Below are 140,391 nucleotides of genomic sequence, written 5' to 3'. Positions count from 1 at the left end.
CGAGTCGAATTCGATTTGTGTCATTCGATGAATTTGATACCGTGAATAGATCAAAATTGAGCGTCGCCATCGTTCCAGTATTTTTAATATAGGTACGTTCTCTTGATTTCCACGGATCCAATTTCCCGTAAATTCAGCAAACAAACGCTCGCAGCATATATGAAATGAGAGTAATATACGATACGACAAAGATCCGCAAGGCAGAATGTATACGTATGTATCTACGTACATAGATTTTTTGCACGCCTGACTACCAATTAGTTTCCAATTGCACCCGTTTCAGAGAATTTATTTACCGAAGCGGAATTCCATATAACGCGTCATGTACAGGGTGGACCATCCATGGACAACGATATAGATTAATAATGACGAGTTTTCGAGTAAAAGTTTAAGAATAGATTGAGTTTGATTATTCCAAGGGGAGACACATACCGTATGATAATTATATTCTTCATTTGGTGAACGTTTTCATGATCATCTGAAGGTCAACTTTGTTTTTTTAAACGAAACACCTTCCTTTTACCTGTGAATTTTTCTCGTTAAATAAATCTATTTCTCTTTCGAAGAAGTATGCCAAACAATGACCGCCAACTTCGGGATAAACTTGGTGATCCGTTTCTCGAAATAAAAAACTTATTGATTCGGATCCCGCATTTTTTTAATGCAGTAAAGATTTTCGAGCGGTAGTTATTCTGCAACGTTCAATGTACTTGGCGATTTTTTTCGCACCGGAGCTGAGGTGCCTATTGGGCGGTAGTTAAATATACCCCAACAATCAGCAAACTGAAATTTGGAAGCCCTAATCACGGGTGAAAGAAACGGTTAACTGTATCTACAACCGACTGCAATATCGTTTTCGTAGTCCCAACCAAACCGATACTTTACCCGCTATGAAGCTTAATCCGAATTACACCGCACGAAGAGGCAACTGCATGCGGCAGGTGCCCAACCAATTATTACGCCAGAAGTTGAAAGAGACGAAGGAAATAAAAATACACGTAGAGAAAATAGCCCGCACTAGGAATGGAAATATATAAGGATGAACATAGTGCGGAGGGGTGAAAAGATGCACGCTAGACAATATAACTCGAATACCCATTAGGGCGTGTACGGGACCATAATTTCCCGGATAATGCAACACCGCGCGCGGTTATCGTTGCCCCTCGCAGGATCAGGACGTTCGCGCGTCGGATCGCCACGCAGCGGTGCGGGGCGCCGGGTAAAAGCTACTTCCTTGGGCCTTGAGGCCCTTCAAAGAGTCCCGGCGACGCGCTCTCCAGTCCCATAGGCGCCTGCATCGGGCGATCATGGAGGGGAGAAACGGTAAGAGGAGAATGGCCAAAGAGAGCCCGGCCGATGGGTCCCAACGGCTTGTTAGCGCGAAGCGGAGTTTGTGATCTGCGCCTAAGCCGCCATGCCATGCCGTGCCCGCTTCCCGGTCGTTTCGAGTCTCGCCCAGGTCTCTCGGTGTAAGTGCCTTATTAACTTCTCGCTCTTACATCAACCTCATGCGGTACCTCACCTCCTCTGGCGGAGATATATTATGTTTTCGTATCGACGGATTGACCGGCGATGAAACGTTTGAGAATACAACGATTCGACCGCTGCACATTTCACCGTGAATGCACCGAGATGCGTGTGTGCGAAGGTATAGATACGTCGCGCTCTTGATATCGCGAAAGAGATCGTTCGAAGTAAAAGTTGATTTTCGCGATATTTCGGCATATATGTAACTAACATTGCCGCGTGATGTGCGACCGAAGGTTTTCGCACCTTCTCGCCATCATTACGGAATGACGAAACCGAATATTATCGATTGCAGGTGCAGCGGCCTCGGGACTAACATTTGTAAATTTTTGATACACGCTTTACCGGGTGGGATCGAGGATGGTGTGGTGAAGCGGCAAGTTTCTCGGAACGCGGTACTTTCGACCAATCATAAAACATCGCAGCGGACGCAAGCTACGTGCAAGGAGTTCGTGTACATAGCATTTATGATTTTTGCAGACGAGGCGTTCCTTCGCTTCTTATGAAAATTTCCCTCGTGTTGCCGCGTTGGTTCGACGGTTCGCGCGTCTGGCTTCCGAGGTGTAAATAAACGAGATCTGAGATTACACTTGATTACAGGGAGCCCGGTTCTCCGACCGTACGTCCGTCATTCCACGCATCTGACCATCCTTCTTCTCGCCCCCCCTCCCCATTTCATCTCCTTTCATTTTTCAATTCTCCGTCTTATGTAGTAGGCGCATGTGGTATTGTAGTAAGGACGGTAGAACTGCACGTCGAACGAGTATATTGCCGTCTCAAATTCACCGATCAATTCTTTCGCTTCTAATCATTTTTCACAATAGCTACTTGAAACGCAGAAAAAATATTCCATTCTCATGGGTTTGCGGGGGTTTCCGATTGAAAATCAACAGATGAACGTATGTAACGTCTGGATTACGATCACGACCTAACATGCATCGAGGTTACCGAGTCATTCGAAATTGACTGAAAAATATTACTCGTTAGTTTCCATGTAACGCGATTGAGAATTATTTTTCCGCCATCGAACACATGCGGAAGAGAATATTTGAGCAGCGTTGACCGCGCACGGAGAACCTTTGACGGGTACCTGCAAAACGAACAAAGAACATAAAACTGAAATTGAGGCAGAGGCAGAGGTGAAAGGAACCATAAAAAAAAAAAAGAAGCCCCAACTCGAACCGCTAAGCAAATCCTGTTTCACGCCTGCTAAAATTTCAGCAATTTTCGCGGCCCCTGCAATCACCTCAAACCATATGTTCGTAATGTACAGCTACCTCGAGGCACTTCAAAGCGCATCAAGGCCCTCCTGAAATTGCTTTCGAATGATACCGCCGAGCAATGACCACGACGATGTGAATTCGAAGTAACCACGTACTACACGGTGGCAGATAAATCCATGAAAATAAATGAAAAGCAAAATTTTCAATAGAGAGAACACCAAAGATATTCCAAAATTTACGTATCCTTCTATATAAATAAATATTCAGACTTGAAATTGAAGTTGAGTAAAAAAAATCACAATCGACAATTTTTATATGTTTCATATGATTTTTGACCAAAAAAACAATTTTATTGCTGGAAGTACCCCACTTGATCAATTATTTATTCAAAAAACGAGTGGGCTACCTCAAAATAACGAGTACAAAATTGTTTCCACCTAATGATTACTCGATCGATTGCATGAGTAGATGATTTTGGCTTTCAGATTTGAATTCCTGAACTGATTATACGTGAGATTACTCTTGAAGAAGCAAACAAAAATCGATTTTTGACCAAAAAATAAATCATATTTTTAATTAGGTTTAATATGCTTTTCTTACGTCATTTGATCTCAGGAATCCGAATCTGGAAGCAAAATTGATCTATCTCTAGAATTGACCGAGTTATCGCCAATTTTCAGCTTTTTGGGGTAAAAAAAAAAAAATTGATCTTTGGGTCTATCCCAATACAATTTAAGCTCAGGAATCCGAATCTGGAAGAAAAATTGATCCATCTGCAAAAATGACCGAGTTATCTCTATTTTTTCGCATTTTTTACCATAAAAATGGGGATATCTCGAAGGGAGAAAATCGTAGCCCAATTTAGATAACGGATTCGTGTTCCTGAGGTCAAAATACATAAGAAAAGTGCCATACGATCAATTTTTTAAAATAAAAATTTTTGGCCAAAATTTGAAAAAATCGTAAGGGGTACGGAAAAATCTCAAATTTTAGCCAAAAATTTTAATTCTAAAAAATTGATCGTATGGTACTTTTCTTATGTATTTTGACCTCAGGAACACGAATCCGTTGTCCAAATTAAGCTACGATTTTTTCCTTTCAAGATATCTCCATTTTTATGATAAAAAATGCGAAAAAATCGGGATAACTCGGTCATTTTTGCAGATAGATCAATTTGACTTGTGACTCCGGATTTCAGAGATCAAAATATTTGAAAATACCATATGAAAAAATAACTGGAAACAATGTTGATTTTAGGTCAAAAATGAAGTAGTTTAAAAATCTATCGTATGACATCTTGTAACGCATTTCGGTCTCAGGAACACGAATCCGTAGATCAAATTCAGCTACGAACATAATTTATGAATGAAATCCATGGCCACGAAATCACGTATTCAATATTTCAATGCGTCATCAAATTCCGATCATTCGTTCTCGAGATACGACGGGAAACGTGATGGCGGGTTACGTAGCCCGAGATTTCATATTTTAGCGGGCTGGACCCGAGCGCTCTCTATCTCGTTGGTCTTTCTACCGCATCGCGGCGTATCGCCTCGCGTCCTACGCTCCCACCACACTGAGCTTTCTCGCACCAAAATCCATATGTAAAAATCATTGGGCAAATGCAGTCCGCGCGAAGTTCGGGTGGCAAGCTCCGGCTCACCCAATCAAAATGAAGTTCGCCCCACACGATGCGACTTCCTTATTATGACACGTGCTTCGGGCATCTTGACCGATGGCACGTGCCACATTATAAACATAATTTATAGCTTTTTAATAGTTCAAGAGGTGTGAAATCACAGTCCTTATTTTTTTTCTTACTCCTACTGTGAGCAGGTGTCAAACGAGCTGTCAACACCTGATAAAGATCTAGTTCACACCTCATAATTGAATCATCTCTTTCATCCACCTGATCGGCGGCATCCCTTTGCGGCATTTCTGCGAATTCTATGCAACCGCAAACCATTTAAGAAAGTAAATATGTGGAACTTCAGTATTTAAATGGTTCAGGGTACACCCAGCGAGTTCATTTCTGTCCATGAGGCCATACTGAAGCTCAAGACCTTCAGTACAGAAACAGAGGAACCGAGTATACATCAAAAAAAAAAAAATTCCAAATAAATTTTTCTTCCTTTGCATCGCGTTGTAATGCATTATATAAGGTAGATTGATATCTTTGTAATAAAACGGTCGGTCTTTGTAATTTCACACGCATAATCAGAGTTTTTTTTTGTCAGTCTACCAATTTTTCCCATCGAGATATCTCAATTTGTCTACTCCATAAAACTGAAAATTGGCGATAACTCGGTCAATTCTAGAGATAGATCAACTTTTCTTCCAGATTCGGATTCCTGAGATCAAAGTACGTAAGAAAAGCATATTTAACCTAATTAAAAATATGATTTATTTTTAGGTCAAAAATCGATTTTTGTTTGCTTCTTCAAGAGTAATCTCACGTATAATCAGTTCAGGAATCCAAATCTGAAAGCCAAAATCATCTACTCATGCAATCGATCGCGTAATCATTAGGTGAAAAAAGTTTTTTACTCGATATTTTGAGGTAGCCCACTCGTTTTTTGAATAAATAATTAATCAAGTGAGGTACTTCCAGCAATAAAATTGTTTTTTTGGTCAAAAATCATAGGAAATATCTGAAAATTGTCGATTGTGATTGTTTTTTACTCAACTTCAATTTTCAGTCTGAATATTAAAATTCTCCTCTCTTGCACTTCTTTTTGGTACCTTGTATTTTTATCAAAAACGAATATGAAAATGGTTGTGCACCTCGAATTGAATTTTTCAAATCAGAGAACTAATAATTTCAGCTATTGTTGCTGTAACAGAATCACGCAGAATGGAGGTGCTTACGGCAATGACCGTCGCGCGTTCTCGCCGTAGCATTTTTTCATTTGCTTTCGTTGGCGTCGGTAGCTATGCGGGATATATACGTCTGTGCCCCAAAGCAATCACGGTCGACTACCGCAAAAGTCACGGACCCCTGTACAGTGTATAATGCACATAGCGGGCGAAAGCAGAGGCAGCTATCATAAGCTCGCTCTCGCGAGAAGGAGGTGTTCGATGCAATTTGCAAATGCGTAAGTATGCGTTCAACGTTCGAACGTCACATGACCGAGTACCGAACTCGTATGCATGCCGCACCTACGTGAATATCGGTGGAAAGGTGCGACGTGCCCTTTGTACGAACACCGCCTTCTGGCTTCTGAATTCCGAGGTCGGAATAGCTCCGGGCCTCGATCAACCCGCTGTCATCTCCACAATTTGCTAATACCTACTCTTCACGCAAATTCATCAGTCCGTCGAGCGTAACTGATTCTGCGAAGAGAGGAGAAATTGCGCTGAAGAGAATAAACGAGCATTTGAAAAATCACTAACTCTGCCGTAAGCAGCTGGCTGATCTACTGCAAAACGGTTCGAAGAATATTCCATTTTTGGCCCCACGAATCGCAAAACCCTAAAATCTGTAGCCTTTGATTTTTCTAGATCTCAACCTCGGTTTAGCATTGTAGAAATACTGCCGCCACCTACTTCTTTACCTCTGACAATGAGTATCATGCACGGCTGTAGCCTACCGTATTTATATATTTAGTAACTCGTTAGAGAGCGGCTGAAACGTAAAAGCGGATTACCTGTGCAGACCCTCCATAGAACCGTCTACACGTTTCTTACGAACGAAGTCCTGACTTCATCACGATGCAACCTTTGCTCTTGGTGCGCTTGAGGAGCTAATAGACTCGCTCGCTCGCTCGCTTGCTTCTCGCGTCTCTTATAGTCTCGGACGAAGCAACGAATTTCAGCTTACCACCCTGAAAGCGTAAAGTAACACCTTATTAGGAAATTTTGCACGGCACCGGCAACACCCCATGGCGTTCAAGATGTAGATTGGTACGTATCCGGAAGAAAAGAATATTAAGCTGCAACGTCATCACCTGAGATATGGAATGAAATCCTTCCGTTTTTCATCACAGTTCTATCTCGTGTGTTGGGAAATCTTCACGTCCTCCTTCGGTAAACCTATCCGAGTCATTTCTAAGCCGTATACACCTTAACTGGATGAGATGTTTGAACGCCAGTTTGCAGCTGTTGATCCAATGGTAATTCCACCAATGCTATGCCGAGGATAAAACAGCAATACTCATTTCACGTTTTGAGTTTACAGCCAATTTGTTGAGCTACTGAAACTCGCTTTTCCAAATGCATATTGCCTAGCGAACTCTGCGAGAAAACTGGATGCTTTCGTCTACAACGGTTCTTCTCTATTTTAACGTAACGTGTCGATAGTATGGTAGTTGTAGTACATAGAATTATTTTCTGATCATTTTTTTGGTGAGTTTGACTCGCATTTTTTCTGTCGAGATCACAGACGAGAATTGCATAAATCGGTGGAATACCTCGGAGCCCTCCTGAGAGTGTTTCGCCCACCTTATCCCTACCGAGGGAAATGCTAAGTAGCTTATTAGCTTAATTAGTCGATCGCTCCGGATCTCTGTGATTAACCGTAAAAAGTGGTCGTAAAGGAGTACAAGCGAAGTAAGCGGAAAATGCAAAGGAAGTTGAAAACCATATAACAAGAAAGGAAACTCGTTTGAAAGTCTCGCGGCTAAACGAATGGCGATTCATCACCCTTCATAAAATCGTCTTTTTACCCGTGATCCTAGACCTGACTTCGTACCCTTACTATATTCGAAACCGAGCGTTGATTTATAAGTGAAACATTATATTTTTGAGTTCCAGTCACTGCAAGGTAACGACCCATAGGACCTGCAACGCGGCGGCAACGGCGTTTAGCGGCGCAATGTATCACGGGAACGATAATGACTCCCATGAATATGTATAACCGAGTAGAGTAGAGGCGATGTAAGGATTCACCGTATATAGGACGCACCATAGACAGCAATGTCCAAACGTCTGCGGGAGCATCAGCGGGAGAAAACAAGGGTTATATTGCAACGCATATATGCCGCACGTTTAACTATCGTTGCGAACGAGCCGCACATCGGGGTCAAGAGTAACGAAAAAATTCTCGTGCAGCTGCGATCATGTTTTCTCGATAAATATTTTATTTCTACAATTCGGGAAACTAAGAATAATTAATTGCGGGTAGAGGTGAAGCTGCAGGTGATCCGTAGAATACGACCAAAGGAAAATGTATTCGATGACTTATAATTGAATTAAAATAATTGAAAAAGTATAATTTTTAATCAAAACTCTGGTATCGGTAACGGCATAGATATAGGTAACGGTGCACGTCTACCGGTGAAAAGTTCTGATGGATGTGCTGGATCTTACGAGAGGAGTAAAATTCGGAGAAACTAGGAAACGCCGAATGCAGCTCGGAGAAACTTTGAGCCGAATACGACACTACTGGATCTCTACCTGGCGTAGAAACTCTAGGATTAAATATGAGTTAATTACAAAGTTTTAGAACGAGTTACGTATGTCTGAACCATCAAGGAAGACGATTCCGCTCCCAAGGATTCATCACTCTTCTACGGAGGCACGTTGCGATGAAACCATGCATCCGCCAATTACGCTGTGATCAATTCAGCGATGGAACGATTAGAGAGACATGGGGTCGAACATGTGCACCATTCTCAATACGTTTCAACGTTGCACGAACCATAAATAATATTATCTTGTCAAAATCAAGTGACATTTGCCTTTATTTTTTCTATACATGCATGTTTTTCGGATTATCAACGGAACATTCTTCGGGTCAGAAAGATATAGAATCTTAAGCCTATGCCGCTACGTCATCTTCAATAGCTTGCTCAGTTATGGTGGTAGCTTCGAGTGCGTAGATCTCCAATTCCACGTCGATTCCTTGGCCGGGTTCACCGATTGCGGTTACCAGTACGAACGGGGTACCAACACCTCCTTTGGCAAGTGTGACAGTCGCGTCACTTCCGGGAGCATTCTTGGCGGATACGTGAGTGATTACGCCATCGCTACCCATACCGCTCTTCGCGATCATACGTTTTCCGGGAACAGCGGGCTGCGAAGAAAATAAATAAGAAAACAGGTATATAAATTCTGTGGTTTTGAATATTTTATGAAAAGAAAACCGGATTCCCAGCGAGTACAATCTGCAGCACAAAGAAACGGTGTTACTGCTGGGTTTATAACGTGTTGCAATGTTTCCCCGCGCTGAAGAGAAATATCTGTTTCCGATCGTTTGAAAAATAAATAAATTAAGAGCACTAATGACGCGGAAAGAAATGTGCAGCGCAACGAGATACCTACGGAAACCGGCTAGCAGCTTTCCCGCATTCCCCGTGGCACACGGTGTAAATACATAGTTTCTCATTAAAAGAGGTAATGACAAGCATTTCTTACCCTGTGCAAAAGTCTTCTGGCTACGAGCACGTCTCCTTCTTGACGTTCTCCGATTTCGAGATCATTGCCCGTGGCGTAGGCGGCCAGGCAGAATCCCACGATTGCTAGTAAAACGAATCGCTGCATGTCGAATGTTTAACGGACCTTATCTCTCGGTTCAGACTCAACGCTAAGATCTGCTTCGATATGACTGATGATCCAGCTCGAAATTACGCGGTATAAGTACCCCTTCGTTATCAGCAAACTCGATGATGTCTCATCCGCGTAACGCAATTCTGGGCATAGGAGACAACAAATTACATAAGATGGCCCTGGCATTACGGTAAGATTAGCGCTGATTACAGGTAAAAATCATTAAAGTGATAATAACAATAGCAATGATAATTCATACCCAACAGAAGCCGAAGATATTCAACAAATAGATTACGACCATATTTTTCCAATCTCCGCTAACGCAGATCAATCGAAATCTCTGTACTTCAATTTTTAATCTTTGGAACTGCAGTTCTATGAATCGCTATCGAGGACTATAAGGTGAGATGGTCGTAGAGACGAACAGATAAATATAAAAAATAATTGTTGAGATGCTCTGACCGAGGTTTTTCTTATCACATTTTGTTAAAGAAAAACCGGTGCTTGATGCTTTTCTTTTTTCAATTCATTGTTTTGAGTCTCGTAAAAAATTCGGCCGAGTAAAAGTTTGGTTTCAAAACATTTAGGACTGAAGTCTATGATGCAGTTCTTGATAATTCAAATGATGCATTCATCTCCGACATTGTGGACTCTGTTATAATATTTATTATAACATATGTTATCGTCGCTTTAATCTTGTGTGTTTTTTTCGATTAATTATATCTTGTCTCATATCTAAATTTTGCCTGTTACCACGGTGGTGAAATTTTCCAGGAGGTACAGATACGTCTTACCCGGACAACCTGCTGGGGGTCTGATATCGCGATTCGTATCTAATCAGCAAACATTTTATCTCAGTATTTACTAGTCCTACTGTATGTTGAGATTGCGACGAGGAAAGTAATAAAAAAAAAAAAGAAGAAAAGAAGCCACATGTTTACCGTCAGAACTGTAAATTACGCGCCTCTTGAGTTGACCGAGCTGAAAATAGACACGTGACAAGATTTGCATTTTTCCCGGACAAGAAAATCTGATCTTTGTGTAGGAAACGTGTCAAGGTAGGTATGTGAAAAAGAAGAAGAGAAAAAAGGTTTATCAAGAACGATTACCCGGAATTGTTTTGCCTCGTTGGACAAATATTTAAAAATCTTCGCACACAGACGATTTCTCCGGAATATTTTTCCGTGAAAATAATCCACTTGTGACGCCAATGATGATTCGAGTCGAACAATCGTGGTATTTTATGTTTAAAAAATATTTTTTCAAATCAGGGACTCTCGTAAGTAAATTGAATCGAACGATATTGAAATAAATTGAAAAACTTTCAGATTTTTTCGCAGACGAAGAAATTGGTGAAATTTTTTCAGGCGTACATCGATTCATAGGAGTTTTAAAACTCGTAGAAGATAAGAGTAGCATCAAAGGCGGATCTCTCCTCCAATATCCGTTTTCTTCCGACATCTTTTACGCGTTGATAGTAGGCGCACCCTACGACTTCTGGGAATGTTAACAAAGAGAGTGACGGGTCAAAGTGCGATTCGAGATCGATTTCACCCTTCGTTGGCGTAGCTGCTCCTATCGAAGAAACCCCTCGGGTATTGTATTTTTCAAATTGCCAACTGCGTTTCGGATGTCGCTTTGCTATTCACCTGACGCCTTTACGCCGGATGACAGATTGGGTCCGAGTTACGTCCTCGATCCGAATGTCTCACGTCTCATAAATAAGGAGAAGAGATGATTTTCGAAGAAGGCCGTTTGCCGACTCTGCGTTTTCAATCTTTGATTTTCGGGGTCGCTGACTACGCTCTGATTAGTCGTTTCACCCTCCGACTAATGCATGTTTCCCGGTATGAGAAAATATTCGAACGAAGGTTTGTGGAATAATTATATTTTAAAAACGTTTCGATTCTAAAGAACGTGATCGAAGGACCTCTAACACTTGACATTTTCCGACGGAACGTCGAGAGCCCTTTGTGAACACAAAATGTGAAAAGATTTGTAGTTTCGGGTCGGCCTTGTGGATTTTCTTATTTTTCTGGTCAGATGGATTAATCGAAAAGTGATGAGATATAGGATCCATGAAAGGCCGCAATTACAACTGCATTACTAAATTATATACCTTCTTTTATCTCGAGCCCTGTAATAGCCCTCCGGCTTTTTCTTCACCCTCACTCACACCCTCAATGGATTCTTCTTTTCTCGTACTCCCCCAAGTTCGCGCCACTCGCTTTCGCTACTTGAACCCTTGAATGCTAGATTTTTACCCCCCGGTACGCAGCGGCCTTTGTTGACTTTCATAAATGATTATCTCTACGAAAGTTGAAGGGCGCCGGAAATGTTGTCTGTGCCAATATTTACTTTCTAGAAAGGGTTTCGGAGCTGCAGAGGGGAAAAAAAAGAATCAAAATTGAGGCAAAAAAATGAATGAAAAATTTCGCGAAAGGTTGAGGATCGGTTTCTCGCCCGGTTCCGTCTACTTTCTCCACCTACCTCACGCCGCGCCACCGCGGTGCGAATTAACTTCAACGTTTTGACGTTACGGCTTTAACTTTGCTAAAACGACAACGCCGAAAGACTTTTCTCAAGCAAAGTAAGTACTCGACATAAACCGCAATTCCAGGCTCACTAATGGACTGCTCTATTCAATATAAACTAGTAGTTACAATCTGTGCAACGCATTCGAGATTTTTCCACGAGTAAAGTGACATCGCATGATCTTTATGAAATTGAAAGAAATAAGAAAAATACCACTTGCCGCATACTCGGACAATTTTTGTGCGGCACAAAGAATTTGTCAAATTTCACGTTCATTCTTCCAAAAAATTATGGGGTTGCGCTATGCCCTCTGCGTTGTGCAGGCTATGCTTACATTTTAAATTTAGAGTTCAAAGCTGTTTTATTGTCCGCGAAATTATGAGCCAGGATGCAAGATTTTACGAGGCTATAACTCGCGGCCCGTTTAACATGCAAGCCATATTTTCGACCGAAACTTGCTACCTCCATCGCGCTGCACGAGGAAAGAAAAAAATTTCTTTCTTTTCAAATAAATGAAGAACAATATCGTCAAAGGCACGCGATCGTATTTAATCGTCGGTCCGGCTTCGATCGATCGCTCTGATTATACGCTCTGACCAACTTGGTCAGACTGCGTGCAGAGTGTGCTAGTTGCCGGTACAGTAACAATAACCGCGTAAATAATTGTGTAGAAAAAAAAAAAAAAAATTATTTAAAACGATTCTGTGCAAAAACAACATCTGAAAACACATAACTATTGAATTCTATGCAAAATATGATGATCGTCAGTCTTCTTTTCCCTGAATTTCTGAAACCCCTTCGTCCGCGTTCGGTTCCATCTCCTCTCGTTCCCCGTAATTAATCCTACGACTTTCTCTGTACCTCTCACACGTACGATCTACCCACCCTATTCTCTCCGATTCTCTGCCCCCATCACCTTCGCTCACACGTGACACCAGAGGAAAGCTCTCTGTGCATATTTACATCGCTTGAAGATGGATAAAAGCTCGGTGACAAGCGCGCTCTGATACTCGTGGGAGTTTGGACTTATTACCCCACAATGGGAGCAGATGCCGCAGGGCGGATGCACGCTCTGCAGCCCGTTTGACAACCCATTGTCGAGCAGGAATTCGAATCGATCGCAGATATATAATTCCATGGCGAGGAAAATATACCGTGTAAGTATCGGCACGGTGTATAAGGTGAGGGGTATATTATTCAACGTTCAAAAAGCTCGCATCCAAGATACGTGCGTACCTATGCAAAATACGTGGTACAGACGAGGAGCACCTGGCGTATGCGAGAAGAATTTCAGAAATAGTGATCGAAGATTTCGCGCATAGATCGATGTTGCCATTCACCCTTGCGGTTTCACGAGTCGACGAAAACTGTTAGGGTATATAGAACGAGGAGCAGACGGTAGCTAGGGGGTGAGTCGAAAAAGCTTTGTTTCTTGACGCTTGGATAGCCTCGGATCCGGCACAGGAAATTAACGGCTCGTCTCTACCACCGCGTCCTACACAGAATGTTTGCTACCTAAGGTAATTTCATTGTCAGATTCATCTCGAGAAAATATAGAACGCTGCGACGTATAGTCTGCACGTGTCGCATTTCTATTCGTTCTTGCTTCGACTCGCTCTACACATCCTATACGACTCTCGATAGTCGGTAAAACTTCGATAGGATCCTTCGCCCAGACATCTGAATCGTAATTGTTGTATGAATGAAGGTTGCTTACTTTTGCCATGGTCTAATCGGAAGTTTTTCTTAAAGTTACACCGAAAATTAACCCGCGTTATTCACGCCCCGCGGAATACTTTTTCCGCGTAATTGATTCGTGTGAAATTCGTATTTGGATTTACGAGAACGAGAAAAATTTTAGTATGCAATTACTATTTCACAGAGGACGAAGACAATGGGCCTGAAAATTCACTCTTTGGAGAAAAATTCTCCTCCGCTGCTCCACTAGATTTCAATAAAACATAAAATCGAGAAAATCCCTCACCCATCCCCCTTTCAATGAAACCTTCTGACCAGAGTTCAATAGAACACGTGCAACATCCCCGGGGTCTTTCCGCGCTATTCCGCGTCCGTCGCCCTGCCCTATGATCGTTCTAGTGTTACGAGGAAGCCACGTGACATTGTACCTCGACTTCCATCGCCCAGATGGCTTGTTACATTTTACGATTACTTCGCAACCGCGACCACCGTAGCAATTCTTAACGCGCGTCGACATCGTTAAGAGAAAAATGAAATAATCGAATCGAGAAAACGCTACTAAAATTCAGGGACGCGTCAGAGGTCATATTTTTCATTTTCACGTTTTGTTTCTATCGATCTTCCATCGAGCTTGCATAGAAATTCAAGTGTGATCTCTGCAGAATCACTCGAAACTTTCGTTAAACTCCACGCTTACATTATTTTTCAGCGTAAGAACTTTCGAGAAAAGTTTTATAGTACGTAAAGAGTCGACGATACAGCCACGATGAAGTTCGCCAAAACTTTTAAAAAATTTAAACCGCTTGCATCTCCATCTCGACGCCTAAACCGCGAAAATCTGAGGATAGAGCTTCTAGTCTTGTTGCATAAGTAAAATCTTGTGCACGCTGCTCGCTCTTTTCGCATCCACATCTTTGATCTCCTCTCCCATTTCAACGGCAAAGGAAAAAACATAATAATAATAGTGACAAATAAACTGGACCGAGATTTCATTTACCTGCTAGGAAAACCTGTTCATTAACACCTAGATACCTATACGTAAACGCGTCTACGTGCCTGCCGAAGCACTTTCATACATTTCCGGGTCTACCGGGATTGTATATTATTTTTTATTTTATTGAGTTATGTCTTCTTCTCTTTTTTGTCTTATTTTTTTTTTTTCTAATTTATTTCTTCCTCGCCATAACTGAGGGAGAGGGAAACCGACTGATCACCCCTGATGTCTATCAGCTACTTGCGGTCACGTGGGTATTTTTGAAGGGTGCATCCTCGTACCTCTCTCTGGATTCCGGGGCTCCTGCCAAATCCTTTTATTAAATTACGCGAAATGTGAATTACGGAAGACATTTCAATAGGACGCCGGGGTTACGGGAAAAAAGAACGGTTCCTAGGGGACAAATATTGCGTACTACGTGATACCCAAACGAAATTTCGCAATACGAAATACATTTGCTCCTACTTGGTAGGACCCACGGGATTTAGTACGGGAGACAAGAAAAATGAAGAAAAAAAAAAAAACCTCAAATTGCATCAACAAAATTGAATATCTTTGAGTAGCTTACGCGTGTACACATTTTATATTTTATTCACTTTTTTCTTGTTTTATGATTCACCAACTTTTTCCGTACAACATGAACGTATCAGGTATGTACAGTGCTTCGAAACTGGGTGCAAAGAATGTTGTACATTTACATACATTTAATTATAAATTTTTGAGTGTATGGAGTTTCTTACTTTATTGTCGGAGGAGCGCATTGCGCGAGCAGACTCTCGTGGTTACTACTGGAAGCGTAAGCGAGCACAAACTTTGATGTGAATACGTCGTCGTTAGGGATTATAAGGTTTTGCTTCGAAATTTTAGCGTTAATCAGAACAAACTTTTACCAGCATATACGAGCGCGTCGAGTGTAAAACGTGGCAAAACGCGAGCGTATAAAAACTACATAATTTTCCTGGTTAATTTTTAAAGTGGCACTTAACGAGTTAGGTGTGCTGCAGATATACCTAGCGTGGCTGCGGTAGCTCGTGGCTGCTTCGCCTGCCAATTGCTCCCTTCTTAATAACGTTGTAAAAACCCTCTCAAGCCTGGAGAGCCTCTCAGAAATTATAATCCCACCCTCGGTTGTGTCTTCCTGTAATCATTTACTTACTTAACCGATACCATATACCTGATACGTGAACCCGCGATGTCCTAATTTTTTTCTTCGAATAAACGCCAACTCCACTCGTTAAGTTCTTCCATTCTCCTACTTTTCCACCCCTGTAAGGTGCAGCTCCTACGGAAATTCCCGATAATTGGTAGACGCTAGCGAACTAAATTTCGTTACGTTTGAAGAGCGAAACGAAACACAAGACACAATTCGTGCAATTTCTTGGCTTGAATTCCTACGTCAAATTTCACGGTTTCGCCGCAGTTTCGCGGACTCGCCAAATTGGAGAAATTTCGGTGCACCACCCAACTATCTCCAAAAGAATTTCAACGATGCACAGAAAATCATCCGCACTTGAGGTGAATTTTTCTACGCTACACATAATTTGAGAAAATGTGATCACGAGTTCAGGTTCCAGTGACTCCGGTGCGTTTCGAAAGTCAGCAATTTTCGTAAACTGTGATGCGGGTCGGTGGACGATCCACGCTTATCGATATACACGTTCAAGGTATCGGTGTGCGATCAATAGTGAGGAGGAAATCACAAATCGATTCAACGAGAAGACCGTTCAACTTTGTGCGTTACGTTGGCCGGTGGACAAACCTCGTACAGCTTTCATAGACTCGCCTGATCCATACTGGGACCGCCTTTGGGATCACCGAATGGAAATTGCGGTCGGTCCGAAGCTTTGGCTAGGAAAACTAGGCACTGGTATCGGTGTACAGTTAGTATACTGATTGGAAAACGTTGCTTCGTCGCAGACGTAGTGAAACGGCCGCCCTAACATCGCCGCGGTTTTCAGATATATGCAACTCGATCCAACGGAGATAACTCGTTCCAAAGTTCGATGCCCTTTGCTGAACTACCACAGGACACTATGGCGAAATATATTCGAAATGGCGATCGGATCGTTTTGGATTACAACAAAAGTAATTCCATCCATACGTGAGCGAATGAAAATGTACGTGAAGTCTTGTGAATTTGTCTAACGTGAATGCGATGTGACGTATCAATTAGAAGTACATAGCTTCGGAGTTCTCGTAGCGAACGAAACAACGGTGCAAAGTGGTACGTTCGCCAACTCCTACCGTAAAGTTAGAACAGGTTTGTTGAATAAATGAAAGCACAAATTCTCGGTAAATTTTACCAGTCTATTGAACAAATTGAACAAAATGGAACATTCGAAAGTTTTAGGTTCAAATTGAAATTCGAAACGTCGAAAATGGCGGGCTGCAGTAGGAGGGCTTGTTTATACTTAATTGAACGCAGAACGTTATCCCTCGAGTTCTGTGTTACTCGCGTACAGTAAGTAACCGTGAATGTATATTCAAGTGATCCTCCCAATGATTTGACGTATTCCCTTCTTACGAAAGAAACTCCAACGAGCGACCTCGCGTGTCCGCATCTGGCGTAGGTATTTATTTATTCTATCTCCTATATTTCATTGTCAAGTTTCGATAACGACGATCGCGGAATCATCGAGAGGGTGATAATCACCTTGCCATCAACGAAAAGGTTTGCACAAAAGATTTCAAAGTCCAATAGTCACGACGCTGTTGTTGATCTATTTTCAGGCGCTTCGACCTCGTCCTCCCAGATCCCGGAAATTGCCAGGAATCGATCACAGTTGCTGCGGTGTACAAGCCGGAGTGAAGGACTGAGTGAGAAGACTTCAGAGATTCGGTGTCGAGCTGTCCTCGACGACTTAATCGGTACAAATGTTTCGTGAAATGGATCTTGTGAGCTTTTGCATTCGGCTGAATCAGATTGTCTCTTAATTTCCTTCGAGTCTCCACGGCTTCAACTCTTCAAGTTTCGACCGCGTTGTGAATATTTCTCCGTTCGAAGACGAGGTCGCAATCTAGTCTTCATGTCAACAATCGAGTCAGATTCGTTAACGCACGTGTAAGAATTACAACGAATAGTACCTACACAACGCGATACGAAGCCGCCATTCATTTCCCGTTGACAGCAGTTAAGCTTAACCAAAGACGCCAGCAGCCGGCGACATCGCGATTGCACCAAAGGCAACGGACACAATGGAATCAGTATACGGATGAAGTTTCCGGTAGGGTTGACCGAAATGGTAAAGCACATTTGATAAACCGGTATCATGTGCATTCGCAACTTCTTATTCATGCCAATTCCAAGGAAAACTCGCGAAAGTCTCCATTGCGATCCGAGGATGGACGTCGAACCGGCGATCGAAATTGAAATTAAAAAATGAACCCCACAGAAACGATTATCTTGTTCGAGTGATGCCGGTAGAAGAGCATCGAATCGCTGAAATCGTCCGTCAATTGAGCCGGCGAAGCCCAATCAGCCACACAAAGAGCCGTCGATCGCGATGTTAAATAACCAGCCCCCGGCTCCGTATCTCGGTCTTTCATTTGAAACGCCGATCAACTTGTTCCAACTGAATATGCTACCCATCTCCCTATTCACCGTTCTATTGTACTCACAATTCAGACGACGACATATCAGCGAGATTTATATATCTATCGGTCGCCCCTCCCAGTTACCATAGACCATTACAGGATTTAAACATCAGTATTCACCGATGCGTAAACTCGTGCCATACTCCACGTTTTCGAACAAAAGAGGTTATTATTGCGGATATTTCATTCAACCCCATGAAATAATAGTGCTACGAGTGATGGGGAACCTCGACGAAAAATGACATCCGGGTGTAGTACGTCTCCGATTTTCATCGAGACTTACTTACAATTAGTTGCAAGGTGAGTTCCCATCTCGTGAACGTGATGCGTGACTCTAAGAGAGAACAAAAAAAAACAAAACAAAAAAAAAAACATTAATTTCCTCGATACGCGGGGAGTTCGTGAAATTGCTCTCTTCTCGTTGTATCCACGCGCGTCTCTGTTTGAATGTAAAAAATGAGGTGGATCAGAATTCTGCAGATCGTGGAGGCGCGGTATAACGTTGAATTGAGAAGAAGCCTGTGAAAATGAACGCTTGGTTTTTAATCAACTCAATTGACGTGGTAGTATATCATGCCTGCAAGAGACAGGCGGTAGCAGTGGTTTCGCCTATACAGTTATAGCTGGGCTTCCGGAGCAAACGGAACAATCTTCAATTTGCTCGACGTAAATTAGCCAATCCAATGCAAAATTATTCGCTTGCACAACTTGGTTAATTTGTTTCGAACGGCGTTACGTTGGCACCGCGATTTTGATGACACGCTCCCCGTTGAAATATGGAAATAAAGTTGGTTGTTTAATAATACCAACTAATTGCGAAGCAAAATGCAAAAAGCACAGCTCGTTCGCCACGCCCCGCCCCGCGAACGGCCACCGGCTGACCCATATCGAAAATCCAAACGAACTTACGATCGAGTGGAACGGCTTGATACCTCAACACCAATTTCTGCTCATAATGATTTACCTGCCAAAAAAAACGCTCAACGATTTTTTTAATATTCCCCGCCTTTGAATGGCGCAGAAAGCGAAAATGCCGTTCAAATTCGAACGCTTTTGAAAACGTTATTCATATCGTACAATTGTACGTCAACCGCATCGCTAAATCGTTAGTTCGGTAACGAGTTTTTCAACAGTTACGTGTTCTAGTTTATCAACTGCTAAAACGGTAACTATGATAATAATTAATTCATAATTACTGCGAAACAAAGTGCTGTCGAAAGGTGCAGTAACTGGAACGAGCGTTTGACCTGGATTCAACCTTGAACAAATCGATAGACGCGATTTCCGATGAATCAAGCTTGAAAGGAAAGTGGCAACCCTAACTAATTGAAAGTAAATTTCGGAGCGGTGCTTCAGAACCTGACAACGAACGTGTTGACATTGGATTAATTATTGGGCCGCTGCGTTACCGGCTCAACTGACGTTCGGTGGTTCCTTAACAAAATTACTGTTTTCAATTTGACTTTCCATTTTTATTTAATTTTGTTTTTTTCCATCATCCGTACGGATATCATTGCAACAACTTTCCAATTCAATTCGGTGGTTATGCACAGCCAATGATAATTAGGCCATTTTCATACGTTTGTGTAGCTGGCAGGTACGTGTCCGGGGCGTAAACCTGTGAATCGGAAATTAAATTACTATTTCACTTATCGACAAACCGAAAGCTACCGGCTGCATTCGGTCGCGTACAATCTACATCGATACGCGACCCCGCACGCATACATATGTACGCGCGTACCTACAGCGCAGCGACGTATAAATGTTACACGCCTGTATACGTAATTAAATTCGTATGTCTATGTATGTCTATGTACCTACACGATATGGGTATGAACGGGTCACCAGTTACCCGCAAGCATCGCAGCACCCGCACTTCTCATTATAATTCGAAAGTGAAATGTAATTAATTTTTAATAGTTTGAACGGAGGTTTTACTGGAAATTCTCTAGCTAACAATGACGTTATGCACGTTGTTCGGTACTTTCTAAATTACATTGCAGAGAGTTACCTACCCCGAGGCCAACTGTGTAACTTTGCGACCCTGCTAATATAACGATCATTTGATAGGTGACGACGAGCGGGGTTGAATTTTTGAATATCAAAAATTGAAAGCGTTAAGCGCAAAAAAGTAGCAAACGAAATGGTGTTCAACCGTTTCCGCGAAACGAACTTCTATGCGGCTATCTCGAATTTCCTACCAGCCTCTTCAATCTGCAAACAGATAATTCACCATTGAACAAATTTCAATTTAGATCAGCCTGCGGTTGTAATAACCGCAGCGTAGCTGAACTTCGACTAAATTGTACGGATCTCTGTACACACGTACATACAGGTGGTGGTAAATGTAAGGAGTTCCTTCTAATTCCCCAAAATCCACCCCCCCCCCCCCCTCCCCCACCTATTATACTTACCCCGAATCGAGGTTTTGGGGTTTACCGAGTTTTGAGCATTTACCGTTCACGCTTGACTCGATAACTCGCTCCGTCCCGATATAGGATCTCCCTCGGGAAAATCGTTAAGGTCGAATACCATCCAGCGCGTATGACGCGCACGTATAAACGCAGAATCGCAGTCGAGAAGGTTCCCGAGGGACACGCGCTGTAAAAACACTCGGGAAAATGTAGGCATACGAGCCCTCTGCTTGGGGTCACGGAACCATACAACTATCTATCTTGTTCGTCTTTGGATGAATGGCGAGCTCTACGGATGATGGATTGCCGTGTGCTGCGAACCCTCCCTGACACCCCCTCCGTCCGAGGATATTCCTTGGAGCTGGCGCAATCCTTACACCCCCCTGCAGACCCCTTCCTCCAGTCTTCTTCTCGACGCCGCACGCCCCCGAACCTCCCTTTACCCCCGGGACGTCACGCGTCCCGTTTCCCATCCCCAAACTCATTCTCTAAACGCCAGGTTACGAGGACTATAGCGATCATGAAACCTCTGTGACCTCGACGACCCGTAATCAAACTAATCTCTTGTATCTGTATACGTATGCAGGGTATACCTCGATGAATAATACACATCGCGGTCTCTGCGTAAAACATGGCAAAACGTCGTTCGAGGAAGACGAATAGGTGAGGATTGAATTTTGTAAAATCACGAGGAGGGTGTGCATGTGGAGAAAAAATTGAAATATTCTCAAAAAAATTTCATCCCCAACTTATTTTTCATTGCAACGCGATGAATGTGATTGAATTGTTTGTATTTCTCTCGGTGATGATTTCGAGAAAAATAGGCAGTATATTCGATAGACGAAAATAGTATTGCCGGCAAATATCGTCGTTTGAAAAGTTCCAATCTTGCCTAAAACTAGAAATGACAATTTACAGTTCAGCTATGAGGGATCAAAGCGGTGGTCATCAGAGACCCGATCAGTGTCCACGCCCGGGGCGAATTCGGTGATTACTTCCAACACACATACTCCTAGCGTATGATCAATCGAAATTATTTTCGCACTGTCATGTGCGGTCATGTGGTCGTTTTCAGTGGTCGGACTATAAATTTCATCGCGAATCGGAAGGCGAATAACCTTGTAAATATTGAGTCATCGAAACCCTCTGATTGATTGATTATCCCAATTTTCATTTTACCGCGACTTCGTTTCTACAACTGACCAGAAAATTAGCACTATTATTATTGTTGTTATTGTTTTTGTTGTTGTTGTTCAACTGATATATGTACGCGGTACCCCTACCTCTTGATTATTTGTTCAGTATTCATGGAAGATTAGAACGAGATCTCATCTCTTTGCTAATTTAAACTTTTTTCAACTTTGCTAGCACTAGAAGTTTCATTTAGCCAGAAATTCCCCAGGGTCCTCGTAGACCAAAGTTAGTTGCTTGGTATGCATTCTATTCCAGCCGCGAGCGACGTCATCACCCTCCTGCAAATGCATGCGGGTAGGCATCGGGGAGAAAACTCTTGGAGAAAAAAGAGAAAAAAAAAAAAAAGAAGGAAAATGAAGAAAAGAAATCTTCCCCGCCAAAATTGCCCCTTCAACGCGCACGTCGCGTTACATGAACTTAACTTCATGTACGAACGTACAAGTCGTACGCGATATTGGATTCAGAGAATTTGACGGATGAGAGAAAAGAAGAAATGAGAAAACGAAAAAAATAAATGAATCCAATCCTTCCATAAAAGTTTATGTGTAGCGAAGTGCGTCATCGGATTTAACCTCGAGTTACGTAATCGTTGCAATACACTTAACGTATAGCGATCAAAGTTGAGTATACGGAGTGGAGGAAAAGCATTCTTGTATAACCCGGGTGGGACACGGTTGGTTTCAAGTTCCAGATCCAGCTCAGCTTGAGTCGTTAGCCCACGGCTAGGAGCCAGGAAGTGTGCCACCCTACTGCGTCGAAAGGACGCCGTGCGTGAAACGGCTGTGGACACCCTGGCGTGTTTCCCGTTGCGTCACGACGCGGGGGGTATCTCTGACGACCTGACCCACGCTTATTTCCTGCCGCGATCTTACCCAACTATCATAATGAAAAGCAATCACCAAACATCGCGAAAAGTCTCTAATATTTCTATGACCTTCTTTCAAATGGACATTTTTTCCCTCAAAAATCATTGAGTCAAATTTCAACAAAATCTATTTCCAATTCAAACAGCTGTTCTATTCGAATGAAAAAAAAAAAAAAAAAAAAAAATGAAACGAATCAATATAAAAATCTAGCGAAAAAAAACAGCGATAGGAAATTAGGAGGTAGGTACGTTATTTTCTTATTTTTGTTTCACAACTCCTCGGTAAAAATTATCACAGAACATGGTATACGTGAAGCTGTTTTTTCGCTCACACAACCTTCGGCGAATGATAACATGAGCTTATCGATTATTGGATACTTCAGACGTGAAAAATAATGTCAAGAAGGGAGGGCAACTAGCCGATGAAGTATACAAAGGAGATATGCATCGTGAAACCAACAATATACGATCCATAACTCAATCCTCAGCAGCTAATCGCGGAATCTCTTGATGAACTTTTTTTTTCGTTTCACGTTATTCAATTTTTCGCCGTTTCTTTGTTTTTCCCGTTGCAGGTAGCTCGGTACTAACGTCGAGGAGTGAGAACTCTGCGGAGATAAATTAGTAAAGGCACGTTCCGCGTGTCTCAGGGGAGATAGCTTCGTAGTAGACATCGGCTTTTTGAAGGCGTTGGATGTTCGTATCTAGGTATAAGTGTTGTAAAGGTGATGGGTCTCGGGCGTTTCGAGGAGTTGGTAGGTATAAAGAGTTGAAAAACGTGCCTGCAATATCCTTCGGTATCGTCGCTTTCAACTTTATTTTTAAAAGAGCGCTCAAAGCGAATACCTTATACTCTTCTCGATATCGTTTTCAGAACACGGTTGGTTTCTATCCTCCGAATCTCCACCTTCAAAAAAGTTCCTACCTTGGATATATAAAACCCACGACTTGGATCTCGATGTGTTCACGCAGTCATATACCGTCATAGTATACCGAACGTACAGCCCCGTACGTTTGCTCCAGCTAACCCTCATAGTTTTACCTCGCGCTACGCACGTCACACACCCCAAGAATTCGATGAAATCTTTCATTTCATCTACGCGATTCTCGATACCCCATCCAACCCTGTGTGGACACGATAATTTCAATGAAAGAGAAAAAATGCCGGTAGAAAATCGGAGGTTCAAAGTATCAAACTTCTTAGCTCGACGCATTAGCCAAGGAAAGTTTGACCGCCGCGAAACAGTTTATGCCTTCAGGAAGCACCCGGATTCGGGATGACATCCTTGACCAGAAGGTGAACGCGGTGTATAAAGGAGCCCAAGCACGTAGGGGCGGTTTGCCGGTCACCTCGTCATGTGAGGGATGTCCGGCAGCTCCACCTCGTCCCGTGTTCAGCTCCTTGTGAGCCAACTGCCTCTGGAATACTGATGATTGTAGAGCGTTGGGATCGATATACTATCTGAAAACGATGGCGATGACTGGATCTCGAAATTGCACGTCTGGGGTTTATTGAGATGCACGCGTTATACGCCTATTGAAAAATCGATGGACTTTTTCTACGGAGATGTCGAATTTTATGTTAATTCGAATTCGGAAACTTGCACCCTTGCGTACGAGGAAGTTGATCGATCTTATTGTCTACGTTCGAGAATCGTTCGAAGACAAAAAGGTTGGAACAGAATCCCGGCGCATAGAGTGAAGAAGCGAACTAACGTTAACCAAACTATTCTAGATTTCCGTCTCATCCTGTTTCGAAAACTACTTGGATTCTGTAAACAACCGGCGTCATTATCCGGAACCTTATTGAAAATTCGACGTTTAATGAGCGTAGGAAAATTTGTAACGAGATCAGATCGAGAGTACATTAACGAATCGACGTACGATGGGCAATTGAAAATCTACCGCGCGATGCACTTCGCTGTAAAATACGTACACGCATTCTGAGCCTGCGAATAGAATGCTAGACCAAAAGCAATTTACAATTAGCGAAATTCCTTGGTGAAGTACTAGCACCGGTGACGTTTGATGTTTTGTTATTCGTAAAGGTGATATACATTACATTCTAAGATAAAACTAGTTTTGTTTGATTGGCGGTCACACCATCGTTATGATAACCAAGCTAATTTTATTGTTTATAACGATTAGTAAACAACGTACGATGTCGTTACGAATGAACACCGATAATCGATTTATTGGCGGTTCGGAAAATAGTCTTAGTCCAAGCTGGACCGTCAATCACGTCGGTTTCTCCAAGTTTATACATATACCACCGACGACAAAAGCAGAGACTTGCAGCTCTCCAGGGACAGAATTACATAAATTTTATTAGTAGGTAAATAAGTTTTCCTACCTGCTGTAAAGTCTCGCAAAATATGAAGGAATTCGGATCTTCGAATGGTAGCACGTATTCGATTCATCATGAAAGCATATCGATATTTTACTGCTAGTTCGAATTGTGATCGTAAATAACTAAAACTAATTTGAAATTAACTTTACGCCGACGTTGATGAAGCATACGACTCAACGTCGAACAATGGAAAAACGTTTTCGAAACTATTATATTCGTTCGATTTTACTTCCAGAACACGACTAATACGATAAAATGACGCTGCGCTGGATTATTATGATCGGTACATTTTTGTCTGTGAATACCAAACCGGTGAGTATAAGATTGACTCCCCAAGCTTTCTTGATTTCCAAAACTATTTTTGGCTGTTGTACAAAATCTCAAGCTCTTTTCGGCGCCTATCAACTTGGCAGTTTCAATAAGACTCGAGCAATCGCACGAACGCAAGTTTCCCGAAATTTTTGTCTTTTTTCAAACAGTCTTTGACGTCGTAGCGGAAATACGTTTTGTTACAGTACATGAAGAAATTATCTTTTGAGGGATGTAAGCACGACAGTTGGCGCGTCACGGACATTTCCCTGATGCCCAAGGGCGACCAAATTTACGTCGTCGCGGACGTAGGTTACGACAAGGTAACGTCTGTTTACAGAAAAGCCGAGTTTCTCCAACGAAGAATGTATTCAGGCGAACTTCATAGTGAGGGATTGTGATCGTGTTAATTTTATTCGGCAGAACATATCCAACATATTGCATCAAATTACGTTCACACTTTCCGGCTGTAACGAATATTACAAATGCACCAGTCACTCGGAATTTGTTGCCAACGACCTTGACTGCCTTGGAAAAAATCTTACGCAACTTGACAAGGAAGCTTGCGATGTTGCAAAGGTAAATCACGTGGAATATATTTATCATAATACCGATCCATAGTGTACGTTTAGCGGCGAACAAAAATTATATTGAGTGGTTCTTACAAAATTCCAGACACTGGCCGAATGGGAAATGGATACTGGTGAGATATCGCGTAACTCGATCATGAACAAAACTGTAGTGTCGGCGGATCGGGATAAAGTATGCGTTCATTACGATACAAAACTGATCGGCGAAGATGAAAACAACGAAAAACACTCGAATGAAAGTAATTCAATAAATAACACACAATTCAAACACTTTTGACAATCCCCTCGATATCAGGTTAGGGCTGAAATTAACGCACACGGTTAATTTTTCGGAGTCATATACCAAAGAATTTTACGATGAATCAATTATCTCTACTATTTGTCAGTCTCACCGCATGTATACCGGATGCCGAATATGAATCACGATAAAATCACGAATTCGATAAAGGCACAAAAGTTAATTTGATCCAGCGAATACTTCGTCCAATTTTATTTGTTCTTTTCTCGCTTGTTTCACCCCGTTTTATTTAACCCACCCGGTGAAACTTTTTCTGCGCAGATACAATGTTTTTTTTTTCTTCTTTTTTTCTTCTTTACGTTGGTTCTCTCGAAATACTTAAAGCCATAACTTTCGAAGCCTGTGAACCCCTGCGCCGGTACCTGCGCCCGGCAAGTTTAGCGAGTGGTGCGGCGCGATCCGCGTTTCGGCAAGAAGACGTGAGCTTCTTACAACCGGACCCCGCAACCAGTTCACAAAAAGTTTTGGAGTCTTGATTAGAACCGCAAGAGGAACGGATACAGGAATTACCCAGGACGGTACAGTCTCGAGCTTATACTATACAGTGACCAATAAATTACATGTTTTGCACCCTTTCCGTGGACATCCAACTCTGCGGTTAGTGGTGGCCACTTTTTTTGCCAAAAGATGTAGAAATTCCACTTTAGAACCTCTGATCTCTAGGCTCAGGTCACTTTTTAAGGCTACCTACATTCTTTCTTCTTTCTATTTCCTTTTTTTTTTTTTCAAATGTTTTTATTTGCGTTTTTTTCTTCATAAAACTGCAGCTACGAGTCGGACAATGGGTGGAGATATCGCGTTTTTATTCAACACTCCCGCCGAGATAAAACTCGCGGTATAATGACGATGAACTGTAATTACAGAGGACAATTTAAAGCCGCTTTTAGTACGTTGAGCTTAACACGATTTGCGAGCAAGATTATACTATCCTAATGCAAATTTTTTGTCCGAGCTTAAAAATGTTATTGACTGCGTTTACCGTGTTCGGGTGCGTGCCGGATATGCGCTACCGATCTCACATTTCGTCTAACAAGAAGATTATCTTGTAAGATAATTCAAACGCGAGCACTCAACTATTCTTCCCTGTTAAATTATAGAACGGACTTTGATTCCCCGCATTTACTGTACCTACTTGTTATACTCGTACAGGAATTAAAACTTTGCTCAAGGAAATCCCGACAGACTTTACACTGTAACACGTATAAAGCTGCCTGGCTTTCGTACTAACAAATGATTAACCACCGGCAATCATAACGACTCGTCTCATTCCATATCTCATTATTATACGTGTATCGAGTGATTATACATCCAGTTAAAAAATTACATACATACACGTTATCGAGAGAACCGTGGGAATATAGTCGCAATAACTGCTGCATCAAACGTTTTTTTTTTTTTTTCGGGAATCGATTCAAAGAATTATTTACAAAATTAACTACAATGCCGATGGAGCCAATAGAGATCAATTCACTCGGAATTTTTTGTCAAATCGCATATCTTGTTTGAGTAAAAAAAAAAAACAAAAAAAAAACGTTTCAGTGCCGAGTGGTGTACCATTTTTGGTGAAGAATGAGTGGCATTGCAGTTCGGCACTTCGAGTATTTTCCGGTGAATTGAGTTTCTTGTCTCGTGTTTTCCAACTTTATGTGTTTTGTGGGCTGCAGATATAACCGGGGCATTGAATGGCAAAGAGAGGGTCCGTTTTTGCACACGTCACCGAACACCGAGCCTTCTTTATAGCGTATATCCAAGGAAGTAGTCTGCCAAGTGTCGCTGCGGTCCCGTCGTTTCATTGGCCCATCGCCTCCCAGAATCGAAGCCCTCGTCTTTTTTCACGAAATTAAGTCAAAATCTAGAAACTTTCACAGTTCGAAGGGCGGGTCTCAAAGGACAATCCCTGCACCATAATAATAAATGAATTGACAATCGTGAAGAAATGTCACGCATTTCATTCTCAGCATCGGAATCCATGTCGCGCCCTGGTTCACGGATTTCGAAATGGTTCTTCAAACGTTTTTCATCGAGGCGGTAGCTCTCAGCTTCTGTTGTAAAAAGTGAATTTATCATATGACAAATGGGTCAAGGAGTTGTACAAAATTGTTCCCGCAACGGACATGTATAGGTATTAGTACCTATGTACCATGTAACGTCGCGTTTTTCTCGGGCGATGCCGGATCGAATGGAAATAGAAAAAATCTGGTAAAAATAAAGGGATGAAATGAAGATGGCGACGGGGACGGAGAAGGATAAAAAACAGGGGGGAACCCACAGCACACGTCACGGACAGTCACTACCGACGCCAGATACTGGCTACATTCCCGCAAACCACATTAGTTCTGCTCCACGTGGTTCAAGTGCAGCGAAGGGGCGGCTGAAAGGGGTCGGAGAGGGACCGACCGATACGAGGGCTGCACACAGAGGAGGGTGCATCTCATCGCATTTGTTACTTTATTTGTTGCCTGCCTGCTTCAAGAAATCTCGTTTCTTCCCCTTTGGTAGGCACGGAAGTGCCACCGGCGCGTATTTACGGACCTGTACGATATCATCCAAAGTTTTTCTGTTTCTTTTATTTTTTTCATTTTCTATATAGCTTTCTTACGGCTCATTCCACTCCCCATACATTATTCATTACAAAACATATACGCCGTATGTATAATATTTTTTTCTATTTATTCCGTCCGCATGCGAACATCTCCAAATGGTGCATCGAAAATTTACCGCTATCGCTTCCGCGTCACGATATACCGAATCCTCGAATACGACTTCGAAAGCCTCCGGGTATCCGTCGACTAAAAACGCGGGGGAGTGCAGGTTCCGTCGATAAAATTCACTTAGCTTTGATCGCGCTGTAATTTGAAGGAAATGAAAAATGTATTAACACAGTTTGTCGAGAGACACCAGAGGCGGAAGGAAACACCGATATTCTCAGTTGCAGTTGAATTTTCTGCAAATGGGTAAACAACAGTCGACGACGTATCATTGCGAACGTTATAGATTTTGTTTGCAGAACGAGTTTTGAGTTTCACGACGCAGATAGTAACGTTGCCGCAAGGATTCCCGCTCGCAGGGCGGAATTCTACTTTTGATCTTTTTCATTTTATCGCCCGCCTCATATCTCGAGTGTCGCTGTTACGGACGGTAATGTAGTTTCAATTGCATAAAATCTTGAAACCGCAGAGTTGGCGAGCGAGATTACAGCTGGTAGGAAACGTCCCAATGAAGATTCATGAAAATGAGATTCCCATTTCAAAGTATGTTCCAGGTAGGATTCTTATCCTGGTTATGGCCGGGTTTCAAACGGATTGAGGTCGTTTAAGGAGACCTCAAAGAGGAAACACGGACCGGTTAGTGGCATGCGGAAACGGTTATATCTATACAAACTAACCTTGTACAGCGGCAATTACTCTACATACCTATATACATTCGCGCTAAAAAATTTGCAAATATACAACACCAATTCCAGCTAAAATTTTCCACCCAAAATAACAGATATATATATAGCTTTTGAATTATTTGGTCTAGACGTCTGCGAAAAATATATTCCGATTCTTTTTTCAAATTTATATACAACTTCTTTTTCATTTCTTTCGCTTCTTTCGGAAGCATACGGTTCGCGAACCGTGATTGAATGCCACAATATTCATGGTGAAAAAAAAACAAAATGAAGAATCCGGATTTAAAAAATTTTCCGCAGCCGGTCCGGGGATCCGTCGCTACGATAATTTCGGATTATCAAACAGGACCGTCAACGTTTACGAATGCAGTTCTGCATTTGCGCAAGAGAACCGTAAAAACGAAGCATTGTGCCGTGTCCGGATTCGGGTGGACGAATCTATTCACAACAGGGACTATGGGGAACCGCTGCTCATTTGACAGTTTCATGCCAGACGGCCCCAGTTTTATCTTCTTTCGTAATACCTTTCCCGTCTGTTGAACTCATCGATTGCCCTTTGAAAAAAACTTGTGCGCGGTATACGCGTAACTACGCGTTTTCATGAAACATGAAGAATAAAAAAAAAAAAAGGTTAAAAAAAAAAACAAGAACGATGGAATGAATAACGACGAGACGTAATATACCACTCGCGACGTCTTCAGGATTTCGGTGGATTTTTTTTTAATATATTAAAATTTCCTTGGGTTTCGAACGTACGACTACTTTTTTTTTTTTTTTTTTGTTTTTTTGTTTCTTCCATCAATTTATTGTCGGAGACGTTCCACAGTAGCGAAATAACACAACGATCGAATAAGCTGAACGTTGAGCTGTGCATTAAGCTGACATAATTATCAAGCGTACAATTATACCGAAAGTAATGAAATAATTATATACTTAACCGCTCGGAGTTAGTCGCTCTTCATTATTCCTATGAATATACAAAAGCGAAATTACAATTCGAATTAGTGAGCACTCGTAGGAACATACACGCTCAGCGTAATTGCGCTAAAACGATAATGATGCCGTAATGGAGGGCTGGCCTGCCGAAAAAAGCGACAACAAATGGAACGCCGCAAACTAAATGCGAAGGCGAAACAAAAAAAAAAAAAAAAAAAAGAAAAACCAATTGTAAAAACTCATTTCCCCACAGTTCCGCATATTTTTGCAGAATCATCTCTACGAGGTGGGTATGAAAAAAGATCCGTGTACTACAGACCGAACCGAGTATTTAAAATTTTCTAAATGTACGAGCTCACAATGAAAGTGAGTGAGAATCAGAAGATTGCAGCTGCACGCGGAGTTCCTCAACGTTGCGGTAACTAGACGCAACTTATTTTCACGACGGACCACGGTGCATAGCGCGCTATGCGAGATGATAGAAACTTTCCATCCTCTGTGAGCCGTTATCCAAAGGCATTCCGTTAGTACTTGAAATTGAGTCTATAGCGGAAAGTTTCCATCATTCACGCCCCTGAATACCAAATGCGTCTAGACGCCTCCACTTCACGCAATGGAAACGCCGCTTATGCAACGTTTCGTTTTCATTCACCCCCCTCAGACTTCACGGTATGGTATTGTGTTAAATTTTAAACATTTTCCTCCTTCTGGGTACCTTCCGGCGTGGGGAGACTGTAAAGCTTGCGAGATAACAAACACCGACTTCCGCCATTAAATGAATGAAAATAATAATAATAATAATAATAATAATAATAATAATAATAATAACAGATAAAACTTTCATCAACGTGATCGATGAAGAAGGGATCGCGCAACTTCACAAAGCTCTCCCCCGCCTCTTATTTTCAACCGCCGTGCGCCACCGTGGCGTTGAGTCTGTAAAATTTTCAATTTCACATTAAAAATGTTTGCCACTGTATTGGCACTATATTTAGACGATTGAAGCAGCGAAACATTTAGTTTTGGGATTCAATTTACCCCAAAGCTTGCAAGGGGTAGGTATAATCGACCACACCTCTCTTGTCGGATTTAAAACGGACGGACACATATTGACATCCCTTTTTTCGTCACTCAACGTGACGCCATTTACAAAATGGTGTTCGAATAATAATCTCACGAATTTCAAGCCAACGGACCCTGCGACGCAATAGTTGGATCCGTCGTCCCACTATTCAAAGTATAATTGCAAAGAATACGGATCACGTGGAAGCCGCTCGGTCGAACGGAAAAAAAGTGTAATGAAAATAAAAAAGAGAATAAGAAAAAGTACCGCGACAACTCGAGCGATATCCAAGGGAGAGCCGGTGGCGAAAAAAGGGGCGCATGGATCACGGGAGAGTCTTAATTGGCCCTCTTTAACTTACCACGTGGACCAATGGGTGCTTGGGAATCGTGTCCCGGGGTGTCGGTGCGAAGCAAATCGTTTGCTGTTACGGCGCAAGCCGAGTATGTATTGTAAAACAAACTGGAAAAGCACTCGGTACCAGTGGTGTGGGCACACAAAGCAAACCTACCAACATCGTATACGCATCGTACTAGTAACGTGGCATTTAACAGCGGGTGTGAAAGCATTCAAGGTCCCCAATGCCTACATGGCCCTTATATTAGCGCGTGGAATCTGCATGACAACGAGTAGGGCACCATTGTGTGGTAAACGCTTGCACTGTACCGCTATACATATGCTAATTTTCTCTTACGTTAACGCTCTCTACACCTTATAATCATAAATTATATTCAAAACGTTGGGGGGGGAGAGGGGGGAGGGGGGGGGGGAGGGCGAGGGTTCGCACACTGGGAGGGAGGCACGGAGCAACTCTATTCGCTCAACGGTTACCGAATCAAATGCGGATGAAACGAAAAGAATGAATCCCCTTCCGCACCGACGAATTTTTCAAAAAATCATTTATTACGGTCGGTCTGATTTATACAATTTGTACAATCGCCTGTATGAAGCTATTTATTTCAATAGATCATTGGCTCGGTCGGCATCGAGTAGGTGAACTTGACCTGAATGAAAGAAGAGTTTGGAAAACAAATTTCGAGGGATACTTCTTGAGAATAAAATTCATACACAGCAGCATCCGAAACCCACGTCTATTTGAACAAAAACAACGAGTTCGGAAATCAACTGGGTATATCTTGCTCATCGTTATTTTACTTCCGAGACAATAATCGCAAACACCACGATCTTTCAACGAGGAAAGAATGGAGTGACGGGTTTCGTATGAGTATTCTTTTCGTCGAAGAGAAAAAAGGAAACAAATCAAAGGATATTATATTTTTATGGCAGCTTGTCGCGATGTATCAACCTGATAGATTTATTCGTCATATCGACGGTGCTCTATTGCCGTGTTCTCCATACCCTCGTGATACATCGCGTACCCTCTGGGAAATATACCGAATAGCTTTTGGTACCACCTACGATACGATGTTCTTTGTGATAGTTTTCAGCGATCTTTTCTCCTCGTCATAATGTACACAGTTCGGTAGAACTGGGATATAGTTTTTATCGCGCAGTGATATTCTGCAGGGATACGATAAATACATGCAGATGAAATAGCTTCTCCTTCTCTCGTTGGATTCGGAGAGAACCTTTCATCGTCGCTAAGGGTGGAAACAGATTTAATTTCGTTCGAAAAGGGTGAACGGATACTGAGGGGCGACCGTCGAGAGCGTCACGTGACTCAACGTCTGACCCCCGAGTCCGACACTATTTCTCATCCGAATGCGGAGAATTTCAAGGAACTCGGTGAGACCCTGAAAAATACCAATGATCGTACCCCCCAACACGGCTCCAAATGACTTTTATCTTTTGAAAGAAATAAAAATAAATGACGAAACGATACGAATTTCAGTCGTTAGGAATTGGAAGGGTACGGTATTATACCGAGTTTTCGGATAAAAATCTCTAGATACCGAAACGATCTGCGCTAGGACGCCGTTGATAATTTGATTAGATGACAAGAAGCCTTGACACTGATATCGGAGATCCGTAACTAGCGATCTTAAATCGCTGCAATGTTCCGCAAGGTTTGCCTCACAGATTATCCTTCAGGATGAGCTTGCAGCCTGTCCGTAATACTTCTCGGAAGCTTACGTATATTAGGGCGCCTTATTGAAAAAGCTCGGAAACTCAACTTAGTTTCCTTTAGTAAACACCGAATAACTCGTAACGAAATTTATGGCCAAGTATTACTATTCATGGAGGCGAATCTAGCCGCACAGTTATTTGGCGGAAATTTGAAAAACTATACGGTCGATTAATCCTTCCCCCAGATTTCAATGAATATCTACCGCGGTGTGGAGAGAATTGGAAAAACAATAGCCAGGATTGATGGGTGATTCGATGTCCCGCTGATATCAAACTCATTGGGACGGAATAAACATAGAATATTTTCAGTTCTGGCATATTTCCATTAATTCCGTATACCCGTGGCGTACTCACGTATATCCAGCACGTAGCTCCGCTTGAATAAATATAACATTTTTTACAGCGTGCCATTGAGGGAATTCTTTTCACCGAGCCACTGTATGCTTGGATATCCGTTCCATACATATTCCTACCGTTCGCTATACATGACTATAGGAGATAAGCCTTATGGAAATTGTCGGACACACAATCCTTTTAGACGTTTTCGGTATGCGAATCGTGTAAGACTTGAACCCCCACCCCCACCCCTACCCTCACCCCCTCTCTCCTCATCCCGCCGTCCCAATCTACTGCTCCTGTACGTTATTTCGCCCAGGGAAAGACCGTCGCGCAGGCCCAAATGGATTTGGCCTGGAACCAAAAGAACCGATTTATCAGGGAAAGGATCAAAGGTTTTTTTGAGAGTGCGGATTGCTTCCGACTAATCAGCGAATCGCTTGTTAAAGATTCGCTGTTCCTGTTAAAACTGGTTCGGAAAGTCGTTGTACCTATATCAGTTTTGTATGTTGCGAAATTCAAAATTTACGGTTCGGTTGGCAGCTCATTCATTTTTTTTTTTGACAATTAAATAGATTTACCGTACCCCGGTGTTTTCGAAACTTTATCAGATTCGTACACTATATTCGATCCTCAGTTTGAAGAACGCATGAACCGAGATAAGATTTTCGAATTTAATATTTCCTCCACCGTCCACAAATTGCGGAAAAAAATAATCACAAGATTCAATTTTGATATATCCATTATCGCAGCGACCATCTTTCGAAAGTACCGAGGAAACGAAAAATCAAGACTACCGTTGGACGATAAAAAAGCACTTTGTTTTGACGTATAGGAGACGGTATAATATGTGGATCTACTGCGAATGTTAGAAAAAAGCGAAAATACGAAATTCCACATCCGTAGCGGAAGAAACACACGGAGGATCTCACGAGGGAGAGAAGGGAAGGAGGCTCGCTCATTTTCAGTGGAGGTCAGCCTGCGAGATGGTCCTATACGTCACTGCGTTCATAATTTATAATCTGGTAGACGCCTTTGTAACCCTGTCGTACCTATGGTACTTTGGAAGGAGACGTGATGTTAAAAGTTGCAAGAGCAAAGTGTCCCATGTACGAGATCTCGAGATAAAGTTTCACTTGGTACCTGCCAGCTCCGCCATCCCCCTCCACGAACCAGGGAAACAAAGATCCTTCTCGCGAACTGTATCCAAGTGACGTGTGCAACTCGTCATCCGGCTTCCTAGCGTTTTACATGTTACTCCAGCTAAGAATAACACCCGGAATACCGAGCTAAGAACACGAGAGAAAAACCGGCTCCTAGTGTTCGTGCGATGTAGGAACGTTTGAGTGTTTATCTCACCGTTGTGAGTAAGTATCATTTTCGTGCGCACCGCGCCAGCGGAATACCACCCCCGTTTCTCACCCTTCCACGTTACGGCGAGATAAACTGAGATTAGGTACGGGGAGGAGTGTATCTGTCAAATCAGCGCAAAGCTCCTTACCGGGAGGTTCGTATGGGGTTTTATCTAACTTGGTTGATTCTACGCGGTATTGACGTCTACATCTACTCAACCGTTCGCCAGTAGTCAAGCCCTCTAGAGTCTAGACACGGCGAAGCAACATCTGAAAAGGCAACGGCGACCTCCGCGCCAACCAACATTTGGTGTGTACCAACATCCACCTCGTGAGTTACTAATGTAACCACTGAGTAGAGTGTTAATATTTAATTGCATACCTCGCCCTGGGGGAGTAGCTACTACTGCACGGATTTAGACATTCTGTTCCGCCGCGCTCACGGCTTGATACACACACCACCGGAAGCTCCGGGAGTTTGCAGATATTCGGTACGCGTCTAAGAGCTCCGTCGCTTAGTTTATTTTCAACGCTATAGAACCATCGGAAGGGCGTGCGTATCGGCCAGAGGACGTCGCCCTTGTGCTTTTTGTCTCTTGTTTCGTATCTAGCGTAATAGGTACTTCGGAAGGTGCACCGATACACGCCCTTTCGGCTACGAAACAACGAAAGGGCGTTCGAGTGGCCGCTTCACCATATTGGCTCCAGTCGCGAGAGTGTGACTCGTCAAAAATATCGTCGAATTTCCCGACTCGGAAAAGTACTCTAGGACCCAATGAAAAGGGTGTAGGTGTAACGGAAACTATTCGAAAATTGACGCGAGGTCGGAATCTTGATAGAATGGGGCGTAAGTTGGATAAATTTTATCCGGAAGTTACGCGTAATTGCCGTCTGATGGATATAAATGGATTATGAAATCGGAGGCGAGGCTTCGATCAGCTGATGCGAGCGATAACCCTTCCGGTGTACCGTATCGCTCGAGAAGCTGTACGACCGCAACCCCAACGTCGATGTGATTCAAACCCCATTAGAAAAAGCTTTTAGCCTTCATATAGTCCGATAGAACGATATATATCGCGAAACCGACCTGATCTGACCGTCGTAAAGAATTTATCGTTGTCACTCGCAAACCTAGCGAGAAAACACCATCGAAACTCGATCACCACCATCTGCGCGTACATAACGGAAACTGACGACAAGTGTATCGTGGTCGAGGAGTGAGTGGATCTCCGGACAAGAATTTCAACCGATTCTATCTCGAGTATATCTGAACTTCACGTCAGTCACCCCTGAATTTCACACGTCGGACATTACGCGAGATCCGGAAATGTGATCCGCTGGCAAGAATTGACCGAACGTAAAAGGCACGTCGCTAAAACTAAAGTTATAAGCCGTACGTACGTACGTACGTATACTTGCGTACAGGGTATACCTGCGAGGTTCCCTAATGGTTTTCATACGACGATTTGTCTCACGAAACTATGTTTCTACTTTGAAGAGAAATGCGCGTAGCCAAGCCTCGCATACCGCCACACTCATCTGCGTACAAAGGGTTGAATTTACAGTGGCGTAGGTTTTACTTGATAGATTGCACTAAATCCTGTTTATTTCGCAGTCGGATGATCCCTGCAACCATCCGAATAACCCCAACATCGGGGACATTTGAAAAAACCAAACGATAACCGTCAAAATTCTCCCGCTCGAAAATGATAAGAAACTTATCACGGAAGAGCGGTCGTTTTTATCCGCCTGGCATTCCGATCATGGGATGGGATGGGATAAAATTCTTTCTTGAAATTTACGTTGTACGTACATTTGGTAGAGACGCAGTTATAACAAGTACACTGTACGGTGTAGAGTATGGAATACACGACTGAATAAATTCGGGTCCGTATTTCGATCCGGGGAAAATAGGAGACACGAGTATCCGTACGTTATATCGCAACGCCCGCGCCACTGCGAGACGCCCGCGGCAGCCCATTAGACGGCGACAATGCCCTCCCTTTCTCGACTTTTATACGTATTTCCGCCATTACTGCGCATTCTGTGTCGCAATAAATTCTTTCTCCGTCACATTAAAATTCTTAAAAGGAATTTCTGAATATTCACTCCTCGACCACCGTGCGATATTGATACGCCTCTAGTGATAGAACAAAAAGCATCGTCGTGATATTTTTTGCAGTCGAAAGAAACGAGGTATGAAAAAATGTAGAGAACTTTCATGGAAATGCGAAGAAATTAGAGTAAAAAATTCTTAGTTCTTGCAGCTCACAGACCTATCTGCTTTCGAAAGATACTGTGAGCTCGCACGTACAGGTTTCGATTACTTTGAAACATCGCGCATGTTCGGTTTCACTGAAATGGACATTCAGCAGAAAAAAAACGACATTGATCCGCATATTTTTCGGCATCTCGATCGCCGAATCATTTTATTCACATTTCTGGGCATCAATGGTATGCTATCTATAGGGGAGGGGGGGGGGCAAAATGGGGTACTTAAGAAACCGTTATGTTTTCAAGGACTTAAATATGCTGATTTTTCTCGTTTTCACTTGTAATTAAAAGAAAATAATCAAAGTAAAATATATGCGAAGTTTATTGGTGATTACCTGTGAAAAGTTTCGGTAAATTAGTATTAATAAGTTTATTGTTTGTAATTTATAGTTGTTTCTTAATTTTAACGTGCGATTTTCAGTGATTATTCGATCAATAATTGTTGCTTTCGGTATAAATTATGTTTTATTATCAAATAAAATGCCGTTAACAATGAAAAAAAAAAAAAAAATACTTGGTTTTCAATATTATCAAATTTAAAAATATAAAAATTTTTATCAAATTTTTGAGGTACCCCATTTTGCCCCCCCTTCCCCTACATATATCCTCTGTATTCGGGTTTTACTTGCTTCCACATTGCCAGCGCTATATTTCGAGGATTGTGGATTAAAAACCTGGTTTTATTATGAACGTAAAGATTTTTCATACAGGAACGGATTTATTAGTAATGGCATTTTAGCAGAACCTTTACATTGGTAGCCATATTGTGGGATGTTGTTAAATATAATGTTAATTACGTTAAAAATGTTCAGGGATGTCAAACAGATTGATGCGATGGAATGTTGACAGAGGCTCCCGGCAGTCGCACCCCCTGGGATGTATTGGGCCAAAGGGGACCCCGGTGGATGGCTTAGGGGCAACGGAGAGAAGGTTGCTTTCATCTCATAATTAAACCACCCCCTGGTCGATAGATGGGGAAAACGGAAAAGGGAAATGCAGGGAGAAGAAAGGGGGAAGCGGAAAGGGAAGACTTCATCTCTCTGTACCTTCGCGCGACCCCTGTCGATAATTACTAATTTATACGTTTCGTCCATCTCCCTAGCTCTTCATAGCCTGGAATTTTTTTTATTCTCCTCAGTTTTTTCATTTTCTCTTCAATACTCTGCAACTTTCTACCGTCACGTATATCTCATATCCGTCGTACCAAATATACGAAACGTCCCCACGTCTGTATGATCAAAAGTTTTTGCCTGTTTATTCTTTTTATTTCCCCTTAGAGTAACGCAACTAATCCGTACGTCATGTTAAATTATCACATCTCTTCAATTGTTATTATGCAGGAATTTATATCTAGAAGATTTAATCGTATCAAAATTCTTATCTACTGTACGTAAAGTTTTCGTTTCCTGGTATACGTAGATAAGCGATGTTTACTTTTTACTCGGTATAATACTTTCCTGAATTTTAATGAATTGGCCAAATATTTACCAGATCTGATCAATTTATCAAACTCGTTTTTAACGAGTTTTATACGTCGTCGTCGGTGAAATAACGGAAATTCCTCATCCGATTCTCCGAAAGAATTAAAATCTCGAGCTGCAAACGATCAAGTTTGGAGACTTGGTGTGGAACGAAAAAGTTCAGAGATGAAAAAAAAAAAAAAACAAACAAACTGATACTCATTAATCGTAGTTTACCAAACGCGCGAGTCAATCAACTATATAACCGCCAAAAACTTATACCACCTAAAATAAATTCAGAAGCGATCTCACCCTGACCCATTTTGGTAACCCATTAATTACAGCGGTGAGCCCAGTCGTTTTTACGACTACTTTGTTTCCCGTGACATTTTCCGAACGATCAATCAGTAGCAAATCCCGAAAATTTTCTGGCAATTGATCATAAACATTCTCGTTGGTACGTATATACCCCGCTATATAACTTGACATCTTTAATTCCGATTTACCAGGTACATCAATTATACTTGACGAAATATCAATTACATGGACATGGAATAAATAACGACCGAACTCGTCATTTCGCTAACACCTGCGTAGGTATAAGTATGCCGAAATGTCAGTAGTGCCAAAAACGAAGCGACCGACATTCTACCAATTGAGTCGCGGCAAACCCACGAATAAGCAGAGGTGGAATGAGTGAGTTTTACGGACGACGAAACGGGAATTGAGAAAAATAAGAATCGCGAGACGAAACCCAGGCAAAGGAGTTTCCGTATCCCCGAAAAACCACCCGACTCCGAGACCCCATCTTACTCGTTGGGAGCAGGGAGCTCGTTCGTTCGTTGCAGATATATCTCGAATTTCTGAGTCAGCCTCTGGCGGGGAGTCTGCGCTGGCTTTTCAAATACTGCTCGTCGAGTCTAAGGGAGCTTTGATAACGACGCGATTACATTTTCTTTTCTTTTCGCCGAGGGTCACACGGGGTGTCGTCGTTGGAGTCTGGTTAGCACCGTAGCGGCGTGCTCACGTCGTGACGTCGATACATTATTGTGCCACTCTCTGCGGCATTATGAAGAATATACATGTATACCGTAGATATATAAATATATAGGTGCAGCGCGTCGGCGGAAGGGAAAAGAAAATTCCGTATCTCTCTGCTTATTTCTGTATGTAACTCATGTCAGAGAAATTCGTTACAAACATTATTATAGAATCGTATAAAAGATTGGCGCGGAATCGTACGGGGGCGGAGTCACTGTATCGGATATAAGGGGCGGAAAAAGAATAAGACAAAACAAAGGAAAGATGCGAAAAATATACCGGATACCCATCTGATCTCGGGTAATGAGAAAAAGGAGAAGAAAGAAATTGGCATACCCGAAACCTGACGCTCCAACACTTGTAAGAGGATATTCTTGAAGCAATCTTTTGATTTGCAATAGGTTATCCGAGACTTTGCCCAGTATTTTATATCTCACAATCAGTTTCAATACTCTCGACTCGGGATCATACGTAATAAGGGACGAGATCAGGCGACACGAGAGAACGATTGTGTTACGAATTTTCAACGGTAGAAGTCTATTGTTGTAAAGCGTAACGGATAATTATCGACGAATCAAATTACCGATCTTGATCACGATCCTTGGACAGTCCACCACGTCTTCTCGAAAGAATCAGGAAATATATAACCGCACGTCCGGAAAAGGAAGGAGGTGAAAAAAAAAAAAATAAGAAACAAAAAGAAACGGTGGAAAAAGTTCGTTGGTATTGGTTCCCCTGCCACTACTACCCCTAGGCTGTCTGTCGTTCTCGATTGAAGTTTTTTACCAACGTTCTTACGAACTCCCCTCATACCATAGACGGCTAATAAGTCTGTAAGTAAGAGGAATGGTCTCAACGCTCTTCTCGATGCCCAGAGGAGCCACACTGTCGTCGCCTAGACACCAGAAAACGTGTCAGAATACGGGCCACTGATTTCGATCGCTGAGAAACCGATCGGCAAAGAAAAATGAACTGACCCAGATACCGAGGGGACAATTCCGTCCGATTTGAATGGAAAATAATTTGGTAATTATATCGACGAATTGGGAAAACCAGATTCGCTCGGATCTCTGAAAAGTTTCGCGTTCACTTTCCGGGAGTATAAAATACTTTTTAAGTGTGCCCCATTCGCAGATACCGCTGACGTAGCGGGAGCGACTCTACACCCTTTGGGAAGAATAATATTATACGGTCGCGGATTTCCACGCTTATCTCATATCGCGACGTACGCGCATTAGCACGCTTATATGTATTGTTTAGGAGGAGTCACGCTCCGTCCACATTCGCGGGATAGGTTTGAAACGCGTGCGTTTCACAGCCATCGAGGCACGCGTAACGTAACGTTATAATGCACGCCCTGCGATAAACTACAAATACGCGAGCTTTTGTTTGCGGACATACCACTAATGCAGCTCCATATTGTATAACCGGCCGCTTACACGTTTCGATGGTTTAACGGGGATCCTTTTGTGTAATTATCTTACCATGCAATTGCGAATGGCAAACGCGTTGCACAAATAACACATGAAAACGTTAACCGTTCGCGAAATAGAAATAATAATGATGATTCGGCCGCCATTACGCACTCGCTCGATCGAATCCGTATATACGAACAGTATTCAATTAGTCTGGAAGATGATTTTTATTTACGATGTGAAAAGGAATAAGTTTCCGCATTTCATCCTCCGCGTATACGATCCCAAGCGATGATACCAAAAGTGAAATTGCGATCAACCAATTCCTATCTACGTATAATATACTGGCCATAAAGTGGCTTGAGACAAACAAGAATATAAATCAAGCAGGTTGCAAAACTTTGACAACAACAAGCCGTCGCGGTCGTGCCGCATAGTACGATATGTTTAGTCGCGGAAATTGCTTTGTATGTATGTACGTACGTACGTACGTACGTAAAGAAATTTCTTGATTATCGTTACTATCTATTCACGGACATTTACCGGAACTAATTGTTTCGAAGATATTTCTATTCTATCAATCGTTTCTTTTTTTTTTTTATTTTCAATTTTTTCATCATCCTTCATAGCGACGCGCCAAGTCCACCAGTGACGAAAACCGAAGATGAAAGGTGCTCGGTCGCCATGTTTATTTGCCATACTTCACCCCCAAAGGAATCCCGCAGGATTCGGCCTTCTTTCCTTCACCATGCCAAGTGCTACGTATGTGTACACATTATTGACGTAACGATCAAGAGCATGAAAAAAATTGAGAATAAAGAATACTCGTGTCTACTTCGACCAAGGAACCCTTCCAAATTTATCTTCCCTCCTTTCTCTGCACGCTCCTTTTCTCTCTTTTCTCGCTTTCAATTTTAACTTGTTTTTATTTATTTTTTTCCCTCCCCGCTTATTATTATTTCACCCTCTTATTTTCACGTGAACGGCAAACACGGATAGAAAATATAACCAAGCTCTAATCTCGTTTCCTTTCAATTTACTTCGCTTCTTTCAAACGTTCTACACACTGCAAGCAGCAGGTCTACTCCGTAAGTAGATTAACGAAATCCCTACCTAGCAGACGTATACCTACGTATGGGTATACCCATACCGACATGTATACGTGGCAATGCTATATACGCACCTATTTGTAAAGGTAGTCAACATGCCAATATACTGAAACCAAAGTTTAGCTTCCCCTAGAACACCTCGTGCTACGGCTATATCTTTCCAAAGTGAAGTAATTATATTAATTCTACAGCGTCTACGTGGAGATTTCAAGATGCACAACGTCATTCCCCACCGATCGCTCGATTCTCTTTTTCAATAAAAAGCAATCAAACAGAATTCAGAACTATTTGAAAGTAATCATTCAATTTCCTACAAGAATATATATTTTCTTCCAAAATGCGCTAATTCGTTGAGGCGCATTAAAAAATTCCAGATGAAATAGAACATTTTTCCCGTGTTATTTGAATGGAAAATGGAAAATCGTAAAGAGGCACCTCTTCAAACTTTACCAGAATTTATTTTTCGTCATCTTGAACCATATTTTTACGGTATCGGAGAAAAAGATATTTGTTTTTTTCTCTTTCCCCCACCGTAACCTGCATACGAATGAAATTGATGGATTCCTTTGATGTGGTCTCCGTGAAGCTTGCACGCCGAGGTCACTATTCCCCAGCGTAAAGCTTCGGGCAAAATGCAGCTTACGTGGTCTGGGCATTATTATCTGAAGTTTGACTGCGGCTTGAGCGAGACATTTGATGTGGTTAACTCCTCCATAATACCCGGTGTTTAGCGAAGCTTGCAAAATTTCAAGTACACGAATGCCGGAACGCGTCGATTTAATCCCCAGCATTACGAAAGAAACTTAGAATTCATATTGCACATGTGATTTCCACGAATTTCAAGTTTCGCTGACGGTAGAAATTCGAGTGTCTCATTTGCTCAATTTATCTCATCACACAGATGTTCGAACAACATTTCCGTCTAGTCGGTATCCGTACAACGGGTAACGTCACATCAACAGATGTACATACGTACGAACGGAAAGTTGAACACCGGGTTAATACCCGTTATGATTTACGGCTTCTACCATTTCATCTGAAAGTGACGCAGGCAGGTATCACGACTACATGATATGCCATATGCGTCGGTTTACCCCTAATTATGATTTCACGCTACATTAATTTGCCGGGCACACACGTCTGCACTGGTCATCGGAGCATTTGTCATCCTAAAAGTATGTGCTCGCTACGCGACAAGCGAAATGTCAGTGTTATCGTGCACGAGCAATCGTCAACCGTTGGACGATCGTTACTTTAACTATCTCGATGAAAAGAAAAACAAACTGGAACTGAACTGTTTTCAAGGACTCGAGTTATCCGCGGACGTGTCGAGTCCTTCGCAACGGTATCGTGACGGAAATACATACATAGGTGACGTCGTCGCCGAAATAACGCGCCATAAATTGACGGTGGTTCCGGACGATCGACCAAGCAATATTTGACGGTGTTAATGAGGTGAATCCGTCATCCGAGCCCAGGACAGCATGTGCAGCGGAAGCTAAACCGTGGCAAGTTATTATGAGTCGAGGCGAAAGTGGGATGGGGGGGCCTGAAAGGGGGCAATACGCACAATGACGCCCTAGGTCCGCGTTACCCTCGTCATCGTGGGCCTAAGAGCCAGGTATTATAATCGGTTCCACTTGGTTACTTCGGTGCAGCGGTAAGTGGTCACACGTGGTTAGACAGACACCCGTAGGTATACGGGTAAACCCGCAGCGCGATCAATGATTCGTGTCTCCAGACATCGACCGCGTTTAATTAGTCATGACGTCCGGTCATTACGTCAGACGTTCTCTCCGGATTCCCCTCCTCTCTTTCTCCATCTCTCTCCGATCGTCGCGGCGTCGTCTTCGCGAGTACCCGGTGGTCCGTAAAAAGTGTAAATACAGAGGAACGTAAATGATAAATAATGACAAAGGGAAATTACAAGTAGCGGCTATTATGTCTGTATCGTCTACGGTTATGGCGTAACTGCATTGTACCATGACCCTTGTATAGAAAGATATGGAGGGTAATAGCTGACGTTAAGTATTCTGTAATTCATTTCTAGAATCCGTGCGGCGATGGCTATCATCCCTTTTTTTTTTTTTTTTTTTTCGTCACCTTTTTTTTTTATTCCACAGCCATCCACAGCTATGGCACCGCAGCAGATGAAAGTTTCATTGTTGCTTAATACGTGAATACTGCGGATGACTATTATTCTTGGATTTTACGCTCGGTCTATACGTATGTGAGTACAGATCATGCCCTTTAAGAATTCTAAATGGATGTTGATAGTGACGTGCTAACGATTTTTCGACGCGCTCGTTCACGTCTGTATAAACTTGGAAGATATATTCAGTCGTAATATAACGATTACGGGGACTCTTTAGAAAATTATTACCTCATGCCAAACGATTTTTAATGATTCGTATTTTGCTTCCTCGTTGTATCGCGCCCGATATTCAATTCGCTCGTTTGTAAAAAATTTACGCATCCGGAAATTCAGAAAGTGGAAAGTCATTTGGAAGTAAGAACCGTCGCGCGGCGAATGAATAGATGGTAATCAACTCGTCTGGGAAAATTAAATAAAAATACATCGGGTGCGAAAGAAAAATTAAATTAGGTAAAAAAAAAAAAAAAAAACCCCGAGAACTACGTTGTACGGCAAAAAATTCGACGAAAGTTAATCGTGTACTCTATTGTAAGGTAAATATTGACATTATTGTAAATAAAAAACTGCAAGAGATAGATTTAAAAAAAAAAAATGGAAAAAGGACGAGCGTTGATTGCGTTCGTTGACCTCCACGCCAAAATTAAATTATCGTGACTGATCATTGTCGCGAACATAATTTCAAGCTTGAGATGAATATTTTCCCTCTCTTTTTCCGTGTGATCGCGTCAAATTACAAAGTAACTATCGACTATCGTCGGATACAAACCTCTTGAGATACGAGGGGCGTGTTTGGTTTGCGTTTGTCGATTTTCGTGTCACGTAACCGAGCACGTTTACTTCGACGGACACGCCCGACCTCTTTGCATTGACTTGGTTGCACGTGATTGTAGCTCCAACAGAAAACTGAAGCCACACAAGTTTCCGTCGCTAAAGTACACCACGGGTGATCGGGCATCAAGTGTTTGTATTACGCTGCACTGGCACGAATGGATCGAAGAAAACTTGGCTATTCTGCATGCAATTTAAACAGTCGGTATCCTACCAGGTTTCATGGAATATTATAAATTCCGTCTTCGGGTGAAATAGGAAAAATTAATTAGATTTTTTATTATTCCCTTCGGTGGATCCGCAAATGACAGTCACTTTTTAGTTGGAAACTTCGGACGATGCGGCAAAACTATGTTCGCGAATAGAAATTTAAATGACCTTTCTGAGGCAAGAACATACTACTTGATATGCCACGATCCGAACGCCGAAGTTGGTCTCGACTACGAAAATGCAGAGACAGGTTGAATTAGACTTTATACCCCTAGGGGGTAGCAAAAACAATAGACGCTAATTAATCAAACCTTCGTTAACTAGGGTAGCATTATATTGCATAATGCAATGAGCTGCTTTTCATGAGATCTATGAAGCCAGCCAGCATTGCGGTGTAAGACATCATCGCCTCTGCTTATACCTGCTGAGAATTCCTTTCCATGAACCGGGAAAATTTTGATACCATAATCCACCTGATATCCTCGGGGGCTGCTTTGAACGTAAGACAAAGAAAAATCAAGTAGTTCAAAGAGTCATCCTTTTCAAAAGTTAACAAAGGGCTATTAATTTGCTTGGAAATGTCAGCGGGTGTGTTCGATCAGGGGCTGATATAGTTCCAGACAGTTTGAAACAGGAAAAATATCCTCCGAGGCTTTACCTCTCCGATAATTCAAATGGCATTTGAACGTAATTCAGACTCGCTATCCATATCATTGTACGCAAGTGGACAAAGACCAAGTTATACCTTACTTACTCGACCTTGTTGGTTTTTGGACCCGGACAACCGAGAGGATCACCAGGGCGGTCATTCGATGTCCAACACATACATTTCAAAAGTTGTTCATTCTGCCTGTACCTTCGCTTGTCGCTCGCTCAATTCTTTATCACTCATGAACGCGTTGATAGCTCACCAACGAAATGTCAATAAAATATGAAGTTCCCTTTTTATTTTTTTATTATGAAAGCCTACTTCTTTCCCGGTTCGCCAACGGTATTCGACTAAAGACCAGTTAATACGAAGACCAATGTAGTTCGTCACAGCTTTTTTGCGTCTTGCATTTTTTTACCAAACACTCAGTTTGAGGAATTTGAAATAAAATTGCTGAAATTGCTGCGAGCAAAAATAAATTATAGAAAGCTATAGGTAACGACTAAAATATTTGATAACCATCGCGAGTTGCGAAATAGAAAGAATATCAACGATAAAGTTTTTCTAATAAAGTCGCCGAACGACCTTCGGACACGTTAACCATAGCCGAAGAAACATGTTACAAGAACCCACGTAAGTAATATCGCGAATGTAGTGGTCCAACCCAACCACATCCACCATCCCGCCGTTCGTCTCACGCTGCAATATCAGCTATGGTTAATATACTCATGGAAACATTTCTACTCTAATCGCGAAATGGACGGTTCTCAATACGGAGATTGATGCGAAACAGGAAATTTGAAACATCGAGGAAAGACCAAACACTACAGAGAAAATACCGAGAAACCCCCGAGCAGAGTGACAAACTGACAATCACGGCAAAAGAGGTGATCGGAGTTATGGGATGTCCGATAATGGATTGCCATCGAGGGTGATTCATCATCACTCCCGGTGTTCGTTGGCCACTCCAAACCGCGACTCTTGGGGTATTCGCTAAGAGGTAGCTCAACGGACCTCTTTTCACGCCGTTTTAATGCTCAATATCCACTTCGTGAAGATTGATCCGAGCGGACCAACGCCACAACTTTGTTCCCCCAATATTACGACGTGGTTAACTATTCATTTTTCCGCAACGGTAAATACACCCATCGATTGAACAAAAAAAAATTCCCACCACGGACTGGGAGGTATTGACGCAGGATTCATTGGGCGGAATTCAGATCGATTGAACGGTCTCTGCCGAGCACCAGATCGCCCACCGAGTACGTCGGGTCACCTTGAACCCTGTAATCTGCAAGGAAATTAATAATCAGACTAGTGTACGGATAATTAATTCAATTCTAGTTTTAATTACCGGAATATCCCTAATGTGGGTCAAATCCCGGCAGGGTATTTATATTACTCCGAACAATAACTTTCGTTTTATTATACAAATGGATAACTTTATGCACCTCTGCGTATGTTAATTAATTCGGCAAAATTAGTCAATGATGGTAGCCGGATTTATACTTGGTTTAATATCATTGCTTCTGAAATGATGATGACGACGATGATGACAATGTTGATAACAAATATCAATAATTCAACGTTGATCATTTGAGCCGGTATGATGTGACGTATTTCTACAACTACTGGTTTCCAAAATGGTGATTAATTATGTTGGCTAATCGCATCAAAATTGAAGGATCATTATTTTGCTCACACACATCAGTTCGTATGTCACCGTGGGTGTTGGTGAATGGCAATTTTAGATGGGTTCCAGATCGGTCCTATTTCGTGAGCTAGTCATGCGGATAACGTGCAAATTGATTTTAATTGGGACGTTAAGTGCACGTGATAATTCTGCCGTCTCTCTGCATGTTTACAATGTCGGGTTTTGCACACCGTCTGACGGTCTGGAGGTACACTATACCGAAAGTGTCAACTATTTTAGGATCTACGTTAAACTTACATGTATACGATCCAACGATCATCCATCTTGCAGCACGTACATACATATCCTAATAAATCCTAGCGTTCACACGCTTCCATAATATACCTGATCCTATTTTATACAGCGAGGTCACACGTCGCTCATTCAAACTATAGTGACAGGTGACTCGTGAATTTCTCACGAAAATTTCTGCACCCATCAAGGAATATACGTATTGTATGTTTTCGATTGACAATCGTCGCCTCGCGTTTTGGCGTATCAAAAATACAGATTTCACTCCAACGGTAAACTACAAACAAAAATATTCGCATACCAATGATAATGATTTTTATTGAGGGACTGTATTAATGAACATATATCACAGTATTTATTTTATTTTCAACGGCGCATTGATTTTCAATCTTCAAACGAGCTCAAATATATGCGAGCGACCTTATTGTGCTTCGAACGCCGCGAATACGCGGAAGCGAAAGGGAGCTTTGAACTTAATCGGCAAGAAACATCCGTAATTATTATATAATTAGCTACCGGCTACAACGTCTTCGAAGTACATGGAATTGAATTAGAATTATCGTCTCTATGAATTACACCATGCCATGTATAATTATAGTTACATCCTCACGCTTGATATCACTGGAAAATAAGGTCGTATGTACTTCACCACGGTACTACTAATAACGTCAGCTGCATCAGTAGCGAATGGTGAATATTCGTAATTCGTTGAATATTTGATTTGCAGGTGATGTCACACAGGCTGTAATAACGCAGGTATTCTTCGAATCGCGACGTACGACAAATGCTCGGGATTTCAAACCGAATAAAACTACTGGCATTTAATTGGCATTTCGATACACGAAAGCGACCTAAAATGATCCTATTCAAAAGCACTGAGTCCGCGATTACGAGCTACGTTTGATTCCGAAAAATACATCGGTCAGATCCAAGGAATTCTATGGAACTACTAATTGGAACACGTGAATCCACGTCACGGGCGGCAACATGTGACGGTATAGATCACATAACAATTTGACCTTTGAATCACGTGGACAGGGACACCGAGCTAGCTTGAAATAATGACACTAAATATAATCTTCGGAAAATTTCATGCGATGTCGATTCCGCTGATGAGAATTTCAGCGTTCAACTGCAATATTTAACGACACGGCATTTTGGCACGAGACAAAAATCTACTGTCAGCCTGAAATGAGTAAAAAATTATGCCCGCTAACGCAAGTTTATCGAACAAAATGATCAGTAACAGATCGATAGCAATATTCAACCCCCTAATGGTCGTATAATGATTCGCTACAGAAATTATTTCACAACCCAAGCAAGTCGCCCAGTCGTATGCAAAAGAGCACGTTCTTCGTTGAAAGTAGTATACATTGATCTTGTTTCATTGTCAGTCTGAGAATTTCACTGCTTATACAGTACTGCGTAATAAACTAGAGAATGTCTCTGACAAATTCATTGCTAATCCCAATTGGATTGGATTAACTTAAAACAATTGGATACATTAGTACAAAGGTTAATCAATACCCATCTCTACTTTACACAATATACCTATACCTATAATTACTGCTACACACTGGGTACCTAATTCCAAATGGGGGGGTCAAGTCGACTCAAAACCGGGGATGTGATGTTGGTATTGAAAAAATCAAGTCTCATTGGAAGCAAAGATTATTATTCGAATTTTTTAGGAATGAAGCCAACGCTACAAGTTGGATATAAATGATTTTTCGACTCCTGCCACGAGTAATTTTCGAGATAATGGAATCCTTTATTCATAATGGGACACCCTGTACGTAGGAGATATTGTAACTAGCTTACCGCTTTCAGATATACAAAGTTAGCGACACTTTCATCTCAGCACGACTGCGGCAATCCAGTTATCGTTCGATGACTCTATTAGCCGTCGGCTTAACTCTGTTACACTAAGCGATCAGACTTTGAATCAGCTCTCAAATTGATACGTTGACTTTGTTCGGCGTCTACGGTAGCTCTATAGTAGTCGTCCCTGGTACCTTCGACGAAGTAATATATTTCACAACTACCACTCGTAGTAGATAGTTATCGAAGAATCAACGCTGATGGATGATTCGGTAATAATATTTTTCATAATTTTTTGTTGAACATCCAACTTTGTGCGAATACTGTAGGTACTGCAATTAGTGACCGAAACTCTGAATCAAGATATGAATGAGTAAAGCAACCCAATAGAGTTTTCTGAAAAACTGTCTCTCAGGTTTTTTCTAACCGTCAAACTACCAGTCAAATTGTTGAGCGTATCAAATTTTCTGCACTGTCTGCCGGGTCAGCGTTGCAGAAGGTATGCGCGAACCTCGTTGAAAATCCTCTTCACCATTTTGAAGCGGCTACTGACATGCCGGTACGCAGATTTCATTTCTGCTTTTTGCTTTGCATCATCTCGTGTAAAACAAGACCAGCAACATGTGAAAGATCTTTAGTACCATACGAATACCGAGGGAACTGTTTGTCGCGAAATATTAGCAGAATATGGAGAACAGTCGACCCAAAAGTCACGACAATTATCCTCGATGAGGATGTTGACGGTAGAACTTACCTCGATACATGTCAAGAACTGGTATCGGACGGTGCAACGAGCACGATGACGCTCGGCCGTCTCGAGAGAAGTCTTGTACCCGTAAGAAAAAGATATTATACAAAGATGATGATCATATACATCCACGTGGGGAAGGAATGTCCAACACCTGAAGAATCGCAGAAACTGTTGGCCAGATGGCAAGAACAGTATTGGTGGTTTCATCGCGTCCGTATAATGTACCTGCTGGCTACCACGAGTGCTTGTAACGATGTAAAATTCATTTACAAACAATTTTGGCAGCTTCGAGTTTTCGAAGTATCAATCGTTACGTTCGATCCATTGGACAGCTGCAACTTGACACTTCGCCAGTGTAATCCGTTTACCAATTTATGTGGGAATACACCGAACCCAAGTTTTACCGAGCCATTCTCAAAGTACATAACCGACATGAAAGGATTTCCGCTATTACAATCAGCGATTCATCGTCCACCAAACGTTCATCTGATCAGAGATGAAATGACGGGGTTGCCCATCACGCTGAAAGGCATCGATTTAGACGTTATGGAATTTTTTGCCGAGAAATTAAACGCGACTCGTCGAATCATTCCCCGATTCGACGAAATATGGGGAACGTTGGACACCGACGACTTCAGTGGAGTATTTTCGGATTTGAGAACACAAAGAGCAGATATGTTATCGAACTCCGTGTTTACTAACACTTTTTACGCTGTGAACGACCACGTCGAGACCACTGTATACTACGAGTACAATAAACTGTGCGCCGTGGTACCTGTACATTACAGAATACGAATTTATCAATTTACAAGTTTCGTTTTGATCCTGGCATTGGCGGGCGTCTCTGTTGGGATAGTTTGGATGACCTCTCTGGTGCTTAATTTACAATCCGAAATCGGTCCGGCGATCCAAATTTATGGAATCCTCATCGGTGGAAAACTGTTACACACGCCGCGGAGATTTTCACCAAGAATAATTTTAATATCTTGGATGCTTTCAGCCCTGGTTCTTTCCACTATTTTTCAAACGTGTCTGACCAAGGCGTTAATGATCGATGAAGAAGAGGTGAAAATTCGAACGCTTGCGGAACTAGACGGTAGCGGTCTAATACCTGTGGTCAGTCCAAGCTTCGTAGACATGATTTTCGGGGGATCTTGGGATGATCCAATATTCGCAAGACTGAAACAGCGGAGTAAATCTTACAGGGCAAGTTCAGCAAACTGTTTTGAAAAGTTACTCGGATCATCAAAGGGCAATGTTACTTGTATCGTAGAAGAATCGGTGGGAAAGGTGTTCATGAAGAGAACGATGCACAATAATTTACCGATATTCGGTATCGCAGACGAGTGTTTATTCGAACAGTATAAAGGTTTTTTGGTGCGGCGTGGCTCTCCATATTTGCCATCGCTCAACAGACTGCTTCTTCGCATGCATGACCATGGAATTATGGCGAAAATGAAGAGCGATGCGGTACGCTCAACTGCCTTGAAGCCATCGATAAGCGCCGATGACGTTAACAAATCTGCACTATCTTGGGACCACTTGCGTCACACGCTATTCATTCTTGCTTTTGGTTTCGCTATAGCGACTTTAACGTTTTTTGGTGAACTTATCTTTCATTGTACCAGAAAGGATGAGGTAGTGGAATTGAGCCGATAAAGATAGTTGCACATGTTATCTGGAAATATTGTTGCACCAGCATTGCGTCGTTTGATGATTTTTTATAATTTTGTACGTTTTATCTCGCAATACGAGGCTCAAGTGAACCCCTTTTTCAGATAGGACAATCATTGAACTTACTTATAGATCAACGTCCTGTTTAACACGTGCGTGTGAAGCTTGCACAATTCTGGAGGAAACTGGTGAAACGAAGTTGCCAGAGTCGTTTTGATTGCTGATAAGTTCACGTTCGATTTTTCAGAGCTAGGTAGTTCCTAATGGAGATCTAACGGTAACTGAAATCGATAATCACGTTACACTAACTAGCAATTAGAAGCGAATTTCTACTATACACGGCCTAATACTGATGGTCAAGTTTATTGCCGATAGAGTAGACAAAGTGGTTATTTGCTACGATAAAAGGCTTTCAGCAGCTGGTGGGTTATTTCATGGCAACGTCACGGTGTATATAAAAAAAAAAGGAAAAATGAAGAGGCTTCAGTCACCACCGAAGAATATGGATTCGAAGGATAACGTCGTGTTCCGGCTGATTTGTCTCAGTTGTACTTTCCAAATTTTGCGCACCACTGCTCTGAACGTTGGTCTCGTAGTAGAAAAAGCAGATGCTCTTTCGGGCCCAGTTACGTCAATTTTACGTGAATCAAATCCACGCACCGTTAAAATTCTGGTCCACGCATCTTTTGATGCTAAAACCTGCGACGATATTTACGCCAATATCGTGGGAGAGTTTCCAACGCAAATATCCAGGTTTGACGATCTGAGACCATCAGAAATTCCTAAGAGGCTGAGATTCCAGGAAGACGCGTTAGTTTTATATTTTTACATCGGATACCGGTGCCCCAACAGTGGCGAGTATTGGAGAATCGTGGAAAAAATGCAAACGCTCGATTGGTGGTTTCATCGTGTGAAATTGCTAATAGTCACCACGACGTCTATCGATTGTGACAATATCGTGGACTTTCTTCGAGAACTTCGAAAAGATAGATGGCTTTTGACCGCTGCCGTCACAAGCACGGAAAACAGATTGACTTACCATCCGGACTATCCCCCCCTTGAATCCAATGAGCGCGTGACGAGTTGGAAATCCAGTAACATTTTCAGCAGCAAACGTATCCCCAACATGCTTGGACGAAAAGTACGAATAACTACTCTCGAGTACTTGCCACTGACGATAATTGAAAGAAACAAGAATACCGGGGAAGTTATTAAGATCGATGGATTCAACCATGAAGTAATAGCAGCCGTATGCAGGGTGCTAAACGCGACCTACTATATCATTCCGCGATTGAACGGTCACTTCGGAGAATGGACAAAGGATGGCTTGAACACTAGAGGGGGTATCCTTGATGACGTGCTAAATAAAACAGCGGACATCTGCCCTCACGGCATATACACGCTTGATTATGGAAGACGTTTCGATGCTTTTGAATTCATTAAAGCTATCTACCTCGACGAAATACGGGCATTGGTTCCAAAGAATAATGAAGAGATTGTCAATCATATGAACAACCTCTTCACAGTCTTGTACACGCTAGGAATTCTAATAGCTATGACATGGTTGTTGTCATATTTATTGCACTTCGATGGAGCTCTCCGGGACCCGCTGTTGATTTACGCGGTTCTGATTGGCTACGGTTGTCCAGCAGGTATTCCTACGCAATCGTCTCAAAGATTTTTCCTCCACGGAGGGATGTTCGCCGCAATGCTTTTGTCCTCTCATTTTCAAAATGCCGTGATCCAAGCCCTGAGCTTCCAAGTCATTCCGAAAGACATAAAAACTCTTCAAGAACTCGAAGCTTCTGGAAGAAACATTGGAATGTTCGGTGGTTTGTTCGAGGTAATATACTCGGAAGTTGACACAACGAAACCTTACATGGATCGACTTCGTAACCGTACCTCCGGTCCCTCAGACCCGAGATCCTGCGTCAATGAATTACTCAGTTCCGGGTTCGCTAATCAATCGTGTGTACTGGGAAGGTATCTAGCGGAAGGATACATCGACAAAACGCTAAAGAATGGACAACCCATATTGACCACTACGGATCCTCTCCTCGAAAGTTGGATGTCCTTTCCCACGCCACGAGGTTATCCTTTGGTACCGCACATCGAGATCATCATTGAATGGCTACGGCAGGCAGGGCTAATCGATAAATGGTTGACGGATTCTTATAAACGTAGATGGCATTCGCCTGCACTTATAACATTCCGTCCGACGAATATAGTTGCGTTCTATCCGATTATGACAATTGTATCGGGGTGTTATCTTCTGTCCGCTGTAATGTTTATTCTTGAAAATTTGTGGTTTCGATACCGCACAAATGTGATATCGTAGTATCTGTACCACGCAAACGGTGCGTAATGTCAATATTTTAGATTAAAGTCGAACTATACATTCATCCGTATGCTTAAATTATCGTGCGTTGATTTCTATGTGTTAAATATCTGTTGAAACCAAATAATCCGATATCGCAAAATAATCCCCTCATGGTTTCTACCGGTAAATGAACGCTACATGTAAACCTGTGCATGTACGCATCGTATCGAAATTTACATGCCTGATCAGGTACACCTAAAGGTACACGCATTTATGGACTGATATTCATATACAGATCCCCCGTTCGAGATAACATAAAAATAACACTGAGATCACACGTTGAAAAAATGAGGGGGGACCTACGGCGCCAATGTAGCATTCACTGAATCGTCGAACTTTTCCAATTTTCCTCTCGATTTGCAGATTTTCCACCGCCGCCCTGAACCTTACTTCCACCATTTTCGTGGGTATTCATGTAGTAGTAATATGCGTCCGACTATCGTCGTAATTAATCCTTGGCAAAATAATTGTTTCTATTTTTTCTTAAATTTACTGCAGTAAAATTACCGCACCATTAAGATTGTGCGGATTATCGAAACGGATCTATAGCGGATAAATTGATTTGACGTATTTCATTAATGATAAATGTATATCTACACGTATACAGGTATACTGTTGCGGTCGATATAAATATTCGTCCTGGCATTTCCCGAGTGAATTGTTCTACCGAATTTCCAGCACATTAGTCAACTGACCGCCGGAAATCGGAAGCGAGAAACTGTACCATCGGAATGCGAACGCACCCTGTGCAGGTCTGCTAAAGATTAACGCAAATCTAAGCCAGCTCGCTGGTCCTAATCCTCAGTTACCTCCTTTGCCCACTAAACAATGGGATTGCTAATGGGATTCCGTCATCTGAGGGAAATCCTCTGGCTCCCAAAGTCAGGAACGAAAGGGAAAGGACAGTGGACTTCGCGGGGTCACTCGTACAGGCTTACTCTCCTCCGTTCTTACCCTTTTCGAGACTCTTGATATCATTTTCACCCTTTCCCACAATCCTATTACGGCGACTTGTCGCAAAACCCACTAAAATCAAATATACCTACCAAACTGAATGCTTTTTATTTGTATAACTTATAAATTCGCAAACGCAATAAAACTAATGCTTTTTCATCTATGCAACTTGCACCCGTGCATCGCGTTTTAATTCGTATACATTTGCTGTATCAAATGGCGGCTTTAATAGATCGGGATTTTATTCCTACGAAACTACTTTTGCAACGTTCGCTTTTCAAATCAGTTAATAATATCGAGACGCCGTTGAATAATGTAGTAGGTAGGTATACACGCAAGGTTAAATTTTCCGCAATAATAGCGTAACGACTTAAATCTTGGTGGCGCGGTGGGTACAAGTGAATTTAAAATACCACGTTACATTTTTTCTCCCACCCTACTGGCGAGCGTGTACGTTCACAATATTACGTTACCTCTCACACACGCAAAATGTCACCCCGCGTGCGTGGCACCCCCTCCCATGACTTATGTGATCGAATTCCACTCGATATAACGCACGCATGTCGCCAAACCCTTAAAGCACCCCACCGACTTATACATACGGTATACGAGGATTACTTCGAAGGCAATCTTAAAAAGTATGCCATTAACCGTCCGCCAGACTTTCGGGGATCGAAAGCAGGGGTGCCTTTCGCTAGATTTTATTTAAACGCGGGGACCCCCGCAGAATTGCCAAATAGTATATTCCGTCGAAATGACAAATGGTGGGGTCATATTTGATATTGTTTCGTTCCGCTCACAGTTATGCAGGCTCCGTAACACCCCCCCCCCCCTCCCCCCCCCCCCCCCCTCCGTACACATCAGATAACCCGCCGAATTCGTATTTGTCTCGGTTCTTCCGAACGCATCAAACCGATACTAATTTTCGGTACAACCGACACGTAATACGTATCGATAAAGTTTCGAGTATCGCGTACAACGTTTTATCGAAAGACGATATCATACGCTCCGACGAAATCCCTCGTGAATTTATATACATATATTCAAAAGCAACGTGAATTTCGTCCGCGACTTTCAATTTACATCGGCTCGCGTTCCTTCTCTCTATTGACCAACCATGCAAGAGCGATGGACATCGCCGCGCGAGGGAACGGGAAAGGTTTTTGCGGGAATAAAGAAAGTGCCGGGACAGAGGGGCGTGTAATTTGTTCGCGTTACACCGTGTGGAAGATTGAAGCTCATTGTCGAGGGCTGGTGCAGAGCGGTACGGTACCGACTTTAATGAAAAACTGCACCCTTCGATACGTGGATTTGTTCGTGAAACGTGAAGCCAGGACATTATGAGTCCATTCGTAGCCCGAAACTTCCTCATTTCACTCGATAATTAGAATCTCGCAGGACACCGCGCTCGTACCTGTAACGTCCAGCCCAATACCTACGCGTCGATTGATTGCGCGCGTTCGACTTGTGTAAAAAGCGCTCGATCTCTTCGAAAGTCAGGAAAAAATAAAAACCCCCGTTTCAAGTCCGTCACGGGTTTGCGCTATCCCAGAAATAATCGTCGCTGCGATTCGGTGGATTTTAATTTGAACTTGTGTTAAGTAAATTAAATCGAAGAAAACCAAACTACAAATTTTCATCTCTTATATGTAGCTTGTTCTAGCCAGCTGAGGGTTGGGAAAATTTTTCAATCAATCCAGCTATCCATATATTGGCGCAAAGGCTACCGAGTGCACACAATACGGGGGTGGAAAAATAGGCGAAAAATCAGAGAAAAAAGTCTAAGTAAAGACAACGGTATCGTCGCAGTCTCTGGTAAAATTGCCACCAAATTCTTCGAAGCTTTTTCGAGATAAAAAGTATTGGTCAAATATTGGACGTCTTGAGACTCCTCACTTCGGTGAATTTCTACACTACGTAATAGCAAGAAAAATAAGAATAAAAAAAAAAAATATAAAAAAAAAAAAAAAAAAAAAAAAACAACCGCATCAACCCCACTTACAACTGCTGCTGTTTTTGCGATCACTTAATAAACGTTGACGCAGATCTTGTAAGTGAAACGAAGAGTTTGCTCAACGCGATGGTGGCTGCGTAAGCGAATCGGAATATTAGAACCCATTCTATGGATCAGACACCCGAATCACTCGTCTAGACAAAAATTTCACCTCATAATATTCCGAAAGCTAACGGCGGCGTCTGTCTATGGAGAGATTACTGGATCCAAAGAAGAAAAAAAACTCACTTTCCAGGTGGGCGTATGGATACAAGTTTTTCTGAAGTCGAATCAATCTCATTGTCAGATTCACGAAACGAAAATTCACACCTTTTACGTCAAATTTGCCATCACTCCGAAGAGAGTCAACGCGAGGTAATCGAATACATTCGATTTGCGATGGATAGATACGTACGTACGCACATATTGTTAGTCTGGCTATTCACGCCTTTATAATTTAGTCGCCTCTTCGATTGTAATTTTTAAGTTCATTCATTTCAGAGCAGGTCCGCTCGGCCGTGAAACATTGTAAAAATAACACGACTGTTGGTCTTAAGTTTGACTTGGGATATTAGGTAGAATTAACGAAAGTACACGCATTTTTCTGAGCACATAATTTCAAGATTAATTTCACGCTTCATTCCGTTCGTTGTCGTGTCATATTCTTGTTTAATTGAAGTTCTGTTCAAGTAGATGATTTCTCAGCTCTATGCTATCATATTTTGAATCCCGCCTCTTCGTTAACAATCAATTTACCGATTGATCCATTCCATATGGCTAATTGTAAGATAAAATAGAATAAAATTCTCGCGTCTGTATATGAGATAAAATTTTCACCAATGGTTCATAAATTCGAGAGAATCTCGGAGGTAAGCTTCCTCTCGTCTATACTGACCTACTTAGCATATGGGTATAAGTATACCCGTAAAGACGTTGGTTAACGTTATTCAGATTCTGTCACTTTTCGCGAGCCACAGCGACAGGTATGTAATACTGAAATTTCCAAGAATCTCGATCACTTCACTTGATGTTTTTCAAGATCGTTGAATGCATACGATACACCCGCGAATTTCGTGATCGACACTTCGCAAGCAACTTTATGAGTCTTCTACGCATCACGGCGAAAATATGGAAACGAAGATATGGTATGTGTGTATTGTTCATCGGTTCTCAAATTCTGGAAAAAAATTTTACTTAGATTCGGAATTTTACTCGGAATAAATGGCGGACCAACTTACACCGCTATATTTCTTGCGAAATCAATTATAATCTTTCGTACCATGGCGGGTCTCTGAAGTATAACATGGCAAGAAATAACGTTCCATTGTTAAACGGTAGCGGAAACGAACGGCGTTTCATGAAATAACTGAAAGTGCGCGGCCCTTGTCGTGTTCCAGCGTACCGTATACCATGTAATTTTAGCGTATTGTAACATTCGCGAGCAATTAAAGCTGCAGACAATATCTTGGGTCAAACTAATTTGTGTAATTATTAAGTTAAGAATTCTAAGCCCCGGACTTTCGTATTATTCCTATCAATTGCGCAACTTTTAGGTCATGACTTTAGGTTCCAGCTGTAGGGTTCGTGAAATATGTGGGTAATAAAGTTCACTGTCACCTACAGACCGGACGGTTGAACATTCTCCTCGGAAACTCACCGATTTACCTAACCAATTTCAATCAAATTTTAATGACCATCGCGACTTATTTATATCTCCTTTATTCGTGAACATTTTCCCTAAAAAATTACGCCAATAAAATTTCCAACAACAAAAGTTGTAGCCAGACGTCAAATGTAAAAACTCACTTTTCCTTTTCTTTTTTTCATTTCAAAAGCGGAGTATGAATCCCTGACGTGCTTTGTATTTTACGTAATTTATTCTCATTTGTTCACATCGAATGTCGAAAATCGAATGAAAATACTTGAAAATTTTATCGTCTGCAAATATGTGTTCCACGAATAATTAAAATTTCCCTTTTTCGTGTTAAGCTCCACTGCCTAAAATTTTATAGACGGCCTTCAATCGCCGATGACAGACGTTCATAAAAAACAAAAAACGACTAAAAGCTGTCATCGAGGCTTGATAGGAAAGGTGTATTTTAAAATACGAATAATCCAACTCCATTTCTGGGAATTAGGATCCTTCCAGACTACCGAGTTAGCCATCACTGTTTGGTCGATTATTGTTTAATGTTTACCAGACCGAAAACCTGCGGTTTTAGTGGATTATTGTTGATAAGCTAGACTCGACTTCAATGGACAAAGTAACGGCGGTTCGACGGTACGACAACATTTTTTTGTAACTGTAATAAAAAATAGATACAATAGGACGCCGTCGGGTGCTTCAATATTAGAGATTAAATGACAACGAAAATAGAACTCTAAAAATAATTTTTAAGTCTCAGGCATATTTGAAGTGTATAAAAATAGCAGTTGTTTTATCATTATAAGACTTTTTTTTTTATCATCGTTTGGCAAAATACTCGTATAATCAGAACATGAGTAGATACAAAATAAATGAAAAAGTAGAAAGTTGATGTTGAATGAAACGACTCGATTACCTATATAATATCCAGAATAGGAAAGCGCGCTGTGGGGGGGAGGAGAGGAATTATCAGTCTGTATAAATGAAAAATTCAGTCGGAATCTTGTTAAAAGGAAGAAAACCATAAGGACCACTTTCCTAACGATATACAGACGCCTGTTTTCATTGCCGCATGTGCGCTAGTTAGCCCTTTTTGATCATTTACATGATCTAAACCAGTTTTGAACGTCGCACAAATCTGGATCGACACATGATCAAGGTGAACCATAATGAATCGAGTAGATGGAAGAATGTCGAGTGCTCCCGTTGCGTAGTGCAACTCGTCTGTCTTCCGCATCCGCATTTTTCTTAACTTCCTATCGAAACGGAGGGCATTCTCTCCCTCGAGATCGGCACTTCGAACGAACACAGTAACCAGTGAACTTTGTTGCGATCACATCAGTAAGTTCCTTGGTGCGCGTTGTGCTTCTTGCCAATTGATGCGGGTCATGTGCGTAAGACTTTTATTTGTTTCTGTCCTGTTTCATGAATTGTACGCAGAATCAAACGGTGAGAATTTTTATTGATTATATCGATTCCTCCTACTCTTTGGATTTGTTAATGTTTGATTTTCATCGATGATTGAGAATTGTGCCTCAGAGTCAATTGAAATCTCGCGATGTTCTGATAGAGAAACAAAATGGCGATTCGACGGATAGTAATCTTGTAGCGTCTGAGTTCAGGTGAAGCGCGCAGAAGAATGTATTAACAAATTGAATTTCTATTGGTCCAGTTCCTCGCCGTTCGAGATCTTATTAAAAATTAAATCCAGCGTATAAACGTGTTCGACTATCGATCGTGAACCGGAAGTAAACGTTACATTCCCAAGAGAGCTTTTACGGCGACGCCATTCGTCGGAAAAAGGCAAAATATACGTTTGAACGATACACCGTTTCCCCTTGAATGATATTTTTATTGTTCGTCACCTATGTATTTGTGATCAATGCAAACGAAAATGACATTTGCCAAGTTCCAAAAGTATGTAAAATATTAAAAAAAAAAAACCAAATTATTTTCCTCCGGCAGTTACCTCTATGATCTTCGAACTCTCGCTACTGGCCGAAAGGCCTACAAGAATAGTCGGTGGAACGAACGCGAAGACGGGTCTTCACCCTTGGCAGGTCTCCGTGCATTGGGGGGATCCCGATCGAGGGTTAGAACAGCGTCACGTATGCGGAGGGAGTCTTCTGACAGCGGGTTGGGTCCTGACCGCCGGACATTGCAAGACCCTCGCCCCGCAGCATCCTCGTCCCTTGGGGCGTTTTCTTGTTCTGGCCGGAAAGTATAAGCTAGGCACAACCGAGGATACTGAACAGAGCAGCCGTGTCACCAGGACCTTCATTTATCCAGGTTACTCGGGGTAACATGTCGAGAGACCCATGTCTTGAAAAAAAAATTTCCACCCTCGCTTTTTCTCTACGGTTCTGCCTCCTCCTTCCCCCTCTCCCTCCCCCCCCTTTCCCCCTGCCGCACGGTTTTCATCGCGTTTTATTATACGAGTTCATAAACAACTGCAGACGGTCGAAATGCTTCCAAATCGTCATGCATACTTCGCAGCTATAAAACGCGGTATTTAATTCTTTATGATATCGTTGAATTTTCAGTACCGTAGCGCCGTACGATATCGCACTCATGAAACTGGAAAAACCGTTCGAGTTAAACCCTTTCGTGGCAACCGTGAGCTTACCATATCCAGAAACCATCCCTCGAGGCGACGCTATGTTGACGGGATGGGGTAGCATCGGCCGTGGCAAGAATTTCGACGGTCCTATGATCCTGCAGGAAGCTGTACTCCCTATTCTTGACTACGACATTTGTAAACGCGCCCTTGATAAGGCTCTACGTCACGAAGGACGAAACCCTTTGCACCCTACTAATATCTGCACAGGTCCCCTGGACGGTACGAAGTCTGCTTGTAAGGTAAACCCTTCTTTTATTCACGAATATGAATCATGTATAAATACATAATACAACCGGAAAAGTTATCCCTCCCTTATAAATATACCCCCAAGGAAAAAGCTGGATCACAATCTATCTTACCTTTAATATTTCCAAGAATATGTTCCTCTATAATGAACAGGTATGGGTGAGTCGTGTCCCTTTTCTGCGGCTTATGTCAGACGGATAATTTTATGGCGACTGAATTCACATCCGGTAGGAATCTAAATATTTTTCAAGGAAAACTGACTAACATGATATTTATTCGGTATCTTCCAGGGTGACTCCGGTGGACCTTTAGTAACTGAAAACGCTTTTGGCCAAGCCGAGGTTATCGGCGTCGTATCCTGGGGGCTTTTTCCTTGCGGAGGTCGGAACGCTCCCTCGGTTTATACCCGAGTATCCGCTTACGTTACGTGGATTCATAAAATAATGCTCAATCATTAGTTCGAATGTTAATAAAACCATATATTATTCGTTACCCAAATTGGCATTTTACGACTACTGCTTTTTATTTAATCGAGTTCACCATTATCGTTATTATGACTGTTCTATTTTCTTTTCTTTTTTTTTTTTTTACAGATCGGTAACTTTGTTGTTTTTCCTATTGGGAACCGTCAACAAAATAATCAGATCACTGTTTCTGATAACTGAGTCGGAAATTTTTCTACGTACTAAGAAGAAATATGACAAACTTTTCTCATTTGTCTCCCACTAGGGAATCTATATGTACTACAGTATTCTATTAATTTCAATACCACGATAACAAGCATTCCGAACTAATGAAACTATACACAAAGATACCCTCACTATCGAACCACCGTACTCATCCACTTCGCAGAACTTGTTACTGCAGCGGAGGTATGAGCTTTCTTCGTCAGATCGTCTGCGAAAGATATTCTTTTATCATCGGCCGTCCGTTATTCACCGTCGCAAAAAGAACGCCAGCGCCGTTAATCGGGATTAAATAGAGAGCGGTTGAGGGATGCGACGCTCGACTTAGGGGTTGGAAGCGGCAATGGCCAGTTTGAGCTCTGATGCCTGGAAAGTGGGGTCCGGCTCAAAGCACTGTTGATGAAGGGGTTAACGGACGGTACAGTGCGTGATATATATATATCATACTGTGACTGTAAGCTTTACACGGGTCACCGCGTACCGTGGTCAACGCGGACACGGGGTCATGTATCAGTCAGCGCGTATACGTTTACAACTGTGTGCACGGACGAGCGAGTTGTTTCACCGTTTGCATCTCTCGGACGCGTAACGCGTACGAATACCGACGGAAGTTGCCGTGAGCAAAAAGTACAACTGCCGATACGGCCAAGACGGGGGTTGGAATCGTTCATCGCGTGTGTACATATGTGTGTGTAAACATGCTGCAGAAGTTGCAGCATGACGTTTGAATTTTGATCAGTCGGTATAAGCCATCCGCCGCCCTTACTTGCGTATGACCAGGTATGCGTCCTACATAGATGCATAATGTTTCGTCTCGTGGCTAAGTTCTTTATCCGCGGCCGCACGCGTACATGGGACGTCAGGGTATGTAGATTAATAAAAATCCTCCGACCACCCGGACAGCTCTCGCTCATTTGTATTCTAATAACACGCGGGTTTATAGGATTATAGCTGGGCCACCATTTCCAATGCAAACACATTAAAGTGCCTTAACCTGGCCGAGCAAGTCGCAAGCTGGGGATGGGTGACCCTCGTCTTATTTGAATCTTATTTGACGGGCCCTGGCGCTGATAAATTCCATTCCACTAAGTAGCTGCCGTCGGGTGACGTGTCGTGTTCAGCTCAGCCCCTATAGCTCTTTCGAACATCCAACACCGGAGGGAACCTGAGCGCACGGTTACAAAGAGCAACTCGGAAAACCACCCACCACCTCTCACCCTATTTTCTACACACGCGTTTCGTCATCCGAAAGCTCACCGAGAATTTCTCAAATTTTTCCCGCACTTACACACCCCGCGCAATATTCACGGTTCATTTCACCTGCGCGCGAGCATACAGCTCCACGAATACGGGCATTTTGACGGAACTCTACCGGACGCTCCTTTTCCCCCTTTTCCTTTTTGTTACCTTAATACCTCAAATTCGCGAATGCTCCGAATGTCTCTTGGCATGGGAATTTGATGTTGATATTATACACACCGGGGGCGAACGGTTGATTTGCCTCTCATATATAACTCCGGATTTTAGGTGATAAAAATGAGCGACTTGATAAGTTGTTTGCTTTTCGTTCTCTTTTCTGAAATATCGGTATAATATGATTCGCTTAACTTTGAGCTCGTTCCAATGGTCAGACTCCGATATACAATTGAGAGTGAAAAGAAGGCGGGTTATATCCCGCGGGGTAGCAAACTTTTAGATTGCAAGATCATGTTGATGCGCCAACTCCAGACAGTTTATACGCTAACCCTCTAATGTCTCTGGAAGTTCTAAACCCTTCATCCGTGCCATACCCGTTCCACGATCGATTTCCACCTCCGTATAAGATGGAGCAATTTTCAACCCGAAATGAAATTTCGACGACGCTGCTCACTTACCACATCCGCCTCTTGGCGAACGAGTTGGATTGCTATTCGAAAATTGCGTATACCGAGTCTAGGCAGACGCAATTTGAATGCGCGGTATGGCCGATGAGCCGTAGCCACTGTTCTCCCACGGGCAAAGCCCCCGTGCCCCACGTGCAGCGAGCTGAAATAGAAAAATGAATCACGCTTAGGTGGGGTGATTTGATTTTTTTTTTCACGAAAGAACCCCCGCGCTATTCTCAACGCACAAGTAATTCACCCTCGTCGCACCACTAATCGACGTATCGTCAAAATTATCGATTTTCAAATGGGCCGAAGAATCAAACTATTAGTTGATGTAATTGGCGGCAGTTGTAGTCCTACGCAAGTACGTGTACATATTTGCACGAATATGCGATTATCCGTTATAGTAAAGTGCTGAGTGAGTAAATTGTTACGACGTACGTTTAACACGAGTACCGTGACTCGCGAATACGGAGATAGGCTACCGAGGGTGATGAATTGCCACGAAATTTTAGTTCCAGAGTCGATTTTATATCCCTTCTAGCAATTAAACAAAATCGTTTCACTGATCCAATTAACGATAATCATATATACTTCTTTTTTTTTTTTTTGTACGCATGGAGCGTAAAAACGGGGATAAAACAAAATCACAGCGATACTATCTCTGCACTAATTATTTATACGAATGGTCCGATATTTTCTTCGGGAGTATTTGGAACGTGTAGTGAAGTTGAAGGGTCATCCATCAGGTTTCACTCGATATTCTGATTCGAACTAATTGGATTCGTTTGGGCAATTAGGCGCGTCCGATCCCAGCCCAACAGCGAAGTCTGCAGCTCCCGAATAATCTGCGGAGTAAAATAATAGAATAAATATCAGCAAACCGAATTATCTCGGTGCGATGACGTGGCCTGTTAAAAATCAGAACGCCGTTTGTAGTTGAAAAACTATAAATAAAATTCTCAAAATATCTACCGCACCAAATGGATCACACAAGCAGTAGGTAGTCGAAGAGCGTCGAATCAGATAAATTTCCATTTCTCATAAAATAGAATAATTCAATGACTTTGAAAAACAAAAACTGAATCTCACGTACAATGCCCGTATATTTATACTTATATGGCTATATCAATACCCATGGGGATCCCCGACACTGACCTACCCCATCGTCATCCCCAGTCAGTGCTGGTGTCGTTGCTTTTACGGATGGTAACGCATTAATGCTATTATTGCGAGCCTTGCATCGGTTTACGAAGGAAAGTGATGTGGGGAGAAACTGCACATGGGCGCAACGAATCGCCCCCGAATTTACACTGCATAGAAACACGAATGACCTGTAGTCGAGCTACGCTTGTACGATATGCCTGTACACCGGATTGAACACGAACGGCGAGAAAAGAAGCGGAAACAATGAAAAATTCACGCGAGATTTGAACGTTACAGTGCCGCATTACGTGCATGTCAGCGTTGCATTTCGTCATGGCTGTTGACTTGAAAAATATATTAGATATATTTTGTTTTGTTTCATTTGTCAAGGTTTCACGCGGCAACTTTAATCGGGTGAATGAATTAAAAAATTGGATAAATTTTGCCCGTAAAATCCTCACTCGATGGATTCTCGTCAGAGCGATATCTGTAGAGGCGCAATACGAGCTAAACACTTGAAATGATTAAATCTTTCGAATAATTTATAACTTTTTCATTTCGAGTTTTGTCCCTTTTATACCGTCCGCGGGATTAGCTTTAGCTTCGCCAACTTATACGTATACATATACCTTCTCGCGAGATGATCATATTTTCCAAATACACCGGCTAAGAATTAAAAAGGCTCAAACGCGCATTACGGGCGTCTTCCTTTCTGTAATTATCCTAACGCCTCCTTTGTCTTATTCTACCCCCCTCCTCGTCGTTCTTCTCCTCTTTCTTCTTCTCCATCCAGAATTAACGACGTCTTTACCTTCGGGGACTTTGGACCGCGCAACCCGAGCCGGAGAAGCGAGGACCGAAGAATGTCCGCTGCGCTTGGTTTCGCGCCCCTCAACTTTGTTCTTACTTGGAAACCCCCGTAGCACCGTCTTCATATTCGATATCGTCCTACCGGCTGACCGTCCCAGGATCTCCTCTGACCCCACTACTCCTTTTGCACTGGAAATTCTCTTCAGATTTACCTCAACATCATCCGGAGAAAGGTCTTGTGATTTCTCAGTTTAGGATAAACGTGAGTCACAGAAGATACGAAGACTGTAGCCAATTCAATGCGACTGGAATTTCAATAGAAACTTCCAAATACCCGTTATTCGGATTACAATATATAATAGTCAATGAAATGAATGAAACTTTTTTTTGAATTCGACGATCAGAGAACATTCGGCAACAACGAATTTGAATTTATGTTTTCGAAAACTCGAAATATCCTGGAGTTACGCTGAGGTGCGTGTTTTCAGTTCTAGCCGTTAGTAGAATTTCTTCATTTCTAGATCTCGGTCCGCCATCTGAACTTCGACTACAATGCGGAGGGACGAAGCAAGAACTTCTCCCTTGGTAAGATCCGTATAACAGAAATTCTACACCCTCATGCAACCGTATGGATTTAATTAAAATGCTTTGGCCTAGGCTTCCCGCTCAGGTTGGTATGCCATTAACGTAACTCGAAATTCGTCCACCAACGATGACGTCGTCGACGCTTCGAGAAGTCCTTATATTAACTCAATGGGCACACGGTAAATCATCTCAGACGGACCAAAAAAGCAACAAGCGGCTCGGAATTTGTTGCATTAACGCATTTTTCTCATCCCCTATTCTAATCGAATAAAAAATCCAGAGAAAATAACGAAAGGAAAAAAATCTACGCTAAATTGAGACTTTCATTTCATACGCAAGTTGACACTTTTTTCAGGTACAAATTACCCGAATCAAGGTGAAATTCGTTTCACTTCGGTAATACGGTCATATAACAAACCAAGTATCGGCATCTTTTGAACAAACTGCGAAACATTTTCAACAGCCGACTCGACCGCGAAAGAAGGTAAGTCGTATCGAAATCGATAAGTTTTTCACATAGGAAGTATGCTAGTATGTACAGTATATTTCACAATGTTACAACGAAACAATCATCACATTATAATATAAATTAAAAGAACTAAATATTAATGTACAAATATGCCATCTCGTAAAAATATTCTGACCTCCCTGTTTATCCGATTTTTACTAAGTAAATTAAATTAAACTTCATCCTGTAAAACCTTTGATACGCCAACCATTTCGTATCCTTGATAATTCACTGTTAGTCATATAGCCTCAGCTTCCTTGACAGTTTCAGGTAGTCTCCTCCCCTTAGTTTCAGGAAATAAGAATATAGCTAGGATAGCAGCGAGAAAAGGAGCAGCCGCAAAACAGATAAACGGTAACTCTGGGAATACTGTTCCCAGCAGTGGGGCAAAAGGAGCGATCATGGCACCCACCCTAGACATCGTCGAACTGCAACCAACCACGCAACTCCTGAAACGAGAAAAAAAAAATTGTTCCAACAAAATCAATCACCAAAGTTTGTAAGATGAGTTGAATCCAGTCGTTGAATTTCAGTACCAAATTTTGTTCGATCGTAATGAAGATTTTACTTTATATTAATCTGAAATGCTTTCCCTGAATTTGAAACGATATTTACCAAGCAATTACCAATATTTATTCGAAACAGGTACAGCGAGATATGAATATTTGCGTAGAAGGAAATAAATGAATAAAAAAAGAAAAATAATAATTTGCTTACCGGATAGCAGTTGGGAAAAGTTCCGCAGTATACACATACAGAACGGCAAACGACGCGGTAATTGCCAATTTGCCGACCAAGAACAGTAAAATCGCTGCCCAGTATACGGAGGTGGGTATTCTGAGAAATGTGAAAAAAATATTTCATGCGAAATTCAAAAATTATATCTCTGAAATATATGGACATCAATTTTAGGAGGATGATGAATTTCTTACACAGCTCCCGCCCCGCACGTTATGGAGCAAATCATCAAAGTCCCCACGAGGCTTATCCGTCGACCGAAACGGGGAAGAATGAACAACGCCATCATGCATCCAGGAATTTCAATGAGACAAACCAGCGCAAAATTCCAGTATTTATCTCCGGAAAGGCTTGTGCTGTTCACCGACAATCCATAGTAGACGAACGCTGTGGCTGCCCAAACGTAAAACATTATCACAGTCCGTGAAACCAGAACTTTGGAACTCAAGGCCATAGCCAACATCTGCCGCATCGGTGGCTTCTTCGAATCATGATCGTCCTCGTTTGTAGCATTCTATAGGAAATTTGACGTAATAGGTGTACAAAATTTTTCAATATCTTGAAATATGATAATTAGACTTGAAACTCGTCCTATCGGAAGGAGAACAAAAATCAGTATATATGAAATTAACTAATTCTGCATAATTCGAAGTCACAGCTCGGTCATCTACGGCATACGTCGTATCTCACCTCCATGGATTCTAGAATCCTCGATGACAGCACAACTTTGTTAGCCCTAGCAGCTTTGGTGACAATGTCCTTCGCTTTGCGGTTTTCACTTCTGGCAAGCAACCACCGCACAGATTCTGGTATGAACCAGTAGTAACACAAAAAAATGGCTGCAGGTGCAGACACCGCCAACTGTAGCATTCTCCAGCTGCCGAACCACCAAGCAATAAGGGCCACGAACGCCTCGCCCACAGCGTAGAAATAATTCAGAACAATTCCACAAAGTTCTCGTTTCCGCCTTCCTACCAGCTCAACTCCTATACGAAAATAATTACCCTCGGTTTTAATTGCCATGAAAAGATTATCTTTCATTATATTTTATTGCTTCTCTCGATTAGGTATTCACCGATTATAAAAGCAAGGGGATATATTCCAGCAGTTCCAACTGCGTTTAGGTAGACAAAAACTGCGAACATGTCGTAGCTATTTGACACCACTTGTCCAATACCCGCTGCAGTCATCAGCATTATGCTTACTATAAACATTAGTTTTCTGCCATACCTGAAAATATCCAGCTTTGTTGGTCATTTTTCACTGTAACGACTATACATGAATCCTTGTCATTATATTATATCCTTGAAATCAGTTTATTCAGCTGGTTTGTCCGCCGATCTTCCATTTTTATACTAGGAAGCTTCGAAAAATTAAAAAAAAAAAAAAAACTCGTCTCGTAGATTTTATAGGAAAACAAGTCATTTTATCGCTTCGCTTGGTAAAGAATCGCATTGATTTCTGTATTTATAGGTGGTGTCGAAATGGATTTCGTGATACAAATGGCCAAATCATTCGAGCGAAGATCAGGAAGCAAATTTACAGATTGTAAATGTTTCGCTTTTTGCACTAATAATAAGAAGACTTTACGAGCGATAAATATGATCTTCCCTGTTGCACACAGCTAGATGTACGGAAAACCGGTTAATGGTACTCTTAATTATTATAACTTGATGTTATGTCATCATTAAGCGACTACAGCAGTACCAAGGTCAATCGCGTTCGGGATCCGACAAACCAGATTGACAATAAGCTTGATTACGTGAACGTCTCCGGTGTACTGGTGTTACAAATACATCGAATTATGATTGAAATGATTTTCCACTCCGCTCATTCAACTTGGTCAAAGCTCATTAATACACTTCAATCGCTGTCGCATATGAAACACATTATTTTTACCTATCCGCAAGCGTTCCGAAGAACATGGAGCCGCAAAATATGCCAGCAAAGTGTATCGTTCCGATTAGTGAAAGTTTCCATAGATTGGAATTACACGTGAGATTCCACTGAAATAAAACAGATGACAAGTTGTTGAAAGTCAGAAAAAAAATCACTTCAATGGGGATTTAACCATTTCCAACTCTGTAGTACTCGAACTACTATAACTACAACGTTATTATCAACGTCTGAAATATAGTCCACGTTAATCTTCAACGGAGCAAATTTTTTTGTACTTCTTTCATAACCGGCACTATCAATAGATTGGAAATTTTTCGAAATCGATTAATTTTTCATGTCTCCATGAGCAAAAGTGGTCACGTAAAGAAAGTTTAGAATATGACGTGACAAGATAACATATTTGGGTAATTGATATGAATAATTTACGAAAAAATCGTGTCGTCAGACCTCCCCTACGATGGTCCAGTCCCTCGAATCAAAAACCCATTCGGTGCACTGCACAATGGATTCCGTGGAAAAGTTCAACGGGCAGGTGTCGTTATTTGCAAAAGCTCCTTCACCGACGGTCGCGTTATCGTGGAGGTACATGCTACAATGGCTTGGAACATATTTAGAATTGGCCGTACCCGTCTCGTATTCCAAGTCAGGAATTGCACGGTTCACCCAGGATGCTGAATAGTCCGGTGAAATACGATCATCGCATCCCTCTATACGGCATCTGAGGAGCATGAATGCATTCGATGTTCAAGTCTGACTTCGATTATCATCCTCACTCACAAAAGGATTCCAAATCCTCCAAGACTTTGAGTGGGATATGAACGTAAATCGATAATTCGATCCTAATACAAAAATAAGGTAATGCCGAAGGTAAATAACGCGGAGGCTAATGCATGTATTTCAAGTAGATGATGATATCGTTGAAGTTATCATTACGAAGAAGGCGGTGCTTTATCAGTATGAAAAGATTGATGGTCATCGAGTGATTTGTTCATTTTTTTCCCAGCGAGTTTCATTATAGTTCAATGCACTGTGACTATGTCGTAGCAATTATGAATTTTTAGAATCATGTTATGATGAATAATGGGAACAACATGAGAGATAAACATGTAATACTTGTATTGTGATCGTCGGTTGGCATACTTGTTTCACTTGAATGTATATTACGGATCACGTTCAATTACCACCGCAGTTAGTTTCGATCCAATTATTGTGTCAAACAAATAAACTCGAGTTTCATTACAATTGATTGTACGAACGCAATGTGCAATAATTTAGGTGGCAAACATATTTGTCTATATTCTGAAGTAGATTAGACTTGAGAAGAATGTTCATTTTGTTGTTAGTTTAACTCAATTCTTTAAATGTTCAAAACTAAATAATATAATCGCATAAAAATTGTCAGGCGGCGTGCTATCTTAAATTCCGTAGCTGTAGCGCGATAAATTTAACTATCGCTTCGTACAATTAGGTGACTTTTGAATTGCCCAATGATAGCCGGCAGCGCGTTCTGCACTTTATTTCTAAGACGGTAGGTATAATACCTAGTATAGGAATCACAGCCTGACCGGCGAGAGGTAATCCATTGATTACCAAATGAGAACGATGCTCTTCTATAACACTTCGTTAGTTTAAATATACGGAAGGAAAATATCATTTATATCTGACAATCGCAGTGATGAATATAATGAATCGAATATCTTGTTATAGAACTGTTCTCGGGATAAGCTATAAAAGCTTCGCGTTACCGCAATCAACGGGAAATTTGTTTGCCAACAAATTCAAATTCGCAACTGAATAATGGTGATTTACCTGTAATCTGGCGTTCCAGCAACAAACACGTATGAGAGGCTATTAGCAGCACTGAAAAATACCGGCAAACAAACCAAAATATAATTTGTCAACTGGAACCTCCCAAGTTCTCCAAGTTCTTCGAGGACTTCGTCGAAGTCCATTGTTGCGAGTTTGTTTTAAAAGTGAATGTTGAACGGTGAAGGCGAATCAAAATGTACTCGCAATTCCTTCCTTATAAAGTTGACGGATTTGTCGAACGAAGTAGGGATTCCAAGCTGAAGATTCGCACAAAAAATCTCACATCAACATAACGCTGTCTGTATAAATATCACACATCCTTCAACTGGACTTCAATCAACTACGATCATTTGGCATCATCGTCATAAAGACGAGGCGTGAGTGTTTCAGATCAACGTCGAAGCGTAACTTCTCCTCGAGTGCAATTCACACCTATACACAAAATCGTCATCAGAATCGAAACCCATAGCAACCACTATTCGTTAATCTGTAGATCCTAATCTATTCCACCGGGTGTTTCATTGAAGACTGAATATCGCGCCGCTTACGGTTATTTCTATCACTGTTTCTGCACTATGAATTGCAGTACGTATCATTGGAATGATTTTATTGTGAATACCATTACCGTCAAGTATCCAATCATTGAAATACCGTCGCAGATTTTAAACGCAAGTCTGACCACGCTGCGTTATCCTCAACCGCGACCACGCTACTGGCTAGGTGATGGTCCCCTCTCACCGCACTTTGGTTTTAATCGTGTCGACCTCATATCATTAGTTTAAGCAAAGGCGTATGAAGAAAACACATCGCTTAATATAATAATACATTACGATGAATGTTTCTATTATTTTTCCAGGCATCAACATAACTATTTAGAATTCCCAGAGATCGGTAGATTCGCGGAAAATTGCTTCGGTCGTTACAACAAATATAATTAGTTTAACCGGAATCAATCGCTGCAAACAGATTTGCGTGTAACGTGTGTGCATCAAATTTTTACATACCGACATTACCACGCTCTACAATCTTACAGTTTTACAAGTTCGCCGACTATATGACCATTGAGATTATTATACCTGTCAGCAAATAAATTTTTATCAAATTCCTAAAATGACATATAAAATACTCGTTCAAATGAACTTCTTTTCGAAGCAGCAAAGCAAATGTCACTTCTCGCAACATCAGCCGCGGTGTAATCCCTATAACTGTACTGACCTGTATTTTTCATTCTTGAGCTACGTATAATGTACCGTTAAAAGACTGGCGTAGGAGCTCACCAGCTCAGCTACAAAACCAAAAAATCAAAACACACTAAAGATAGAGAAACCTTTCGTTGGATGCTTCGACTGGTAAATGCGGCTACATTTTATAGAGAGTGCAATATCTATGGTGCAACATTAACCGAAACGTGTGAGTTGAAATCACGGTACAAAAATGATCACAATATGGCGAACAGTGGCACATGAGACCTTACAAATCATACGATTAAGACTGGTTTTTACTCACTACTATGAAAATGAAAACAGATACGGATAGCAAACGCTGATGCTGTGATTGAAGTAGGAATTGACTTTCCATTTCCTCAGCGTGACCTTCGCATAACAAATGTATACATCATTGGGACATCGTTTATACTTTTCATTACGTGCTTACATCTTCCAGATGTATGAAATTCAAAATAAATAATCAACTGCCCTCCGTAAAAAAAAAGTCAGACTGATCCTCACATATTAAACCAAAAGTTCGGTATTCTCTACCGAAAAAATCTCAACCACTGTGAAAAACGTTTCTTGCATACAGTGCGATAGCAATTCTATTGTTCGTGTACGCTTGAAAAGAGGATAGTATAAGAACATCGATCCAATCGCGTCGAATTTCATTATGGAAAACAATTGACTCGAACGATTAGGGAGCTCGACTGAAACTGCAAATGTACAAATCACATCGCGTAGTAGTTTTCGTCACAGTGATCGTCGTGAAAACTAGCTAAGCCAAATCAGAAAATGTTCAGTGCAAGGAGGAACCACGTACCAGGGGGGGTAGGTACGTCTTTGTCATGTTAATCAAAGCCGTGCCATTGTCGAAATGATTACGTTACCGAATCCTTGTTCAGTTGGTCCGTTCACTGTAGAGCTTCGAGAGGATCTGATTAAACGGAAACAGCGTCACTACCACCGCTCCTTCCAACTTCGCATATTCTCTCGTATTTGCATAAATATCCTCCGACCGTGCCGAGTCGGAGCTCATTAGGTACCCTACACGTCTATGTGCATCCACCTAAATTGGCGCCAAAATTGAGAAAATCATGAGGTTCCGTTTTGTTTTTATTTTTTTCTTCCTTCACCGTCGCTTCCGGTAATAATTTTCGTCACAAACGATGGTGACTCTATTTTTCTCAACTGCCTAACTTTCACCCCAGATTACCGACCAGGTATAATTCTGACATAAGTGGGTCAAAAATTATTTCACGGGTAGTTGACCGCGCAAACGCCAAGTGGCAGATCGCATTCATAAGTCCAAACGCTATATATAAAACCCACAACAAACATCTGCAAGCCCGTCAGATAATCTATTTTGGAAACTTCATACGTGAATCTTTCTTTGGAAGGCAGCCAGACTATTTACGATTGCATCGCAGTAGCGTAGATTCGAATTGTGAGCTGGTGTAAAATTCGGATTCAATTGAAAGAAAATTTTATGTTCTTCCAACAAAGTGATGTCGATTCTGATGCCCGAACCAACGATTACATTTGGTGCACATTTATTAGATGATTTTATTCCTACTATTGTGTAAAATTGGGTTTCAGTTGATACAAACGCCATATCTACGCTAACGCGGAATATACGCGTATGTAGTTATACATACAACTACAGTATGTATAGGGTCGTTCCGTTGAAAGTTGACACGACGGGCTAGAGCAGATGGGCAGGCAAACATTATTATCCGTTTGACTATCTTGAAAAATTTCTTCTTGAGTAAATTTGTTAATAGTACAGAGTTTGTACAAGTTTAAACTCAGGGTGTACCAATTTTACGTGCACTAATTTTTATTTGTGCAGTTTAAACGTGTACAAATGGGCCCTACCCAATTTTTCTTCGGCACGTGTAGTAATATTATGTATATCTCGTAATAATTCCTTGAACTGCGAAAGGACTACGCTCATGTCAATTTGACGCTAGATTCAAACGATTTGGATTTAATTATGTGACAATGTTGCCGATAGTAAAGCTATTAAATGCGAATGATAAGAGGTGATAATTCGTGACGATTACTATCATGGTTGCACTATGGCTTGAAGTAGCTCACATTAAGATAGATAACACAGATACCCGTGTGTAGTATCAGATAGCATTCTTGCTCAAAGTCAAAGTATTTGGAGCACCAAACGTCTATTATTCTGTTGCCGCCTGCAATGCCTGTGGTAATATCAACAGTTTTCGAAAGTCCATCAACGTCGCATCTTGAGAATTTTTTTTTACCGAGAAAGAAATATTACCCCGCTTGTGCAAGTTCTTCATTTTATTGAACCTGGATTTGAAGTATGCTAGGACGAATTATCGCCTAGCCATTTTAATTGGGTGCGATATCAATTAATATCAATATTCATCGAACAAACTGGTTTTCGTAACCAACCGTCCATGTATGATACTCTGAGCCTTTTTTTACTTTGAAATAACGTGATGTCGGCAATACTACGTTTCTTGCCAGTTTTCAGGTTCCAATATTCACTGCCGCATGAACGGTTTCCGGAAGTTCAATCCCCATTGTTTCCGGGAATCCCAATGATAAGCCACCGGCTATAATTGATGTACCTCCAAATAACAGTAGTGGTAACGACGGCATTAAATTAGCCTGAAACAAAAAGTGGAGAAATACTTTCGGAAAGGTGAATATACAGTCAACCTTCGTACTGACATTAGAGTTTTGGTTTCATCCCCGTGTGAAAATCTACAGTATAACAACACGCGGTGTACAACAAATGCGACTTATGTTTGCATCAAAAGTATGCATACATCAGGCGCTCGTGAAGAATGGAAGTTTTATGGTACGCAGCTTTCTTGAATGAAAATCATCCGTCTGTTTTTACTCACTAGAAGAGGCATTTGAGGTGCCACCATCGATCCGACGCGAGCCGTCATGCTGCAGAGACCAAGTAAAGAATGCCGGACTGGCGTTGGGAAGAACTCCGCGGTGAATACGTAAAGTGTGCAGAAGGCAACTGTGATGCAAAATTTACCACCGAGAAAAACGATCAACGGAACATACCACAAGTCTGAAGTGTAAATAAATTGTTTTTAACGTTTTTATGTATTCACTCGGTTGCTATTTGCATTATACGAACCTTCTGGGACAAACGGTGTGAGAATACAGAATAAACCACCGAGGAAGAAGGAGCCGGTGAGCGTGGGCTTACGTCCGACATGCTCCACTAGAATCCAACTGAAAAGCTGAGCTGGAATTTCGACCAAACTAACGAAAATAAAATTAATGAACTTATCTCCCGAAACCGCAACCGAATGGAGGGATAATCCATAGTATACGAAAACGTTGGCGATCCAGCAAAAAGCACAGACCACTAATCGAGTTAAAAGTTTTCTGTTTTTCAATACTTCTCTGACCGGAGTTGTAACCGCTAATTTCGACCTTTTAGTTTTCTGTAAAATTATTATATACAAAGATTCAGAAAATCCACCGAAAATCACTGGTTCATATGTAGCCATCTTAAATTTGCGTATTCGTGTAAATTAGATACCGTTTCATTTTTCTTTTCCCCGAGATTCTTGATCACATCAATTGACTTTGGTGAAACTTGGATTCCTTTTTCTGCAGCAATCTTATATAATACTTTTTCAGCCTCTGCTACTCTACCCTTGCCTAGGAGCCACCTTCAGAGATTAAATGACCGTACGTTATATTTCGTTGAGTGGAGCGTCGATCTTGACTGTATTTGAATCATACCTCACAGATTCAGGAACTAGGCAGGTTACAAATATCGCTAGAAGTGCTGGAGCGTAAAAGGAAACAAGTACAAAACGCCAATTTCGCAGCCACATTGCACTCAATGCTAAAAGGGCTGCTCCGCTTGAATACATGCAACAGATTACGTTGCTTATCAGTACCCTACTTTTCGGGCCCACTAACTCCATCCCTGGAAAGAGGAAGACGAAAAACACTAACACATCGTAGCTGCAGGTCTCTTCCACGTAAATATACGCGATACTTTTTTGTTAAAATTACTGTGAAAGTCACAATTATAATATACAATGAATGAACAACTAACCCAATATGAATCCGGCACTGTAGATACCTGCACCAAAAACTGCAGTCAGAAACTCGAAAGTGACGAACATCGCGTAATTAACGGACATGGCTTGAATCACTCCACATATTCCACACGCCACTGATAAAAATGCCAATACGTTTCGTCGGCCGTACCTGCAGCAAGCAAATTTCCATTAGGCATTCTACTTGGCTTGCTTTTCAGAAGGAAAAAATTATTCATAACTTACTTATCCGAAAAATAACCGGTGAAAATCAGGCCAACAAATTGTCCAACGTTATTCACTGTACCCGGTAACGTTAACATCCATTGATTATTGTCGCAAGTAAGATCCCACTGCAATGAGATGGTGTGAACAATCGTCATGTTTCAATTCGCTATTACTGCAGTTTATTTTCCTTCACCTACAAGCACGTCTATCAGACTCACTTCATTGAGAATAGTGCGTTCGTCGGTGTCATAAACCCAGGAATCGCAGCGTTCAATTCCTTCGGTGAACACGGTCGTCGAACACGAGTCCGTGACGTTCAGAACTGTGAAACGTGTGCAACTTGCCGGCTTGTCATTTTCGTATGGAACTGCGCTCGACAACCAGGATGGGTAAATAATGGTGTCCGTAAGATCTTCGCATTCTGGCACAAAACACCTCAACGTCCCAAAAATTCAGGTGAAAAGTTGTCCGATGAATAATGTTATCTGATACGTTATCAAAAGTAGCAATATACCTATAGCTGATTGTTCCGGTTGTGAATGCGTAGCTCAATGTAAAACCGGCAGACACCAGGAGCGGAAGACTTATGATAACATAGATCCTCAAGGTATACCAACTTATGTTATCAATCTCAGGGAATTCATATGATTCATCATTCTCATTTTCGGCTGTGGGAGCAGGATTAGACGATAACTTTCTATAATATTGCTACCGAATTACGAGCGACAAATTTTTACGAGTGGAAATTACATGAAAACATACGTATAGGGTGTAAATGAATAATTGTGTCAAACTCAAGGGGGTGATAATGTACACTGAAACAAGTATATCTGAGATGAGCAACCAATGTTCGGAGACGTCGCGTTCAGGCACCTCCGGGCATCGGAGGTCGCAGGTCAATCGCCTGATGACCGACAATTATGGTGATTACCTGTATTGATTGAAAACTTGAAAATTAATGAATAATATGCAAAACGAATGGACCCAAACTTACAATTAGAGTCTTCGTCTTTGTAATTGTAAGCGTATTACAGCTTTCGTTAACTGAGCACGTTGAGTTGCCAATGATCAGGCTTCAATTATGCTCTTTACCGGCAACCTTCGATGCCCTATAGCGCCTAAACGCGACGTTTCCGAACATGGGTTGCTGATCTCAGATCACTTGTTCCAGTGCACTTTATCTTCCCTTTTGAGTTTGGCACAATTATTTATCAATACCCTGTATGGGTATAAGCTGCGAACTACAATTATTACTATTATAGAATCTATGTTACCATTAAATTTTTTACCTCTTTCTTCGACAGTAGATGCAGAGAGTTCAATAGATTCCTGCACCTGAAGATTTCTTTCTCCGACGATTTTCTCCATAATTCAGCCGAGTTTGAACCCAAATTCGAAAATAACGTACTTATTCGTTTTAATGAGGTTCTGCATGAGATCACGTTATTCGCTCGTGCAATATTGAATGGAAAAATTTGTGGCCCAACGAAAATTCAAATAGACGCAAGATATTTGAAATCTATCTTCGTGAAGTCTCGTTTCACACCAATATACCTTTGATGAGTGGCGGAAGGGTAGTTCCGAAAGATTCTACCGCAAGTCACTCGCCACGAGCCATTGAAAAGGCGATTGAAATCATTCAGATCTCAAAGAATTCCACAATTGATTAAAAACTCATCGAAATGTTGAAAATAAAAATCATCTCAAACTCGAATCTGAAGCCCAACTGATTACTTCGTCGCACAATTATAGCAAGAACTCTAAGTATCGTTTTATACCTACTCGAATGGAGACATTTTATCAATTAGTCAATATTATTATTCACTTGCCCGATGGATGAATCTGTTGCAATCAATTTATCCTTCATTTGGACGGTGAACGTCCCCAGCAAAATACCGCTCTCGCGAATTTTGGATAACTGTGACTTGAAAGTATCCATCAGCAAATAGACGTCAATGATTCTTCTACCCACGAAGACTTACTATGATTAAATCGTGTATGCCGTCAGTAATACGATGCCAAATATCATACGTGCTTATGATAACATTCACAATGCTACAATGTGAGTATGGCCAGTACAGGTGATTATGTACTTACACATGTCACAAAGCGACGAAAACGCGATTATCGCAAATACCGTTAGTGGAAAAGCTCCCACAATCAGTTATTAAATATTTTCAGGCTCTCATCACAACCTATCTAACAACGAATCTATATTGTCATTGGTAATAAAACAGAATTGTACTCCCACTGTTGGACTTCGTTCCATCTTTTAGAGGTGTTCAACCAATTTAGTGATACACTGCACCGTCACGAATGAACGAATACTCGAACTACCATTCAAGATTATTGCTAAACTCTTCATAGTCGAGGTATAACTAGCCGGTTTTCTGTACCATATGGTATCTCATGATGAAAATTATTTTCAGATTCTGCTTGCTGAGCGTAGGAAGGAGGGATCATAATTAAAACATAAACTGAAACATTGTACGTAATACTTGATTGATAATAACATGTTTTTACATTTCGCCTGGACGGCGCGTAAAAAAATATTTGTAGTGGATGGTCGGTATATTCAGGTGCGATCCGGTTTATGTATGATCGAGGGGCCATTCACTCTCAGCATAGGTGACTAGCGATTGCAATATTTCAGGCGATTCAAATGATCCCACAGAATTCCATCCGACTGCATACGATTTCACGAAATTGCGGATGATTGCGAGGTTTGCGAATGTGATTTAATGTGACTTTCGATCACTTCATGATTTTCGAGTGACTTCAGACTGATTTCTAGAATTCCACACGATTTTGAACGATTTCGCTTCAAATCGTTCAAGTAATCATGAGAGCGATAAATCTCATAAGTAGGTTACATAGATTAAGCCTCAAAAATCTGAAAGTGCACAGTTTATTATATTAATTAAATAGTATATTTTGTCTGCAACACTTTATATAACAAAATCACAAAAGTCCTTCGCCCCATAATATATGCGTTTTGGTATTATTCGTGATTTTATAACGATGGTGAAATGAAATCAGTTTATTATTATATTCTAACTTATACCAATTACTTAATACACCGATATGTCTAGAAGATTTTTCAGTTGGTGCAACATCCTTCGAATATTCAGTGCATTTCCCAATTTTCCCTTTCATGTATGGAAAACTTGAAACAAGTCCAATCGAACATTTTTTACTCTCGAGTTTTTCGAATAGTCACGTGCATCTTTGATTTCGAGGATATTTGCTTTTCAAACCGTGAAGATAACTTCATAGATCCCGAAATGGATACAATTTAACAAATATAATAATATTTGAAACTAGTATATGTTATGAATAATTATTGCTGCAAAATTTGTTGAAACAAAATTTGGTTTAAGCATGCTAACCGTAACTGCTATATTCAAAAATCGTGATCACAGCTTTCGTGCGTCTTCGTAAAATCTCGGTTTTTTTTCGGCTGCACACAGATTGAAGTCAACGCCCTCTTAAAACACTACGCTGAAGTTTCCACGCGATCCATTGTTTTTCAACCACGTATTTATAATTACAGAATACCCCGTCCGAAGTACGAAGAAGAATTATTCAAATATTTAATCGTCGTCCGTGGGAAATTGAACATATAGTTATGGAATTTTAGTTGTTTCATGATAATTACTACTTGTAGGATAGATTCAAAATTTCATTAGGTTCCAGATTTTTATGAAACTCCACTGTTAGAACTGGGTTCTTCGCAAGATAAATACGCTACTCGTTCTTTGGCCTATCGACTGCACAGGAAGTAGTAGTCAACTCTGGGAGCGGAAAGCATCGTCTGCTGTAGAGGTGCAGCTTATTCTCTACGATATTGTTGGCCATTATCCGACGTCTTGTAGACAGAGTCAGAAGTTTGAGACTTAAAATGTTGAATCAAATTTTGCGACCAGTCTCCCGAAATGTTATTCGTAGCGGTAAGTCAATTTCAAACGTCCACGCACTGTCATGGTTTTGCCATAATCTACAACACCGTTGTGAATTTTCCATTGTGGTTACATGCCCACTAGCCTATCCCTGTCCTTCCACCGCGAGAATGTTTAACCTTATCCGACGTATTATAGACAATGTTATTACGTAATAAAATAAAAGTATTTCAAAACTTTTCAACCAATATCAGCCAATATTCCCTGTGCAACTATGATTTCATATACTCAAAAGTCGGACGATTTTGTATCATTTTCACTAATTCTGGTTTCGCAAACTTATCTTGACCTAGAAATCAATGAAAATGTGCTTTAGAAAATTTGTATCAAAAATCAATTGACAGGATCCCGTGCCTATCATCCGCCGACAGAATTCAAGCAGCAAACATTGAATGATTGTCCAGTACCACAGGGCTCATGGCAAGCAAGGTATGATGCCAAGCAGAAGAAATACAATTTTGCTCTTTTCCTAGGGGTTGGCAGTTTGATTGGAACCATCATATATGTAAGTGTATATCCTCAACAATGGAATCTTAGGCTATTTTGCATATGGTATACAGATATGTATATCTGATTTCTTTGTAATCAATTCAGAATTTCATGTTCTCTAAGATTGACGTAAAACATTTGTTTTACGTCAACCTCAATAAATCATTCTAATTTTGTTCCTTTCAGGGCAAGGTTTCTGGTGTGTTATACCTGAACTGGTACCCTCCAACCCCTAAAGAATAAGTGTAAGATAATGGTATTAGCTGTACTGTATAGATTGTAAAATGTCGAGTAATGTTTCATCTGAGATACATCTCGTTCATATAAAAGAATGGCTGTAACATTCTGTATTCTCTGTTGAAGAAGCATTAAAAATACCAAACCCATTAATCAGATGTTGTCACTTGAACTGCGATTTGAAAATTAGAACTACTGAGAGAACCATATTACGAACAGTAGATTACATCAAACTGGAAATTTAATTAAATAGTGTATTTATTTTTAAATGTATGTCAGCTTACAAGTTCAATTAAGTGGACTTAGATATCTACAATGTGTTTACACAATTATTTACAGTATCTTGTGATGCGCGGTGAAGAATGTAACACTGCAAGTGGTTTTATGTTAGACTGTTATGGTTTATTTTATGCATCTGCTCTTTGACTCCACGGAAATACCTAATGTGATCTCGCTATTTCGGAGAAAAATTCTAGAATTTCTTGAATGGTAAATTCTAGGGTCACCATACTATCTGGATAGCAACGCTGAATCAATTCTTCGATATATTTGTACTGTGCAATAAATTCACGCTGCATTTCGCTCCAGACAACCTAAATGAATCGAAAATTACTTGTGAGCATTTAATTCTTGAGAATAATCCTGCAAAGAAATAACAAGTAATATACCTGGAGTAAATTTTCCTCTTCGCAGAGATGTTTTTCAACTTTCCTGTACAGATTCTCTAAACCTTTTTTCACCTCACGAGCGGGGTACTCTTTTACAACTCTGCGTAGTTCTTGTTTGCTGAACGCCATTTGATAGCTGATTTCAGACTCTTTTACCCCTGCCCCTACTTTAGCTTGCACACCTTCGAAAAAGAGCTGAAATAAAGTAAACGTAGATATTGGTTTGTGCAATGAACTCATAGAATTCAGTTATCAGATGCAGTAAAGTAGATCTTGTACATTCAGTTTTTCGAGTGGCCTTCCAAAATATTGAATAACGTAGGCTCGCAATGCATCGTGATATTTCTGCTTAGCTTCTTTCCTCTCGTGATCCAACACAGATATTTTCAATTGGGATAAGAGATCGTAAAGGTGATGGAAATTTTCTGCAAAATATTTCTGTTCGTTATATCAGTTCACCACCAGTTAGAAAATTTGAGGCTGGCAGAAGAGCAGTAAGATTGGTTTTTCTTGGAATTCAGCACAGATCATTAATATTCCTGCTTGAATCACTCTCTGGAATGATTTTACTCGCATTCGAGTGAAAGGTTCCTATTTTAAATCTAAAACTGGTTATGTAAATATATTAATTATTCGGTCAAATCAATGCTCATTACTTTGAACCTCAAAAATATTTTCGCCTGATACTTCATTTGTTTTCATTTTTTTTAATCATAATCATATTCATATTATTCCACAAGGCTTCGAGATTTTCTAGGACGAAAACAAGTTAGGATGCAAGTTTGGCGAAATCTTTTTGTGGAGGTATAGCTGTATGTCAGGCGAGGTTTTTCAACAAGTATAAATGAAATCGAGAATCGCCTATTTTCGGAAATGTAGAGAAATTCGGTTTGCCAAAACTTACCCATCTTGACGACTTCTGGTGGTGTCTTGTGATGTTCACTACTGTGTATCACGATCGCTTCAAACATCGCTTCAACAAGCTTAGTGTACCACTTTTCTAGATCAACTTTTCTATCAGAGTTTTTGAATATTCTCTCCGCGGTTCTGGCAAAAGATTGGAGATTTTCAACGTATGGCAAAATTCCACACTTGGCTCTACGGTTGACCCTTGTATCGCGCAGAATGGACTGCAATTGTGCCTGCATAAATTTATCGAACGCTCTCTTCACCTGCACAAGTGCAGAAGCAAAAGTCATGGAAAGAAAAGATCCTGTGTCTTGTGCTGACATCACATGTTGTGACAACCTTACTAGTACATATAAACACCAGCTAAAATCAGAATATTGTACTTAATAAAGAGATCATAAGAAGTATGTAGTAAGTGACAATGAATAATAGATGAAAAAAATTATCAAGAAACTCACAAGCTGTCAATTTTATCCAGATATGATACAAAGTTGTTAAGTTCTGGTTCAAGTGAGGGAAATATGGCAGCCATGGTAGCTCTGACCTCTTCATTAACTTGTCTTTCTAGTTTCTTGCTGGCAGTGGAAGTTACTGATCCAGGACTTGTCGCCCCATTGCTAGAATTATCGGGCTCCTCATTTTCACTACCCTAATACATGTATTGATAAATTAAAAACACATGAATTTTTTACGACATGGCATACTCACTTTCAGCGGAGAAAGCACTGAATCCAGTTGGAAAAATGACACACAAAAAGCTTGTTCAGCAAGGCAGACCGGTTGAAGTTGGGAGAGGGCTCTATCCAACACCAAATCTAGAAGCGCACCTTCTCCTTGCGGTGCCCACACTTCTGCACCCAATAAGCATAGAGGTGCTGGGCTTATTAGCTCATCACCTTTTTGTCCACCAGATTTTGATACATTTGCTGAAAATTTGTACCCATTCTCTATTAAACGTGATCGTAGGTACTTAGTAGTACATCATATTCAGTGATCTGTATTTATATATACAGGATAATTTAAAAATAATTGAAAAGTTGATTCACCATTAAGCTTTTTGCTGGTCACACGAGTTTTTGCATCTTCAAAGAACAACTTCAGATCTCTTTGGTAAAGTTTGCTCATGGTGCCGGTATAAACTTTCGTTAATTGTACGAAGGCTTTATTATCCAGAGCTCTTAACAGTCTCATCAATTCAGCATATGGTTCTAATTCTCGGTGCACAGCCTGGTGTGTTGGAAGGGTAAGGTCTGTGGTGGAAGCTGAAATGTCTCCTACATCATTACCCTGCAAGTAAAATCAAATAAAATCAAACTCGTCATGATGATTCATCAATCGAAACACGATGTAAATTGTACATAGCCTACCAAGTGTATAAAGAGATTATTCAAGTGCCTGGCTACAATGAGAGAGAATTTAGCTCTCAATTTATCAAGACGTCGCCGTTGTTCTGAAGCAGCCCCTAATCTATCAAGGCCAGGTGGCAAAGGTACAGATGTAGCTTTTAATAAAGCTGTACCTGCTTTTTCTAATTCTTCTCTACCTCCAGGCAGTTCTGCTTCAGATAACGTTCGTTGGTGCTCTATGGGTATGTCCAACTGTGTCTAGTAAAGTAAAAATGTTGAACAAATAATGTAGAGCAATTGTAGCCACTAAATATGAATAATTGAGGCTCGTAGGAGTGGCTTACGATTACAGCGTCAAGTTGATCAAGAAGTAGTCTGGCATTATGATTAGCGGTATGAATGGCTTGATTTTTTTGTCCAACTCTGGCCATTGCATCACGGATTCTACCAAGTGCCTCATCATAAACGGCGAGCCTGGACTCCACCATAGATGCTTCAGCTATGGCAGCCTCAATGCCACTCATTAATTGAGTCACTTGGGGCTCAGAGAGTAGGACGGACTGCACATTTTGCTGTAGATAAGAAATATATTCATATTCAAACATGGCTATTGTTTTTTCTTCAGAAGAATCCACTACCAATTCAAGCCTTCTTACCCCATCTAGTATGGATAGATCCTTAGATAGCGTTTCCATAAATCGTTCTGCATCAGATACTGCATAATCGCAACCACAGACTAGCGAGTCAAGATACGTAGCTTCTTTTTCAGTAATTGGTTGATAATCGGAAGATATGGGTGAGGTCAATAAATCTGATATAGAATTAAAAATCTATCATCTTCTGTCATTATTTTAGGGATGAGCAATTTAGATGGATGATTTCTAAATAAAAATAAATACTTGCCTGGTGTGAAGATGATACTGTCACTTTCTTTTAGTGATGCGGGATCTATCATCCAATCATTAGGTACATTTTTGAATTCTGGCCTCTGTGGCATACTGCAGGAATATGTGTACAAGTTACGTACAAATGTACTTCTCTCTTGAGCGTACGTAGCTGTCCATTTATAAACCTTATCAATATGTATTTCCAAGTCTAATGAATCAGTTCCAACACCATCGATTATTCGAATGTCAGTCAATGACCATGACTGCTTTTTTTTGTAAGCATTCTTGTCGTTTTTCTTTACTTGATAGAGTAACAGGGATCCTGGCATGTCTGTTGCTGAGGTTATACACAAAAAGCTAGTCTTTTTTTTTTTGAATGCCTTGCAAACATGACATAAAGAAAGTAGTTTTTCATCAGCAGGAGTGAACACTTCTCGTTGCAAGGCATGTTTTATTACAGCCATTGTGCTGTTTACTCCTTTTGAAAATTTTCAATACTTGATCTACTACAAGTGTACTGTGGCACTAAAATCTGAAAAGATAGTTCAACTAGATTACAATATGATACTTTAAGCATATAGTTCGGTATGCCCTACAAAACTAGAGATATTGAAACGTCAATTCGCAAGTTGTGTCAAATACATGATTAAGTTGCATAGAAATTAGTGACTGAGCATCTTTGACTCAGGGAGAAGTTCATGATGTTTTCTAGATTCGCACATAATGAGTATTGCCAACGAATTCAGACCTGTCATCAGTTCAGTATAAATGTCTTTCAATTTGATCTCTACCCAACCTCCAAAAATAAATACTGTTGACAGATCCACAAAGTAGACGTTTGATCAACTCTTATTACATGCCCAAAATGTCGTCGATAATCACGATTTCAGACAAAATAACATTCTCAACAATTATCACTAAACTTAATCGATGAATTTCTTTTGAATTAATCGACTGACACTTGACAGCAACGAATTCCGCACCTACTTGACAGTTCGCAGTGAAGGTCAAAGGTGAGCCCAGGGGGCGTGATGGCATGGGAAGGGTTAGACAGGGGGAAAGGGTTTCTAGCACTGATCTCTATAGAAACAGAGATCAGTGGTTTCTAGAATGCTAGATGAAGGTGGCGCTTGCTGTCATTTGCTTGTTGTAAAGACCCTCATTGGGAACATCGACAGACTGAGTCAGTTAGATGTCCCCACCGGGCTTCCGTGCAGTCGTCCTCGCATGATTCTCACTTACTAATAAATATCAAACGGAAAAATGCACGTTTGAACAGAGAGTAATTAGATAAGAAGCAGGTAAAGATGCTTTCAATCATTTTGTTACGTATTCATTACATTCAATGTGACTGAGGTTTTATATTGACAGGATATTATATACTAGTAAATACACGAACTCTTGCTTCCTTTAAACAGTCCTGTATTTTATAGAGTGACGTGATAACGAATTATATAATAAAAAATTCAATATTGCATAAACAGGGCCACGCAATTCATCTTCGCCCTTTGCCTTTTCCTTTCTTTGATGACGATGATGATTGCTGGGAAGATTGATCGCTGGAAGTCTGTCTTGTCTGACGACTCTTTAGTTTAGGAATTGTTGAACCTAGATACACAAGAAGAGAGTCTCTTGTTGGAAAATTGGGTTGCACAGGTGTACCATCATCATTTTTTAGATGAACTCTGATGCGGCCTCGATATAAAAGCTCTTTGCTTCGTTCCCTGGGGTGTAGCTTATTCTCCACACCAACCTTGAGCCCTGCTGCTGCCAAAACATCACGGATCTCCTGATGAGTTGGATTCTCTATACACTTATCCTTTGCTAATTTTCGGCCCTCAGCCAGCGTCTTTTTACTGTTTAAGTAAGCAGGATAAATGCACACCCATCTATAATAGGAAAAATGCAACTTTTATAGCACATGTCACATGAAAACAAAGCGGAAGAGGTTAACAAACAGATGTGAGTTCAAAGTTTCAGTCACTTTAGTTGGACGAAACTATATTTAAAACATTGATGATGAGATATGGCGAATTGAAAATATTAACATGAATCTACAAAAGATCATATATTTGTTTAGAATTACCTTCCAAGATCGCTGTGTTTTATATCAGGACTCCAGGCTAACGCCATCATGAAGCATAGATGACGTCTGTCAAAAGACCACGTGACATCAATTCTCTCGAATGTCGATAGCTCGAGCCTGATCGAGAGTCGACTCTCGTGATTTAAATTCAAAAAATTTCCGACAGCGTTGACTGAAATATTCTGATAGCGTTTGATAGACATTTGAAGAACCGAAAGGTCTGTAAAAAGTCTACGAACATCCTTCATTCCATAGCAAAAGGATCTGGGGAAGTACTGATAAAATATTCGGATATTTGTCTGGCTCGAGCTATGGATAATTTGATAGATACTTAAAACCATTGAGTTAACCTCAGTAAAGTTTACATCCCATTGTCTGCCAAGTCTTCTTAAAATGGATGGTGATTCGAGGATAATTCAAAGATCAATCTAGTTGTATATTGACTTGCTGACGTACAAATATTTAATCAATCTCCATTCAAAAGCAAACCAAAAAAATTACTTTTGCATGGGCTCGTCCGGGATTTGAACCCGGGACCTCTCGCACCCGAAGCGAGAATCATACCCCTAGACCAACGAGCCGTGTATGCACGAAGCCTAAAAGGTATTTAATGATCTAAATAATAATATACCAATATTAGATTATTTCATAAGGACCCCGAATGTCTGAATATGAAATAAAATCAATAAATGATGGGTCTTCGATCAATAGATGAGTTAAATCGCATTCCAAAAGTAATTGACAGAGACCAACTGTTGCACAACTAAATTTTGTTACATGGCTTCCACATCGATAGAAGTCATAATTCTTTTGAGTTCGGGAAACCATACACACAATAGCGAATTAATGTAGATATATGACTGGAAGAGCAGAAATTTTAGTATAACAGGTAAAACAAGCACCTGCTTCATCTACAATAGTTTGCTGCACTGCACTGTTAAATCTCCAGGTAGGATTATTTGAATAAAATATCTCGAACTTGATCGCCCGTTTTGTTATAGTCATGTTATCTTATACCCCTAATGCGTAACATGGTCGATTCAACTAACCGGTTTCGACTATTGGACAGTCGGGATGTTAGACTGAAGGATGAATGAAAATTCGGTGTAACTTATCGGTATGTATAGTTGCTTTTAATTAAGTGATCGCAAAAAGTTTGCATATACTTTTAGGTGCTAAAAATTCAAATAACTCTGCAACGCGTCCGTGATCAGCTCCATGATATGATCAAAATACTTACAAGTTTCAACGTATAAACTTTGATGATCGCTCATTTGAATAATTGCTTCAACATTTTGCTTTTGATAGACTGACTTTTCAACTTTGTCTGCTTTACTATTCCGGGAGTCGAACCACGTTTGGAATGTGAATATATACAGGATTTAGCCCAGGTATACCTATACATCACATAAACTACCGAACGCACATATTACGCTTCATAAATGTTTTCTAATGGCAAAATTTTAGAATGAGGGCGATATTTCAAAACGTCTTATATACAGTCAATTCGGCAAAGCGAAATAATTGCTGCATTCGCCTAAATGCTTAGGGTCGTCAACGACCCTGCGGCAGTGCTTATGTTGTGTCCAGTTAGTTTGAAACTCTAATTACTTTCATTTCAGCTAAGTATACAGACGACTAAATTGCTGCTGATTTATTGGAACGCACATTGATTTTTCTTGAAGATCAATTGTCAGAGGCCATTGTGCCTAAAAATTAGAGTTTGCTAAGTGGGATTTCGAACTTTTTGTTTAGTGATTAAAATGGTGATAGTTATTGACAGAATCTTGGATCTCGTGAAGAAGCACCTTTTTGTTCACAAAGAGTCAGGAGAGTTTGATTCTCAAAAATTTATATTATATTAATTATGGGCAATTACTTGCCGTTAGTTAGGTATATAGGGATCCTAAAGAGTAATTTGCTTGTATATCGTATTTCATTTATTACAATAAACGTTTGAACCTTTATCGTAAAATATATTTACTTGATCTTCGGACCTCCCGCGTAAGTTTGTAGGCGGTCTCGTCCTAAGTATATATGAAAGTCCAGGCCCGACTGGGGTCCCATAATCTTGCTAGTTATCCCACTAGTCACTGCTGTTTCAAAGTTCGGTGATTTCAAACTGATACATTATTTTGTGACGTCGAAACATCGATTACAGTGGTTTCTAATTTTTTTATTCTTTCATTACTTCATACATCGTGCGTGTGTGAAAGTTGGAGAGGAAATTTTAATTACGTGTACATTGCATTTGTGAGTACTATCGAGAAATAACGACAAGATTTAAATATCATACTTCAGAATATTTAGAAAAAAAAAACTCGTCGATTTATTTATTTATTCTCGTATCTGCATGTTTTTTAAAAGTCTAGGACCGAAATAACTTTCAAAATCAGCACATCTAAACCATCTGTTCCATGATTCTCTTCTTAATTCTGAAATTCTATAGGTCAATGGATATATACGAGTATAGTGCGAACAAATTTCTGTTTCCTAATATTGGAAGGAATGTAGTACCATATAGGTAGTACAAATACATCTGATTATTTTTCATCTACTTCTTAACTTTTTATGAACGAACAATTTAAAGAGAGTAAAAGTAAACGAATTAGCAAACCTCTAATTGCTATCTTTTCTGCTTGCACGAATATTCGAGTTGATACGATGACCGTTTTTTGTCTACTTTACAAAGACAATACATTATATGAGTGAAAATTTTCATCGGTCAAAAATTTTGTCCGTGAACCCGCATTTCATATCATAAGAATTATATTTGTCTGAAACTCTTATAGCATGGATAAAAACGATAAATTAAGTGTGAAAAAAAAATGTGTAGGTCAACTCTGAACAGGTTGAACACGTACAGATATCTTGATTAACGACGTGGACGATCAGATAAATTTTAGTTGAGACAGGACAGTTTGACATGGTAAAGAAAATAAAAAACCGAGTGACCAAGATCACACAAACATAAAACGTACGTTGAAGTTCGCAGTGTATCACATTCAAATGGTTAACCCAATCGAGATAATTCACGTCCACATCTCACACCTTTCATCTCGTTCTTCGTTAATCCAGCGTTTGAATTTTTAAAAGGTCTCGTAATTTAATTGCTGCACACGTGTTATGTATGATTACCGTCTATGTACAATATATCAAAGTACATGGGCGAATAAGAGGAGAAAATATAAATGCTCGAATGATGGGCAAGTTTCAGAGTGCAGCCCACGTAAACTATCATTAACTTTATTATTGCACACGTATGCTATATGTTATTGAATTAATTTTATTTATCATCTTGCGCTGCCTGTCAATTTCGCTAACACGCGTCTCACTTTTTTTGCTGCCCGTCAAGGCCTGATCGGCTATATTTATGCAGTCTTAAATCCATATCCCATAGTCGGCATCACCGAAGGGAAATTGAAGTTTGATCTCCTTTTAGAAATCTCAAAATATTGCCTTTCAATTCCACGTTATACGCTCAGTGGGCCTAATAGATAATTTAGACTGCTGTTTAATTAAATTTTCAAGAAACGAAATATTACTGTATACGCACCTTGTTCGCTGTCCTTACCATAGCATGAACGCCAAGATTAGAATTATCATCGTAGAGTTCAAGGCTGGAATCATGAGATTCTAACGCAGATTGGAACGTATTCTATGAAATATAGAAACTTCCGTGGGGATATACTATTTTCAGATCAATTCTATACCGGAACCGGAAATCAACTATTGACGAATCAACTATGAGCCATTTGTGGTTGAATCTCCAACATATGCTCAAGCATCAGTTATATACCCGTCGATCAACGAGTATTCGACTAATTGTAGCCTATTTACCTGAATATATTTTACGTAATATGAGCAGACCTGAAAATGAGCCCGCGGCTGTACTGGTAAATTAAACGTGAGTGATTGTGCGATTTGACTTTTTGGTAAAATTGATGGGCTGCATCACGAGAGGCTGCATTAAAATCGACGAGATATTAATTTGCACAGAACGCAACACGTGAACATTATTTTGAATTTAAATGCAAATCTATAATACGAGTTTGAGAGACTTCTGAAATATATGTTTTGCTGTTTGTATAATTCTGCATGTCTCAAAATTGCAGCCCCGAACAAACTTGATATGCTTGGACGGACCAACAACTATACTTCTTTATGAATACTTTCACTAAATATGTGCACTTGGTTTTATTATTATCCGTGATTGTAGATTTGGCACGATGATCGATTTGCAACTCGGAATTATTTTGGCTATTATATTCAGCACGCTATCAACTTTCGAAGCCCATTTCCTCAAGAAACGCGACCTTTCACCTCCGACCATTGGTACGAAGGTTTTTTAGACTGTATAGTAAAGCGCGATGGTCTGACAAGTTATCGAAGAAATAATACGTTATATTTAATTTCAGATCCTCGCGAATTGATTCCTCGATTATCGCCCGTGCAGAGTCAGGAAAAGTTTTGGTTTTCTGACGACCATATAGATTATCTGCAAGATCAGGTTAAAGATTCCTTTGAATATCAGCGTTCTCGACTATTATCGAGTTTGATTTCCAGTGTTTCTGAAGCATTTGATAGCGAAGAAAAAAGTAATCCAACGCCGGAATATTCTCAAATACAGACTAATAAAAAAAGCCAAAACGCACCCCACATCGTAGTTGAGGAACAAAAAGCGGTACGCGAAGATCTGCTAGGGGAGGATAAATTAGAACAAGAATCAAATCAGCGTGACAAACCATTCGAAGAAGATCGAGCAGAAGCTCATATAAATAATGAAAAATCGGACGTTCATTTATTCGGTCTTCCAGAACAAGAAGATGTATCAACAGATTCCAAATCGCCAGATGTACGAGAAACACTGAAGCCAATTTTTGGGATCAGAGTGACTGATAATGATTATTCATCTTTGAAAAATCAGGCGGAGCCTCCCGCAGGCACTACGTTCCATTTTTCATATAATCATCCCGAAGAATGGTCCCTTGACAATCCCGAATGTTCCGGTAGACTGCAATCGCCAGTAAATCTGGACACTGACAAACTTATTCGTCTCGACGTATCTTCGAAACTGATTTGGTCCGGATACTGGAACCAACCAGAAAATTTAACAATCACGGACAATGGTCATTCCGGTGAGTGTAGTAAATGAAATTTTCGATATTAAATATTTTTATGTGGGAATTCAGTTTAGCAGTCTCTTAACTAATTGTAAGTTATAAATGGCCTTCAAAAGTTATCACACGAGAAATTGCAACCTGCACGTGAGGAGCTGGCGATACTGCTCAAGTTGATCGTTCTTGACGACGATGATTCGGACAATTCGATTCAATCTGCTTCAGTATTGCGGAGACTATTTATGTTGTTAAAAGTGATATTATTATAAAGACTGATGCGCGTCCATAACTGCATGCTGTTCAAAGAACGAAGGGTGTTGGTCGGCGTTGCCCGTGCCCTTGAAAACTGTGCCCTTCAAGATCTTCGTCGTGATTCCAGTAATAACACTTTAGTCAGGGATAAATTTTTGAAATACTGTCATCAATCCACATCCGATTTGACGATTATTCCTGTAATGTAGCATCTCGTTTACTGACGCGGCCTTCCGGTATGAAGAGAAGTTTAAAAATTTCTCGATGCCATGAACATTCATTTATACCGTAAATATTTAGTCTTCAGTTAATTAATTACAGTTGATTATTCATTTACTTTTCTGCAGTCCAGCTAAATGGAATTTGGGATGAGAAGACGGTTCCATTTATAAGTGGGGGTCCTTTAGAGGGAGACTATATTTTTGCTCAGCTTCACTTTCATTGGGGTCGCAAAGACTCAGTTGGTAGCGAGCATACTATCAACAATAGCAGGTTCGTATATAATGTAATTTGAAACAAAGACCACGCCAGAAAGAATAATTACATATTTATCGGTTCGTTTTCTCTTCCTAATACAGTTTTCCGATGGAAATGCACATGGTTCATTACAAGAGAGATTATGGATCGCTCAACAATGCTTTGAAATACGATGATGGATTGACAGTGATTGCTTTTTTGTTCGAGGTAAATCCAAGAAGCATTTTGGATCAAAAGTCCGTCCGGAAAATGGTCTCAGGGAAAAATAGGAAAAGGGATAGAGAAATACAACTCAAATGATATTTCGTTTTACAGATCAGCGAAAAGTTGAATTCTGGAATCAATTTACTCGAAGATAGTTTGCGCAAAATTCAGCTAAAACCGAGGGCAAGCATTTCAGTGAAACCGTACCCGTTAGCATTCTTCCATTCCATGTTTCAAGAAGATTATGCGTCTTATATTGGATCGCTGACGACCCCTCCCTGTCGTGAAATTGTTACTTGGCTGGTATCATCAATCCCACTGACAGTATCGCTGAAACAGGTACACAGGTGACTTTACTATTCTCAAACTTTGATTTGTGATTCGACGTTCATCCTTTCGTTGTTACAGTTGGAAGCGTTCAGAAAAGTAAGTGACAAATGGCCAGACAAGGAAAATTACAGACCTCAACAAGCTCTGAATGGACGTCGACTTTATTATATTGCGCACTAGTTGATCATCGATATCAATACCTTTGTGTGCATGTGGTATGAGAATGGGAAAGATTGTATATAATAAAATTGATGGCAAGTGTCAGGAGAAATGAAGAAAAATATGCTAACAAGATCAGTTATTTTAATTTTCTTCTTAGAGCGCGTCCAAGCTGATTGACAACTATAAATTTGGATTTTACATTTCTTGTACCTAACTTCGTACTGAATCTATATGCTATAAATATTTTATTCTAGACCTGTGAATTTAACATCTGTAATGAAAATTAATTGAGAATAATCATTGCTACTAGCAGTAATTGGATTTTATGAATCAATCTAACGTAGACAAAAAGTGACGCAGGAACTGATATGTCAATTTGTACTTTGATACCACACCGAATTTTAATAAAAACTAATAAAACATGGTTTGAATGAGAGGTAGAACATTTGAGATTAGAGAATCCGTTTCTTGAGCGAACAATATACAACGAAATACCTTCTAGTAAACATTTTCACTTTTTGGTCCGAAAATCGAAAAAAATTAAAAACTGTAGTCTTTGAATTTTCGCGATGTATGAGAACGAAAATGAGATGTGTTTTGAATCATTCGAACGATTTTTTCCTATCGTATTTTGAGATCGCGAGCACGATTCGGCCGGCTGAATTGTATTGCAAATTAAACTGATTAAGAAATCTCAATTTTTTTCTTTCCGGAATTGAAAGCGATTGACGATAACTCGATGACATTTGCAGATAGTCTGCAGATTTGAGCTCCTCAACTTACAATTCCACATCTCTGGAGGAAAAATGTAGAATCATCCAACCACGATGCTGCGATTCAGTTTTTTTATATTATCTCACTCATATGATTCTGTTCTCATTTTTCAGAAAAAAAGGTAATCTTATGTCTGGAACGCAAGACTCTTTATTAGATCTGCGGAATCAATAATCATGTGTGTGTCGATCGAGTGATTAATTATCTATAAAGTTGAAGGAATAAATTTCTTTTAAAAAATCAATCCATACTATGCAGTCTAATGACCTAAAATAAGATCAAATGACATCGGTAAGCATTCACTAAAATAACTTAGCCGTAGAAATCACAAGAATTTATCGCTGATAGTGATTGCAATTCTGTTACAAATTTAACTTACCTTCGAATCGTTTGTGCGATGTTTTAGACTGTTTGTCGAGCTAATTCTAGAAATAATCAAATCCGTTATTACTTTTGGAAAGTTTGAAAATCGGTAGCGGAAGTATTTTTTTCCTTTTTCATGAAAGGGATCAGGTAAGGTCTCGATCGGAAAATTAATACCAAGGACAAACATACGGAGTCAGTGGAAATAAGATGAATGAGATTCACCTTTTTTCAGACCACTGACTAAGAAACGATAACGTAAATTCAAAGCGACGAGGCTCAAACTGCGGTTTAAGCAATATCTAGAGCGAGTACGTTTTATTAACATGATATTTCAACTGTTACATTATTACTGTTCATATAATACATCGTGTCCACTGAATTCCTAGAAACGAACATGAGTAATATCATGCATGGTTTTTCACTAATAATAGTGCATCCGCCAGAATAGCGACACGTACTTCCGAAATTTTACTATTGTTTGAAAATGACTGGAAAATGATGATGATCTCGGTACATGTATATTTAAATTGTGAATGACATTAGATGAAATTAAAATCTATACTGTACCTTCTTATTTTCTATAAATAAAAGAAAAAATTTATCGAGTGATTCGGTGTTTGTTTCTGCTATTCTGCTAGTAGTTTCTTTCAATATCATAAAAAATCATTCGATAATAATTACATCGCACGTAATAACGTGGACAAGAAATATCCGCCAAATTATGCGTTAATTGCATTTAAATCGAGTATCAAAATGAATAACATGATTACTGAGATGGCAGCATATAGATTTTCAAGAATTTACGAGCAATACTGACTTATCCCCCCTTTCCTTCTCGCTTTTCTCTGATGCTGAGCTATGTGCAGAGTCGTGCGCCAATAAATAATTGAATCATGGTTGTTTTCTTCTTAGAATGCGAGCCCAGCCTCAGAGTAAGTTGTGAAGATTTTCTCGATGGAATTTACGTATGCGGCCGTCCTCAAGTCTAGACCAAGATTGAACTTCATCGCAGTCTTCATTATGGCTCGCGCCGATCTCTCCATTGTATAATCAAGACCAGAATGTACAATGTCCTTTTCTGAGGCTCCGGAAATACGCTTCTGGAAAGATTCTGAAGGTGTTACAGGAATCCTACCGCCAACACGTCCAAACCTGCGTTCCAACGATTCCTGAACGGATTCTAAAATACGAAAATATTTTTTGAGTGATAAATACAGTGAAATGTGCTCAATAAAAGTATAACGCAAGGGAACTCAGTTCTCACCCAAAAGATGGTAGTTGGATTCCCTCTCGTATTTGAAAGTGAGTCGACCGTAAGAGACATGGTTCAAATTTTTAAGCCATTCGAAGAAAGAAACTGTTACACCACCGGCGTTTATGTAGAGATCGGGGATTACAAGAATATTTCTGTCAATGAGAATCTTATCAGCAGCAGGGGTAGTGGGTCCATTGGCAGCTTCAGCGATAATTTTACATTGAATACGGCTAGCGTTATCTTTGTTTATAACTTTCTCAATGGCAGCGGGTATGAAGATGTCACAAGGTTCGTACATTAAATTCTCTCCTGTGTACGCTTGCGCACCGGGGAAACCTACAATTGTTCCCGTGTCGTTTCGGTAATCCTCCAATTGCTGAAAATACAGAACAAATAAGTTTAGGTTACTAATTCGAGGTCACGCCTCCACATCTATTTCAGCAAACTTACCTTAGGATCGATACCTTCTGGGTTGAAAATAGATCCGTCATGTTCAATGACGCCGGTACAAACTGCACCAGCACGGTGCAGATAACGCATCGAATGCAGGCCGACATTACCGAAGCCCTGAACAATGAAAGTCTTGCCACCCCAACCAGGTGTGGTTCCTGAAAAATGTTCAGACTGCCATTTAAACTACCATTCGATTTTGATCCCCCCATCGTGAGTTCATGAAGTATTCCTCTCACCAATCATGCTCATGTAATTAGCCTCATTGATGAAATTCTCAAGCCCGTGGAAGACTCCGCGTCCAGTAGCAGAGATGCGTCCGTGAATACCACCCTGGTTGATTGGTTTTCCCGTAACACAAGCGTGAGCATTTATGTCCAAGTGACCAATGGTCTTTGCATAAGTGTCGGCGATCCAAGACATCTCACGTTCACCAGTTCCCATGTCAGGAGCAGGTACATCCACACCAGGCCCTGAGAAGGAATATCTTGCATATTTATTGACTTATTGTTAGAGAACGATTATGGTACGTGATTGAATTGATTCTTTCTAACCGATGAATCCTTTCTTTGCCAATTCCAAGGTGAATCTCCTGGTGATTTTCTCTAGTTCATGTTCAGAGTACAATTTAGGATTAATCCTGATGCCAGCTTTAGCTCCGCCAAATGGCACGTCAACACAGGCGCATTTAAAGGTCATCAGGGCGGAAAGAGCTTTGACTTCATCGCGGGAAACATCCATTGAGAAACGAATACCTGTGGAATTGATTGAATAATAAAAATTAATAACGCGATGAAATTTTTATCGACAAGTCCCCTCAGGTGTATAATTCAAAGCTGTTCATCTATTAATAGAATTTCCCGATGCATAGCGCAAAGCTGCGAAGTAATAATAATCATCTCACTGTATATCGTAGATGTGGAAAATATACAAATTTACACCTGCTGTTAAAAATTACACAGCATCGTTTACATTTAATATTATTAAACTTGTTTTAACTCGAGTCATACGAATAGAATCTGTTAATTACGCGCAAGGTGTTCTTGACATCTGTTTCTGAATCGCGGCACAGTAGCATATCTTTCAATTATCATCACTTATATAAATTCTCAAGAGGGTCGGCAGAGATTTTGAAAACACGTCTGCGACAAAGTACAAGAATTTTACTCGTAATGCTAATCCTATACGTATTGATTTATTGATCGCTAGACTCCATAAAGGTGCAGTGCAATTATTACTTAACGTCCTCATCAGACTTGTTGAACCCCGGTTCAAGTTTGACCGAGTGTTCGATCGGATCATTAGATTGTTCGCAGCCTCTTAACTCAGATAGATTAATCTCGATACCTACAGGTCGTTGAACAATCTCATTGTTTCCACCCGTTAAAATACCTCGAAACTTGCAGATAACAATACACTTTACTTGCAGGAATGGCTAGTCATATCCGGTGCGATATTAAAATACAAATTAGATAAACTGTCGAGTTGCCAGCGCAGAAAATTGAAGAATATGTTTTAGGCTTCCTTCATTCTTCGCAAAAATTCATGAAAAAAAAATCAGTTACATTCTAGTGAAGTAACACCCAACAGCTGAGTTCAGGCATTTTAGCGCGTGACCCGCAACGGCTTCTTCGCCGTTCAGCTCACATGTTCAGTTGGCTAGTAGCTAGTGGTATATGTATTTAACTTTACGAATCTTGGACATCCAAATGCTATTTCTAGATGCTATCTTGGCCGTCTGGTACGGACTGAAGAGACATGGCGAACAATGTTGCCGACAAAGATTTGACAATCCCGAGCCATTGTTAATTCCAGCTTATGCATGACCATCTTCATAATTGAGAGATGCAATTGAACAGTGATCTCGGACGGTGATTAAAGAATTGTTCATCGATAACGTCATTTAATCTTTGAGGTGAACCGGTACGCGTTCCGTTCGTTGACGTACCACATAGCTATGATAGCACGAAAAGCCGTTGAAATTAAATTAAGTACCCGTCTCAATCAGGATTCTTCCAACTTTGTTACCGCGTGTTATAAGGTGAGCAGTGATCGTAAACCAACAGCATGAGAAACCTGAAGAAGACCTAGTTACAAGTTATAATGGAATATACCGACGATTACCGGGTGTGCCAGTCTTCACTACAGACAATTACGACAATTCTATGAGAAATTTCTCAATTTCATTCGCCGGTATACTTCATCAAACGTTCAAATCAAAAGCGACTCGTGATCATTGCGTTATTCCTCATCATAGTTGATAAAAAAAATTCTTGAAAATAAAAATAGTAAGTTCTGTTTTTGTAATCGCACGAAAATTTCCGACAATACGACTAGAGATAACAGCACTCTAAAAATCATATACTTTTTTTAGTTACATAATATACAGAATTCAAGAATAATTTGTCATTTCTAAAATTATACCGACATAGCGTAAATAAAATAAAAAAAGGCAGGTGCATCGTAGATTAGATGATTTTAGATAGCTAATCATTCAGTCAGCGTCAATGACTAATCGTGGTGAAACTCAATTGATAAGATATCCACAACTGTTGCTAATTAATGAGCTATAAAAAAAACAAACTTAAAAACAGCCATCAGGTGGGAGACGAGCCTCCGAACACACATGACTGTATTACGTATGTGGTTACGGGCGTAAGACTCGAGCCTTGGGTTATTTCTGGAAGCTAACTTGAGAAGCTGATAATATAGGGGAGACCGGAGCAGAATGAGAAAACCAACAAAAAAAAAAAAGGAATTATCGAGATTTCAACATTGCTTTCTTATAGTTGATTTTGACAAATAATTAAAGCCTGCCATAACAACTGTTCAGACTGCAGCTGTATTTTTTGATATCTGCAAACGTAATGTTTTAGCAAAAATAAATTTGATCATGTTTGGCATGCACGTTATAATTCAAATAAATAATGAAAATATGTCTGGACATGTCGCTAATAGATCATAGGTCAATTCTGAACAGCGATAATGGTGTGCAAGAAATAATTTCAAGTATCCCAAACCTTGTTGTCGGTCAGAGTTACACGACTGAAGGATCAGAACATGATTAGTCACAAGGTTTCAGGTAGTCAGAAATAAAAATGGACTTTTATGTACTAATTGATTGGCGTTAGGCATTACATACTTGGTTTACAATTAGATGAATATAAATTTGTATTATAGAACAACATATATCGGTGAAGTGGCTCGATGAATACGCCCACTTTTTTATAAATCTTCATTATCTTTTTAATTATAGAACAAAGAAGTACATTTAAAATTTCTGGTCTATATTTCTGTCACAAAATGTGTGCATATATAGGTATGTTAACATTCAAAACGTGGAATACAATCGTGAATTTCTGACTCTTATCCATTGCTGTAAAACAGAGATATTTCTGATACGGGCAAACGTAATTTATATAGAACTAGTGAGCTGTTAATTCAGAAGAGCAATGTACTGCAAATTCAACCGCACATGTGACGACGACGTCATTCTTCACGTAGGAAGCGAGTCTCAAGTTATGTAACTCAAGTTTATGGACTCGCTTCAGGCACAAAAAATAAATTGATAACTAATAAAGTAACTTCTAGCACTTTGTTACCTTGCTTAAGTTATTCTAACCGGAGTATCGATAGCGCGTTGTTACGAGCAAAGTTTCTGGTTACGCCTGAGTTGAACGGTAATAAATTAAACAACCCTTTCTTTCCTTTTTGATTCTCACTCACAACAAAGATCGCATAAACATGATTATAGTTGAAATTACAGTTAGTCAACTCGAGTCATGGTATAACGGGTGGTCCGTAACTTTTCGTTCATGCGATGGTGTGGCAGAATATCGCCAATCGTCAGAAACGTGTGTGGGAAGATAAAGAGGGAAACACGTGATAATATTAGTGATTTGAAAAGCACGTGGTTGATGATATAGGTATAATGCATACCGACTTCTTACTGCAAGTAGATATTGAGTAATCGATGCGGTCACAAGTTTTTTATGAAAATGAAAATAAGATTGTCGACATTTTAATCACGTGTAACCGATGGTCGAGTGTCGCGTATAAAATATTATCCACAAATAACGAGAACTTATTGTTAATAATATCATAAAGAGTCACAGAAACACCAGTTAACTAACATATGTATTTGCTACCCGAATCATGATGGAATAATTGTGAATTAGGACGCAGTACTTTTTTCCCAGGCAGATCATGTACCAGTATGTATATGAAGATATGTGACGCACTCACTTACTAAATAGCAAGTAGAAAAAAAAGGAAAAAGTAAAAGTGCTTACGGCTTGGGTTTATTTTAGAATTCATTTGCGCCAGGATCACGAGTTTTAAGAATGTTTGGTTTGGGATCGCGCCTGCAGGGTTCAAATATTACAAGAAGAAACGTACGTACGCTAACTCGTACGTTAAATTAATATAACGTCCATGGGACGTCCATAATTTATTGATACCCGATATTCGCAGCAGTTCTCTTCGTTTGAATGATTCATCTAATAACAGAAGTTCAGTTGTCGGCCATCGAGGGGGGTCAGTGTCAGAAGAAGAATAATACGTAGCCGTGACTGAAGAACGTAGTTTACGGTATATCTAACACATACATGTATAAAAAATTACAATAAAATGGTCTGCTTCTCCCAGGTTGATAAACAGGAGTTATATAACGTGTCAAATGGAAGACTGGTTGAGGAAAAAAAAATACTTAGACATTTATTTAAAGCCACAACGGCTTCTTCGCGCAAAAATAGGAATCGAAATATAGATACTCAGATCTAAGAGGTGATCAAATGTTAGTTATTTGTTGCGTAGGGGGGTATTGTTACGCCTAGCTTATTTTTTTACATAAATTTGATTACTTGTTCTGGATGCTGTTAGTTGTATTATTGTAAAGGATTATTGACTAAAAGCGTAACGCAATACGGAATCCGGAAATGGTGCGAGAATCTACAGTATTAGCATAACGGGACTCTTCGTGAGAATATTGCAACTGAACAGTAAGTTCGTTTTGGGATCCGCATACGTCCTTGCGTATAATTTTATTCGAAAGCTAAACGAATGACATGATGTGCGTACAACGATATACAAAAGAGAGGGCTTAAAGCAGGTCAAATCGATAGCTGAATTAGAAGAAGGACGAAGATGGTTAAAAGGATGATAAAATTATTTAGTTGTAACTAACCTCCCTTGCATGGAGTACGATGAGTAGAATGCTGGGCTCTGTATCCTTGGATCATTTCGTAATCTCCAGAATCGCGTCGTAGAGGAAAACTTATTTCCAGGATATGATCGCATGGCTGCATAAGCATGAGGATACCCTTAACCTTTTTCTTCCTGTCTTCGACGCTGAGTTTCGATCCTTTTCCTATATCCTCAACCAGCTTATCCTCAACTATTTGGCATGCTCTGTGAAAGAAATACTCGACCATATCGAAAAATTTTGGATTAGGAGCTGTCGGCACATCGCTGAGACGATCCGGTATTTGGTGATCGGCATAGCCGCGTGTTTGGAGAGCCGCAGGAAGGGTTCGCAAAAGAGTGCTGACGTCTGCACCTTGCTTAAGCGCAGCGGTTTTGGCCAAAGTCTTCAAGTGAAACATTATGAATGTCTTAACGGATGTAGATTGAATAATTATCACCCCTTTTCACAATTACACCACTCAACCCCTTGAAATTTCCACGGTTAGTCGGATTTTCTCGAAAGCGCGACGAACGAGACAACCCTCGATGCGACAGAACCTCCCCGATCGAAATTACCCTGACGATTGCACCGCTCCAGCACCTGCCGGGGGTATAAATAGCTAACGACGACCTCTACCAACCTGGAGCTACGCAGGCAATAGTCCGGATAAAAACCCCTAGATCAACAAATACATAAATTGACATAATATCAATTTAATATGTTCTAGGAAAGAAATAGCAAAAATGGATCTATGATGAATATACGAATGATGTAAAGAATAATAATGATTGTTACGTAAAAATCATACATAAATTCAGTGTTCCGTACCTTAGCGACGAGCCACTTCGAGTTTTGACCTCAGTGGTTCCACACAGCTGGCATTGGCAACATGTCGGTTGTGGAAATAATTCAACATTACCAACGAAGTATAGAAAAATGTTCAGGAAACGAAGAAAGGGTGTGTAATTGTTTCGAAATTTATCGCGATTATATTATGCAACCGCAAATCACGCTTTATTCAAAATATTTTCAACCCTTAAAATACTATTCACATAACCTTAAAATCCACAATACAACCAAATGATGTAACTTGTCAATGTCACTGTCTCGGCACTCTCATCATTTTGGCAGAAAAACTTTCAGCCCGAGCAAAAATTTGATATTTTCCTGCTCTCAACGTGATATACCACCTCCGATGGGCAAGCTGATCCATAGTTACCATCTGTTGGGTGATTGGCAAAATGTATCTGTCATCCCTGTCATGCCTTGATAAATCTACCCCCAAATTGTAGACGAATTGATAATTATTATCGTAAATTATTCAATGTCCAGGTCTAACTTTGTTCTTTCCTCATCCCATAGCCATAAAAAATTCAAACTATATGTTGACCTATTTGTACACAAGGGCAGAAACGAAACATAAGTTATCTCGTTGCTTTCCTGAGTATATTTTGTTCTGTGACTGCATGATCCGACTACTTAATCTATGAGGTGATTTTGTGACGCTGATTGCAATGATGCTTGTTTGCTAGATGTTATACTGCATCGGAAAGTTGTACAGACTACCAGTGACTGTGCAACATTTACAAGAGACCGGAGTTGGTCGCACGGTGAATGCTCTGCGTAAATACGTTGGTGATGTTGGAGATGCTGCCAAAGCATTGGTAGCCAAATGGAAGACAATGGTTGCAGATGAGGAGTCCAGTGATGGAGAAGCAGCCAGTGACGACGAAGCCAACATATCCGAACCACCAGATGATTATGGCAGTCATTCTAGACATAGGAAAAACGAAAAGGATAGTAGCGACGACCGAGATGATAGGAAGGAATTAAGGTACATGGGCAGTATAATTATAAAAAATCTGAGATATTGAAGTTGAATGTCGCCAACCAGTGATGCATTATGGTACCGACTTGATTTATGTCCAATCAAATGTTTTAATAAAATCATTCTACGTTTTTAACCATATAATTTCATATGTTCACTGATACCTTCACGTAACTTTAAAGTCAAGTTATTCGCGGTTTGTGCATTTTTTCCAAAGGTAGGTGATTGTTTGTATATTTTGCACCTACTAGTGGTTTCTGGGGTTTGAGGATTGGATTATTCGGGAATTTACATAATATCGTTGCTCACACATTCTGAATTTAGAGCGTGTCGTTTCATTTTACAGACCTGGAAATCAAGAGTCGAGAAGTACGAATGAAATTAAAGCAAACAAAAGTGAGACTGCAAAAAGCAGTTTGAAAAATGGTTCCTCCGATAAGTCTAAATCTAAAGATAGTCATAAATCTCATAGCAGTAGTGGCAGTGAAAAACATAGACAGTCAAAAATCGAAATAGATAAGCCAGTGTCGACTGAAGAATCAAAAAATGATAGGGAGAAACGTGAATTAAAGTATGATTCCAAGCCTGAGAAGAAATCAAAAATTGACAAAGACTCAAGGGATCATAAACGGGATTCCAAGAGGGATGAAAAAAGTAAATCTAAGGACAAAGACAAAATGAGAGTTACTGACGATTTGAAGAAAGAATCCGCCAAAGTTTCCTGTAGTAAGTCTCTTGGCGAAAAGAAGAACGAGGATAATGACAGGAAGCGAAAGTTGGACAGTGGTTACGAAAAAGAATATAGTAAAAAAAGAAAGCATTTAGAGTCTGACGGTGAAGATGGGAATGAACACCTTTCTGCAATGTCTGACAATGATCATAAGAAGATGATGAAACTGTCGGATGACTCCGAGTCAGAAGGAGACATTTCCAATATTAAAATTAAAATAGAACCTCCATCTCCTCCTCCTAAAATTAAACTTGAAGTAGAAGATATTCGAAGTGAGAGCAAGAGCACCAAGGAAAAGTTGAAGGGGAGCCATAGCTCGAGTAAATCCAAATCATCTAGTGGCTACGATAAAACTCAACGTGATGAAGGGAAAGAAATGAGAAGAAGCGACAAACTAGAAGAGAAAATAGAGCACAGAAAAAGTGAGAAACGAAAAGACGATGGACATCATTCTAGCAAGGAATCTTCTAAGTCAAAAAGTAATTCTAGTGTTTCTAGCAGTAAGGATAAAGTTAGAGATAAAGATAAAGAAAAGGACAAGGAAAAAGATAAACACAAAGAAAAAAAAGACCACCAAACTGACAACGATTCAAAAGAGACCAAGGTATCATCCAGCTCCAGAGGATCCAAAGAGAAGAAAAAGGTGAAGAAAGAAATTAACGGAGACGAAGGAATTGATTGCAATTCTGGTATGATTTTTGAGATTCTCTCCGAACATCTGTCAATGATACCTTATCAGAGGTTGAGTTTCATACGATTTACATATTAATGAATGATCTTTACTTTTTTCTAGGGGCAAGTTTTGCAGAAGCTCTTGGAATGTGCGCATTTCCGTCATCCGCATCACGTAAACGAAACAACTCACCTATTTCGTCACCTGTGAAAAAGGTGAAAATCGAGCCTGGCACTACTTCATCTACACCTCGCAGCAAATCGCCGGTCAGGGTGACGAATGATGTTTCTTCAAGTGGCGAAAACTCGGTATGACTTCTTATTTCTCGAAAGTAGTCTCATTATGAGAATTTATTAATGACTTCACCAAAATGGGATCTGAGTGATATTTTCAAGATTATTTATTTTATTCTAGCCGCCTTCTTTATTATCTCCAAATGTCAAGTTAGAGCCTTTGAGTGTGGATTTGGCATCCACTTTACCCGAAATCAGTCCTAATTATAAACCTTTGCCATATGTAAATCCTGTACATCGTAAGCAAGAAGAAGATATGGCTTTAAGCAACGTTATATATACTAAAAATCAAAGGTAAGACAACGTTCTATCTTACCCTTTTCGCCGTGAAATTATTCGCTTATGTGGTTACGTGTTTGTTAATGATAACTATGTGATGCGATTTTCAGAACAAAAGTTTATTCTGGGAATAAATCTGGCTATGCTAATGTTCCTACACTGTACGATATATGTATCAGAATATTGATTGAAAATATTGAAGGTAAGCAGATATGAATTCATAGAACGAAACGGAACTTGATATACAATACTTGTACTAAAATTTCAGCTCTTGAATTTACTGGTGGAATACCCTATGATATTATTAAGCCTGTGTTGGAACGGGCAACACCTGACCAATTATTTTCGTTGGAACATCATAATCCTTACCTGATTGAAGACACAGATACGCTGTGGCAGTATCATTGTAATCGCGAATTCAGAACAAAAAAACGTCAAGAAATGGAATCATGGCGTGAGACTTACATGGTATTGAGAAACTTTTTTTTCACTAATTAGCTTCAAGTATGATGCCCAAGTGTTGGTATCAATTGAATTTCACGTGTCACATTCTGAATAAATTTTGTTTTCCAAAAGCGTTGCCTGGATGAGCGAGAAGCAAAGTTGAAAACCTTGACCGCTAACATAAAGCAATCCAGAGACAAGTCGCTTCCAGCCAGACAAACCAAACTTGCCTATGTCGACAATGTAGTGAAACCTCCACGTAATGTGCTCAGAAAACAAGCAAAATATGGTACGGCAAGAGACACGACTACTTCGACGTCTGATTTGAAAAATAAACTGATTTCTGGAATCAGCGCACCCACCAATATTTCTGTCCCTCCACCTCCGATGGCGCGATCGCGAGTCTCATGTACGTAAAATTACTATTTGAATACATACACTACGTCTGTACAATTCTCTATGGTGTGAAAGATACTCCTAATGGTGTTTATTTCATTATAGCATCTGGTGTTGTGAAGAAAACAAAAGCTCCGCTCATGGCAAAAGCCTTGCAGCTGATCAAAGGAAGATACAAACGATAATGCATCTAAATCATGTTGTTAATTGATGAATGAGGTCTACTATTTTATTGCGTATTATTCACCACTTTGAATTATTGTAATATTTCATATTCTTGTTAGTAATTGTTCCGTTATCATTCTCTACTAGAAAAGCGAAAATGGTACCGCGATCTTGTATTTCTTTACGTTTAGATTAAAAAAAAAATTCCACACTTATTGGCTGGAAATCTCTGGCATTGCCAGAAGAATGGTCGATTCAAACTCTAATTCACCTATTTAGAATGATTCAGTGATTTATGAAGTGAGGCTTATAATTACCAGATATGTTAACGTTGTGCAAGAACTACTGTTATTTTAAATTTATTTATAGAATTGACAAATTCTTTTGAGTAGAAATGTTGTATCCATATCAATTAAAAATGTGTACGGATGCATAGTTGACCAATCCCTTTGTTCAAATTCATTTGTCATATTTTCGTAATGATGTTTCTCCATTCTTTGTTTGTTTTTGTATTTACATGGCACATAGGTTTTGAACATCAATATCCGAGTTTATTGACTGGATAGATCGCTAAAAAATTATAACAAATTATAGATTTACATTAATTGTAGTTGTTACGAAGAAACTATAATGATATGATCCTACAAGCTGTAGATGATTTGTTCTTTTAAATCAACTGTGATTTTATTGTCCAACACTTTTATAAATTTCTAAGGGCAGTGTCACCGACATTGTAAAATGATTTTATTTTTCATACTTGGTAGTCACTTCTTTTTCCACCACCAAGTGTCCGTGAACTTCTTTTAATTCAGAACGAACGTTAGGCTTATCACAATTTAATCAAATGACAACTGAACGTGATGCTGATTCAGAATAACCCATGTATGTAACACCGACGAAATTCAATTATGTGAACTGAGCCCTATGAGGTTCTACTTATGTGCCCCAAGTATTTTTAACGTGTGTGCCTGGAAACACTCATTCTAGTTACTATCGCTGATTATTTTTAATTTATAGGAAGTGAACTTGAGGTGTCAATTGCAGAATATATTCTTCACCTTGAGTAATTCTAGTAAACGAGTGATGTACGAATGTAGAGATGAGCTAAGTTTTCGTAGAATAAACTTGTCAACAGACCTGTACTTTTTAAAAATTCCAATCTATACTAAATATAAAATATTATCATGAAGATGTGTAACTTTACAACTGAATTGTCTTAATTTTTTGCCCTGCTTTAAGAATACGATACAAGGATTACTGTGGACATATAAAGAAGTGCAGTGCACGTTTTTGACGATTCCAAAAGGATGGGCCGGTGTATAATTCACTGAGCAATGTTCATAATAAAAAGTGCATTTATTTAACACGAATATATACAAGTAATCAACTAGATACAATAAAGCGCCAAAATGAAACCAAAAATGGTTCAATATAGAAAATCATTACTCATACCTGCTAGTTTTGATGGTTAGTTGATTGAAATAATTCAGCCTTAGTAATAGGTAGTGACTCATCTATTTTCTGTTTTATTAATATTGGACTATCTTGGTGGAGCAAATATTGGTTGTTGTCAATAATTGTTTGACAGAGTTCCATGTTTGCAAGTATATTACGCACATCCCAATGTTTTTGTAGCAACGCGTGCTCTGATGTAAATAATCCGTATTTAAAACATTGTATCTTTGTGCAAGTAGCAACACTATGTAGCTGAATTCCTATATCGTGTATTAGCGTCTTGAGGTACATTTCATACTCATTGATGCAGACTAATTCTGGAAATTTAATATATTCAAGATTAGCAAGCAGCGAACGAAGAGCTGTATTAGACTACCATTTCTACTACTTTACCCAAAGTGAATTCTGGTGGAGTGAACTCTATACATTTAATAGCATAAATCATTGGAATTCTGCTATTGGCTGGTCTGATTGGCCCTTGCACTGCCAAATCATACGCAGCTTGTGATTGTATATCTAATCCGCATAATCTGAAGAATTAGATAATTATAGTGAATAAAAAAAAAATACAAAAAAAAGTTACAATAATACTCTTCACGACGTGTTCAGAAAATGACACATTGCAACGATAGTTACTCAAACATTTTTCTTTGGTGAGATGCTTGGGTGGCTGCACAGATTGCATCAATAGTTGCTCGTTTGATGGATTTATACGTGGCTTTTTCCACGATTCTACCAGACAAAAAGTGATTGTCTGTTGCTTGGCCCAGGATTCCTTTAACCCTATAGAACCTTGTGGGTCTTGATTCACGGATACGAACAACTGTTCCAGAGCCATCATTAATTCCGATAACCACAACACCAGAAGTATCACGGCCAATATAATGGGCCCAAGATAATTTGAAGTCTTCGGTTTGGTAACGTGGTCCAACTACTAGTGGATGATCCGCCCAATTTATACCTACTCGCACGGTCATCGGCTTGTTGGTTTCACCTTCAATGAATACATGTCGCCGAGGTGGCCGGACTTTCAAGTTGTTTAGATCTGTATTAAATACATGCCACAGTAAAAGCCTGTATCCGAGCGAAAAACTGAAGGGATTAAGTTACTACCTACATATGTATATACCATTGAGCAAAGTTGATTACTAACCTCTACACAAGTGATTCAGAATAGTTTGCCTTGAATTGTGTAAACTGACGCCTGCAGGCTTATAAATTGTAGCTATCCCATTTAAAAGTTTCCAAACTTGCGTGGCATCTGACAGTGGTTTCATTTTTTTACCACACAAGTCATTAACACAAACAACACGTGATAGAGCTTGGTGCGGACTAACAACGTTGCTAACAATAAGGCATTACGTGGGTTAAGGTCAGGCTAGTACTTAGGAAATGTAGTCCAGCTCTGTTGGGCTTTGTTGAAAGCGATTGAAAGCATTGCCAAAATGTAGGATGTAGGCATGGCAGAAGATTTGACAATGAGATTGTTGGTATCACTCTATGGAAGCTGCTGACGGTAACAGCGAGTAGGACAATCATACGTGTAAAGGAATTATAATTTTAAGCATCAAAGAAATTGCAAAAAATTCCTAGATCCATAGCAGTCGCCATACTTCAATGGTTGACATTTGCCAAAGCTTCTGCTTGGAAGAGATCAGGTGGCGTCGGTTGACAGCTGTCACTTTCTTCTCCCACACCAGTAGGCCCACGGTAGGCCACAGCCATAGGCACAGCAGTCAGCTCTACCCAAGCAGCCATGGTGTGTTGACGGGAAAGTGTTCCTTTTTTTTTTAGCGTAGTAGGGTAGATTAGTACTTTTTAACATTAGCAGAGACATACTTAGAACATATGTTATTCTATTTTATATGAAAGTTTAATTTGTTGCGTATACTATTCCTTCGTGTATTGCGTCAACGTGGACCACAGTCAACAGGTGGTACAATAATCACGTCCGGTGTTAATCAAGTCATTAGGATATACTCGAGGATATATTGGAGTCTAGAGTTCATAAATTGAATCCTTGTAGTACTCTGCTTACTAAACAGAGGTTCTTTTGATGAATTCACTGAATTTCCACAATTCATATGTCATTGTTATCTGAGTATATTGCTGTCAGTCTGTCGAACTTGTGATCATTAAAAAATGGATTACGACTATTTGATTAAATTTTTGGCCCTTGGTGATTCTGGTGTAGGGAAGACGAGCTTCCTATACCAGTACACGGATGGTGTATTCAACTCAAGATTCATATCAACCGTTGGCATTGATTTCAGAGAAAAAAGAATGGTGAGTTATTAATAGTTGACAAACAAGATACGTGTTATTATATCAATTATTACATGTAGATCAATTATTGTTGCAGGTGTATCAAACATCTAATGGTAGAAGCCAGAGAATCCATCTGCAACTGTGGGACACAGCTGGACAAGAGAGGTAAGTCATTACTACCACACAAATAATTAAGGTTCAAAAGAAATAATAGCATGAAATATTATTTATCTCGTAATTTATTCATCTATCATTCTTTATTAAAATTAATTCTCTTAGATTCAGAAGCCTGACTACAGCCTTCTACCGTGACTCAATGGGATTCCTGCTGTTGTTCGACCTGACGAACGAACAGTCTTTCCTAGAGGTCAGAAATTGGTTGGATCAGCTCAGGGTAAGTTTTATTAATATTAAATCGCAAAACCAGAGTTAATAGTCAATTTAAATCATGCAATTTGGCCCAGTGGTTTTCAAAGTCAAGAGTTAGCAAGGGTTCACACGAGCCAACAATATTTTGCATTCAAGGTGACAAAACGTCGTTAGTATGCTAACTAAAATCTCATTACTGACCTAGTTATATATTTTAATTAGTTACCTCATTTACTAATCTCGCCGTGCTTGATATGAGTGGTAATAAAGGAAGTCTTGAATAGTTATCTGGCGCAGTATGATACCATGTAAATAAGTGTGGAAAATTTGATTAAAATTGATTGTAACTTTCATATAGAATTACAAAAAATTTATCAAAAATTTTTCACTTCAACACATTTTGTAGTAACCATAAGAATTTTTTCACATAGACACATGCGTATTGTGAAGATCCTGACATCATTTTATGTGGAAATAAATCAGACCTTGAAGACCGTCGTGTAATCAGTGAATATAAAGCACGGGAACTTGCGGAAAAATATAGGTGAGCTAGCGATAAGTTTCACTACACATTTTGTTCCAAAACACTGGTATAAACCAGGTTTAGGCATTTATATGTCTCTAATTCACATACATTGAAACAGTAGTTGAATATTTAATGGTCTATTTATTCTAGATTGGGGTACTTAGAAACTAGTGCAGCCACCGGGCAAAATGTCGCTCGTGCAGTAGAAATCCTTCTAGACCGTGTAATGCGAAGAATGGAGGCTACAGTAGATAAATCTATACTACCTCATCAACGGGGTCTTCGATGTCATGATGAAGATGTGCCTCCAACAAGCTCTTCCTGCTCGTGTTGATGGGGAATATTTTGACCCCGTACTATGAGAATCTTAGGTTTGACTAGTTCTATACAGCTTACCAACTTTAGTCAATATCGAGTTCTGCGATCTTATGCTTGATCGTTTAGTCTCTCTAATTCAGAAAATCCAAAGGAAAGTCAACCTTGCAAGTAGCCGTCGTATTAGAAATGGCTACTGAACCTAACTAGTCAATGTACCTAACTTCGACCGAATTACTGAGTTTTGTAGCATGAATGCGTAACAATTATAGAATTGTATGGGATTTACTTCATTATTGATGAGTTATACTGTGGTGTTATATGCGTCTTTCCATTTCTGGTTCTGCCAGGCACAAATGCATGTTCCAATTCTTCCCTTACAAATGGATGTCGGGTAGTTTTCTATTGCTCGATCTATGTACGTCATCTCATGGGTCAGATTCCAGATTCTAATTTAACCGAGGTATTTAGCGTATTATTGCCAATCGTTAATATCGCTACTCGGTAATACAACGTCTGAAAATGTTTTAAGGATGAAAAAATCATTTGATATATCACCGATATGGTAGTATTTTGAAGTAGTTGAAATATATTTTTGATGTGAAATTAAGGAAAAAATGGATAAATACACAACGTTTGCTGTGCAAGTCAGTTGTAATCGAATTGTACTGATTGGCATGCAAACCGTATATCATACGTACATAGATGATCTGAATACTTATTTTGTATAAGATAAATAGATTTCTTTAAGAGAATCAATGTAATCTATATATGCTTAAATAAGAATTTACGAAGTTTTGTAAAGCATAAACAATGCGATGAAGCAATGAAACTTCGTGAGGGTCCTTTATTGTCAATACTTGTTCTCTATTATAACTATAGTCAACGTACTTTTACATTGTTATGTAGGTGTAATAAAAAATCAAACATCTCACTCCACATTGGAATTTTGAAAAACATTATACGATAAATATTAGCATAGGCTTAAATTTTGGAAAAATAGGGTATGATAATGTTACGAATTTTTGAACCATGAAAGTATACAATTATTTTTAAAGGACATCGTATAACCGTAATTATATACGCGTATTTGAAAAAAACTGAAAAACTGCTTCCACTAAATATATGTATACCTATATGTACACGTGTATCATTGAAAATAATAAAATTACCAACTTTATTATCGATAGTTCACTTCTCTGTCTGTGATTTATTTCAACTGCGTCGTCGTATCGATTATTCATAGAATGTTACATCAACTAACTGTCCTCGCAAGCTTAATTTCAGCATTACTGGACTATATGTATATTATTCGAAAATGTCGAAGGTTCACCAAAATTTGTTTGTTTGCTGTCACCAAACGTCTTGCGGAAGTGCGGTGGCCTTATCTGAGAATGGTAATTGTTGATGGATTAATTACGAATCTAATAACTTATGGCTTTTGCTAAGTAAGAGATGAAGAACGGCTTACAAAAATTATTGCAAGAGAGTGAAAATAAAGAAGGAAAAAAAAAACAGGAGAAGAGAAGAAGCAGCAAGTTCTTTCGCGCGTATTCGTATTGTATACTCGATAGTTTTTCAACTCGTTGGTTTTGTTCGTTACCCCAAAAGTTAATTCAGTTTTGTGCCCACAAAATATGAGGTTTAAGTTGCACGCATAAATTGTATAAAAAGCAGTCTGCACGTGCAATAGTCCGAGAAAGTAAGCCTCATCCTGAAAACTGAAAATGTGAGATGAAATCGATAAGTATGGAAAAACATTTCCAAGTTGGATAGGATCTTCCAAGACATCGTTTGAAAACTTTTCAGCGGTCACAGTTTCTACATACTGATAAAAACTGAACCGATTCCATGACTTTAACTGTTCCTCCCACTCGCCTATATAGGTTTTACTTTTTTATTTTCTGCATGTGCTCTCTTCAGACGTCGGAAGCCACAAAATGAAAAAAGAGGGGGAATAAGATTGGAAATAAACTTTTATTTACATTATCAGTAGTTTTCTAAGTAGTATATTTTCTTATCCTTTTTCTTTGGGTAAGTATACCTATTCAGGCACATAGGTATAATTTGGGTCCGATGGACCTTTTGACATCATGTTAGTTTCATCAGTTGCCTTGTGCTGAACTAATTGTAAGAAGTGCTACTTCACTAGCGAGTCCCGTAGGAAACTGCGATTCATCCTACTCGCCGAGCTCTACATATGTATAGACTTTTCCTAACGGCACTTATTCGGAATCTTTTACCTTTCACGTTATTATGTATAATTTATATTTACCTGTATGTCCACGAAGTTTCACTGGCGTTAGTTTTTCTCGTTTTTTTTTTTTTTTTGTTAATTTCACCTCATTCGTCTCTATACTTCAATTTGCGGAGTAGAATTATGCTACGATATGTATCTAATCAGGGGTGGATTTGCCTCTGTTTGCTACCTACAACGACGTAAGCGGCGTGCAAATCTGTCGGAGGGAATACAAAAATGTGTGATAAAAACTGTGGAAATAAAAATCTGATCAAAGTTTCGATACTAAAAGCACTCCGATACAAAAACATGGAGCGGAAATATTGAATACTCTCTGTACCCGCATTTTGGTTACAATAGCAGTGACGCCCGGGCTCTGAACTGGAATGTTGATTAAAATGAAAAGTTTGTAATTTACGGTATCACCAGTCCCAAAAAGAAGAAAGAAAAACACAAAGAAGCATTTATGGTTCTAGTTTGTTAGGGCTGTTGGAGATTTTCGCATATAAAACTGCTAATAAATTATACGAACATACAGCGTCAGAGTGACAAACTGACAATGAGTTTATAACATTAATATAATTGATTTAGTGATTTATATCCTTGGCAAAGATCATTTTATACTGCAGAAGGTTTTCTACTTGTTCGCTAGTTTTCGCAGTAGTTTAAATGATGAAAAGTATGTAGAAAGAGCTGATGTTAACCATGTATGTAGATGTATGCGGATGCACACTTGTTACATGCATAATATTCTAGGGGAACTTACAATTAGTTTTGGCCAAAGTTAGCACAATAAGTAGAAGTTGTATGGAAACTCGTGTAGATGTACATACCAGCTTTTGGTTGTATTTCTGCATACGATGCAAGGTAGTGAAGCATACATGGTATAGATTTGTATACATGAACAGATATCCTAAGCTTACTAACAACACCTGCCAAACTCTCCATTTCTCTTCGTTGCTACCATACAGACTCGGTGTATCAAACGGCCTGATTCTCCACCTGTATAATGTTTTGTTCCTGTTAATGAGATATCACGGTCCATACCAATTAGTTCAATAGTATACTCATTCGATTAAAATTTATCGATTTATCGTTAATTACACACGTATGTGATTATGTCTATAATCAAATACACGGGGTTTTGGGATTGAATGAGGAGTTTGAATACTTCGGAAGATCGTGGCTGGAATCGAACTTTTTTTTGATACGACGAATCGTTCCGGAAATAATTTAAGTGAGACTTCCTGTATGCATCATCGTATTATCGTGATTATCTAGGTTTATCCTTTAAACGTAATTTGGAATTACCTACTGGCAAGGGAACGGTAAAAGTGTAGCGTACCTAAAATGTGTTCAGAGCTTAGTTCTTTGCTCGCTATATAATATACAAGTAATTCATTATTATAGGTTCGCGTTCTGTGCTATTTATTTTACGAGGATGGCACGAGCACGTTGGAGAAGGGATTCAACGAGTAAAGCATTTCCATGTAGAGGGATCTTGGAGTTTCTCTCTCAAGCTGCTTGCGCCTTAGCCATTAGCGTGAGTCTATAATTCCATCTAATTAATCACGAAAACGTTACAAAGAGATTTTGCACCACCTGAACCACCAGAGAGACTCATTGTCAGAAATTCGGAGAGATAGGAAACCAACAGCTTCGAGGAACCTCGTTTGATCAGAGAAAACTAAAATGAAAATAAACGTAATCAATTTTCATGCCTTACGTTTTATTTTTACTTTCAAGAACTGCTCTCATCTATACATTTGTACAAAATTTGATCGCTTACTGACAGTGAGTAACATATCGCAGTTTACATCAGTCCAATACCTATAAGAGTATGGATAGGTGTGTACTATTCTGACCGTGTGCTGGGGGTGACATTGTGTAACAGACATGAGACAAACACGGTTACAGGTATACTTGTAACTTGGTACACCTACATTTGTCCAACGTTTGTCCACCATTTGTCGCCGCAAATGGAGATACCGGAGGGGTAGGTATAAAGCTTCTGGCGTAGAAAGAGAGAGAAGCTTTCGAGATAAGCCGGAAATATCGTTGTTCTGCCATTCTGTCGTTTTGCCATTCTACAACCGCACAGAGTTTCGAGCAGCATTGCTCCAGAGATCGGACAAATACGGTATGCGGAATGTAGATATATGAATTATATAACTGCCTTCGTTCTCCGATGTGAAGATTTTGTCGGGTTTGCTTTTTTTTCCCGTTTGACTTTCGAGTATAGCTACTCCGTCTAAGTATCATATGTAGGTATGTTAGGGTGATTTTTTTTTCAGTCCCTTCCTGAAATTTCGTTCAATATGTCGAAGAAGAAATTCCTTCAAAATTTCAACCCTTAATATCAATTCTAAGTACTTTCCCAAAGGGTAGAAATATTTTCCATTTAAAATACACGTAATTTAGAAGTTTTTTTTTTTTAATTCTATAGGCTGCAGCTCTTTATGATATCATATTAGTTTTGGTCGAAATTTATGCAGAATTGAACGATGTTCAAAAGTGTCTGTTACGGCGTAAGTGCAACTTACACCAATGAGATGATACGGGTCATTAAAGTTAATTCTTACCCGAAATGGTCAACTTTACCGAAAAAATGTGAAGATATCCAGAGATATTGAACTCGACTCGAAATTCGAAAGAAAAATGTCCGTCTCTTTGACGTCTTCTAGAGAGCCGATTTTTCGAAAATATTGAAACATTTCTCATTTGAACTTTAAAAATATCTATCGACCGAATGCAATACACACAGACGAGTTTGTATAAAATGGAGTCAGAAGAAGCTTTCAATTCTTGAATAATTGCCTAGTGTACAATAGATGTATAATGATATATATATAAAGGGTTGATTTAAGAACTGTACAGTTCAGAAGAGGAAATTCTGCAGACTAAGGTGCAATTTCATTTGTTCAATTTCAAAGTAAAATAGGTTATATAATACCTGCATAATATATAAAACGTAAAACGCCTTCAGACATCTATACGACCGACCAAAGAGTCTCATTTTGCGCTTCTCGAGTTTTGCCTGCTATACGAATAAGGAGAAAGTGCAAAAAAATTTAGTAAAATAGGAAAAAAAAAAAAGGATCGGCGGCGAGACGCAAGTGCCGGTGGAGGAAAAAGTAGAGAGATAAGAAGGATATCTATCCAGACTGGGAGATAGGATAGGTATGTAAATCTGGCGACGGGTTTGAGATCTTCTTCCGGGGGACCTTTGGAAGAGAGGACTCTTCCGCCCGGTGGATTTTATCATCATCCCCAAGTCCTGCAAAACGTACGGACGCCTAGCTTGGGTATATCCCGCCCGGCTATATAAGCTCCAGCTTCGTTAAGTTTGAAATAACTGAATCGATAATATAAAGCTCTCTCCGCGGTGTAGAAACTCATCTGTACAAATTCTACATACTGTATGTACATGTACATCTTTTTCCTCTATTTTTTTTCATCCCTTTCGCACGGCAGTAGATGAGAGTAGGTCTTTTTTTTTTTTTTTTTTTTTGATTGAAAACCGTTCACTGTGCATCAGTTAAAGCTCTCTGCTGCAGATGCGCCAATTGTAGGTAGGTATGGAGTTCAAGTAAAATCTCATCGTCCTTTGTGCGTGTACGTGAGCGGTTGGTTGACGCCACCTGAAAGCTGGTGTAATCCAATAATGGAATTGTACTTTGATTGGGACAATTCCAACGCTATCGGATATACAACAGATAGCCAAGTACGTGTCTCTATACTGATCGAGTTATTGTGCTAATAACATATTTAGAACGGGGTTTCGACGGATAACATAGGTAATAATTAATGAATTTTAGTACCACATAGATACAGTTACAGCTTTCGTTGGATGCAGAAGTTATACCCTGTATATCCCCACCTACGTCGTCCTTCGTTATTCAGGGGGGAAAAAGCCACGGAATTCATCTTCTATTGAATTATAGATATTCATAAGACACAACGCAGGTACAAATTAACTTCATCGCAAATTTCTCATTCTAACTCTACGATTTTCGATGTTGACGAATACTTCAGAACCATAAGAGAGGAAAAAAAAAAAAAATTGTATGCGAAAGAACATTTTCACTAGACACGCTGTATTTTGGAAGATCTATAATTCAGTCTGTTCTGAGTGAGTTTGACTCACGGAATTGTAGGTATAATTTTTTTTCTAAGGGGTGATTGATTGCTTCACTAAATAAACCCGGCATTTTTCTGAAACGAATAACATGTAGATGCATAGCTAAATAGGCTTTCACAGTGAAACGTATATGTATATGGTACTGTACTGTAAAAGGTAGAAGCTATAATTGCAAACCTGGACGTTCGTCTCGTAAATTTCAGGAATTTCTTACTGTATCCAGTGAAAGGTTAATAGCCGTACGACAAGGAGACGGTAAGTCGTCACGACATTGCGTATGAATTTCAATTCTAAAAATGAGAGACGGAAAATATTTAGCGGGAGATGAAAAACGAGAGTTGATTTTGCGGATTAGATGACGCTTGTAAATCTTGGTTAGCGGTCAGCAAGGAATAAAATTATTTATCACGATTGCCGAATTTCAGATTAATAATTTTCATCTAACACTTGGTGCAGTTTGTAAAAATATTCAATGTCACTTATCTGGGAGAAAAACCTATTACATACTATGTTTAATACAGGAACCTTCGTGTCACGTTGCGGAAACTTTGAACTTTGAAACGAAGATCTCTAGTAGAATACTTTTGTAATTTCACAGTTCGTGCACTTCCCGTTTATCAGCAATGTGATCTGTGCGGTAGTAGCAGATTCAGGAAACTGGACAATCTAATTTCCGAATAATTTCTTCCCATTGTACATCACGCATTCGTGCTGGAAATGAATTACTTCAATTTATAATTGCAGATGAATTAAGGAAACGGAAACAATATCATTTCTAGATTCTATAGAGGCTACAAGTACGTAACTTGCATAATTCTACTGATCAAATGTATTCCCCAACAGGGCTAAACAGATTTCTGTGAAATTCCCCGGATAAAATAGCATCACAGTCGTATTCCATGAAAAGCTTGTTCTTCTAAGCCAGTTTCCGGTGTTTCAAAAACTCGGATAAAACAATTGAGTGCACTTACCAAATCCGTCCAACGTGTGAACTGGATGTGTTGAAAATATATGGACATACAAAAAGATACACTTTTTCCATCTGAATCGCTTCTACCTACTCAACGAGATTTTTCATACGATCAGGATGGAAAAGAACCAGTAATAATTCTCGAGCAAGGGGGAGAAAAACGAAATTAGGTGACATCATTATTTACTTGACCATTGTTAACATATTTTCATCAAAAGTTGGACGGATTAGTTCAGCTTTTCTAGACCAACGTGTAAGGGGATTTCAGCTCATTGAAGTACCAGATGCAACGTACGTAAATTCAATTCGATCGTATATGTATATTATTAAGTTAAGCGTTTGCTGGATTTCAAGTCCTGCAGGACAACTGTAGCTACTGGAAAAGCTGGAGTAACTGAGGTGTCAAGCGTCAATACGGGAAATGAACTGGATCAGAGATCAATAGTGCAGTTGGGGTGAAATCCAATTTGAAAGTTGACGCCGCTGAAATTCGTCCTTCCGATAAATTGCAGCCCATCTTATGAACCGGGAGGAGGACATGACTCTGAAAATAATCCGGAAGGAATCCTATGTAGACTCGTGCACAGCGTCCGCTTATTTTCTTTTCTCTCTTTATTTCTTTTCGCTTCTTTTCACAATTCCACGTTCTCGATTCATTTTTTTTTCTTGGCTTTTTGTTTTCGTTTATTTTTTTCGTCGAAACCAGAGGGATGCGGATTATTTACGGAATAAATTTTAATTTTCAAGGATCAACGAGGGTAAGAGGGATTTTAGGTATACCTATATACAGTCATCGTCTGTAACAGCTTATATGTATACGTATAGTGAGTATAATGTAGGTCACGCTCGGACGACGCTGCCGGTCATCAATTTCAGCTGAGCGTCGCGACGCCCGTGTTTACTTTGTGCAAAAAACCAACGGCGGCTTGTCATGGCAAAAACCACACCTCGTCTCTTATCGCTGACCATTCGTTTCATGCTACGCAGAAAATTTCCCGTATACCTCGTAGAATGCATCTATATAATTCGAAGGTCTTAACGATTTCTATAACGCTCCCACATCGTATAATCTAACTTATACCGCGCCATACTTTTAGTCGTCAACATTTTTTTTCAAATTCTCCATTTCCCGCGTCAATTTTTTCGAATGATCACACATATTTATCGGTGAGATATTTTGGATCGACATCGTGATCGATCATTTGCTATCTGAGAGAAATGAGGCTGTGTAGGGATGAGAGTATAGGGAATGGAGAAGGAAAAGGAACGTTCTGGAGCAAAGGGAACCGGGCAGATGATCCCAGGAGAAATCTGTAGGTATCTTGAATTCTTATAAATACGGTTAAACGTACCGCGCACGTAAATCAGGACCAAACTCCCCTTCATGCTAAGTAGAATATTCTTCATCCGTTTTTAGTGCTCGGTGTCTGAAAAGTATTATTACCTCCCCTTTCGTTTCCATAGCTATTTAATTGACTGGATAGTTTTTTGAATATGTTTCGCCATAAAGATCGCTTTCGTCCCGTCGTCCACATTACGTGCCTTTATACATAGTATATGATTTCTTGACAACATTCACCTGATTACGAGGATTTTTCAGAATCTGTGGTGAAAACTATTGTATTTAACGTTCTGAAATGTACATATGCCATATGACGTGAATATGGGAGTGCAGTTTCACCTACGGCCGTATCTTCGAGATGAGAGTTGGGACTTTTATTCGAAGCTTTTTTTTCATTCTCTCTTCAAGCGATACGCCCCCTCAGAGGAAAATAAAGAAGTAAGCGAAGAGAAAAAGAAAGAGAGAAAGAAAAAAATCAACAACATTTTCGCCATGAAATGTTTTGCGTAAAATTTCGTAGTCACGTAACGCCCGCTCACTGCAGTAGTAGGGTGAGAGAAACATCTTCCGAATCAACTCTGCAAACACGGCACCCCCGTTATCGTGAAGATCCTCACGCTGAGCGCCACGCCGCGCGTTCTCGAGGATTTTACTTGGTCTTGTTTCCCAGCGCCGAAAACGATCAGAAAGGTTTCTCGTCGTTTTCGAAACGTCTTACGTCAGACGTTTACGATTTCAGTAAAACTTTACTTTAAACTGAGGAAACGGCAACCATCCGTGAAACAGAAACCAGCTCTAGGGTTAGTACGAATATAAACATAAACTAAAAACGCCTCGAGAGGCTTCAATTTTCCGCCCTTAGAAAATAAAGTAAGGATTTAATTCGTTTTTACGAACATTAATTCACAGAAATTAATGAAAACTTAGTTGAATCGCGGCGCTCAAATTCCAAATACATGATCTATACTTTTTATTTTTGGTGCTCGCCGTTTGGAGCAGCTCTGAAAGATTTTCGTCGGTATTCAAACAAAATTATTTGAGTACCGACGAACGGAATAACCTAGACTTATGCCGGGATGTAGAATTTATTCTAATACTATATGTAAGTATAGAGTTGAGAAGTGTTTTTTTTCAAACGTATATCTGTACATCTGATGCGTAGAGAACTCTATTGATTTTCTATGTATGTATGAAACGATCACAGAAACCCGCCTGGGTTACTAGTATGCGAGATGAAGTGAGGTAAAAATTTTTCCCCACGTATTTTTCAATTCAATTTGAACATTTCTCGTGCCCAACTTTCAAAACAATTTAATATTCTTTTACAATATTTGAACAACAAATTGGGAGTGTTTCGTATATTTTATCAGGGATAACGCGAGTAAAATGAAATCGGAAAAATAATATCTTCGTGATTATACATTATATATTAGATAAATTTCCACTCGATAATCTTCGACCAACTGGTTTCACAGCTCTCACCTTTAGTTCGGATAGGCAAGGTCTCTCTCTAGTTTCGTCGATATTAAAGCTGAGGAAATTTTCGAAATAAAAATCTAGGTTGCCCATAAGTTACAAAATAAACTGCAGTCAAGGTACCAGTTTCGCTATTACTGCAAGAGATATGGTTTCACATTGCTTGCATCTGCACATAGTAAAGTTCTATTGTCCGGCCGATTTATAAAGGCGATTCAATTATTCTTTCGTTTCTCTAACTCGACTCACAACGTCTAAGTACACGTAAGTTCTGAACGGGTTTTAAGATCTTGCAACTTTTTTTTCGTCACTGTAACGACAAATTTTTAAAAAGGATGTTTTCGCGATTCATCGCACTTGTCGCGGATTGACACCGGGTAACTCAATTATTATTCATGATGTGGTTCATTTAATCGTATGGGAGGAGAGACTTCTAGAGGGTGAATAAACACGGAACGGAAGTCGCCACCCTACTAAAATATACATGTACTTTATTTCTTGTTTTTTTACATCAGTCTTATTTTGAAGTATTTTTTCAGGGATGAATTTTTATTTGGGCTAAAAGTCCTTAAGATTAAACTCGAATTTCCCAAAATTACGACACTCAGACACATGATTCTATGAAGTAATAGAAGATACATCTTTTTTGCAATACGCACTTCCTGAATTTCTATTAATTTCAGGGTTTCTGTAATTTCGGCGGCCTCGTCGTCGGAGTTCAAATTCTTCTATGACGTTGAATGAACCGTCATTTTTGTGCATGGACTTTTGGCCAAGTAGCTGGTATATTTCATTAGTTGTCTTTGTCGCTGTTTTTTTAACCCTGGATAAGAAAGACCGGGGATCTCTCACTCGATAAGCAGAAAAAGAGACGAATGATTTATCAAGATAAGACCGCACCGTTCCCAACAATCCCGAGGGCGCAGCGTAGGGTGGTTTGGTGAGGAGAAATAAGGAGAAAAAAATGTAGAAAAGAAGAAAAACCTATGAAAAGGGATAGAATGTGAAGGAAGTCGACAATGAAATATCACATTGGCCAAAATGTTTAAGGTGGAAAACAAATTTCAGTGGAAATACGCTAAATCCCGTAAAAAATATGTTTACCCCCTCGGGAATCAGCCCCGCGTGTGCTGCCCCGTGCCGCACGCGTTCTTGCAGATTCTCGTAAAATATTTTCCACTATTCCTTCGAGCGTCAGGCATAAATTTCATACCAAAATTGTAAACGCTGGAATAGGTATTATGCTATAGATAGACATTCTTCTTTCGGACGATATGGGCAAAGATTGTTTCGCGATAACGGTATTGCTGTACGGAGCTATCAATTTGAACACCTCGTTCGTCTTATGAAAACCTTCTTCTATTTTTCTATCCAACAGACTGCTATGTATACCGAAATAATAATTTAGTGCGTTCCATTATAAATCATTTTCTCGGAGCTTCTTTTCCGTCTCTTTATTCGCATGAACATACCTCGCACTTGACGTTCGGATCGTTTTCATTTCAATGTTTCAACTCGATGGAATCGTCAGATTTGTTTTTCGGAGTGCGAGTCAACAATCACAAATTTTATAATTGGCATCCGAGAGGAAAATAGAAAATCTCTACAAGCTGCAGATATCGAACGTGAAATACGTGTTACAAGCATCACGTGGCGAACGACCCTTCCGGTAAAATGGGACCTCCTTTTCTTCCTTATCTCGGCGTCTTCATTGCTATTAGAATTGCCGATGCCTACGCGTAGAATAAACGATGAAACTCAGCTCTTTCTTTTCCACTTCCACATTGGCAAAAGTGTCCTTAACGAAGTATTCGGCCAACGTAAGCGCACCTATATGACGGCGTAAGGGCGTAAGGGCGCCTGGAGTCTCCGGGGGATAAATGGGACGTTGAGCCTTTTTGCTTTTCCGGAATTTCCCCCCTCGAACAGCTCTTGGTTGTCGAGGTCCTACGTTGTTGTTTTAACTCCGGTGGTGTCAGACAAGCCCAGTGACGTCGGGCGGTTTCGGACCATTTTGCAATTCACTGCCATCTAATATAACGATCATCGTGAGGTTCGAAAATATCCGCGATGCGATGAGTTGGTTCGTTGAATGTACACAACTTTTTTTTTCTATCGTGACAGGGGTGCAGGTGAACAGCCTCTCAGTTCATAAGGGATCCATTTTAGCGTCAGCCCTTCATAGAAGTAGACGTTCTATTTTCATTGAATTATCGTATCATTTGATTGCCAAGTCACAAAGTTGTATATTCGATTAAAATTAGGACGGACCGCTTTGGTCTCACGAATCGGTAGAAAATCCAATTAGAACTACCGCAACTGTATCTGTTCCTCGGTTGACATATGACGCGACTGTAGTCGATACTGTACGATACGCAGTTGGAATTATTTGAATTATATCGATCTTTCAGACACGAAATAATAAAATTATTCTATTACGCCTACGTCTCATTGAATCATAATGAGCAATTTATCACCGCGGTTCTGAAGTGTAATATAGCAGGTGAATTTCTGAAATTATGCAAACTTCACGCCGTCTTATATTAGCTGATGGGATGTAAAATATCGGGGTGTAAAAGTCACGAGGATAGCTAGTCGTAATAAATGCCAGATGGTGAATCGGTGAACGATCGAACAACGAAGAATTATTGGCACTAAGAAGATCGAACGGAGAAAGAAAGTAGTGAAAATCTATAAGGATAGTAGTAAAATTGGAATAATATCGACGGTATTATTCCCCAACCCTGCAGCTGGAACTTTTCCGACTTTGGTACTACACGCCAATTTTAATCAAGAATCCACCCAGCTATTCGACTACTTATACAGGTCTGTATATTCCTTCGGCTTGAAAAAATGAAAGTTTTAGAAAAAATCAAACAGCTAGTCAATTTATAGTTACCCAAAAGTTTCGTATCAAATAAAGGCATCGTTCGGAAGAAACTAAGAATTGCGCTTCCGAAGCGATCAGAGCATCTCCGCGGTAGCTCTTCAACATATTGCAACACTCGAAATGTGGGGCAAAAATGGGGCGCGGGTGTGGGTAACGGTGTCTAAAACAAAGTGCGGTGTAACAAACATTTATAAAGTTACTTTTTGGCTCTCGTCAGGTTGTTATCAGCGAGAGGGTTTTAGGTGGATCGTAACTATTAATCAAAGTTGTCAAAGTTTCGTTGAGAACAATATATTTATCGAGGGTAACGCGGCATCAGGAGCAGTATATATAAGGTAGTATAGGAAAAGGTATAGCTACGCAGAATCGGATGAAACTCGTCCTGCGATACGACCAGTCCCACAGGTCTCGGAGATCAATTTATCCAATAGCTGGTCCCTGGTTCTCGGTCACGCAAGGACCTTCCTGCTATAGCTAGTTTCCAGAGTCCCTTTCTCATTCCCCGTCCCTTTTTAGTTCCTCTTTTTTTCTTCCATCTCCTACCTTGGTCTCTTCGTTTTCGTTTACTTTCTATCTTACTTCCGTTTCCGGCAGATAGAAAGAAGGGAATAAAAATAAAAAATAAATAAAAATAGCTTTATTGGTCGATGTCGCGGAGCTCCTAGTTTAGGACGCGAGTCCTTCTCCGTTGGTGAAAAAAATCCTTCTTGTCCCACGAGATCAGATAGTCCGAGGGGTTGTTTAACGGCTAAAGAGCGGAGACCAAAAACATGGATGATCGGGCTCTTGCCGTGCTTCAAAAGTAGTTAACATTTCCGACATGTTCACGGTTCAATTAAATTCCAAATTCGCTGGTTCCCAAACTCCCAAAATCAGGGACCAATGTTTCCGTAATCAAGTCCTGCAGCGAATTAACGCCAACCTATGGCAGTTAGTAAAGTTGCACCAACGATTTAGGGTAAACTTAACGAAGCTAATATCAGAACGATGGTCGTGATGAACAACTTGTTAGAAGTAACGTTATTATATACATTAGAGTTTACATAAGGTGCTCGCGGTGCTGAATTCGGATTACCAACAATTGGATAGCGATAAACCGGTGATTTGTATTGCTGGATACTACGAGTGTTAAAAAAAAAAAAAAAATTCGAACCATTCGTCAGAAAATAAGACTTCAGTTTGAATTTCGTTGTTCGAAATTTTATGCACGTTACAGAATTAACTTTCTTCTTTCGCTCGTTCTACTTCCCCTAGGTATATTTTACCTTCTTAGCTGCATTAAACACTCCAAACAGAATTTCTATCGAACGCAGAAGCTCATTAGCGAGACAACAAACTAACTCCTCTATTGTTTATATGCTCGTTCGGAATAATGGTAAAATAAATGTTTACGAAAGGGAATCTAGAATGGAGTATAAGTACGAGAACAAAGTAGAGTTTACAGTAACTGACGTGGTAATAACCGTTATGCATTTGCAGTATATTTATTCACTGACTGTCTGATTACCTTCACACTATACGTCCCTATGATCTACTTTGTTGGTCGACAAATATAAAATCGCAAATATACATATATTTGTTATTCGGTCATCGGATAACTTCTGAATACGGTTTCCGTGATCAGTTTTTTTCTCTTTTCTCTTTCACCAGCGATGAAACAGAGAGCGGGGATGAATTCGGTTTGCGACTTACGATATTTCTCAAACGAGCGTCTAAGTCGAGTTATGTTTGCCCTCCCAAAAGTTTGTTACGTACAGTATATGGTATATGAAACATATACATATATATCACGGTATAAGGTTAGTAAGTTCCTTGTCCGCGGGATGAATCATGACCTTAACGACCCAAACAACTTGACCTTTTTTTTCGGTAGTTCCGCAAACCTGTAATCTCCTTGTGTGTCCCGCGAATCCCGGAGTTAAAAAGAGATATTCGTGACACGTAACGCATGTCAAATAACAAATAGAGTAACCACCAGTAGATCACAATGGTATAGGTAACCGGTACAGGTACAGGTACAGTCATGTACGTAAGAGAAAAGAAAATTTTCTGGCAAATACTACAACACATTAAATTTATCATATACCTATATAGTTTTCATTTTCACGAGTGATTCGAGGGATCCAAAGGGTCGTTGATGGAAATTGTGTGCATGGATACGAATGTCTGTGTACGGGTAGGGGTATATTAGGCAGTGAAAATTTGTTTACGTAAGATGCACCAACGGCATTTCCCATTCGTTGTGGGGTACGGTGGTACATAATAAGCGCGGCGTGGCGAAACGGGGTGTCCGCGTCTAAATTCCATAGGAATTTCGGAGTGTCTTGAAACACACAACCGCAAAACCGCGCAACCCGCTAACCACAAAGATATCTTATCTCATCTGCCCACTGTTAAATTACCCCATACTACCCCCAACCTATTTTCTCGAGTTACACCCGCCCGCCTGTTTCCCGACGAACCAGCCAACCAACCGACCAGCTACTCCACTTTCGGGAAACAGAGGGAGTGAAATTGCACTGCTCCAGGTGTCTCGCCGATAACGATGGAGATCCCTAAAATATCGCTATGGGGAGTAGCAAGGTATACCCCTGCCTTCCTTCCGACGTATACCTTAGCCTGCACCAATTCTACACCTTCAATAATTTATCACTCTCTCGGTGAAATCCAATTCTGACAAAGTTCGCTCTTACTCGCGATTCACCAACCGGCTAGATGTCTGAAAAAAAAAAAAAAAAAAAAAAAAAAAAAACGAAAATATCTAAGAACGACGTCATTTTTTCGATAAATTCATTCATCTTTTTCATCCCTTTTTTTTTTTTAGTATCAAAGCGCGACGGTCAAAACTCATGCGCTCGAGGCTACCTTTTCGAAGGCTCGATATGTGCCGTCATTTATCCCTCGAAATGACGTCATAACTTTTGGAAAAAGTACGAAGTCACTCGCCTTATTGACAGCGGTCTGAGTTAGAGATAGCTTACGGTCTCGGTGCAGCGAAAAGAAGGAGGAAGAAGAACAAAAAAAAGACCAGTTGCGAATCGACCGGCTGTTCGCCTTCCCCACTGTATATGGGGACTTATTGTTAACACTTTAGAAGAAATACCGTCGGTACGTCGGAAAAGAGAGAGGAATTGGTTTTGGAACTGTACCGATATCAGATTTTCCTCTTGGTATTTTAATCGATACTTGGGAAATGGCAGGGGCTACGGGTAGAAAAATATAGTTCGATTACGAAGCGAATTTTGCGACGTTTAATGATTGTGAACGGTAGTTAATAACTTTTGACTAATATTCCGAAAGCACGCGTCGCGTACCAGAGACAATTTCCACGTAATTAATATCCTATTCAAATGATCTACGTACGATCGTTCTAGTCGTCGACATTTCATTGCTATTTATACCTCAATCGATTCGCGAATACATATGTACGTACCTCTCTCTCCAAAGCTACGTGTTTCCATAATTAATTCGCTTAATTGCTCGAACGTAAAGTCATCCGACATTTAACTCCGTGCACTTCGTACTACTATAATTATTAATCATCTCTCGTGAATTTCTTATGTTATAAAGTGATCGACATTCAACGAAAGTTTATTTCCAAGACGGTGATCAAATTCAATTCCGTTGATCATTGATCTCCCTACAAAGGTTATTGTCTTCTTTCTTTTCACTTTCACTTATTGGACCTCTTTCGTTCGTTTCATCCCTGGGCAAGAGATTCGGGGTCCAGAGAAATCGGCGAGAAACGAAACCTCGAATCAACAAAAACACGAAGCTATAGATGCGGGGTTCGAGTCAGTCTGGTCACCCTGCATTGAGTTTCGGTAGCCCAAATAGGTGCCTTCGGTAAACACAAGCGAGGACGTGAATTTTTTATCGTGTCAACCGTAGCTGTTACCGAAAATTTGTTTAAATTGAACAACTAATGAACTCAACGAGAGAGAAATTTTCATTAACATAAGATGAACGCGAACGAAATGTATGCTAATTTTGAAAGGTTGTCACCACCTTGACGGAGCACCCTTGTTCCGTTAAGAAAAAGGTCTAACGATCTTCGCTATTTTACTTGTACTGAATTTCTGACAAAGATTAGTTTACAATTAGTGTATATATATATTCATTGACAGTTTTTACCCGAACGGCGTACTTCACATTACAGCTCATATGTTACTCGCAACTTTCCATTGGCGATACAGATATATGTAATGGCATATGTGACTCTCTACGTCAGTTCGTATCCCGAATAGAAGTTTGCGAGGAACCAAATCAGCTTACTCCCTCGACGAACCCCAAAGCTTGGCCCCCCTTTTTCCCTTTCTCCCGCTCTCGCTCGACGAAAATACATCCTGATTCCGTTCAAGCTCGATCTTATTTAGGGGCAAGTAAACCTGTCACTTTCGATTTATTATTTCACGGTCGTTTTTTTCCCCATGCTTTTTTCTTTTCTCCTCTGCGGTATACTTGTACACTTTTGATCCCTTTCTCTTTCGCGTATACCTCATTCTCGGGTGACGTTTTCCACTACATGTCGACGACGTGCAGTATACACTTTTTCATATCCTCGGCAATTTCGCACGAGCTAACCTTGTCTAGAGCGAAATGAAATCATATTATTATTTATTCCATTAAACGGGGAGGGAGATCGGTCCTCTAACCTTTCACTCTCTCTCCCTTTCTTTTTTATTTTCTTCACCGTCATTCAGCTGAAGTAGAAAAGACCGAAGACGAACAAAGACAAGAAAGAAAAAAAAAATTAAAAAGCGAAAAAGCGAAAAAGAAGTTTCTCGACCGCGCGACCCTGCGCTGAACAAAATCCGAAGTTAAATCTCATTTCTTTTCCTTGGAGACGCTTAACTATGTATAACAAACTCTCCTATAAGCGAAAATGCATTTTTTATCATCGCACTGAATTATTGTTCTTTTTATATCAGGGAGTTTTCTAGGAATAGATGGGAATAGCAAACAGCTGCACATAAATTATACCGCGGTAGAAAATCGTAGAACACAAATTTCTATTACTTGCGAAATTAAAAACTTACTAACAACGGCATATAATCCGTATACCCACCAAACTATCCTATACCTTATCCAGTTAACCCGTTGCCACGTATATAATTCGCGCACGCGGTAAATTGGCCACATGCATTAACGACCGTTGCAGAGCAGCGTAGCTGCAACTAGAGTCCGGTCATAGGCGTCGAGGTTCACAGGAAACTACGTAATATTTTATAATACTAAATTGCAACGATTGCTGGACAATGCGCTACCGTTTAGTCCTGGTTCCGCTGCATCGTTCGGGGGTGCGCGGAGGTGGGGAATTTCGGATTAACCGTCGACATCTTTAATTGATAGCCTGGTTAAAATTGGTACATTTTCCTGTACACCCCGCGCAAACCGTGTTATCGAGAAGGTACAGTTCGATAATTGATGTTTTCAGTTTTTCTTTTTTTGTCTCCTCTTCGATCCTCCGCCGGGTAAACTGCGGCTACACACGCGGTGAAGATGATGAATCGCGATCAGAAATCAGTCACGGACCTTATCCCGGCTCTTATAAATTTTTTCACGAACATACAACAATAAACTGAAAATGCAATTGAACGTGCCCGAAGAATGGCGAAGTTTATGGTTCCCTTCACTCTTTTTTTTTTTTTCTTTCTCTTTTTTCTTCGCGACGGACGCGATTTCCACGTACTAGTTTGAAAGTTTCTCTTCCCCAACATCAGCACTTTTATGCGTAAAATTCGAGATCTGCATGTGTACGGTTGTAGAGAAATTCCGAGTAGAAATTGCAACCCACTATACGTACAGTGACGGGCGTGTCACTTTAAACTTATGATTGCGCGGCCGGAAGATTCTACGGAAAAATATTTATAATTCACGTAGGTGAAGCGTAAGTTTTTTCAGTGGCATTGTCACCCCCAATGAACTTTCTTCTTACGGTAAAATGCCGAGATTACATCGAGTATCGTTTGTATGTATAGCAGATCGTAGTTTACTGCACATGCACGTGTCCCGAAAGTTCAAATTTTCGGGGGTGATCCGGCAAAAATACTTTTCGTTCGCCAAATTTCGCATAGTTATCATTCAACGAGGATTCTTTTTCACTTTATTACGAATAGTCTACGATCCACATGGAGCTTTTATATTCTTTGATGGAGAGTTTTGTCGTCGCTTAATTTTCCTACCTCACGAATTGCAAAGATAACTTGTTTCCGAAGAAGCCCCTGATGATTTCTACGATCGCGCATCGGTTGTGAGCGATTAAGTTTTATCGCTTAATGGGTTTATCAAGTTCGTACGAAAATATCAAAGATCACGTACGAGTCGAGGACAAATAAAATGTAGTGATGGGACGAAATCGCTGCGGAAGTGATCTTGTTCGAGGAGAGGTTTTTTTCTTTTTTCTTCTACGTTTATTCTCTTGGCGACGCGACGTGTAATTCGAAGACACCTCCATATTTACTCGTTTGACTCCAATCAACGTCGACTTTTTCCGGTCCCGGTTGCACGGCGAACGCTCGGAGGGAACACACGACTCGGCTTGTACGCCTGTATTAGGGTGGTGAAAACCATTTCGTGCCCAACTACCACCATCACGGGTGAGAAGGAAGCCCGGATTAGCATTTAGAGTCAAACATACCTACCAACCCCCTCGCAAACAACCCCGAACAAGCAATATTTATGCGCGCGTGAACGCTGCACCGTAAGTAACGCGCGCCATACCGTGGAACTTGTATTTTCTCACCTTTGACCGAACTGCTCGGGAATGGAATTCACTGGTTTTTCCTCGTGATTGGAATTTCGAAGAGTATACTGTCGCTTTCACGGTTTTTCCCTCCTCCTTTTTTTTCTTACTTTCCGCTCTACCTGCATACCTTTCAGATCCTGGTGGCTTCGTGTTGAGGGTGGGATGCTCGTATTTCACATTTCGATTCACCGTAATTCTCGAATAAATTGTGCGCGTCGTATTTCCAGTTTGAAATTTTTCTTCTTTGGTTAGGTGGATACATTTTAGTTAGCTTTTCTCTGGATTTCTGGCTACTCTCAGCATCAGAACCGCACGTGATGTAGGTATAATATATAATCCTCCCAAAGTTCGTATCCTGAAACTGACATCCAAACCTACCAAATATATGTAATTACAAAATTTAAAACTGTATAACACAGGTAAAACTTTTACTGCACAGGCATAGTTTTCCATGGGATCGATTATCGGTGGATATCCATGTTTCCACAGATCTAGCTTGAATTCTGATTCGAATTCTAGCTCGTAAAATTTATTTCTTCTTCCACGTGTACCCCGGCAGACGATAACATCAATGAAATATCAAGTGACTCGATACGATCTTATTAGGGAGTTTAACTCTGATAAATTTCGAACCTGATACAGTTTGGAAAAAAAAGAAACGATACGAGTTCTCTCACAACTGCAGGTACGAATAAAGAGACGGAGGAAAAGATACGGGAAATTCAGCCGTCTCCGGGTAAAAAAACGCTCACCACTTACAATTAGATAATTATTATTGATCGCGAAACTATAGCGAATCTAGAGAAATAGTAATAATATGGAGTTACCGATGGGCAAGTTCACCTGGTGAGGAATTCCGTCTTTATACAGATGTACATTTATCACGTGGGTGTGCAACAACACGTTGAAAGCTGAGTGTGTCGAGCAAGTTTTCAACTGGTGGATAACAGTGGGGGTTTCTGTGGAAGAATGAAACAAAGCGAACGAACGAACGAACAAACGAACACAGCGTATACACCGAGGCATCCCCCGCTGACACCGACTATTATAGTTTCCTCATTTCAGCCTGGGCTTTGTTACCGCACTGTCCTATTTTTTCCACTATCTATCCATATGACTGTAACGAATGTGCACGCCGCTTCTGAGTACATATATATACTAAAAAATATATGCTAATATTAATGCATTGTATAACATGTACAGAGAATACATAGATCGTACAGGTATGCATTGCACGTGAAGGTCACGTGAACGCATGATTGATGAATTCTACTCACCTCCGTTTCCCAGTTACGTACTACTTTTATTTTGTCCTCTGTAATAATTATTCTTTCACGCGGCACGTACACGTAGATCCCAGTTTTCTGTATGTATGTATGTACAGGTATGTATAATATACGGGTCAAACGAACAATATACTCTTTTACTCGTGACAGGGAATTTGTGCGGCGTGACCAACAAGAGAACGAGAAAGAAACGAAGAAGTTGTAAAAAGCGTGAATATTTACATCAGCTACCGCGCACGTTTAAAAAAATAACAGCAACGGAGGGTCGATAAATTATACGTATGTAAAGCATCGCCTATAAAAGAAATTTCGAATTGCATTTTCAAAGCGGTCATAGAGCATATTCAGCTAATACCTCCTCAATCATCCCCACAAGAGTATCGCATGTCCAAGGGGTACACATAGGTATAGCGTCTTGGGTAGTTTGTTTTTTTTTTATTTTTATTTTTTTTTTTTGCTAATAATCGGTCACCAGAATCTATTACGTATGACTACTACCGGACATCGCCTCCATTGCATCGTTCTGGAAATAGCGAATTAGGATGAAATCTGCAGAAACATGCGTTACTTGCGCCGTTATACGTCGATCTATATCGCCACGGTGATCAAACAATAAATTTACGACGAATTGTTGTATATGAGACAAAGGAAAAGACCGTAAAAAGAATATTACATATACGTGTGTGTGTGTGTACAAATGTGAATTAAAATCAACAAAAACCGCGATCGCAGAGAAGAGAAAAGGGAAAAAAAATTGTGACAAATGCCTTCGATTATTATATTAACGCTTATTTCGCAAATAACAAAAGCGGTGGATCCTGGAATCGAGGGCGATCAGTTACGACCGTCAGAGGCAGAGACCCCCGGCTAGATATATAGGTGGGTATGGATAGATAAATCGAACCTGGTGCGGCTGCACCTACCCACTAGAACGTTGCTGCAGGAGGAGGTGGTGAATAGGAGGTGTACGGGGGTCGATGTAGTAGGCGAGCTTTGCAGAATGGGTCCATTGTGCGGACATTCGCCTCGTCTGCTCGTACCGCGCGGATCCGGACATATACCGGGTGTTGTAATTCGAAACAAATACGGGTTACGCCGAAACCATGATTAGAAATCTTTGATTATCGTAATCGTACCGGTGCGCAAAAATATCCCAATTCAAAACCAAAGGTGATAAAAATTAGAAACAATTGGTCATATCGCTGTAGTAATACCGCGGATAATCTCGCCACTCGGCATATTCGTTCCAAATATCATATTTGCACGATAGTCACCCAGTGTACATTCATGTATTTATACCGTACACGTATAATATAGTATGTTTAGGTATACACACAGGCGTTACAGAGGGTGATTTGGGCGATGAGCATGCGACGAAGGATAAAATAATAATAATAATAACACCTACAGAAAAGGAGAAAACCGAAAACCAAATAAAATGAGAAAGAAATGTGAAAAAATACGAAAAAAAAACAATTAAATGTGTATTGTAAGAACTGAAACAACCAAAAAAGTATTCGCAAGTAACGGTAAAAAAAACCGGTTACCGAAAATATCCGGATGACAAACTGTTTCATTGATACATGAAATATATACTCGGTTGTTTCATTATATCATGTGTGGCTTGGGCGAGAGAAAAAGAGACGAACGAGATGAGCTTGCGTGCCTCGTACGTTATTTCGGTGGGTGTATAATCATTATCAGCTGGCGACCGAAGTAGCCCAGGAGCTTAGTAATTAACGAACCTGCCGCGTCTATCGATGGGAATCTCTGGGGAGCTTTTTGTTCCCTGTATAGCCATAGGACTTTTCAGGGTGGTAATTATAGTCCCTTCGAACGGAATGTTCCGCACGCATTGGGAATGAAAATGATAGACCATTGCGGTGGTGGCACTACGTACAAGCGTGTTTCACTTCCTAATTATCGATCATTGCCGATACGTCGACGGAAGAGATCTTTTGTAGTTTGCGGTACTATTAGAGCTTAGAGAATCTACGGTGGTCCAGCGTGAATAAGGTCATATACCTATATTAATGCCGAAGTTGTAGCTTGCAGTGTTCGGCGAAGAGCAGCCGTAAATCCAAGGGAAGCCGCAACGATCGGTGTAATACCTTATCGCCAATGAACTTATCCGATAGGCTATAGTTCTGCACGGTAAACTTCACCTATAGCTTCGACCATATGATTTTCATATTCCTCCATTTCCCCGTTGAAAACTATCCTCTGATTGTACGCGTGCAATTTTTATTTCCCGATTTACCGGCGTTAAGAAATATTTCAAATTTCTCCTACCCCCCGAAATCTAACGTCTTCGAATTTTCGCTCCATCGAGTCGATTGAGGTGCTACCGGGCCAGGGTGGGTGATGGTACGGTAAAGGTCCCTTCTTCTTCTTTTTTCTCTTCGTAAAACGCAGCTTAGTTTCTTTTTTTTTTTTTTTTTTTTTTTTTTTTCCGTTTTGTAAGGTAGTAGGCGAACAGCACCAACTACAGCCGTTGAGTCTCGTAAGATTCGCTCGGCGGTACAATAGCATCGTTAACACGAAATCTGAGGGTAGCGAAGGCTTCGAGCAACCTCTGGACATTTCGTGCTCGAATTCATTTTTCGTCTCATCGCTCGACGTGGTTGAGCAGTGCGGCGAATATCGTCCGTCCGTACCGACTCCTCGCCAAACTTGTTGGGAATAATTTTTTTTTCACCGATGGTTCGACGCGATAACGAATGAGATTGACAGCGATCAATTTGATCGAGTTCGAACAGAGTTCGTATTCGTTTCTAGAAACAGCTCTTAGCAGGAGCCACGAACGGAGCGGACCTCTCTCGAACGCCTTTGTCTACCGGCAGCTAGCTGAAAGCGTGGAAAGTAGACCGAAAGAATTGGCGCAGAGTTATGAGCGGAGGGTGAAAAAAAAAAAGGATGGGGTAAAAAAATACACACCTTATACGTTGCTTTGAGAAGGGCTTTTGCGTTAGAAAAATAGAAGGAACCGAAGATATACCGGATGAACGTGAACGGGGTGGTGTAGGGGTGGAATTTTATTACACAGAAGTAATTGAGAGGTGGCGGTGTGGTTATCAAAGTTCTCCGGTACACTTCACGTCTCGTTCGATTGATTATTCCGCACTCATCTCTTTGGAAGCGCGACAAAATGAATAACAGGATAACGAGATATCGCGTATACCAGGATAATTTCACATTTAATTTGACTAATAAGTTCCATTTTCTCTTCTGCTCCTCTGACCAAGGATCTGATATCTGGTGAACAGAGTAAAACCGTCAATGCTGACCTCGGATCCTACGCTCTGGTAACGATGAAAATGTTGCAACACCGATTCCGCCGATCAAACTCAACTCGACCAAAATCGATGGGCTATTTTCACTCGATCATTAACGAAAACAAAAAATTCCCTTTTCGAATTGCGCTTTTCATTCAATTCGGCTTTGAATAGCGATTTATTCAATCGGCGATCCGAACATGTTCACACGTTTACGGTCGGATGACGTAACCGGATATAACCACCGAGGTAAATCGTTGGATGGAATGTATTATTCTATGAGGAGGATTGTCCTCTACGCCCTGCACGAAGATAAGCTATTCAATTAGGAAAATGGACGTTCAATTCTTTCTCCGATTTTTCATGCTTACGAAAATCTTTTGACACGATGCAGATCTTTGAGCGGGCGTCGGAGTGGAATCCGAGTTAAAGGATCTCTCTACGAGGATAATTAGGATCCCAAATGAGAAATCGATCCTCTAACATAATTTCATCACGTATGTACATATGTACTCGCATTCTTCTCGCGAATCTCATTCATCGGAATCCCGGCAGACCCTGGGGGCCCGGCACGAATTGTCCCCATCAGAGATATCCTTTGAAGGTGAGGATCAAACGAACGTATTGACGACGAAGGTGGAGGGCGAAGAGTACGAGAATTTCAAGGGGTATGAGACGCGTGCCCTTCGAACGCCGACGCTAACGAGTTAATGGCTCTCTCCATTTCCCCCTTTTCTTTTTCCGCCAGCCACGTCTCGGGGCGAATTTCATTTCCGTACGAATCTTGGAAACCTTCAAATACATTTTCAGACTAATCACTTTAGAATCCATTCCTAGAAATATCGATAGTGTAGCGTTGTAAATTTTTGAAAATTCATCGACATTCGACGAGTCTCTGGTAAGGGTGCTTCCCGATCAGATATATTGTCGAAATAATTTGGCCCGAAAACTTTTCCGTACTTGCATAAAGTTTTCAATTCGATCAGGCGCATCATCTTTCTCCATGTCGGTATTATGTTACCTCATCAAATACTCTCGAGGTAGCCAAAGCTGTTACGAACCACTATACAGAACTAATCAATTATTATGCTCGGTAATTAAATCGGGGCACAACGTATCGCAGCATCCGTTTGCAGCGGAGTGAGCCACGGAGGGGGGTGGACGTGCTGATTCTCAAAGTTTTTGGAACAAAGAACGATATTTTTTTCTCCCATATTTTTCACGTATGCTTTTCAAGGTGCAAATTTATACATCTGTTACCAGAACTGCTTAGTCTCACACAAGACAGTAGGAATTCTTCGTGAAAATTATGTCCCATCGGAATCCCAGGCCACCGTCACTTATGTGAATTTAGTAGCCGAGCATTCGAAAATGCGGTTACTCAATATCGATAAAATTATTGACTCTAGAATTTAAGATCCCGTATAGGTGTTTTATGAGTCTGCAGGAAGAATTTTATGGGGTCATTTTATAGAGTTTACAGTTGTTATATAGAGATATCGTATAAAATAGTCGAGGGACTCACAAGAGAATTTTTTGAATAATAGATCATAAGAATACCGCGCCGAGTATAATTTTGGAATTACGAAATGGCGGTGAGATTGCTAAAGGCCGCGGTGATATCCTTGCGCGTTCAAACGAAGGTTCCGCCCGTTTTGAAAAAGAATTTGCGCAGACGGTAAATCCTTTGAAAAATATGTTTGCCACGAGAGTGAAAAGAGAGTGAGGGTTACTTTTAGTGAAATATTGCATTATTCTTTCGGAATATCAATAAGTTTTCACCCGGGTGAAACTCCGAACCATCGAATCGGGTTTTTGGGTATCGATGGACGACAGCTATTCGAGATAGTCCTTCGTATTTCATGAGGATAACTTATGCCGTACACATATATATTTTTCGTCACCTTAACGCGGGGGTTTTCTTTCAAAATTTCTTTTGTCTCCGTTCACTCAATATACCTTTTTTTGCCGTTGTATTTCACGTTGCGCTCAATCTAACCAACGCGTACAGGGCAGGCGTAGCGAAGGGAGCTTTTGTGAGTCTTTGCTTCGATAAATTTACGTAGATGCCGACGACGTACTTACCATCTAACGATGTTACTCTGTCTTCCGGTAGAGAGAGAAAAAGTAAAAGAAAAAAGTAAACACCAAGAATTTTGTCGCCGGTAGCAATCGCGTTATTTCCCCCCGAAAAAAGTAGGCGAAAAAAAAGCATCCAGGAAAAAAGAAATGCTTGGCGATCAGCCTAAAAAATGTCGCTCCCCCGGAAATAATGGTGGCATATAATGACGATGTCATGTCAGAAAATAGAATGATAATAGAAAATTGTTCGCAGCGCGAATTGAATTGAATTTCCCGTGCACATGAAACAACGATAATAACGAGAAGGATTTAATTAATGTGATGAGTTCTCGTTCAACTAGTCCGCTTCTCTGGCGGTTTCTGAATGTTAATTCAACGGTTACTAATACTCAGAGAGATTTGAATTAGCGTGAAGTTCGGAAACTGTTCTGGTTTCGTCAACCCTGTGAAGTGATATGCACCGCGTTATACAGGGTGAATCCTTCAACTCTGTCAACCCGTCAGGGGTATGTTGGGGCTGCTCAGACAAGCATTTTGAGGTAATACACTTATGGTCGGAAACTCCTCCTAACGGCTGTGGAGGGCTTTGAAGTTTTGTTTTTTAAATTTAAAAAAAAATTTTTTTTTGTTTTTAATTTTTTCTTTATGGTACCCAGTTTCCCTCGCGTGACGATTAACTGCAGAGAAAACTTGCCTGTGGAGAAAAGGTCGGTTTGGGAACCGTTCACGATACCAGCGTTGCGCAGCGAGTGAATTCGAATCATTGGCGCGGTACGCATAATGCACATCTGTTAGCTCGACCCAAGTAAGGCGGTTCATAATTACTCGACTTGTCATTGTACCGATGAGACACTAAGAAGTACGTTTTTTAGCGCAGAACAAACCATTACGTTCGAATCCGAGCGAAAGTAGGAGCAACCCAGAAAAAAAAAATAAATGAATAAATAAATTTTAAAATAATCTTCAAAGCCCTCCACAGCCGTTAGGAGGAGTTTCCGACCATAAGTGTGTTACCTCAAAATGCTTGTCTGAGCAGCCCCAACATACCCCTGACGGGTTGACAGAGTTGAAGGATTCACCCTGTATACG

At 40.2% G+C, this 140,391-nt stretch overlaps 13 protein-coding genes, 1 long non-coding RNA gene and 1 other non-coding gene across 42 annotated transcripts; 6 read left to right on the top strand and 9 right to left on the bottom strand.

Annotated features, from left to right (window-relative positions):
* Window positions 1–8,413: 8,413 nt before the first annotated feature.
* Window positions 8,414–9,314, bottom strand: LOC105684777. The gene is made up of 2 exons (XM_012398406.2): window positions 9,105–9,314; window positions 8,414–8,763 (listed from the first exon to the last, which is right to left on the bottom strand). The coding sequence occupies exons 1-2, from the start codon at window positions 9,228–9,230 to the stop codon at window positions 8,509–8,511; spliced, it is 381 nt and encodes a 126-aa protein (XP_012253829.2). The 5' UTR covers window positions 9,231–9,314; the 3' UTR covers window positions 8,414–8,508.
* A 13,843-nt stretch (window positions 9,315–23,157) lies between these two features.
* Window positions 23,158–29,585, top strand: LOC105684769. Of its 10 annotated transcripts, none has more exons than XM_048651024.1 (8): window positions 23,271–23,285; window positions 23,405–23,410; window positions 25,116–25,192; window positions 25,396–25,512; window positions 25,613–25,768; window positions 25,865–26,018; window positions 26,417–26,595; window positions 27,742–29,570. In XM_048651024.1, exons 3-7 carry the CDS (start codon window positions 25,136–25,138, stop codon window positions 26,551–26,553), a joined length of 621 nt encoding a protein of 206 aa, XP_048506981.1. In that variant the 5' UTR covers window positions 23,271–23,285; window positions 23,405–23,410; window positions 25,116–25,135; the 3' UTR covers window positions 26,554–26,595; window positions 27,742–29,570. The 10 variants fall into 10 exon arrangements, with proteins under 10 accessions (XP_048506980.1, XP_048506981.1, XP_048506984.1 ...); XM_048651015.1 differs by lacking the exons at window positions 23,271–23,285; window positions 23,405–23,410 and adding exons at window positions 23,553–24,202; window positions 24,266–24,865 and having other exon boundaries at window positions 27,742–28,496; XM_048651011.1 differs by lacking the exons at window positions 23,271–23,285; window positions 23,405–23,410 and adding exons at window positions 23,553–24,578; window positions 24,679–24,865 and having other exon boundaries at window positions 27,742–28,496.
* A 31,938-nt stretch (window positions 29,586–61,523) lies between these two features.
* LOC105684755 (trypsin-like) lies at window positions 61,524–62,901 on the top strand. The gene is made up of 3 exons (XM_012398379.2): window positions 61,524–61,849; window positions 62,094–62,409; window positions 62,707–62,901. Exons 1-3 carry the CDS (start codon window positions 61,524–61,526, stop codon window positions 62,872–62,874), a joined length of 810 nt encoding a protein of 269 aa, XP_012253802.2. The 3' UTR covers window positions 62,875–62,901.
* A 5,131-nt stretch (window positions 62,902–68,032) lies between these two features.
* Window positions 68,033–73,588, bottom strand: LOC105684876 (organic cation transporter protein-like). 2 transcript variants are annotated; one of them, XM_020851714.2, is made up of 9 exons: window positions 73,088–73,588; window positions 72,463–72,894; window positions 71,101–71,371; window positions 70,654–70,760; window positions 69,830–69,984; window positions 69,445–69,740; window positions 68,949–69,268; window positions 68,734–68,853; window positions 68,033–68,465 (listed from the first exon to the last, which is right to left on the bottom strand). In XM_020851714.2, exons 2-9 carry the CDS (start codon window positions 72,603–72,605, stop codon window positions 68,255–68,257), a joined length of 1,623 nt encoding a protein of 540 aa, XP_020707373.2. In that variant the 5' UTR covers window positions 72,606–72,894; window positions 73,088–73,588; the 3' UTR covers window positions 68,033–68,254. The 2 variants fall into 2 exon arrangements, with proteins under 2 accessions (XP_020707373.2, XP_020707372.2); XM_020851713.2 differs by having other exon boundaries at window positions 72,463–73,588.
* A 1,556-nt stretch (window positions 73,589–75,144) lies between these two features.
* Window positions 75,145–80,391, bottom strand: LOC105684771 (solute carrier family 22 member 21-like). Of its 4 annotated transcripts, XM_048658741.1 has the most exons (11): window positions 80,054–80,391; window positions 79,246–79,937; window positions 78,471–78,624; window positions 78,154–78,391; window positions 77,975–78,081; window positions 77,746–77,900; window positions 77,424–77,613; window positions 77,218–77,350; window positions 76,807–77,119; window positions 76,556–76,737; window positions 75,145–76,316 (listed from the first exon to the last, which is right to left on the bottom strand). In XM_048658741.1, the coding sequence occupies exons 2-11, from the start codon at window positions 79,322–79,324 to the stop codon at window positions 76,176–76,178; spliced, it is 1,692 nt and encodes a 563-aa protein (XP_048514698.1). In that variant the 5' UTR covers window positions 79,325–79,937; window positions 80,054–80,391; the 3' UTR covers window positions 75,145–76,175. The 4 variants fall into 4 exon arrangements, with proteins under 4 accessions (XP_048514698.1, XP_048514701.1, XP_048514702.1 ...); XM_048658744.1 differs by having other exon boundaries at window positions 78,175–78,391; window positions 79,246–80,391; XM_048658745.1 differs by having other exon boundaries at window positions 76,175–76,316; window positions 76,478–76,737; window positions 79,246–80,391.
* Window positions 80,392–81,742: 1,351 nt separating this feature from the next.
* On the top strand, window positions 81,743–82,794 carry LOC105684866. The gene is made up of 3 exons (XM_012398557.3): window positions 81,743–81,906; window positions 82,260–82,420; window positions 82,591–82,794. Exons 1-3 carry the CDS (start codon window positions 81,858–81,860, stop codon window positions 82,645–82,647), a joined length of 267 nt encoding a protein of 88 aa, XP_012253980.1. The 5' UTR covers window positions 81,743–81,857; the 3' UTR covers window positions 82,648–82,794.
* An 87-nt stretch (window positions 82,795–82,881) lies between these two features.
* Window positions 82,882–87,551, bottom strand: LOC105684865 (exocyst complex component 1). 7 transcript variants are annotated; one of them, XM_012398556.3, is made up of 12 exons: window positions 87,435–87,551; window positions 86,468–86,983; window positions 86,221–86,375; window positions 85,909–86,136; window positions 85,586–85,822; window positions 85,265–85,505; window positions 84,927–85,144; window positions 84,677–84,867; window positions 84,214–84,581; window positions 83,589–83,734; window positions 83,310–83,504; window positions 82,882–83,234 (listed from the first exon to the last, which is right to left on the bottom strand). In XM_012398556.3, exons 2-12 carry the CDS (start codon window positions 86,913–86,915, stop codon window positions 83,082–83,084), a joined length of 2,580 nt encoding a protein of 859 aa, XP_012253979.2. In that variant the 5' UTR covers window positions 86,916–86,983; window positions 87,435–87,551; the 3' UTR covers window positions 82,882–83,081. The 7 variants fall into 7 exon arrangements, with proteins under 7 accessions (XP_012253979.2, XP_048514684.1, XP_012253975.2 ...); XM_048658727.1 differs by having other exon boundaries at window positions 87,439–87,550; XM_012398552.3 differs by having other exon boundaries at window positions 87,200–87,461.
* Window positions 87,552–87,856: 305 nt separating this feature from the next.
* On the bottom strand, window positions 87,857–88,800 carry LOC105684782 (signal recognition particle 19 kDa protein). Its single transcript, XM_012398410.2, has 2 exons — window positions 88,538–88,800; window positions 87,857–88,340 (listed from the first exon to the last, which is right to left on the bottom strand). Exons 1-2 carry the CDS (start codon window positions 88,783–88,785, stop codon window positions 87,947–87,949), a joined length of 642 nt encoding a protein of 213 aa, XP_012253833.2. The 5' UTR covers window positions 88,786–88,800; the 3' UTR covers window positions 87,857–87,946.
* Window positions 88,801–89,046: 246 nt separating this feature from the next.
* Window positions 89,047–89,118, bottom strand: Trnap-cgg. Its single transcript has one exon. It is a non-coding gene; the product is annotated as a tRNA-Pro (tRNA).
* A 1,478-nt stretch (window positions 89,119–90,596) lies between these two features.
* LOC105684754 (carbonic anhydrase 2-like) lies at window positions 90,597–95,506 on the top strand. Of its 3 annotated transcripts, none has more exons than XM_048658769.1 (8): window positions 90,597–90,790; window positions 92,238–92,444; window positions 92,757–92,872; window positions 92,956–93,675; window positions 94,257–94,401; window positions 94,488–94,593; window positions 94,702–94,929; window positions 94,999–95,506. In XM_048658769.1, exons 3-8 carry the CDS (start codon window positions 92,767–92,769, stop codon window positions 95,098–95,100), a joined length of 1,407 nt encoding a protein of 468 aa, XP_048514726.1. In that variant the 5' UTR covers window positions 90,597–90,790; window positions 92,238–92,444; window positions 92,757–92,766; the 3' UTR covers window positions 95,101–95,506. The 3 variants fall into 3 exon arrangements, with proteins under 3 accessions (XP_048514726.1, XP_048514731.1, XP_020707351.2); XM_048658774.1 differs by having other exon boundaries at window positions 92,209–92,444; XM_020851692.2 differs by lacking the exon at window positions 92,238–92,444.
* A 976-nt stretch (window positions 95,507–96,482) lies between these two features.
* LOC105684830 (glutamate dehydrogenase, mitochondrial) lies at window positions 96,483–103,706 on the bottom strand. The gene is made up of 6 exons (XM_012398485.3): window positions 103,113–103,706; window positions 98,482–98,682; window positions 98,167–98,400; window positions 97,928–98,085; window positions 97,487–97,853; window positions 96,483–97,402 (listed from the first exon to the last, which is right to left on the bottom strand). Exons 1-6 carry the CDS (start codon window positions 103,528–103,530, stop codon window positions 97,131–97,133), a joined length of 1,650 nt encoding a protein of 549 aa, XP_012253908.1. The 5' UTR covers window positions 103,531–103,706; the 3' UTR covers window positions 96,483–97,130.
* Window positions 103,707–103,905: 199 nt separating this feature from the next.
* LOC105684828 (transcription elongation factor B polypeptide 3) lies at window positions 103,906–109,123 on the top strand. The gene is made up of 9 exons (XM_012398480.3): window positions 103,906–104,070; window positions 104,645–104,946; window positions 105,287–106,359; window positions 106,464–106,651; window positions 106,758–106,930; window positions 107,026–107,117; window positions 107,184–107,383; window positions 107,492–107,768; window positions 107,861–109,123. Exons 1-9 carry the CDS (start codon window positions 104,002–104,004, stop codon window positions 107,938–107,940), a joined length of 2,454 nt encoding a protein of 817 aa, XP_012253903.2. The 5' UTR covers window positions 103,906–104,001; the 3' UTR covers window positions 107,941–109,123.
* LOC105684829 (pseudouridylate synthase TRUB2, mitochondrial) lies at window positions 108,264–110,788 on the bottom strand. Of its 2 annotated transcripts, XM_012398482.3 has the most exons (5): window positions 110,529–110,788; window positions 110,012–110,420; window positions 109,769–109,905; window positions 109,373–109,692; window positions 108,264–108,490 (listed from the first exon to the last, which is right to left on the bottom strand). In XM_012398482.3, the coding sequence occupies exons 1-4, from the start codon at window positions 110,650–110,652 to the stop codon at window positions 109,376–109,378; spliced, it is 987 nt and encodes a 328-aa protein (XP_012253905.2). In that variant the 5' UTR covers window positions 110,653–110,788; the 3' UTR covers window positions 108,264–108,490; window positions 109,373–109,375. The 2 variants fall into 2 exon arrangements, with proteins under 2 accessions (XP_012253905.2, XP_012253904.2); XM_012398481.3 differs by lacking the exon at window positions 108,264–108,490 and having other exon boundaries at window positions 109,258–109,692.
* Window positions 110,789–110,843: 55 nt separating this feature from the next.
* Window positions 110,844–114,042, top strand: LOC105684760 (ras-related protein Rab-27A). 2 transcript variants are annotated; one of them, XM_048658790.1, is made up of 6 exons: window positions 110,844–111,134; window positions 111,570–111,661; window positions 111,738–111,808; window positions 111,923–112,037; window positions 112,444–112,556; window positions 112,689–114,042. In XM_048658790.1, exons 1-6 carry the CDS (start codon window positions 110,993–110,995, stop codon window positions 112,870–112,872), a joined length of 717 nt encoding a protein of 238 aa, XP_048514747.1. In that variant the 5' UTR covers window positions 110,844–110,992; the 3' UTR covers window positions 112,873–114,042. The 2 variants fall into 2 exon arrangements, with proteins under 2 accessions (XP_048514747.1, XP_012253806.2); XM_012398383.3 differs by having other exon boundaries at window positions 111,010–111,661.
* A 143-nt stretch (window positions 114,043–114,185) lies between these two features.
* On the bottom strand, window positions 114,186–134,781 carry LOC125501821. 5 transcript variants are annotated; one of them, XR_007279519.1, is made up of 3 exons: window positions 132,657–134,776; window positions 115,926–116,094; window positions 114,186–115,309 (listed from the first exon to the last, which is right to left on the bottom strand). It is a non-coding gene; the product is annotated as an uncharacterized LOC125501821 (long non-coding RNA). The 5 variants fall into 5 exon arrangements; XR_007279518.1 differs by lacking the exons at window positions 114,186–115,309; window positions 115,926–116,094 and adding exons at window positions 116,801–117,393; window positions 118,046–119,944 and having other exon boundaries at window positions 132,657–134,781; XR_007279517.1 differs by lacking the exons at window positions 114,186–115,309; window positions 115,926–116,094 and adding exons at window positions 116,801–119,523; window positions 119,741–119,944.
* Window positions 134,782–140,391: the final 5,610 nt, after the last annotated feature.

This window comes from Athalia rosae, chromosome 1 (genome assembly GCF_917208135.1).
Source record: "Athalia rosae chromosome 1, iyAthRosa1.1, whole genome shotgun sequence".
Classification (NCBI taxonomy): Eukaryota; Metazoa; Arthropoda; class Insecta; order Hymenoptera; family Athaliidae; genus Athalia; species Athalia rosae.
This window is presented reverse-complemented; position numbering and strand designations above follow the sequence as displayed.

What these genes read in the sequence shown, in the direction of transcription:
- LOC105684771 (XM_048658741.1), bottom strand. Translation starts at nt 79,324, where the DNA reads ATGGAGAAAATCGTCGGAGAAAGAAATCTTCAGGTGCAGGAATCTATT. An exon ending in TGAGTCTGATAGACGTGCTT is followed by an intron (nt 78,082 to 78,153) that starts GTAGGTGAAGGA and finishes ATCTCATTGCAG; the next exon opens with TGGGATCTTACTTGCGACAA. An exon ending in CACACCGTTTGTCCCAGAAG is followed by an intron (nt 76,738 to 76,806) that starts GTTCGTATAATG and finishes TTTACACTTCAG; the next exon opens with ACTTGTGGTATGTTCCGTTG.
- LOC105684830 (XM_012398485.3), bottom strand. Translation starts at nt 103,530, where the DNA reads ATGTTTCACTTGAAGACTTTGGCCAAAACCGCTGCGCTTAAGCAAGGT. An exon ending in GGCAAAGAAAGGATTCATCG is followed by an intron (nt 98,401 to 98,481) that starts GTTAGAAAGAAT and finishes ATTCCTTCTCAG; the next exon opens with GGCCTGGTGTGGATGTACCT. An exon ending in CAGAAGGTATCGATCCTAAG is followed by an intron (nt 97,854 to 97,927) that starts GTAAGTTTGCTG and finishes CTGTATTTTCAG; the next exon opens with CAATTGGAGGATTACCGAAA.
- LOC105684865 (XM_012398556.3), bottom strand. Translation starts at nt 86,915, where the DNA reads ATGGCTGTAATAAAACATGCCTTGCAACGAGAAGTGTTCACTCCTGCT. An exon ending in CAGTGCTTTCTCCGCTGAAA is followed by an intron (nt 84,868 to 84,926) that starts GTGAGTATGCCA and finishes TACATGTATTAG; the next exon opens with GGTAGTGAAAATGAGGAGCC. An exon ending in CTGGATAAAATTGACAGCTT is followed by an intron (nt 84,582 to 84,676) that starts GTGAGTTTCTTG and finishes TTCTGATTTTAG; the next exon opens with CTGGTGTTTATATGTACTAG.
- LOC105684876 (XM_020851713.2), bottom strand. Translation starts at nt 72,605, where the DNA reads ATGGACTTCGACGAAGTCCTCGAAGAACTTGGAGAACTTGGGAGGTTC. An exon ending in GCTGGAACGCCAGATTACAG is followed by an intron (nt 71,372 to 72,462) that starts GTAAATCACCAT and finishes CATGCTCCTCAG; the next exon opens with ATGCCGTATAGAGGGATGCG. An exon ending in CTTTTCCCAACTGCTATCCG is followed by an intron (nt 68,466 to 68,733) that starts GTAAGCAAATTA and finishes TTCTCGTTTCAG; the next exon opens with GAGTTGCGTGGTTGGTTGCA.
- LOC105684769 (XM_048651024.1), top strand. Translation starts at nt 25,136, where the DNA reads ATGACGCTGCGCTGGATTATTATGATCGGTACATTTTTGTCTGTGAAT. An exon ending in TGTCTGTGAATACCAAACCG is followed by an intron (nt 25,193 to 25,395) that starts GTGAGTATAAGA and finishes GTTTTGTTACAG; the next exon opens with TACATGAAGAAATTATCTTT. An exon ending in CGGACGTAGGTTACGACAAG is followed by an intron (nt 25,513 to 25,612) that starts GTAACGTCTGTT and finishes TTTATTCGGCAG; the next exon opens with AACATATCCAACATATTGCA.
- LOC105684829 (XM_012398482.3), bottom strand. Translation starts at nt 110,652, where the DNA reads ATGAAACCACTGTCAGATGCCACGCAAGTTTGGAAACTTTTAAATGGG. An exon ending in TCTGAATCACTTGTGTAGAG is followed by an intron (nt 110,421 to 110,528) that starts GTTAGTAATCAA and finishes TATTTAATACAG; the next exon opens with ATCTAAACAACTTGAAAGTC. An exon ending in TCCACCAGAATTCACTTTGG is followed by an intron (nt 109,693 to 109,768) that starts GTAAAGTAGTAG and finishes TTAAATTTCCAG; the next exon opens with AATTAGTCTGCATCAATGAG.
- LOC105684760 (XM_048658790.1), top strand. Translation starts at nt 110,993, where the DNA reads ATGGTTGACATTTGCCAAAGCTTCTGCTTGGAAGAGATCAGGTGGCGT. An exon ending in GCTCTACCCAAGCAGCCATG is followed by an intron (nt 111,135 to 111,569) that starts GTGTGTTGACGG and finishes ATTCTGGTGTAG; the next exon opens with GGAAGACGAGCTTCCTATAC. An exon ending in ATTTCAGAGAAAAAAGAATG is followed by an intron (nt 111,662 to 111,737) that starts GTGAGTTATTAA and finishes TTATTGTTGCAG; the next exon opens with GTGTATCAAACATCTAATGG.
- LOC105684782 (XM_012398410.2), bottom strand. Translation starts at nt 88,785, where the DNA reads ATGAAGGATGTTCGTAGACTTTTTACAGACCTTTCGGTTCTTCAAATG. An exon ending in AAACACAGCGATCTTGGAAG is followed by an intron (nt 88,341 to 88,537) that starts GTAATTCTAAAC and finishes TTCCTATTATAG; the next exon opens with ATGGGTGTGCATTTATCCTG.
- LOC105684777 (XM_012398406.2), bottom strand. Translation starts at nt 9,230, where the DNA reads ATGCAGCGATTCGTTTTACTAGCAATCGTGGGATTCTGCCTGGCCGCC. An exon ending in CCAGAAGACTTTTGCACAGG is followed by an intron (nt 8,764 to 9,104) that starts GTAAGAAATGCT and finishes TTTTCTTCGCAG; the next exon opens with CCCGCTGTTCCCGGAAAACG.
- LOC105684828 (XM_012398480.3), top strand. Translation starts at nt 104,002, where the DNA reads ATGTCGGTTGTGGAAATAATTCAACATTACCAACGAAGTATAGAAAAA. An exon ending in GTTCAGGAAACGAAGAAAGG is followed by an intron (nt 104,071 to 104,644) that starts GTGTGTAATTGT and finishes CTTGTTTGCTAG; the next exon opens with ATGTTATACTGCATCGGAAA. An exon ending in CTTCAAGTGGCGAAAACTCG is followed by an intron (nt 106,652 to 106,757) that starts GTATGACTTCTT and finishes ATTTTATTCTAG; the next exon opens with CCGCCTTCTTTATTATCTCC.
- LOC105684866 (XM_012398557.3), top strand. Translation starts at nt 81,858, where the DNA reads ATGTTGAATCAAATTTTGCGACCAGTCTCCCGAAATGTTATTCGTAGC. An exon ending in CCGAAATGTTATTCGTAGCG is followed by an intron (nt 81,907 to 82,259) that starts GTAAGTCAATTT and finishes ATCAATTGACAG; the next exon opens with GATCCCGTGCCTATCATCCG. An exon ending in TGATTGGAACCATCATATAT is followed by an intron (nt 82,421 to 82,590) that starts GTAAGTGTATAT and finishes TGTTCCTTTCAG; the next exon opens with GGCAAGGTTTCTGGTGTGTT.
- LOC105684754 (XM_020851692.2), top strand. Translation starts at nt 92,767, where the DNA reads ATGATCGATTTGCAACTCGGAATTATTTTGGCTATTATATTCAGCACG. An exon ending in CCTTTCACCTCCGACCATTG is followed by an intron (nt 92,873 to 92,955) that starts GTACGAAGGTTT and finishes ATTTAATTTCAG; the next exon opens with ATCCTCGCGAATTGATTCCT. An exon ending in TGACAGTATCGCTGAAACAG is followed by an intron (nt 94,930 to 94,998) that starts GTACACAGGTGA and finishes TCGTTGTTACAG; the next exon opens with TTGGAAGCGTTCAGAAAAGT.
- LOC105684755 (XM_012398379.2), top strand. Translation starts at nt 61,524, where the DNA reads ATGATCTTCGAACTCTCGCTACTGGCCGAAAGGCCTACAAGAATAGTC. An exon ending in ATTTATCCAGGTTACTCGGG is followed by an intron (nt 61,850 to 62,093) that starts GTAACATGTCGA and finishes TTGAATTTTCAG; the next exon opens with TACCGTAGCGCCGTACGATA. An exon ending in GTACGAAGTCTGCTTGTAAG is followed by an intron (nt 62,410 to 62,706) that starts GTAAACCCTTCT and finishes GGTATCTTCCAG; the next exon opens with GGTGACTCCGGTGGACCTTT.